This window comes from Rhinopithecus roxellana, chromosome 12 (genome assembly GCF_007565055.1).
Source record: "Rhinopithecus roxellana isolate Shanxi Qingling chromosome 12, ASM756505v1, whole genome shotgun sequence".
Taxonomy (NCBI): domain Eukaryota; kingdom Metazoa; phylum Chordata; class Mammalia; order Primates; family Cercopithecidae; genus Rhinopithecus; species Rhinopithecus roxellana.
This window is the reverse complement of record NC_044560.1, coordinates 25,057,748-25,183,847: the sequence shown is the minus strand read 5'-3', so window position 1 is coordinate 25,183,847 and position 126,100 is coordinate 25,057,748. Positions and strand designations below refer to the sequence as shown.

Sequence of the window (126,100 nt, the reverse complement as noted above, 5' to 3'; positions counted from 1 at the left end):
GTGGCGCAATCTTGGCTCATTGCAGCCTCTGCCTCCTGGGTTCATGTGATTCTCCTGCCTCAACCTTCCAAGTAGCCGAGACTATAGGTGCTTGCCACCATGCCCAGCTAATTTTTGTATTTTTAGTACAGACCAGGTATCACCATGTTGGCCAGGTTGCTCTGGAACCCCTAACCTCAGATGATTTGCCCGCCTCAATCTCCCAAAGTGAACCACCCTGCCCAGCCTGTTATTGGTATTCTTAATGATTATTATCATAAACTGCAACCATGTGTTAAATATTACTGGTCTTTATTTAGAAGTTTAAGTGACACGCTTACTAATTCTCCTGGTTTGACGACTTCCTGACTCTGAAATATTGTTCACTTCCAGGGTCTGTCCTCAGTCCACTGTTCTCACCTAGATGCTCATGGTATAAGCCATCCACTGTATGCTGAAGACTGCCAAAGTTGACTTCTAGCTGTGAACTGACCTGATGTTTCTGATTCCGATTTTTATAACTAGGCTTCTTATTGCCATCTCCACATGGATATTTCACCAGCAGCTTTAAGTCTCTAAGTCTAAAACTCAAGTAATCCTGGGCTGGACACAGTGGTTCACGCCTGTAATCCCAGCACTTTGGGAGGCCAAGGCGGGGAGATCACGAGGTCAGGAGTTCGAGACCAGCCTGACCAACATGGTGAAACCCCATCTCTACTAAAAATACAAAAATTAGCCAGGTGTGGTGGCGCATGCCTGTAATCCCAGCAACTCAGGAGGCAGAGACAGTAGAATCGCTTGAACCTGGTAGTTGAAGGTTGCAGTGAGCCAAGATCACGCCACTGCACTCCAGCCCCGGTGACAGAGCAATATTCCATCTCAAAAAACAAAAAACAAAACAAAACAAGAAAAAAACCACAAAAACTCAGTAATTCTGTTGAGTTCACCGATTTCATGGATTTTGTCTTGTTCACTCTCTGAGACTATATTTACTTGGAATACATTCTCCTGTGAACCCATTCTTTGAAGTAAACTATCCTGACTCAGTTTTGCCAACAGCGAAGTGGTTGAAACTGTCAGACATAACCTCATTCTGGAGCAATAGTTTTTCCTAAATGCAAGTGACTCCTATATTTAAGCTCTGTCGTTATGCCTTATTACCAGCAGAGGGAGATGGTTTCTTACAATTTTGCCATATTGGGCAACAACCCTTAACAAAGGCATTAGTTGGGCATTTCTGAGACTGAATTTTCAAGGAGACAAGAAAGATAGAGATCTTGGAAATCATCTGAGAATACTGCAAATGAAATAGTTTTTGTTCCATAAAATGGGTAACCAGGAGGTCAGTCTTCGTTAATCACATAGACCCCTTGTGACCTTGGGCAAGTCTCTTCTCTCTCGGTCTGATTCCTCATCTGTAAAATCAGGGATGGAACCAAATTAGCTCTAAAATTGAAAAAAGTAATGGCAGTTTCTTCTTCCAGGGATAAACCCAAAGAGTTGAGGCAGTGGCGGCCCAGCACAGTGACTCACGCCTGTAATCCCAGCACTTTGGGAGGCCAAGGCGGGCGGATCACGAGGTCAAGGAGATCGAGACCATCCTGGCGAACACAGTGAAACCCTGTCTCTACTGAAAATACAAAAAAATTAGCCGGGCATGGTGGCAGGCACCTGTAGTCCCAGCTTCTAGGGAGGCTGAGGCAGGAGAATGGCGTTAACCCGGGAGGCGGCGGAGCTTGCAGTGAGTGGAGATTGCACCACTGCATTCCAGCCTGGGCAACAGAGCGAGACTCTGTCTCAAAAAAAAAAAAAAAAAAGTTGAGGCAGTGGCATACACAGGTATTGTCAGAGGCCCTAAAGCATGAGTCTCTCTCTCTGTCTCTCTCACACTCACTCTTTCTGGTCTCACTCGGTCACCAGGCTGCAGTACAGTGGCATAATCATGGCTCACTGCAACCTCCACCTTCCAGGCACAAGCGATCCTCACGCTTCTGAAGTCTCCTGAGTACTGAGTAGCTGGGACTATAGGTGTGTGCCTCCACACCCAGCTAAGTTTTTGCTTTTTGCTTTTTTTTTATTTTATTTTTTTATTTTTGGAGACGGAGTTTCTCTTGTCACCCAGGCTGGAGTGCAATGGCAGGATCTCAGCTCATTGCATCTTTCACCTTCCAGATTCAAGCAATTCTACTGCCTCAGTCTTCTGAGTAGCTGAGATTAGAGGCCTGTGCCACCACACCAATCTAATTATTTTTTTCTTTTCTTTTTTTTTAGACAGAATCTCGCTCTTTTGCCCAGGCTGGAGTGCAATGGTGGGTTCTCGGCTCACTGCGACCTCCGCCTCTCAGGTTCAAGCGACTCTCCTACCTCAGCTTCCCAAGTAGCTGGGATTACAGGCGCCTGCCACCAAGCCTGGCTAATTTTTGTATTTTTAGTAGAGATGGGGTATCATCATGCTGGCCAGGCTGGTCTCAAACTCCCAACCTCAGGTGATCCACCCATCTCGGCCTCCCAAAGTGCTGGGATTACTGGTAGGAGCCACCGCGCCCGGCCCTAAATTTTGTAACATAGAGACAGTTTCTCCATGTTGGCCAGGCTGGTCTCGGACTCCTGACCTTAGGTGATTTTTTTTTTTTTTCTGAGACAGAGTCCACTTTTTTTTTTTTTTGAGACAGTGTCTTGTCTTGCTCTGTCGCCCAGGCTGGAGTGCAGTGGCGTGATCTCAGCTCACTGCAACCTCTGCCTCCCAGGTTCAAGCAATTCTTCTGCCTCAGCCTCCTGAGCAGCTGGGACTACAGTCACGTGCCACCATGCCTGGCTAATTTTTGTATTTTTAATAGAGACGGGATTCACCATACTGGCCAGGCTGGTCTCAAACTCCTGACCTCGTGATCTGCCTGCCTCAGCCTCCCAAAGTGCTAGGATTACAGCCATGAGTCACTGCACCTGTCTTTTTGTTGTTGTTGTTGTTGACAGACTTTTGCTTTTATTGCCCAGGCTACAGTGCAATGGCATGATCTCAGCTCACCACAACCTCTGCCTCATGTGTTCAAGCGATTCTCCTGCCTCAGCCTCCCGAGTAGCTGGGATTACAGGCATGCGCCACCACACCCAGCTAATTTTGTATTTTTAGTAGAAATGGAGTTTCTCCATGTTGGTCAGGTTGGTCTTGAACTCCTGACCTCAGGTGATCTGCCCGCCTCGGCCTTCCAAGGTGCTGGGATTACCAGATTATCAGGTGCTGGTGAGCCACCGCACCCGGCTGCATTTTTTTTTTTTTAAGAGGTGGGGTCTCCCTATGTTGCCCAGGAGGGAACTCCTGGGCTCAAGCAATCTGCCCACCTTGGCCTGCCAGTGTTGGAATTGCAGGCATGAGCCACTGTGTCTGACTTCTGGGGCCTGTATGTTAAACCTGCACTCAAAACTTCAGGTGCTTTTGGTACACCATATAAAACACTTTGATGCTAATCAGAATACAAGCTCAAAGCCCATCATGAGATAACTTTGTATGTGATGCACAAGCTGAAGCTATGTAGATAGTTGTGATATGTAAACGGCAACTTACCATTATTGAAAATGTGCAGGCTGGGTGTGGTGGCTCACCCCTGTAATCCCGGCACTTTGGGAGGCCAACGCAGGCAGATCACCTAAGGTTAAGAGTTTGAGACCAACTTGGCCAACATGGTGAAACCCTGCCCCTACTAAAAATACAAAAATTAGATCTGGTGCGGTGGCTCACGCCTGTAATCCCAGCACTTTGGGAGGCTGAGGCAGGTGGAGCACGAGGTCAGGAGTTCGAGATCAGCCTGGCCAGCATGGTGAAACCTCGTCTCTACTAAAAATACAAAAAGTTAGCTGGGCATGGTGATGCGCACCCGTAGTCCCAGCTACTCAGGAGGCCGAGGCAGGAGAATTGCTTGAACCTGGGAGGTGGAGGTTGCAGGGAGCCGAGATCATGCCACTGCACTAGCCTAGGTGACAGAGTGAGACTCCGTCTCAAAAAAAAAGAAAAGAAATAAATAAAAATAATAAAAATAAGGCCAGGTGTTGTGGCTCACCCCTGTAATCCCAGCACTTTGGGAGGCCAAGGCGGGCGGATCACCTGAAGTCAAGAGTTGGTGACCAGCCTGGCCAACATAGTGAAACCCTGTCTCTACTAAAAATAGAAAAAATTAGCCGGGCGTGGTGGCAGACGCCTGTAGTCCCAGCTACTCTGGAGGCTGAGGCAGGAGAATGGTGTGAACCTGGGAGGCGGGGCTTGCAATGAGCAGAGATCAGGCCAGTGCACTCTAGCCTGGGCGACAGAGAGAAACTCCATCTCAAAAAAAACCAAAAACTACATTTGGCAAATAGCAAATTGGTTGAACCCAGGAGGCAGAGGTTGCAGTGAGTGGAATTGGTGCCACTGCACTCTAGTCTGGGTGACGGAGCAAGACTCTGTCTCAAAAAAAAAAACACATAGCCGCCGGGCGCGGTGGCTCATGCCTGTAATCCCAGCACTTTGGGAGGCCGAGGCGGGTGGATCACAAGGTCAGGAGATCAAGACCATCCTGGCTAAGACGGTGAAACCCCGTCTCTGCTAAAAATACAAAAAAAAAAAAATTAGCCGGCCGCGTTGGCAGGCGCCTGTAGTCCCCGCTACTCGGGAGGCTGAGACAGGAGAATGGCATGAACCTGGGAGGCGGAGCTTGTAGTGAGCCGAGATCGCGCCACTGCACTCCAGCCTGGGTGATGAGCAAGACTCCATCTCAAAACAAAACAAAACAAAACAAAACAAAACAAAACAAAACAAAAAAACCACATAAATAAATAAATATAAGTAAATAAATAAATAAATAAAAACTACATTGGTTCGGTGCAGAAAGACTGGAAACTTGAAGTGGGGGTTTCCACATTATAGGTAGATTTAAAAATTGTCTGATTGGCAATGAGTTGAAAGAGTTATCAATAGGCCTGGTGCGGTGGCACACGCCTGTAATCCCAGCACTTTGGGAGGCCAAGGCAAGTGGATTGCTTGAGCTCAGGAGTTTGAGACAAGCATGGGCAACATGGTGAACCCTGTGTCTACAACAAAATGGAAAAATTGGCCGGGCGCGGTGGCTCAAGCCTGTAATCCCAGCACTTTGGGAGGCCGAGACGGGCGGATCACGAGGTCAGGAGATCCAGACCATCCTGGCTAACACGGCGAAACCCCGTCTCTACTAAAAATACAAAAAATTAGCCGGGTGAGGTGGCGGGCGCCTGTGGTCCCAGCTACTCGGGAGGCTGAGGCGGGAGAATGGTGTGAACCCGGGAGGCGGAGGTTGCAGTGAGCTGAGATCCGGCCACTGCACTCCAGCCTGAGAGACAGAGCAAGACTCCGTCTCAAAAAAAAAAAAAAAAAAAAAAAGGAAAAATTTGTCAGGCATGGTGGTGCCCGCCTGTAGTCCTAGCTACTTAGGAAACTTAGGAGACTAAGGTAGGAGGACAGCTTGAGCCCGAAAGGCAGAGGTTGCAGCGAACCAAGAACTCATCACTAGACTCCAGCTTGGGCAACAGAGCCAGACCCTGTCTCAAAAAAAAACTTATTATCAATAGAAATGAATGTCTGGGTTATGATAAGGGTTGTGGACACCAAAGTTTTATCATGCATGTGAAGCCTCCAGGTGGCAGGCAGGCTCCAGAGAGAATAGATTGTAAATGTTTCTTACCAGTCTTAAGGTCTGTTGTGTTGATGTCAATGCTGGAGGGGTAATGAGGCATGTCTTATGTCCCCCTTCCTGTCATGGCCTGAACCAGTCTCAGGTTGGTTACATTTTAGACTGCCCTGGCCTAGGAGGAAGTCCATTCGGATGGTTTTGCGGGGGGGGGGGGGGCTTAGATTTTCTTTTTTTTTGGCTTACAGAGTTTAGATGGAAGCCTTTGACTCTGTATCTAGCATTTCCTTAGACCGTATGCTGTAGGGCTGGGCTCATGAAGGTTCTCACCTTACACACCAGCTTGCTCCCTTGAGAAGGGGGACTTTGCTGGATCCTATCCCCTGGTGATAGCCAATAGGAAGTAAAGGAGCTTGGGAACCAGACATGCCTGAGTTTAAAGCCTCTTTCCCGCGCCGCCCACCTTCACTGCTAGGTGTGTGACTCTGGTCAAATAACTGATCGTTTTCTGTGCCTCAGTTTCCTCATCTTTTTTTTTTTTTTTGAGACGGAGTCTCGCTCTGTCGCCCAGGCTGGAGTGCAGTGGCCGGATCTCAGCTCACTGCAAGCTCCGCCTCCCGGGTTTATGCCATTCTCCTGCCTCAGCCTCCCGAGTAGCTGGGACTACAGGCGCCCGCCACCTCGCCCGGCTAGTTTTTTGTATTTTTTAGTAGAGACGGGGTTTCACCATGTTAGCCAGGATGGTCTCGATCTCCTGACCTCGTGATCCGCCCGTCTCGGCCTCCCAAAGTGCTGGGATTACAGCAGTTTCCTCATCTTAAAAGCGGAGCTAGTAAGAACTCACACAGTGGTTGCTACAAGGCTAGGTTAAGGGAGGCTTCTCTTGCACACCTCAGGCAGAGTTTCCCTCCCCTTGGCGATATCCATGGGGATTTACATCGGCCACAGCCCTCTGTGCTCATCGGGCCCTCGGGGTAGAAGTGAGTTAATTCTTGGCTAAACGTTAGTCTCAAACCACTGGAAAAACCACCCAGTTGCCCCAGACAGTTCAGCGGAGGGTGGGTGCGGCTATGAGGTAGACGCTAGAGACGCGGCCAAGGCGGGTGCTGAAGCCCAGCTACCCCGACCGCCTTCCACCTTCCGGAGAACCTAAGTCTGGGACCACGGCCCTTCTCAATATGGCGCCGCCCCCTGGCCGCCCCGCGACAGCCCGCCGCGCTGACGTGAGTGCGCGCGCGTCCTCCGCGCCCGCCCCGGCGCATGCGCGCTCCGCGCTGTCTTCTCCCGGCCTGAGCAGCAGCAGCTGCGGCGGCGACGGCGGCGGCGTTTGAGTGGAGGAAGATGGCGGCTCCGGGCGGCTCGGGGTCCCGCAAGCTGTGAGGAGCCCCGAGCACGGCTATCGCGTCCTGAGGCAGAGCGCCTCTGCTCTGGCCCTGTCCCTGGCTCCCTCATTACCTTCGCCAGCGGAGCGAACCCGAGAGCGTGGAGCGGGCTGGGCCAGGTGAGGCCTCTCCTCCCTGGGCCGCGGTGGGGAGCCGGCGCCTCATGCCCTTTATGCCCGGGACTGGCAAGGGGCAGCGGGCGCCCGGGGTCTGGCGCAGGCCCCGTATCCCGCGCGGGGGTCGGTCCTGGTTGCGCAGGGTGCCTTGCTATCGCCGTCCTCGAGTGAGGCGAGGAGGAGGAGAGGTCCTTTCCAGCCAGCCCTTGGGTCGGGAGCGAACCCACCCCCTCTCCTCAGCAGGGTGGTTCTCGTCCCCTCATCCAGGCAGTGAAGGGGTTTGTGGCCCGGGCAAGGATGGCTTTAGGGTGTCAGATAATCCTTTCATTCCTCCTCCGAACCTTTCACTTCTATGTGAGAGGGGAGCCGGGGGTCGGGTGCGCATCAAAATTGGGGCTGCGGCTAGGGGCCAGCATCTCTGAACCTGCAGCTGCAAAGGGATAATTTTGGAATTGGTTTACGTTAAATAAAACACAAAAGGCCTTTCCTATCTCCTAGCTTGCTGCGTGTTCCCCTAGAGAAATGGGAACTGCGGATCTCCTTGCTTGAGACAGCAATCCATGCTGTGAATGTGGAAGGCTTCTCTGGCGATAATTGTGTGTGCAAAGGGAACGGTGGAGGGTGGGAACGAATTTGTAAGCTAAGAGGAAACGATTGTGAGATCTTGATGGTCGCCGCAGAGTAACTTCAGCGCTGAGTTCTTTTGAAAGCTTCGGATTGTTAAGATTCAGAATAATCAATTGTTTTGTTTGTTAAATCTCTCGACTTCTATTAGGAAAATAAAAGCTTCATTTCTTAATTGCCAGCGTCTTTGAATTTTTCTGTGGTGGGATTCTGATGGATCTAGATGAAGATTCTGATACATTACCAGTTCATACTTGCTGGCAGCGACATTGTAACTATGTTGCTCCTTTTTGAGAACAACTTTTGTTGTTTAAATGCTAATTGGGAGACTTCGATTGTGTTTCTGTCATGTAGGGAAGTCGGGTTGAAGCCTTGTGGTCTCTTCCTTGAGGAATGATGACTTCATTGGACTTGTATGGGGAATTGTTGAGGCATTTGCTTTTGCTTGGACACACGAAAATACCTTTTGTAACAAATTGGTTTTACTTGTGCTTAAGAATGATGACATCATGGATTTAAAGAGACAAGGAAAATTTGGAGGAAGTACCATCATTTAGAATTGAACATTTAGAATTAAGTCTGTAGCTCTTCGGCCATTAGTGATGCTGTGTTAAATTGCTAACTTTCAGTGTATTCATGTGTGTAATCTGATTGGGCGTCTTTTCTATTGTATGTTGTCATTTTATACCCAGTAACTGTTTGCTTTTGACAAGCCAATATAAATACATGATTCGATCTACATTGATCCATAGGCATGTGGCGTATCTTAAAAAGCTTTTCACTGTTAAAATGACAGCTCTTTTAGGTTATTATTTGACCATTTTCTTTCTTTCTTTTTTTTTTTTTTGGTAGTCTCTCACTCTGTCTGTCACCCAGGCTGGAGTGCAGTGGCACAGTCTCGGCTCGCTGCAATCTCCATCCCCAGGGTTTAGCCATTCTCCTGCCTCAGCCTCCTGAGAAGTTGGGATTACAGGCGTGCACCACCACGCCCGGCTAATTTTTTTTTTTTTTTTTTAAATTTTCGTAGAGACGGGGTTCCACCATGTTGCCCAGGCTGATCTCAAACTCCTGGTGTCAAGCGATACCCTGCCCCACCCCAGGCTTGAGCCACTGCGCCCAGCCTTTTCTATTTTTAAATCAAAGACTTTTCCATAGAAATTTGTCGATTTTCTTAGTGTCTTTGCTAAAGATGTAAATCTGAACCAGCAGCTTCTCTGTGGTAGAAAATTGGAGAGTTACTTTGCATATCAATTTGCTAATAGTCATGAAATTAATGCAGTAAAACATCCTGGTGGCTCATCATTATGCTTCTTGGCATAATATGTTGCACTGTTATGCTAAATCATCATCAGGTATTGATGCAACTTCATGACATCCATGACATCATTTGCTCTCCAGATTTTGACTTTTGCAATTCCTTACCTTAGTTACAAAAAGAACAGAATCGAAAAAAATAACTTAGGATGCTTCTTTTTGTCTGATTTCTAGAAGGGTCTTTAATAATAGCTTTATGTAGTTTAAACCCTTAGTAAGATTTAGAGCAGGGTGAGTCCTACCTATTATGGAGAGCAAGCAAAGAAAATGCTAGCAAAACATCTAAGTTTTATGAGAATACTGAGGTCCCAAGGAGAAGCTATCTCAAAGATGAACAAATATGTAATTATCTTTGTGATTTCAGGATTGTTTTAGTCATTGAATTAACTCTTTGTGAGATGTAGTTTTGCTCTTGTTTCCCAGGCTGGAGTGCAATGATGTCACTCACTGCAACCTCCACCTCCCAGGTTCAAGTGATTCTTTTGCCTCAGCCTCCTGAGTAGCTGGGATTGCAGATGGCCGCCACCATGCCCAGCTAATTTTTTGTATTTTTGGTAGAGACAGGATTTCACTACATTGAACAGGCGATCCACCTGCCTTGGCCTCCCAAAGTGCTGGGATTGCAGACGTGAGCCACTGCACCCAGCCCTGAATTAATTCTTTATAAAATCAAAAGCCATTTGATTAAATAAAGCCCTTCCCATGATTGTTAACGTGGATCAAAACAGATAGTGTTTTGAAAGTGCTTTGTAAAATGTAAAATAAAACGTAAGTATAAAATTGATTATTCCTATTTATGAACCACCTACTGAGGGCCCTCCATATGGCAGGCATTTTGGGAAGTAGGTACTAATTTAAGACAGCTTTTGGTCTGAAGTTGCATACAGTATGGCTGGGGAGCCAGACAAGGAAACCCGTTAAGTGCTATGTAGTCTAAGAAGTGCACTGAATCCAACCAAGAGAGTCAAGGAAGGCTTCTCAGAGCAGGGATGGCTTTTCCTCAGCCTTTCCTTTTATTCTGCAGAGCCTGCCTTTAGTGAGTGACTTGCTTTTTATAAAAACTTAAAAAAAATTATGTCATGAGTTCTTTTCCCCTTTTATTCATTCACTGTAATGATACTTCCCACACAGTATGCCCCAGTTATGCATTCTCAAAAATCCAGCCATGTTGGGAAAACCTTTCTATATGAGTCATACACACAGGCAACAAACAAATATCGTCGCTGCAATTAAAATATCTCAGATTACTAAGTGGTGACAACTTTAGAGTGATGGTGCTTTTTTGTTTTTGTTTTGTAAACTAGTACAAGAGGTACTGTATTTTTAATTTGATGACAATACAGCAAATATTTAATTGTTATTCCTTACAATGTTGATTATAGGTGGTTGTTAGTACTGTCTCCTTTTTCCCAACAATAAATAAAATAAGAAGATCTTAATTCCTTTTTGACTGAAGGTGACCACTTAAGTGAGAATTACACCAAACTTTTTTTTTCATGTTTTTTTTTTGTTTTTGTTTTTGTTTTGAGACCGAGTCTTGCTCTATCACCCAAGCTGGAGTGTAGTGGCGCAATCTCTGCTCACTGCAACCTCCACCTCCCGGGTTCAAGTGATTTTTCTGCCTCAGCCTCCCAAGTAGCTGGGAGTACAGGCGCCTGCCCCGTGCCTGGCTAATTTTTGTAGTTTTTTTTAGTAGAGACAGGGTTTCACCATATTGGCCAGGCTGGTCTTGAACTCCTAACCATGTGATCCACCTGCCTCGGCCTCCCAAAGTGCTGGGATTACAGGCATGAGCCACCACGCCCGGCAAGTTAAACTTTTATAGAATCTTTGTGGATTGGTGTTGCTAGTGGCTTCGATACTGAACTTCTGTATCCCAGTACAAGTTATTCACCTTAGTGCTGTAGTTGTTTTACAATTAATTTAGCATGTTGTTGCCTATGTTGCAAAAACTTCGAATTTTTGGATTGAGTGGAATTTTTATGTGGCACTGTATTATTGAACATAGGGAATCTGTATCTTAACTGAAAATGAGTGCTCTAAGGTTGCAGGTGATGGAAAAGTGAAGGCGATGTGTTCATTTTTCTATAATGTGACAGCTTGCTACATGTACAAAGATATGACTTACAGACAAGTCATTTAAAAATTGTCCAGCATTAAGCTTATAATACAGCTTATGACTTATAGGCAAGTCTTTTTTTTTTCTTTTTCTTTTTTTTTTTTTTGAGACAGAGTCTTGCTCTATCACCCAGGCTGGAGTGCAATAGTGCCATCTCGGCTCACTGCAACCTCTGCCTCCCCGGTTCAAGCGATTTTCCTGTCTCAGCCTCCCGAGTAGCTGGGACTATAGGCGCCCGCCACCATGCCCGGCTAAGTTTTGTGTTTTTTAGTAGAGATGGGGTTTCACCACGTTGGTCTGGCTGTTCTGGAACTCCTGACCTCAGGTGATCCACCCCCTTTGGCCTCCTAAAATGCTGGGGATTACAGGCGTGAGCCACCGTGCCTGGGTTGTAGAGTTAGGGTTTTGCCATGTTGTCCAGGGTGGTTGCGAACTCCTGGGCTCAGGCGATCCATCCACCTCAGACTCCCAAAGTGCTGGGATTACAGACGTGAGCCACTGTACCCGGCCCAGAACTTTTTTTTTTTTTTTTGTGAGACGGAATTTCGCTCTTGTTGCCCAGGCTGGAGTGCAATGACGCGATCTTGGCTCTTTGCAACCTCCGCCTCCCAGGGTCAAGGGATTCTCCTGCCTCAGCCTCCCAAGTAGCTGTGATTACAGGCACATGCCACCATGCCTGGCTAATTTTGTATTTTTAGTGAAGATGAGGTTTTCTCCATGTTGGTCAGGCTGGTCTTGAATTCCTGACTTCAGGTGATCCACCTGCCTCGGCCTCCCAAAGTGCCGGGATTACAGGCGTGAGCCACCACACCAGGCCCGGAACTTTTAAGAATATCATATAGTAGGGACCACCCCTCAAACTTAGTGCCACTTTCTTTTTTTTTTTTAAGACGGAGTCTTGCTCTGTTGCCCAGGCTGGAGTGCAGGAGTACAATCTTGGCTCACTGCAGCTTCTGCCTCCCCACCTCCTGGGTTCAAGAGATTCTTCTGCGTCAGCCTCCTGAGTTGCTGGGATTACAGGCATGCACCACCACTCCCAGACAATTTTTGTATTTTTAGTAGAGATGGTGTTTTACCATGTTGGTCAGGCTGGTCTCAAACTCCTGACCCTGTGATCTGCCTGCCTCGGCCTCCCAAAGTGTTGGTATTACAGGCCTGAGCCACTACTTCTGGCCTACTGCCACTTTTATAGCTGGGACTTTGAGGAGGAATTGCCAAGGGTTGTTGCATGGTTGGTGCTTGAACCATTCTAATATTTATGTGGTTTTGGTTTATCCTTTAACTGTTGGATTTTGCAATGATAAGCCAATATCTGCATATATTCTTTTTTTCCCTTACACAAAAGGTTTTACTACTGTATACACTGCTCAGCATCTTGGTCTTTTCACCTAAAATATTTTGGAGATCATTCCATATTGGTACAGAGGTAATCCTTATTCATTTCCACAGCTACACAGTGAGGATGTACCAGAGTTTATTCAACTGGTCTGTTTTTGATGGACATTAGTAAATAATGCTTTACTGCTGATCTTTTATAAATTTTGGTGTGGTGCAATAGAAGTATTGGGCCGAAAGACAAAAGGTACAATTTCTATTTTTGCTACTCATTAGCTGTATGATTTAGGTTTTCTGACTTCAGTTTCCTCATTTGTGAAATAAGGGTTCAATTGATCTATAATTTAAGATCTCCTGCTATACTATTTTGTATTTTTCTGCAAGTTTTATTAACCATGTTTTACACCTATTGCTCAGTAAAGTGTATAAAGCATTATAAGAAAATCATAAACGAGAACATAAGGTTAAGTTTTAGAAGTCCTACTTGAGGGTTGGCTGGGCGCGGTGGCTCACGCCTGTAATTCCAGCACTTTGGGAGGCCGAGGTGGGTGGATCACTTGAGGTCAGGAGTTTGAGACCAGCCTGGTCAACATGGTGAAACCCCATCTCTACTAAAAATACAAAAAATTAGCTGGGCAGGGTGGGCGCCTGTAATCCCAGCTCCTCAGGAGTCTGAGGCAGGAGAATTGCCTGAACCTGGGGGAGGTGGAGGTTGCAGTGAGCCGAGATCGCACCATTGCACTCTAGCCTAGGCAACAAGAGTGAAACTCCGTCTCAAAAAAAAAAAAAAAAAAAAAAAAAAGAAAAGAAATACTACCAAAGGTTTTCTGGATTTGGATCTGTAGTGCTTGTTGATAGATTTAAGATTTCTGCTTTCATGCCTATTTTTCTGAAACAATCTCCAGGAAATCTACCTGCTAGGTGATTTTCAATTTTTTTTAATTTACTTTTTAAATGTTCTCTTGAGACAGGGTCTTGCTTTGCCACCCAGGCTGGAGTACAGTGGTATAATCATGGCTCACTGCAGCCTGGATATCCCGGGCTTAAGTGATGCTATACCTCAGCCTCACAAGTAGCTGGGACTACAGGTGTGAGCCAGCATGCTTGGCCAGGTGATTTTTATGATCAGGCGAGCTTGTGAAGCAAAGATTTACTTCGTGTGCACATACATCACTGTCCTTTAGATTTCCTGGGGATAAGATATAATCAAGACATTATCTACCTTTCATAAATTCATAATCTGTTCCAGCTGTGCAGGTATTAATAAAAAATGTAAAATCTGGTTATGGAGAAAATTTACATAAAAACATAACTATGGCTGGGCATGGTGGCTCACGCTTGTAATCCCAGCACTTTGGGTGGCCGAGGCGGGTGGATCATGAGGTCAAGAGATCAAGACCATCCTAACCAACATGATGAAACCTCGTCTCTACTAAAAATACAAAAATTAGCTGGGTGTGGTGGCGTGCGCCTGTAGTCCCAGCTACTCAGGAGGCTGAGGCAGGAGAATCACCTGAACCTGGGAGGCAGAGGTTGCAGTGAGCCAAGATCATGCCACTGCACTCCAGCCTGGCAACACAGTGAGACTCCATCTCAAAAAACAAACAAAAAAAACTATAGCAATATGAAATAGTATGAAACTGTGTCAGTAAGTAATGGTATAGATGGACTTCTGGAAATGATTAATGTGGAATGGAGTAGAAAATGACTTGTGATGGAAGGAGGTACTCTCCTCTGGTCTAGAGAAATGAGTGTTTAGGAGGCAGAAGCAGGAAGGCATTCCTTTGCCCTGACCACCACTAGAAAAACGATAAATGACCGCTGGGCAGGATGGGCAAATCGCTTGAGGTTGGGAGTTTGAGACCAGCCTGGCCAACATGGTGAAACCCCATCTCTACTAAAAATACAAAAATTAGCTGGGGGTGATGGTGCGCACCTGTAATCCCAGCTACTCAGGAGGTTGAGGCAGGAGAATTGCTTGAACTCGGGAGGCGGAGGTTGCAGTGAGCCAAGATTGTGCCACTGCACTCCAGCCTGGGCAAAAGAGCAAAACACCATGTCAGAAAAAAAAAAAAAGAAAAAAGACAAATGGAAATAAAACGTTCCATTCCATCACAGCATCTTGTTAAAATGTATTATGTTCTTTGCAGAATATTTTTGTTTATCAGTGGGGAAGCTGGCTTTATATGCCACCCCAGAGATTTGATAGGAGAATTGTGGGATTATAAAGTACTTTGAATTCCTCTTGAAACACTATTTTTACCATGCTTCTGGTCTGCTCACATTTAGTGAATTCTTGGAGACTGCAGAATAATCTCTAGATTGATGAGGCAAGAGGCTAGAGTCAGAACAGTTAGGTAGGTGTCTACTATTATAGTTCAAGTGTGGATGACAATGACTAGCATCAAAGCAGGGGGATAACAATAAAAGGTAGGACATTTTGAAGAAAGAGCTAATAGAGGAAAGTGAAAGTCTATATCCAAGACAAGATGTCATGCAACGTTGTTATTATTATTATTTTTTTTTTTGGAGATAGGGCCCATGCTCTGTTCCTCAGGCTGGAGTGCAGAGGCTCACTGCAGCTTCAACCTCAGTGCTCAAGCGATCCTCCCTCCTTGGCCTCCTAAGTCTCACTCTCACGCCTGAGACTACAGGCGTGAGCCACTGTGTCTGGTCTATTCTTTTTTTTTTTTGAGATGGAGTCTCGCTCTTTTACCCATGCTGGAGTACAGTGGAATGATCTCTGCTCACTGCAACCTCTGCCTCCTGGGTTCAAGCAATTCTCCTGCCTCAGCCTCCCAAGTAGTTGAAATTACAGATGCCTGCCACCATGCCCAGCTAATTTTTGTATTTTTGGTAGAGACGGGGTTTCACCATGTTAGACAGGCTGGTTTTGAACTCCTGACCTCAGGTGATTCGCCCACCTTGGCCTCCCAAAGTGCTAGGATTACAGGCGTGAGCCACTGTGCCCGGCCTGGCCTATTATTCTTTGGAGGGTGGTTTAAAATTAATTGCAATGACTGATTTATACTATCTCTTAAAAAGAATAAATGGAGTCATATGATTGGGTTCAAACCTGATTCTGTATAATCATGGGCACGTTAATTTATCTGAGCCTTAATTATCCTCATCTTATAAAACAGGATTGATAATATGTTTCTCATAGGTAAAGATTAAATGAGATAAGGCACCTGGCACATACTCCCAATACCTGTTGATTCCATTTTCTCATCTAGTGTTGACATCAGCTACATTTTAGTGGTTACTTAGGACTTTGATACTCAAGGTCCACAAACTGGCAGTGCTGGCATCATCAAGGTGAGAATGCAGAGTGTCAAGTTCCACCCAAGGCTTACTGAATCTGAATCTATAAACTAGATTCACATTAAAATTTGATAAGCATTGGAACCTTAGGAGATTTTGAATGAGATTTCCTCCTTTTCCTCTTTTCATCATGAGAGTACCTAATGATTTGGTTGTTCTTTTATCTTCGGACAGTTGTTTTGGTGTGCACTCTTAGCTGAAACTATTTTAGATAAAATATGTGCACATGTGTTTGGAAAGACAGTCCAATTGCAGAAATGTTTATATGTATTACTATTTTCGAGACAGGGTTTCCCGCTCTTATTGCCCAGGCTAAAGTGCATTGGCGTGATCTCTGCTCACCACAACCTCCACCTCCCAGGTTTAAGTGATTCTCCTGCCTCAGCCTCCCAAGTAGCTATTATTACAGGCGCTTGCCACCATACCCGGCTATTTTTTCTATTTATTAGTAGAGACAGGGTTTTACCATGTTGGCCAGGCTGGTCTTGAACTCCTGACCTCAGGTGATTCACTCGCCTTGGCCTCCCAAAGTGTTGGGATTACAGGTGTGAGCCACCGCACCCACCCCAGACATCGTTCTTCTATGAATATGTCCAAATTAAACCTTGGCAAAGCTAGGGATGGTGGCTCATGCCTGTAATCCCAGCACTTTGGGAGGCTGAGGCAGGTGGATTGCTTGAAGACAGGAGTTTGAGACCAGCCTGACCAACGTGGTGAAACCCCTCTCTACTAAAAATACAAAACTTAGTCAGATGTGGTGGTGTGCGCTTGTAATCCCAGCTACTCAGGAGGCTGAGGCAAGAGAATTGCTTTAACCCAGGAGGTAGAGGTTGCAGTGAGCCAAGATCACGCCACTGCTCTCCAGCCTGGGCGACAGAGCTAGACTACATCTCAAAAAAAAAAAAAAAAAAAAAAAAAGGCAACAAGAACAAAGAATCATAGAGGTGGGAAGAGAGAATATTACGATCATTTGGCTAAAGGAGAGAGGAATAGACCAGAGTGAGGAGAGGCACACAAAAAGTGAGATTAGGCCAGACGTGGTGGCTCATGCCTGTAATGCCAACATTTTGGGAGGCTGAGGCGGGCAGGTCACCTGAGGTCAGGAGTTCAAGACCAGCCTGGCCAACATGGTGAAACCCATCTCTCCTAAAAACAGATAAATTAGCTGGGCATGGTGTTGGGAGCCTGTAATCCCAGCTACTCAGGAGACTGAGGCAGGAGAACCGCTTGAACCTGGGAGGTGTTCAGTGAGGTTGCAGTGAGCTGAGATCGCACCATTGCACTCCAGCCTGGGCTACAAGAGCGAAACTCCATATCAAAAACAAAACAAGACAAAACTTGAATTTTCAAGAATAGGCATTAAAACAGTCAAAAGGTTTTTTTTTTTCCTTGATGCAACGGAGTCTAGCAGTGTCACCTGGGCCGGAATGCAATGGCGCGATCTCGGCTCACTGCAACCTCCACCTCCCAGGTTCAAGCGATTCTCCTGCCTTAGCCTCTTTAGTAGCTGGGATTACAGGTGCCCACCACCACGCCCAGCTAATTTTTTGTATTTTTAGTAGAGACAGGGTTTCTACTGAAGACCAGGCTGGTCTCGAATTCCTGACCTCAGGTGATCCACCCGCCTCAGCCTCCCAAAGTGGTAGGATTACAGGCCTTGGCCTCCCAAAGTGGTAGGATTACAGGTGTGAGCCACCGTGCCTGGCCCAGTCAAAAGTTTTTGACCCAGATTTGCATCATGAAGTTTAATACTACAGCAAAATTAAGAATAGATTGAAGAAGGAAGAAGGAAGGAAGTGGGAAACCAGCTAATTCTCTGTATTGCGACAGATTAGTTAAGAAGTCATATGAGCCGGGGGCATGGTGTCTCACACCTGTAATTCCAGCACTTTTAGATGCCAAGACAGGAGGATCACTTGAGTCCAGGAGTTTGACCAGCCTGGGTGATGTGGCGAAACCCTGGCTCTACAAAATAAAAAAAAATTAGCGGGCCGGGCGCGGTGGCTCAAGCCTGTAATCCCAGCACTTTGGGAGGCCGAGACGGGCGGATCATGAGGTCAGGAGATCGAGACCATCCTGGCGAACACGGTGAAACCCCGTCTCTACTAAAAAATACAAAAAAACTAGACGGGCGAGGTGGCGGGCGCCTGTAGTCCCAGCTACTCGGGAGGCTGAGGCAGGAGAATGGCGTGAACCCGGGAGGCGGAGCTTGCAGTGAGCAGAGATCCGGCCACTGCACTCCAGCCTGGGCGACAGAGCAAGACTCCGTCTCAAAAAAAAAAAAAAAAAAAAAAAAAAAAAAAAAAAAAAAAAAAATTAGCTGGGCTTGGTGGTGTGCTCCTGGACTCCCAGCTTCTTGGGAGGTTGAGGCAGGAGGAGTGATCCCAGGTGGACTCCTGGCCTCAAACAATCCTCCCACCTCAGACTCCTGAGTCGCTGGGATTAGAGACACAAGCCATCATGTCGGTAGTTTTATTTGTTTTCTTTTCTCTCTTTTTTTTTTTTTGAGACAGAGCCACCAAGCCTGGCTAATTTTTTTTTTTTGTACAGACAAGGTTTTGCTGTGTTGCCAAGGATGGTGTTGAACTCCTGGGCTCAAGCTATTCGCTCACCTTGGCTTCCCACAGTGCTGGGATTACAGGAGTGAGCCACTGCATGTGGCCATTATTAAAATAGTTTTTTCTTCCTGATACTATCTTAGGATCACTGTTTACCCTTCTAGAACTCCATTTAATTTGTATTTGCTTTAAGGAATTTCAATGTTTAAGAATAAAAGAACTTTGAATGTTTTTGCATACCTGTTTGCTTGTATGAGTCATCTTCATGTACTATTTAGCATTTCTCCCATTTGGGGTTCTGATTTGTAGTTTGCAGCATTAGGAAGTAACAGAGAACTGGATAACTCACAACAACCTTGGTATTATCTTTTGTATGATAATGTTATTGTGTTGTTGAGAATTCTGTTAAGTGTTTGTCAGTTTAATTTTAGTTTGTAAACTGATACAGACTAGTAAACATGAAGCAGAGAAATTATGTTCTTAGTTGTGGGTTATTTCAAACTTTATTGAAAAGTGAACTGTTTAAAATAGACCATATCATTGGCCTTTTGCTCCAAGTGCCAGGGAGGTGTTCTCAGGGCATTAGTCTTATCTGTAGAGTCAGTCTTAAATGAAGTGAACACTTTTGTCTTCCCCATATTTCTGTCTGGTAGCTGAATTTCATATTATAAGCTATCTTTGAATATATTTGTATTCTATACAGTCATCACTTGTTTTCATAGAAATGGTATAGAACATAGCCTTTTGAAGTTTCTGATGGATTATTACTTTTACCATACAGTTGATACAGTATGCAAAATCAATTTTCCTGAGATCATAGCAAATTTATAGAAGGTCAGAGATGGAAATTAGTTTTCTGGATTCCATCCCTTTAAATGCTGACTCTTAAAATTGAACTAGTATTAACAGTTTTCAGCCATAACACTACCCATCTGAAATACAGTATGATTCAACACACATAAGAAGACAGTTGGTACTGGCAATTTTCACATTTCTGGACACCACATCTTAAAGCATATTTTCCTTAAAGGAAACTCGTGGCTGTGCATTTTTGCATCTTGATTGCTTTAGTGCTGTTGTGACTTTATTGGAAACCATAGCAATGAGAAGTAAATTGTAGGTTTTATTTTTTCATACTTTAATTAATTTTTTTTTTTTTTTAGAGATGGTCTTATACTGTTACAGGCTGGAGTGCAGTGGTACAATCATCAAGTGATCTTCCCACCTCAGCCTCCCACATAGCTGGGACTACAGGTGCACACCACCATACCTGGCATTTTTTTTTTCTTCTTGGAGATGGGGGGGGGGGCGGGTCTCAGTATTTTGCCCAGGCTGGTCTTGAACTCCTGGCCTCAAGCGATCCTCTCGTGTCAGTCTTCTGAGTTGCTATGATAATAGGCATGAGCTACCACTCCTGGCTCTTAATGTGGTTTTTAATTAGGCAAGTGGTTAATAAGCAAAATTGTAACTTATGAAGTGGTGAAAAGTAGAAACTATCTGTAGTATTTATCTAATGTTGGCTAAGGTCTTGTAGGTCACCTCACTTAACAAATATTTACATAACTTGGAGATAATGAAGATACTGTACAAAATAAATAGAAGGTCAGAGGAATACTTAATTGGCTGGAGGGGATAGGAGAAACTCAAGAAGAGGTAACTCTTTTTTTTTTTTTTGGAGACAGAGTCTCACTCTGTCGCCCAGGCTGGAGTGCAGTGGCCGGATCTCAGCTCACTGCAAGCTCCGCCTCCCGTGTTTACGCCATTCTCCTGCCTCAGCCTCCCGAGTAGCTGGGACTACAGGCGCCCGCCACTTCGCCTGGCTAGTTTTTTTTGTATTTTTAGTAGAGACGGGGTTTCACCGTGTTAGCCAGGATGGTCTCGATCTCCTGACCTCGTGATCCGCCCGTCTCGGCCTCCCAAAGTGCTGGGATTACAGGCTTGAGCCACCGCGCCCGGCCCCAGCTAATTTTTAAATTGTAGAAACGGGGCCCAGTCTGTGTTGCCCCGGCTGGTCTTGAACTCCTGGGCTCAAGTGATCCTCCCATCTTGGCCTCTCAGAGTGCTGGGAATACAGGCATGAGCCCCTGCACCCTGCCTACTTTAAATTTTTAACCTTCATTTCCCCATTATGAATTTCCTGTCATAGATACACAGAAAGTTTTATTTACCCAAGGTATACAGGAATGAAATTACTTTCTATCCATTGTAAAACTAGCTTAGTGTCTAGCTGCATTGTATGATGGTAATATAATAACTTCACCTAGGTGGAGACAAGTTAGGAAGGTAGCGGAAATTATACTCTACTGCTGGAAGTGAGAGGAAAACGTACATACACAAATTATTTGGAAATCTGCATTGGAGAGTCCCCTCTTCCCCGCCCCCCCCCCCGCCAAAGACGGAGTCTTGCTCTGTTTCCCAGGCTGGAGTACGATGGCGAGATCTTGCCTCACTCCTGCCTCTGCCTCCTGGGTTCCAGTAATTCTGCCTCAGCCTCCCTAGTAGCTGGGCTTTCAGGTGTGTACCACCACACACCTGGCTAATTTTTCATATTTTTAGTAAAGATGGGGTTTCACCATTTTGGCCAGGCTGGTCTCAAACTCCTGACCTCATGATCTGCCTCCCTTGGTCTCCCAAAATGCTGGGATTACAGGCATGAGTCACTGCACCCGGCCTTTTTTTTTTTTTTTTCTTAATCAGTTATATCAATATGAATTTGTGGATATTTATTTTGTAGTTTGGGATTCATTGATTGATTGGTTGATTGATTTAGAGATGGAGTCTCCCTCTGTCACCCATGTTGGAGGGCAGTGGTGTGATCTCGGCTCACTGCAGCCTCTGCCTCCCTGGTACTAGCAGTTCTTCTGCCTCAGCCTCCCGAGTAGCTGGGACTACAGGTGCACACCACCACACCTGGCTAATTTTTTGTATTTTAGTAGAAACGGGGTTTCACCGTTTTGCCCAGGCTGGTCTCGAACTTCTGAGTGCAGGCACTCCACCTGCCTCAGTCTGCCAAAGTGCTAGGGTTACAGGCATGAGCCACAGCACCTGGCCTCTACTTTGGGTATTAATCCAGTACCAATTTATTTTGTGGCCCAGCTGTTTCAGTTTTGACCATCAGGAGCTCTTTGATCAGTCTCCTTTGCCCCTTTTACACAATCCCATCAATTTTCTTTTGTTTTGTTTTTAGGGCACTTCCTTACTTTGTGGCAGTACTGGATTCTCCAGGCTCTTCTTATATATTTCCTATCCTTCTCCTGGATTCTGCCATTTCACCAAGGAGCCCTGGTTTCTTTTGTTGGAGAATGGCATTGGAAAGAACATCTGGGTGCTAGGTATGCTTATTACTTGTAGGCCCTTTCAGCTAATAGAACAAGGTGGTAGATGAGTGTATACTAACACATGTATATATATGTGTGTGCGTGTATTATACACCAATTGTAAATATTTCTTTTTTTTTTTTTTTTTTTTTTTTTTTTTTTTTGAGACGGAGTCTCGCTCTGTCGCCCAGGCTGGAGTGCAGTGGCCGGATCTCAGCTCACTGCAAGCTCCGCCTCCCGGGTTTACGCCATTCTCCTGCCTCAGCCTCCTGAGTAGCTGGGACTACAGGCGCCCGCCACCTCGCCCGGCTAGTTTTTTGTATTTTTTTTTAGTAGAGACGGGGTTTCACCGTGTTAGCCAGGATGGTCTCGATCTCCTGACCTCGTGATCCGCCCGTCTCGGCCTCCCAAAGTGCTGGGATTACAGGCTTGAGCCACCGTGCCCGGCCCCAATTGTAAATATTTCTATATGTAACCATCTGTATCTATTTAAACATGAGTTCATCCTGTCTCCTACTCTAATCCATTATCACAGGATCATTCTATTCTCCTTCCTTAACTGTCTGTAAATTCCCACTCCAATAAGAAACTTGGGTCTAGCCATCTGCCAACTATTTACTTAATCGTTCAATGCCAGTATACATATATGGCTGGATTAGTATTGCTAGCCTCTACTTTTGTGAGAAACAACTTTGTCAAGTAGACACTAGTGCTTATATGCAGTTTCTTTTGCCTTTATAGTCTTACAGCTGCCCCTTGTTTCCAAAGTTACTTACGTTAACACCTTTTCCTCCACCCAAGGTGGTCTCATATATTAGTAATGTAGTTAGATTATTTTGTCATAATCTGGGAACCCCAGCCTCCTACACATGTGTTTTGTTTTGTTGTTTTAAATTACATCTATTAAATTTCACTCTTTGATGCTGTGGGTTTTGACAAATGTGGATTGTTAGCTTTGAGTCTTACCGGTTTTATAGAAAACCTTGGAATTTCTCATAGTGACAATTGTCAGTATAAGCTAAGTGACTTGGATATGTCTATCATTTTGATTGTTTAAAACTTTTACAGCTGGGCGTGGTGGGTCACCCCCCCCCCCCCCAATAATCCCAGTGCTTTGGGAGACTGAGGCGGGCGGATCACTTGAGGTCAGGAGTTTGAGACCAGCCTGGCCAATATGGTGAAACCCAGTCTCTACTAAAAATATAGAAATTATCCAGGTGTGGTGGTGTGTGTCTATAGTCCCAGCTACTTGGGAGGCAGAGGTAAGAGAATCGCTTGAACCCACAAGGCAGAGGTTGCAGTGAGCCAAGATTGCGCCTTTGCACTCCAGCCTGAGCGACAGAGTGAGACTCCGTCTTAAAAAACAAAACAAGCCGGGCGTGGTGGCTCAAGCCTGTAATCCCAGCACTTTGGGAGGCCGAGACGGGCGGATCACGAGGTCAGGAGATCGAGACCATCCTGGCTAACACGGTGAAACCCCGTCTCTACTAAAAAATACAAAAAAAACTAGCCGGGCAAGGTGGCGGCGCCTGTAATCCCAGCTACTCGGGAGGCTGAGGCAGGAGAATGGCGTAAACCCGGGAGGCGGAGCTTGCAGTGAGCTGAGATCCGGCCACTGCACTCCAGCCTGGGCGACAGAGCGAGACTCCGTCTCAAAACAAAACAAAACAAAACAAAACAAAAACTTTCCCATCTTAAAATAAAAGAGATCGTGTTTACTTTGCAGTAATTCATCCAGCTCTGCTCTTAGGATTGTCACTTTTCTGTGTTACTTGGATTTTAAAATGCTTTATTATTATTATTATTATTATTATTTTTTTTTTTTTGAGACGGAGTCTTGCTCTGCCGCCCAGGCTGGAGTGCAGTGGCCGGCTCTCAGCTCACTGCAAGCTCCGCCTCCCGGGTTCACGCCATTCTCCTGTCTCAGCCTCCCGAGTAGCTGGGACTACAGGCGCCCGCCTCGTCGCCCGGCTAGTTTTTTGTATTTTTTAGTAGAGACGGGGTTTCACCGTATTAGCCAGGATGGTCTCGATCTCCTGACCTCATGATCTAAAATGCTTTAAAGAATTGAATGGTTTGGGCGAAATACTTTAGGCTCTATCTTTAACTCTGAATCTATTTATCTTTCTAATTTTGCACTCCTTTTAATGTTTTTCTTCTGGGACTTATCACAATTAAAAGTCAGCATTTTTGTTTTGGTTTGGTTTTTGGTTTTTCAGCTGGGCTCCTGACTATTGCAGATTAACATAAAAGTGTAATTATGCCTTTGGTTAAGATTTATTTTTATTTCAGTAAATTCGTCAATGAAGAAGAATAGATTTTATGCTCTACTCCCAACTAAGATGAACTGTCTTACAGATGGCTTTGTGCTTATGGTCATAAGCAAGGCCATGTGAAAGTGTGGTTCAGTGAAGTCTTTCAACACTGAACACCTCAAGAGTATACTTTGCAGCCAGAAGTGAGTCATTAACATCCCTCATCAGTGAGGGACTTTATGATCTTCATTCATGAAAAAATCACTGATATTGATAAGGTGTCTACTAATGTGCCAGATGTACAAAGATAAATATGGCTTAGTCTCTGCTCTCAAGTAGTGTACGGTCTAATGGGGAAAAAAAGGAAGTTAAAATGACGTTTAGAAGTGGGTCATAGAGAGAGATGGTGCTGTGTAAGTGAGCAGGCTTCCTGGTTGACACGTTTTGGGATTAGAAAGATTAAATGGTTCATAGTAAACTGAATGTTTTCAGAGCAGACCTATCTTGTTTAAGGGCCTTTAGCCATTACTCAGATGACATTTGTGTAGCTCATCTCCATATTTTGTTAGTTTGTTTAAATTATGTGAGTAATGAAAGGTGTAGTTGATTCTGGCTTATGTGTTTCAGATGACTTATAAATCCTAGAAAAAAAATCACCTATCAGAATTAAGATGATTCTGGGGCCGGGCGTGGTGGCTCAAGCCTGTAATCCCAGCACTTTGGGAGGCTGAGACAGGCGGATCACGAGGTCAGGAGATCGAGACCATCCTGGCTAACACGGTGAAACCCCATCTCTACTAAAAAATACAAAAAACTAGCCGGGCGAGGTGGCGGGCACCTGTAGTCCCAGCTGCTCGGGAGGCTGAGGCAGGAGAATGGCGTGAATCCGGGAGGCGGAGCTTGTAGTGAGCTGAGATCCGGCCACTGCACTCCAGCCTGGGTGACAGAGCCAGACTCCGTCTCAAAAAAAAAAAAAAAAAAAAAAAAAAGAATTAAGATGATTCTGGCTTGTGTGTTTTAGATGACTTATAAATCCTTAAAAAAAAATCACCTATCAGAATTAACATGATTCTGGCTTGTGTGATTTAGATGACTTATAAATCCTTAAAAAAAATCACCCATCAGAATTAACATGATTCTGGCTTGTGTGTTTTAGATGACTTATAAATCCTTAAAAAAAATCACGTATCGGAATTAACGCAAGACTATATTTTTTCTTTCTTTCTTTTTTTTTTTTGTGAGACAGGGTTTGGTTCTGTTGTCCAGGTTGCAATACAGCGGTGCGATCTTGGCTCACTGTAACCTCTACCTCCTGGACTCAAGTGATCCTCCTACTTTGGCCTCCTGAGTAGCTGAGACTACAAGTGTGCACCACCACACCACGCTAATTTTTGTATTTTTTGTAGAGATGGAGTTTCACCATGTTGCCCAGTCTGGTCTTGAACTCCTGAACTCAAGTGATCCACTTGCCTTGCTTCCCAAAGTCCTGGGATTACAGGCGTGAGCCACCGTGCCCAGCCTCCATTATACCTTTCTACCAAATAAAACATTTTGCTGAATTTAAAACATATGGTTCTCCATATGAAATTTTCGGCTGGATGCAGTGGCTCACGCCTGTAATCCCAGTACTCTAGGAGGCCGAGGTGGGCGAATCACCTGAGGTCAGGAGTTCGAGACCAGCCTGGCCAGCATGGTGAAACCCTGTCTCTACTAAAAATACAAAAATCAGTTGGGCGTGGTGGTGCATGCCTGTAATCCCAGCTACTCTGGAGGCTGAGGTAGGAGAATCGCTTGAGTGAGTTCTACTGCACTCCAGCCTAGGTGACAAAGCCAGACTCTGTCTCAAAAACAAAGCAACAAAAAAAGAAAGTATATTGATGGGTAGTTTGTGGGAATACTTTATTTTTCCATTTAAAAATTTTTCTGTTTTATTAAGGGAATCTTAATTGGGTAACACACTAATGAGTTCACCATTTTTAAAAACTGCAGCTGGTATCTGTTATGAAATTTGGTATGCTTTGTAAAATAGCTTCCTGACTTTGCTTGTCGTAATAGCTCAGTTTGCTAATAGCAACAATGGTTGTGCCAAATTACTCTGTTTCTAGGCTTTTTTTTTTTTTTTTTTTTTGTCAAAACAGACTGTCAGTAATAAGGAGCCTCTAGATTATACTCTTTGTTAGTGTAGAATTTAAAATATTAGTGTGTACTTACGATAAAAACAATTGGGTAAAAAATGTGTTTTTCAGTTTTAGTTTTTTTTTTTTTTTGTCTTAAAGGTAACTCTGTTTTGTTGTTGTTGTTGTTTTGGGACAGAAGCTTGCTCTATTGCCCAAGCTGGAGTGCAGTGGCATGATCTTGGCTCACTGCAGCCTCCACGTCTTGGGTTCAAGAGATCCTCCCACCTCAGCCTCCCATGTAGCTGGGACAACAGATTTGTACTACCATGCCTGGCTAATTTTTTTTTTTTTTTTTTTTTTTTTTGAGGCAGAGTCTCACCAGGCTGGAGTGCAGTGGCGCAATCTCGGCTCACTGCAAACTCCGCCTCCTGGGTTCATGCCCTTCTCCTGCCTCAGCCTTCTGAGTAGCTGGGACTACAGGCGCCCGCCACAACGTCCAGCTAATTTTTTGTATTTTTAGTAGAGATGGGGTTTCACCGTGTTAGCCAGGATGGTCTCGATCTCCTGACCTCGTGATCCACCCACCTCGGCCTTCCAACGTGCTGGGATTACAGGCGTGAGCTACCGTGCCCAGCCAATTTTTGTGTTTTTTATAGAGACAGGGTCTCCCTTTATTGCTTTGGCTGGTCACGAACTCCTAGGCTCAAGCAATCTGCCCATCTTGGCCTTTCGAAGTGTTGGGTTTACTGGTGTGAGCCACTGCACCCAGCTCTAAAGGTAATTCTGTGAGTGGCAAAGGATATCAGCTTAAGGGATAATAATTTGACAATGTTTAATCCCTTTATCTTCTCCAATTTTATTCTTTGAAATCTACCTATTCTTTATTTTTGTTGTTGTTTTTTGATTTTTTGAAACAGAGTCTTGCTGTGTCACCCAGGCTGGAGCGTAGTTGTGTGATCTTGGCTTACTGCAGCATCAACATCCTGGCGCAAACGATCCTTGCACCTCAACCCCCCTGTAGCTGGGACTTCAGGTGTGCGCCACCATGACCAACTAATTTTTGTATTTTTTGTAGAGAAGAGTTTTGTCGTGTTGCCTAGGCTAGTCTCAAACTCCTGGACTCAAGTTTTCTGCCTGCTTTGGCTTCCCAAAGTGCTTGGATTACAGGCGTGAGTCACTACACCTGGCTTCTACCTAGTCTTTAAAACTCAGCTGAAATGCTTGTCTGTGAATCTTCCTTATACTGGTTGGAAGCCATCTCTTCCTTGAACCGCTAAAGCTTCTTGTTTTGTCTCATAGGTCATTTATTATATAATGCTCTGTGTTGGTATTATTAATTTATGTATCCTTGGCTCTTACTAGGTCAATCTCTTTGAGAGCAAATAGTGACATATCTTCTTTTTGTACCTTGTATGGGAGCTAAGCACGGTATATTTTTTCTTTTTGTGTTTTTAATATTTGATAGTAGTCAAGCTTGCAATAAGCACAGTATTTTTACATAGAGCAAATGTTTCATTGATATTTGTTGAATGCACAGAGTAGGGTAGAATTTTTAATTTTGTCCTTTTTCTACTTTCTATAACTTTTTCATTTGAGTTGATACAATGATAATGGTGGTATATTCATAAGAAGGCTTATTGTCTTAGATTGAATCATTTTATGGTCTATCTATCTCTCATTCAACAGTATTTTATATTTTCAAGAGTAGCATTTAGTACTTAGCCTCCATTAGTGCTGCTGAGGTGGTTAATTTTATGAGTTCATAATGACATCTGTTCAGGGTTGCTGCTTTGTCCCTAAAACCTCAGAAGCCCTCATGCTGTGGGATGACTGTGGGTGCCTACATTCAGTCCAGTCCCTTCTTCTTTTTTTTTTTTTTTTTCACTTCTCAGCCTCCCAAAGTGCTGGGATTACAGGCGTGAGCCACCACACCTGGCCTAATGATGTAATTTCTATTATAAAATAACGACTGGGCACAGTGACTTATACCTGTATTCCCAGCACTTTGGAACATTGGGACAGAGGATCACTTGAGCCTAGGAGTTAAAGGCTGCAGTGAGCTATAATTGTGCCACTGTACAATTATAGCCTGGGTGACAGAGCAGAACCCTATCTTTATTTTTTATTTTATTTATTTATTTTTTTGAGACAGAGTTTCGCTCTTGTTGCCCAGGCTGGAGTACAATGGCACGATCTCGGCTCACTGCAACCTCTGCCTCCCAGGTTCAAGCAGTTCTCCTGCCTCAGCCTCCCAAGTAGCTGTGATTACAGGCATGCGCCACCATGCCCAGATAATTTTTGTTTTTTTAGTAGAGACGGGGTTTCTCCTTGTTGAGGCTGGTCTCGAACTCCTGACGTCAGGTGATTCGTCCACCCTGGCCTCCCAAAGTGCTGGGTTTATAGGCGTGAGCCACGGCGCTCGGCCAGAACCCTATCTTAAAAAAAAAAAAAAACCCATGCAAGCTCAGCACAAAGGTGTTCTGAGTAGACATGTCAGTAAACCGTACACTCATTTGAATGCCTAGTGCTAAGAAGACAAAGATGCCTAGGCCAATGGTCGTGTCCCCAGGGAGCTCAGATTCCAGTACATTCATTCAATCCGTTGGGGAAGCTGAGAAGGTCTAACACAAATGTGAAAGGTGAGAAGGACTTCTTTTAAACAGTTTCATGAAAACTACATTCACTGAGTTAGTATACTTAGGTGTGAAAAGTTTATAGGGCTTCTTTTGGCATGAAAACAAGAAAAACTCAGGGTTTCAAAATGCCTCTATATCCTTGGGGGAATATGAGTGATGATTTTGTTACCTAATCATGGAAGTGAAAAAGAAGTGCTATGCAAATTGGTGTTGGGCATGTAATTACAGAGGAGTTGCATCTGAGCTCACCCATGTGTGTTCTCCTTGGCATCTGTTCCTAGGGCCAAATTAGCAAACATGCCCTCAAAGGTATGGGGTTTGATGTTTTTGTGGAGGGTGTAACAGTTGAATGGTGGAAATTGCTTAATATTGGCTATTACAGCAGTATGAGTCTCTTTATGTTGGCTTGCTATTGTATTTTCAGACAATTTGGAAAGAGAGTGAGTTGTTTTATTGAATCAAATTTATTCTGATTGGGAAAAATAGTAATGTAAATAATCTTTTGCAGCCTCCATTGATTCATTTTGTTCTGCAACAGACCTTAGGCTTATAGTCTGTCAAAATGTAGAAGGGAGCAACTGTATTTGAGATGCTGTATTTAATTTAAATGTCAACCTTGCAGCCAAACCAATCCATTTCTTTGGACTCTTTTCCTTGGTTAATTTTAGAACTGAGTGGAGGTTAAAAACATAAGAAAGTTAGGTTGGGCACGGTGGCACACGGCTGTAATCCCAGCACTTTGGGAGTCTGAGGTGGGTGGATCACTTGAGGTCAGGAGTTTGAGACCAACCTGGCTAACATGGTGAAACCCTGTTTCTACGAAAAATACAAAAATTTGATCATGCCACTGCACTCAACCTGGGGCACAGAGAGAGACTCCCATCTCAAAAAAAAAAAAAAAAAAAAATTAGCTGGGCATGGTGGCACGTGCCAGCTACTTGAGAGGTTCAGGTGGGAGAATCACTTCAACCTGGGAGGCACAGGTTGCAGTGAGCTGAGATCGTACCACTTCACTCCAACCTGGGTGACAGTGAGACCCTACCTCAAAAAAAAAATTATATATATGTGTGTGTATATATATATGTATATATATTTATATATGTATATATGAAAGTTAATAAATCAGGGAAGTTAGCCAGTAGGAAATGATAATATACAAGGGAACGAGTAAGAGGAACTATGGGAAGTGGTATTTTTCCATACCATAAAAGGCATGGTTTGATATATTTTTTTTTTTTTCCCCCTGATATGGAGTTTGCTTTCGTTGCCCAGGCTAGAGTGCATGGCGTGATCTCGGCTTACTGCAACCTCTGCCTCTCCAGTCCAAGCCATTCTCTTGCCTTAACCTCCTGAGTAGCTGGGATTACAGGCACCTGCCACCACGCCCAGCTAGTGTTTTGTATTTTTAGTAGAGACAGGTGAAGGGGTGGCCTGCCCCTCCACACTGTGGGTGTTTCTCGTTAGGTGGAACGAGAGACTTGAGAAAAGAAATAAGACACAGAGACAAAGTATAGAGAAAGAAAAGCGGGGCCCAGGGGACCGGCGCTCAGCTTACAGAGGACCCACGCCGGCACCTGTCTCTGAGTTCTCTTAGTATTTATTGATAATTATCTTTACCATCAAAAAGATAAGGGAGTGGCAGGACAATAGGATCATTTTAGGGAGAAAATCAGCAGTAAGACATATAGATAAAGATCTTTGTGACCTGAATAAGTTCAAAAGAAAATGCTGTGCCTTGAGATGCATATGCAAACATCTCCATAAACCTTTTAGCAGTATTGCTCCAGCAAATCCCACCTTATTCCTAAAGGTGGTTTTCTCTTTGCTCAGTAAACAAAGCACACAATGGGTTTTACACGGAGATGTTCCATTGCCCAGGGATGGGCAGGAGACAAATGTTTTTCTCTTACTAGAGATTAAGAGAATGGTGATGACCTTTAACCACAAGCAGCCTTTAGGCACTTGTTTAACAAAGCATTCTGTACAGCCCAAAATCCTTTAAACCTTAAGTCACCACAGCACATATCTCTTGCAAGGACAAAGTTGGGGGTAGGGTCACAGATTAACAGCATCTCAAATACAGAACCAAATGGAGTCTCTTAAATCTACTTCTTTCTATATAGACACAGTAACAGGCTGACCTCTCTTTTCCCCACAGACGGGGTTTCACCATATTGGCCAGGCTGGTCTTGAACTCCTGACCTCAGGTGATCCACCCGCCTTGGACTCCCAAAGTGCTGGGATTACAGGCATGAGCCATCACACTCGGCGTATGTTTTAAGACAGGAATTTGGGCTGGAAATGGAGGTCTCTGTTGTTTGAAAGGCCTCCCTCTAGCAAGTCAGTCATGTTGAAAAACATTTTATCCACATGAGCATGGAAGGAGGCCTAACTAGGATCGTTTTTCTTTTCTTTTCTCTTCTTTTTCTGAGATGGAGTCTTACTCTGTCACCCAGGCTGGAGGGCAGTGGCATAATCTCGGCTCACTGCAATGTTAACTCCCAGGTTCAAGCAATTCTTTTGCCTTAGCCTCCCGAGTATCTGGGACTACAGGCACGCGCCACCATGCCCGGCTAATTTTTGTATTTTTAGTAGAGACGGGGTTTCACCATGTTGGCCAGGCTGGTCTCAAACTCCTGACCTTGTGATCCGCCTGCCTCAGCTTCCCAAAGTGCTGGGATTACAGGCGTGAACCACCACACCTGGCCTGGGATCCTTTTTCTAATACAGTTTTCAGGAAACCCATTTTAATACTCTTCTGCTTTTGGGGAATGAAGGGAATTGCTCCCTTCTCACCATCACTGGCTTTCCCCCACACCACCAGGTGGACTTAAGCCGCTCCAGTCCTTCCAAGTAGCCACCAATTGCTGATTATCACTAAGATTCTAATAGCCACTGTGCTAGGACACATTTGTAGTATCATGAGCTTTCAGCCATTTTGGTAGATAAATTATCTTGGAAGCAATTTTATGAGTTCATGTTTTCATTTTCCTTAATGTGATTCTTCCAGTTTTAAAAGATGTTACACATAATTAGTGCATGAATTACTGCAGTGGTAGAGATGAGGTAGGAGGTTTCTGTTCTCTGCTCTCCCCCCTCTGTCACTTTTTGGAACATTTTAGATCTTTCTCAAAGCCCCAAAGTATATTTCGAGATTACTCTTCTCTTCGTCCCTGCCCCCCCGCAACCCAGCTTTTCCCAATTCTGGGAAGAACTGGGAAGAGAAGACCCTTATTATTCTTACTTTCATCAGTGCTAGAGGGAATGCTGGAAATTTGTAAAGTGGGGTGGCATAGTAAATAATATGGTTAGATGTGTGTGGAGCAAGGGAAATAAATGTATTAAAAAATAATAAAAATATCCCTTCAAAAGGACTGTCCATCTGTAAGGAAGCTAGCTGAAGCTGTTAGCTCCTTTAGTGTCTGCCTCAGCTTTAGAGCCTTCTGCCAGTGGTTGAGCGAAGCAGTGATTAAGAGCCTTGCCTTTTCTGCCCAGTACTACATTTCCCTGAGTGGCTGTCTTTGCTCCCAAGCTCTCTGTTGGACAGGCTTTGTCAGGTCTGCATTGTGGTCTGATGGTTCCTCCTGCCCAGTCCTGCTCTTTCTGCACTTCTTCCAGAAGTTACTTACCATTAAACTTTTTTCATTCTGAATTCTGTTTAGCATCTGTTTCCTGGAGAATCTAATCTGCAGCACAGTTCTTACATAAAACACCCTATTTCCTTCATTTTACTGGTTTTACCTCAGACTTTGCGTATCATGTCATAGGAGTATAAATGAGGTGCCTGCCTCTGTGTGTATGTTTTCTTTGTAGAAAATTTAGGGACAACAGATAAACACAAAGAAGACATTTTTAAAATTATTAATAATATTCTCACTAGAAGTAACTGCTGATAATGGCTTATTTTGGCAAACTTCATTTATTTAAGATGGAGTCTTGCTCCGTCGCCCAGGCTGGAGTGCAGTGGAGTGACCTCAGCTCACTGCAACCTCTGCCTCCTGGATTCAAGTGATTCTCCTGCCTCAGTTTCCTGAGTAGCTGGGATTACAGGCACATGCCACCACACCCGACTAATTTTTGTGTTTTTAGTAGACATGGGGTTTCATCGTGCTGGCCATGCTGGTCTCAAACTCCTAACCTCAGGTGATCCACCTGCCTTGGCCTCCCAAAGTTCTGGGATTACAGGCATGAGCCACTGCAACCCAGCCAGTATTTTGACAAACTTTAGAGAAATGCGTGAGTATTCAGCTCAGTAAATTTTTTACAAACAAAAAACATCTGTGTAACCAGTACCCAATCAGGAAACAGAACTTTACTAGTACCTCAGATACCTTACTTGTAATAGCATAAATTTTGCCTCATTTTGAACTTAATATCATTGTAATCATACAGTATATATTCTTCTTTTTTTTTTTCTACGAGACAGGGTCTCACTCTGTTGCCCAGGCTGGAGTCCAGTGGTGTGATCATGGCTTCCTGTAGCCTCGAACTCTTGGGCTCAAGCAATCCTCCTGTTCAGCCTCCTGGGTAGGTGGGACCACAGATGTGTGCCACCACACCTGGTTAATTATTTTTTTGTAGAGATGGTGCCTCACTTTGTTGCCCAGGCTGGTCTCAAATTCCTGACCTCAAATGATCCTTCTGCTTTGGCTTACTAAAGCATTGGGATTATAGGGATGAACCACTGTGCTTGCCCATTCTTCTGTGTTCTGTTTTTTGTTTTTGTTTTTGAGATGGAGTCTCGCTGTATTGTCTAGGCTGGAGTGCAGTTGCCCAATCTTGGCTAACTGCAACCTCTGCCTCCCAGGTTCAAGTGATTCTCCTGCCTCATCCTCCCAAGTAACTGGGATTACAGGCACGTGCGCCACCAAGCCCGGCTAAATTTTGGTTTTTTGTTTGTTTGTTTGTTGAGACAATCTCACTCTATTGCCCAGGCTGGAGTGCATTGGAGTGATCTCGGCTCATTGCAACCCCCGCCTTCCAGGTTCAAGTGATTCTCATGCCTTTACCTCCCTAGAAGCTGGGACTACAGGCATACGCCACCATGCCCGGCTAGTTTTTGCATTTTTAGTAGAGATGGAGTATCACCATGTTGACCAGGCAGGTCTTAAACTCCTGACCTCAGATGATCCACCTACCTCGTCCTCCCAAAGTGCTGGGATTACAGGTGTGAGCCACTGGGCCTGGCCTAATTTTTATATTTTTCAGTAGAGACTGGGTTTCACCATGCTGGCCAGGCTGGTCTTGATCTCCTGACCTCAGGTAATCCGCCTGCCTCGGCCTCCCAAAGTGTTGGGATTACAGGCGTAGGCCACCGCATCTGGCCTTCTATCTTCTTTTGCTTAACATTATGTTTGAGAGATTTATTTATATGTATGTAACCTGTGGTTCTTTCCTCTATAATATTTCATGGCGAATGTACCACAATTTATCTGTTCTGTTGTTGATAGACATTCATGTTCTAGTTTTTTACTGCCTGGATCTCTTATGATATTTTCTATTGTAAATATTGCCTTGTATTTGGTATTTTAGCAAGTGAAGCCTATTCTTGGAACATTTACTATCTTCTTTCTTTTTGTTTGTTTGTTTTTTTTGTTTGAGACAGAGTCTTGCTCTGTGGCCCAGGCTGGAGTGCAATGGCATGATCTCGGCTCACTGCAACCTCTGTCTCCCAGGTTCAAGTGATTCTCCTGCCTCAGTCTCCTGAGTAGCTGGGATTACAGGCACGCTCCACTACACCTGGCTAATTTTTGTATTTTTAGTAGAGACGGGGTTTCACCATGTTGCCCACATTGGTCTCAAACTCCTGACCTAAGGTGATCTGCCCGCCTCAGAATCCCAAAGTGCTGGGATTACAGGCATTAGCCAGTGCACCCAACCAAGAATTACTATATTTTGTAAATGGAAATAACCACTACTAAAAACAGAATGCTATAAATAGAATGATGTCTTTTGTTTCTGGCAAAGTTAACTCGGGGTCAATGCCGCAGTTGCAGGCACTGCTGGCGAGTATTCTCGGGGCAAACAGGAAAAAGGTTAAGTGACTCATCTTGCATAAAAGCTTAGAAAAACTGTTCTTTCTTTTCTTTCTTTCTTTCTTTCTTTCTTTCTTTCTTTCTTTCTTTTTTTTTTTTTTTTTTTTTTTTTTTTTTGAGTTGGAGGTTTGCTCTTGTTGCCCAGGCTGGAGTGCAGTGGCACGATCTCAACTCACTGCAACTCTGCCTCCCAAGTTCAAGTGATTGTCCTGCCTCAGCCTCCTGAGTAACTGGGATTACAGGCATGTGCCACTCTGCCCGGCTAATTTTGAATTTTTGGTAGAGACGGGGTTTCTCCATGTTGGTCAGGCTGGTCTCAAACTTCTGACTTCAGGCGATCCGCCCGCCTTGGCCTCCCAGAGTGCTGGGAATGTGAGCCACTGTGCCTGCGAAAAACTGTTATTTCTTAACCCATATTCTCAGAATGTTATCTTTGCAGGACCCAGAGTTAGTTTTTCCTTCGAAGTTTGAAGTCTTAGATCATTGTTACTGGCCAAGGAGGCTAGTTGCTCTTCCCTTTGCTGTCAGTCAGTCAGATTCTTGAGTTAGAGGAATTGTTGGAGAACAAGTTTTCTGGTTTATGGTTATACCAGAACTTGGCTGCCACTCTGGTTTTCAGTGAAGACAAAAATGTAATCAGAAGCCTTTGGGGATGGGCTTCGTATTTGAGCTGTACCTGTCGAATTAAGGTGGCTCACAACTGGTGTTGGAAAGTGCTGAAGAGCAGATTTCATACTGAGAGTGGAAACGAAATTATGAAGAGCTTAGATGTGCATGCCTGAATTGTTTTTGAGCTGCTTTCAGTGCAATACTGATATTTGTGTTTTACCTATTACAGCTTATTTGTGTTTTACCTATTACAGCTGTTGAGTGGAATGTCATGGCCAGCTCCTCAGACAGTGAAGATGACAGTTTCATGGCTGTGGACCAGGAAGAAACTGTGCTGGAAGGGACAATGGAGCAAGATGAGGAGCCCCACCCACTATTGGAGGCTGATGAGACTAGACATAATAGGTCCATGTCGGAGCTGCCAGAAGAGGTTTTGGAGTATATCCTGTCCTTTCTCTCACCATATCAGGAGCACAAAACTGCGGCCCTTGTCTGCAAACAGTGGTATCGACTTATCAAAGGTACTGTGGATAGGAGAAAGGTTTATTTATTGATTTCAAATTTCATTGATTTATTTTTAGACTCCAAATTTAGTTTTTTTCCTCCCTTAAATGTATTATGGTTATAAAACCTGGTATTAGACAATACTACATTTTCTTTTTTTTCTTACCCTGGTTAGTTTAAAGAACAGCTTGAATACTAAAGTATCTAATCCCATTTGCATTTTTTAAAATGAGGATTCTTTTTAAAAGCTTCATATTCTTAGAGTGGATCTGGTTAATCGTATTGTTCTTTTTTTTGTTTTGTTTTTGAGACAGAGTCTCGCTCTGTCGCCCAGGGTAGAATCCAGCCAGTGGCACAATCTCAGCTCACTGCAAGCTCCCCCTCCCGGGTTCACGCCATTCTCCTGCCTCAGCCTCTGGAGTAGCTGAGTCTACAGGCGCCCGTTACCACGCCCGGCTAGTTTTTTGTATTTTTAGTAGAGATGGGGTTTTACTGTGATAGCCAGGATGGTCTCGATCTCCTGATCCATCCACCTCGGCCTCCCAAGTGAATTAATAGTATTGTTCTTGAATGGGCAAAATAGAAATGGATATGGGATAATAGTAATACCCAATGTGAACATAGCTTTTATCATGTGTCAAGCACTATTGTAACTGCTTTACATTCACATAGCAAACTATGACTAGAACATACTGGAAATTGTTTTTTTTTTTTTTTTTTGAGATGGAGCTTGCTCTGTGGCCCAGGCTGGAGTGCAGTGGCCGGATCTCAGCTCACTGCAAGCTCCGCCTCCCGGGTTTACACGATTCTCCTGCCTCAGCCTCCCGAGTAGCTGGAACTACAGGCGCCCGCCACCTCGCCCGGCTAGTTTTTTGTATTTTTTAGTAGAAACGGGGTTTCACCGAGTTAGCCAGGATGGTCTCAATCTCCTGACCTCGTGATCCGCCTGTCTCGGCCTCCCAAAGTGCTGGGATTACAGGCTTGAGCCACCGCGCCCGGCCAACATACTGCATTTTATAGATGACAGAACTGAGTGTGAGGCACAGTTAACTTATTTACATGGGTAGTAAATACAGGATTAAAGATTCACATTCAGGCAATCTGGCTTTAGAGTCCATGCTCTGATTAAGGCTACATATTGTCTCTGAGTAGCTACTTTTAGCAACTGTGCTTTCTTGAAAGCATTTGTCACTTGATTTTATCTCTAAACAGCAAAGACCCTATGTACATCTTTTACTTTTTAAAATATGTTTCTTGGCCGGGTGCAGTGGCTCACGCCTGTAATCCCAGCACTTTGTGAGGCTGACACAGCGGATCACCTGAGATCAGGAGTTCGAGACCAGCCAGGCCGACAAGGTGAAACCCTGTCTCTACTGAAAATACAAAAATTAGCTGGACGTGGTGGTGGGTGCCTATAATCCCAGCTACTGGGGAGGCTGAGGCAGGAGAATTGCTTGAACCCAGGAAGTGGAGGTTGCAGTGAGCCGAGATCACGCCACTGGACTCCAGCCTGGGCGACAGAGCAAGATTCTGGTCCTTTTTTCATCCTTTTCCTAATCAAGATTTCAGCTTTTTGCTAAATGTTTAGGTTGCTAGACATGCTGTATTTTTAATTAGCAGAAAGCAGTTTGTGGCTTCATTGCATCTTAAGGAGAAAGGGCCCGCTTTTTGTTTGAAGATGATCAATCAAGTTGAGTAATTTTTGATCAAGCGAGGGTTGTCTCGATGTGTTCTTTCCTGGGGGAACAAGGCAACCAGAGATATAACAGAGAACAATCTTTAGATCAGAATCAATCAGTTTTAAAATGTTTTCCTTGCATCAAGGTGGTTCTCATGGGGAGGGGAGTCCTTGTCAACTCCCAAAATCCACCTAGAGGGCTAACAGCCAGCTATATTGAAACTACTCTATGGGCCCTGTGCTTATTTGATTATAACTGCTAATACTGGCACACACAGCCTGCTTCTATATTCTGAGTTGACGAGCTCTTCAGGAGAGATTGGCTCCCTGCACTGTGGAAATACATGCTTTCACTTCTCAAATAAAGGGAGGAAAACCACAGGTAAGGGACTGTGATTTAATCAAATTTATGAATTTATCCTAGGTTTTTTTTGGCAGTCTTATTTTGGTTTTCTTTTCTTTTTTCTTTTCTCTCTTCTCCCTATCCTATCCTATCCTTTTCTTTTTTCTTTTCTTTTCTTTCTTTTTTATTTATTTTTATTTTTATTTTTTTTGAGACGGAGTCTCACTCTGTCGCAGGGGCTGGAGTGCAGTGGCCGGATCTCAGCTCACTGCAAGCTCCGCCTCCTGGGTTCATGCCATTCTCCTGCCTCAGCCTCCCGAGTAGCTGGGACTACAGGCGCCCGCCACCTCGCCCGGCTAGTTTTTTGTATTTTTTAGTAGAGACGGGGTTTCACAGTGTTAGCCAGGATGGTCTCGATCTCCTGACCTCGTGATCCGCCCGTCTCGGCCTCCCAAAGTGCTGGGATTATAGGCTTGAGCCACCGCGCCCGGCCTCTTTTTTAATTTTTTTTAAGAAAAGAACCCTACCCTAGTACTCACAGTCTTAGATCGATCTTTCTGGCAGAAGTCTCCCATGAGATAGTTTTGTTTCTTTGTTTTAAATTTTAATAGACTTTTTTTTTTTTAAGAGCACTTTTAGGTTCACAGCAAAATTGAGCAGGAGAAACAGATTCCTCTGAGCGGGCACAGTGGTTCATGCCTGTATTCCCAGCACTTTGAGAGGCCAATGTGGGTGGATCACATGAGATCAGGAGTTCAAGACTAGCCTGCCAACATGGTGAAACCTCATCTCTACTAAAAATACAAAAATTAGCTGGGCATGGTGGTGGGTGCTTGTAGTCCCAGCTACGCGGGAGACTGAGACAGGAGAATTGTTTGAACCTGGGAGGCAGAGGTTGCAGTGCGCCAAGATCGAGCCACTGCACTGGAGTCTGGATGACAGAGTGAGATTCCATCTCAAAAAAAAAAAGAAACAAAACCAATTTCTCATTTACCCCCTACCCTGACACATGTATAGCCTCTTCCATTATCAGCATCCCCCACCAGAGTGGTACATGTGTTACAATTGATGAACCTATACTGAAACATCGTTATTATCCCAAAGTCCATATTTTACCTTAATGTTCATGCTTGGTGTTGTGTATTCTATGGGTTTGGATGAATGTATAATGACACATATCCACTGTTATAATATCATAATAGCTTCACTGCCCTAAAAATCCTGTATACTCTCCCTCTTTATCCTTTCCTTCCACCAGCCTCTGGCAATCACTGATTTTTTTACTGTCTCCATAGTTTTGCCTTTTCTAGATGGTCCTATAGTTGGAATCATACAGTATATAGCCTTTTCCGATTGGCTTCTTTCACTTAGTAATATTTGCATTTAAGTTTCCTCCTTTTTTTTGGAGACAGGGTCTTGCTTTGCTGCCCAGGCTGGAGTGCATTGGTGTGATTTTGGCTAACTGCAGCCTCCACCTCCTGGGCTCAAGTGATCCTCCCATCTCAGCCACTGGAATAGCTGGGACCACAGGTGCGCACCACCATGCCTGTGTAATTTAAAAAAAAAGTTTTATAGAGACAGGATCTTGCTGTGTTTTTTTTTTTTTTTTTTTTTTTTTTGAGACGGAGTCTGGCTCTGTCGCCCAGGCTGGAGTGCGGTGGCCGGATCTCAGCTCACTGCAAGCTCCACCTCCCAGGTTTAGGCCATTCTCCTGCCTCCGCCTCCCAAGTAGCTGGGACTACAGGCGCCCGCCTCGTCGCCCGGCTAGTTTTTTGTATTCTTTAGTAGAGACGGGGTTTCACCGTATTAGCCAGGGTGGTCTCGCTCTCCTGACCTTGTGATCCGCCCGTCTCGGCCTCCCAAAGTGCTAGGATTACAGGCTTGAGCCACCGCGCCCGGCCTCTAGGATCTTGCTGTTACCCAGGCTAGTCTCAAACTCCTGAGCTCCAGTGATTTCCCGCCTCAGCTTCCAAAAGTGCTGGGATCATAGGCGTGAGCCGCCGTGCCCGGCTTCCTCCATTTCTTTTCTTTTCTTTTCTTTTTTTTTTTTTTTGAGACTCCCTCGCTGTGTCGCCCAGGCTGGAGTGCAGTGGCGCGATCTCGGCTCACTGCAAGCTCCGCCTCCCGGGTTCACGCCATTCTCCCGCCTCAGCCTCCGAGTAGCTGGGACTACAGGCGCCCACCACCATGCCCGGCTAGTTTTTTGTATTTTCAGTAGAGACGGGGTTTCACCATGTTAGCCAGGATGGTCTTAATCTCCTGACCTCGTGATCCACCCGCCTCGGCCTCCCAAAGTGCTGGGATTACAGGCTTGAGCCACTACGCCCGGCTCTCCATTTCTTCCATGATTTCTTTTTTTGTTAGTGCTGAGTAATATTTCATTGTCTAGATGCACACCGCAGTTTGTTTACCCATTCAGTTACTGAAAGGGCATCTTGGTTGCTTCCAAGGTTTTATAATTATGAATAAAGCTGGTGTACATCCATGTGCAGGTTTTTCTGTGGACATAAGTTTTCAACTCTTTTGGGTAAATTCCAAGGTACACAATTGCTGGATCATATGGTAAGAGCATAGTTAGTTTTGTAAGGTAGTGCCAAACTGTTTTAAGTGGCTGAACCATTTTGTACTCCCACTAGCAGTGAATGAGAGTTCCTTTTGCTCCACAGTCTCACCAGCATTTGTAGTAGTAGTTGGGATTTTCATCATTCTCATAGATGTGTAGTGGTATTTCATTTTAATTAGCATTTCCCTGATGACAAATGATATGGAGCATATTTTCATGTGCTTATGTGTTATCCACGTATCTTCTTCGGTGAAGTGTCTGTTTCAGGTCTTTGACCCATTTTTCTTGTGCGTGTGGTTTTTTTTTTTTTTTTTTTTTGAGACAAGGTCTTGCTCTGTCACCCAGGTTGGAACGCAGTGGCATGATCATAGCTCATTGCAGCCTCAACTTCGTGGGCTCAAGCAATCCTCTCGCCTCAGGCTCTCGAGTAGCTGGGACTATAGGTGTGTACCACCACACCCAGCTAATTTTTGTATGTATGTATGTATTTATTTATTTATTTATTTTTATAGAGATGTGGTCTCAACTGTGTTGCCCAGGCTGGTCCTGAACTCTTGGGCTCAAGTGATCTTCCCACCTGGGCCTGCTAAAGTGCTGGAATTATGAGCCACCATGCCAGGCCTTTGACCCTTTTTTTTTGTTTGTTTTTTTGAGACCGAGTCTCACTGTGTTGCCCAGGCTAGAGTGCAGGGGCGTGATCTCGGCTCACTGCAAGCTCCACCTCCTGGGTTCACACCATTCTCTTGCCTCAGCCTCCCAAGTAGCTGGGACTACAGACGTCTGCCACCATGCCTGGCTAATTTTTTGTATTTTTGTATTTTTAGTAGAGACGGAGTTTCACCTTGTTAGCCAGGATGGTCTGGATCTCCTGACTTCGTGATTCACCCACCTTGGCCTCCCAAAGTGCTAGGATTACAGGTGTGAGCCACCACACCCGGCCTTGACCCGTTTTTTGATTGGGTTGTTTATTTATTAATGTTGTTGAGTTTTTTTGTTTGTATGTTTGTTTGTTTGTTTTGAGATGGAGTCCTGCTCTGTTGCCTAGACTGGAGTGCAGTGGCACAATACTGGCTCACTGCAACCTCCGCCTTCTGGGTTCAAGCGATTTCTGGGTAATTTTTGTATTTTTAGCAGAGACAGGGTTTCACTATGTTGGCCAGGCTGGTCTCAAACTCCTGATGTCAAGTGATTCACCTGCCTCATCCTCCCAAAGTGCTAGGATTACAGACATTAGCCACCACACCCGGCCCTAATATTGTTGAGTTTTAAGAGTTCTTTGGATATTCTATATAACTGTCTTTTATCAGATATGTCTTTTGCAAATATTTTCTCTCAGTCTGTGGCTTATCTTCTCATTCCCTTGACAGTAGTTTTCACAGAGTACAAACTTTTAGTTTTAATGAATTCTGGCTTATCAATTATTTTGAGTAGGGGATAAGATCTTGCTTTGTCACCCACGCTGGAATCTAGTGGTGTGATCAGGGCTCACTGCAGCCTCGACCTCCCAGGCTCACACGATCCTCCAACTTTAGCTTCCCAAGTAGCTGGCACTACAAGCACATGCCACCACACCCGGCTAATTTTTTTTCTTTTTTTTCAGATGGAGTCTCACTTCGTCGCCCAGGCTGGAGTGCAGTAGTGCAATCTCGGCTCATTGCAACCTCCACTTCCTGGGTTCAAGCAACTCTTCTGCCGCCACCTCCCATGTAGCTGGGATTACAGGTGCATGCTACTACACCCGGCTAATTTTTGTTTTTAGTAGAGACGGATTTTATCCGGTTGACCAGGCTGGTCTCAAACTCCTGACTTTAAGTGATCATCCACCTCGGTCAGCCTCCCAAAGTGCTGGGATTATGGGTGTGAGCCACTGACCCGGCCATACCTGGCTAATGTTTTAAAAAATACTTTGTTGAGACAGGGTCTCCCTGTGTTGCCAAGGCTGGTCTTGAGCTCCTGGGCTCAAGTTATCCTCCCACCTCGGCCTCCCAAAGTGTTGGGATTACAGGCGTGAGCTACCACGCCTGGCCATTCTTTCTTTCATGGATCATGTCTTTGGTGTTGTGTCTAAAAAGTCATCCCCAAACTCAAGGTCATCTAGATTGTCTCCTGTTATCTTCAAGGAGTTTTATGTTTTACATTTAGGACCGTGATTCATTTTTAGTTCATATTCATGAAAGATGTCTATATTCATTTTCTTGCATGTAGATTTTAATTTGTGTCACTTTTGGAAAAGGCTTTTTTTTTTCTTTAAGAGATGGAGTTGGCCAGACGCGGTGGCTCACACCTGTAATCCCAGCACTTTGGGAGGCCGAGGCGGGTGGATCACAAGGTCAAGAGATTGAGACCATCCTGACCAACATGGTGAAACCCCATCTCTATTAAAAATACAAAAAAAAAAAATTAGCTGGGCGTGGTGGTGCGTGCCTGTAATCCCAGCTACTCGGAAGGCTGAGGCAGGAGAACCGCTTGAACCCAGGAGTTGGAGGTTGCAGTAAGCCGAGATCGCGCCACAGCACTCCAGCCTAGGTGACAGAGTGAGACTCCGTCTCAAAAAAAAAAGGGGGGGGGGTCTCCCGGCCAGGCATGGTGGCTCACGCCTGTAATCCCAGCATTTTGGGAGGCCGAGGTGGGCAGATCACTTGAGATCAGGAGTTTGAGACCAGCCTGGCCAACATGGTGAAACCCAGTCTCTACTAAAAATGCAAAATTAGCTGAGTGTGGTGGCACACGTCTGTAATCTCAGCTACTTGGGAACCTGAGGCAGGAGAATCATTTGAACATGGGAGGTGGAGGTTGCAGTGAGCTGACATTGTGCCACTGCATTCCAGCCTGGGCAACAGAGTGAGACTCCTTCTCAAAAAAAAAAGAAAAAGAAAAAACACTCAGAGATGGGGTCTCCCAGCCTGAGAACATGGCCAACCCCCATCTCTACAAAAATTAAAAAAAAAACAGAAATTAGCTGGGTGTGGTGGTGTGTGCCTGTAGTCCCAGCTACTCAGAGGCTGAGATTGCTCAGAAAGCAGAGGTTGCAGTGAACGGAGACCGTGCCACTGTGCTCCCATGCTAGGTGACAGAGTGAGACCCAGGCTCAAAAAAAAAGAAAAAAAAAAGAGAGAGAGAGATGGGGTCTCACTGTGTTTCCCAGGCTGAAATTCAATGGCTGTTCACAGGTGGGATCATTGTGCACTACAACCTTGTACGCCTGGGCTCAAGCGATCCTCCTGCGTTAGCTGCTCATGTAGCTAGGACCACAGGCATACACCACTGAGCCTGGCAAAAGGCTGTCTTTTCTGCATTGTATTACTTTTGCTTCTTTGTCAAAGATCAGTGAAGGTTGGACATAGTGGCTAACGCCTGTAATTCTAACACTTTGAGAGGCTGAGATGGGAGGATCGCTTGAGCTCAGGAGTTAGAGACCAGCCTAGACAATATAGTGAGACCCCACCTCTGTTAAAAAAAATCAGGCCGGGCGCGGTGGCTCAAGCCTGTAATCCCAGCACTTTGGGAGGCCAAGACAGGCGGATCACGAGGTCAGGAGATCGAGACCATCCTGGCGAACACGGTGAAACCCCGTCTCTACTAAAAAATACAAAAAACTAGCCGGGCGAGGTGGCAGGCGCCTGTAGTCCCAGCTACTCGGGAGGCTGAGCCAGGAGAATGGTGTAAACCCGGGAGGTGGAGCTTGCAGTGAGCTGAGATCCGGCCACTGCACTCCAGCCTGGGTGACAGAGCGAGACTCCGTCTCAAAAAAAAAAAAAAAAAAAAATCAGTGGGCTATATTTGTTTAGGTCTATTTCTTGGCTCTCTGTTCTGTTCCATTGATCTATTTGTCTATTATTTGCAAATAACACACTGTCTTGATTACTGTAGCTTTTATGGTAAGTCTTGAAGTCAGGTTGTATCAGTCTTCTGAGTTTGTTCTTCTCCTTCCATGTTTTCTTGGCTATTCTGGATCTTGTGCTTCTCCACATAAACTTTAGAATCAGTTTGTCAATATTCACAAAATAATTTGCTGGGGTTTTGACTAGGATTGCATTGAATCTATAGATCAAGTTGGGAAGAACTGACATCTTGACAATATTGAGTCTTCTTATCCTATCCATGAACATGGACTATCTCTTTCTTTAGTTCTTTGATTCCTTTCATCATAGTTTTATGGGTTTCTTCATACAGATTTTGTATGTATTTTGTTATATTTATATCTAAGTATTTCATTTTTTGGTGTGAATGTATATGGTATTATGTGTTTTAATTTCAAATTCTACTTGTTCATTGTTGTATGCTAATCTTGTATCCTGCAACCTTGCTTATTAGCTCTAGAAACAAGACAGCTTTCTTTCCTCTCCATTGTTATATGTCTGTCTTTTTTTTTGTTAGTTTTTTAAGAGACAGGGTCTCACTGTCTTGCCCAGGCTGGAGTGCAGTGGCATGGCATGATCATAGGCATGATCGCTGCTGCCTTGAACTCCTGGGCACAAGTGGTCCTCCCTCCTCTGCCTCCCAAGTAGGACTACCAGGTGCAGACCACCATGCCTGACTAATTTTAACGTTTTTTGCAGAGAAACGGGGTCTTACTGTGTTGCCCAGGCTGGTCTCAAACTCTTGGCTTCAAGCTATCCTTCTGCTTTGGCCTCCTAAAGCACTGGGATTACAGGTGTGAGCCACTGTGCCTGGCCTCTCATCTTTTAAAAAACTTTTCCTGGTTGGATGCGGTAGCTCACGCCTGTAATCCCAACACTTTGGGAGGCGAGGTGGGTGGATCACCTGAGGTGGGGAGTTTGAGACCAGCCTGGCCACCATGGTGAAACCCTATCTCTACTAAAAATAACAAAATTAGCTGGGCGTGGTGATGCATGTCTGTAATCCCAGCTACGCAGGAGGCTGAGGCAGGAGAATCACTTGAACCCGGGAGGCAGAGGTTGCAGTGAGCCACTATACTCCAGCCTAGGCGACAGAGCGAGACTCTGTCTCAAAAAAAAAAAAAAAAAACTTTCCTGAGTTATGTATTTCATAATCCATTTTAGCCAGACATGATGGTGCTCGCCTGTAGTCCCTGCTACCCAGGAGGTGGAGGTAGGAGTATTGGTTGAGCCTGGGAGGCAGAGGTTGCAGTGAGCCAAAGTCATGCCACTCCAGCCTGGGTAACAGAGTAAGACCCTGTCTAAAGAAAAAAAATAAATAAACAAAACATAATCAATTGTAAGCTAATTATTATCTCTATATTTAAGACAGAGAATGCTTTATTACAGTTTCCAACTATAGATACTTACTGAACACCTGTTATGTTCCAGACATTGTTTTACCATATTCTTTCATAAGGCTAAATTATCCCCTAACACCTTTGCTTTGGAGTAAATAAATAAGATCAATGATCTTAATATGTTGCTTTATGAGATAACATAACATAAAAGGGACTAGAGTTACAGTGTGAGCTAATTTTGTAATTTTGAATGTCACTTAACCTCCCTGGACTTTGATAAACCGAAAGGATTGCCTTTCAGTTTTAAAAAATTTCCTTCCTTTGAATGAAAATCAGATAAATTTGGAATTCCTCAAAGAAACTTGTCTTTATAGGCCAGGCGTGGTGGCTCATGCCTGTAATCCCAGCACTTTGGAAGGCCGAGGTGGGTAGATCACAAGGTCAGGAGTTCAAGACCAGCCTGACCAAGATGGTGAAACCCCGTCTCTACTAAAAGAAAATTATTCGGGTGTGGTGGCGGGTGCGTGTAATCCCAGCTACTTGGGAGGCTGAAGCAGGAGAATCGCTTGAACCCGGGAGGCAGAGGTTGCAGTGAGCCGAGATCGCGCCACTGCACTCCAGCCTGGGTGACAGAGTGAGACTGCGTCTCAAAAAAAAAAAAAGAAACTTGTTTTATAAAAATGATAAAAACAGGTAATAGACACAGTTTTAATAATTTGATGGATAAGTTAAGTGTCTGGACTGAAGGATTTGCTCTTTCTGTCTTAGGTGTAGCCCATCAGTGTTATCATGGTTTCATGAAGGCTGTCCAGGAAGGAAACATTCAGTGGGAGAGCCGTACCTATCCTTATCCTGGAACCCCAATCACTCAGCGCTTCTCGCACAGTAAGTATTTACTGTGAAAGCAGATTCCACCTTGCCTGTGGTCATATTTCCAGGAACTTCTTTGGAGGCATGTTTTTTTGTTTGCTTTGTTTTTGAGACAAGGTCTCACTCTATCGCCGAAGCTGGAGTGCAGTGGCATAATCACAGCTCACTACAGCCTCCACCTCCCCAGGCTCAGGTGATCCTTTCACCTCAGCCTCCTGAGTATCAGGACCACTGATAGTAGATAGTGCTGGGGCACGCCTGGTTAACTTTTGTATTTTTTGTAGAGATGGGGTTTCACCATGTTGCCCAGGCTAGTCTTGAACTGAGCTCAAGCAATATGTCTGCCTTGGCCTCCCAAAGGGCTGGGATTACATACATGAGCCACTGCACTTGGCCACAGCATGCATTTTATCTGACTTTTAATTAATTATTTATTTATTTTGAAATGGAGTCTCACTCTGTCACCAGACTGTGATATGGTGGCGTGATCATGTGTCACTGCAACCTCGACCTCCTGGGCTCAGGTAGTCCTTCTGCCTCAGCCTTTTGAGTAGCTGGGCCCACAGGTATGTGCCCCCACGCCTAGCTAATTTTTAAAAAATTATTTGTAGAGATGGGGTCTCACCGTATTGCCAGGCTTGTCTTGAACTCCTGGGCTCAAGCGATCCTCCCACCTTGGCCTCCCAAAATGTTGGGATTACAAGTGTGAGCCACTGTGCCTGGCCATTATCTGACTTTTTAATGAAGAGAATGTAAAATGGGAGTTTATATTAATTTTATAACCCGAATTAGGGAAAAGTGTCAGCCTAAATATATTGTAGACAGTTTGTTAATAATTTTATATTCTGCTTTTTTTTTTTTTTTTTTTTTTTTTTTTTTTGAGATGGAGTCTCGCTCTGTCACCCAGGCTGGAGTGCTGTGGCCGGCTCTCAGCTCACTGCAAGCTCCGCCTCCCGGGTTCACGCCATTCTCCTGTCTCAGCCTCCCGGGTAGCTGGGACTACAGGCGCCGCCACGTCGCCCGGCTAGTTTTTTGTAGTTTTTAGTAGAGACGGGGTTTCACCGTGTTAGCCAGGATGGTCTCGATCTCCTGACCTCGTGATCCGCCCGTCTCGGCCTCCCAAAGTGCTGGGATTACAGGCTTGAGCCACCGCGCCCGGCCTTTTTTTTTTTTTTTTGAGACAGATAGAGTGCAGTGGTACAATCTTGTCTCACCACAACCTCCACCTCTCGAGTTCAAGCGATTCTCCTGCCTCAGCCTCCCGAGTAGCTGGGACTACAGGCGTGTGCCACCACACCCAGCTGATTTTTATATTTTTAGTAGAGATGGGGTTTCGCCATGTTCGCCAGGCTGGTCTCGAACTCCTGACCTCACGTGATCCACCCACCTTGGCCTCCCAGAGTGCTGGGATTACAGGCATGAGCCACTGTACCCAGCCCTCTGCTTTTTCATTGGATTTTTCTCTACTCCAAAGTGGTCAAGGTGTTATGGTTAGAATTTTAAACATCTCACATTATCTAAGAGGAAAACAAAGGAAAGCTGTACATGAGCGTATTTCTAAGATCTTGCTTAGAGAGTAGTCAGATTTTAGTACTAGATCATATAATGACTATTTTAACATAGTATATGTTCAGCAAATACAAAATTTAAATGGACTCCTACAAAAATTTTGAATGTGACAAGTATCGATTGTAAAATACAAATTTGGGCTGGGTTTGGTGGCTCATGCCTGTAATCCCAGCACTTTGGGATGCTGAGGTGGGCAGATCACCTGAGGTCAGGAGTTCGAGACCAGCCTGGCCAACATGGCGAAACCCTGTCCACTAAAAATACAAAAAAAAATTTAGCCGGCCGTAGTGCCACGTGCCTGTAATCCCAGCTACTTGGGAGGCTGAGACAGGAGAATTGCTTGAACCTGGGAGGCGGAGGTTGCAGTGAGCCAAGATTGCACCATTTACAGCCTGGGCAACACTAGCGAAACTCTGTCTCAGGGACAGAAAAAAAAAACAAATTTGGCCAGGCCTTGTGGCTCACACCTCTAATCTCAGCACTTTGGGAGGCCGAGGCAGGCAGATCACCTGAGGTCAGGAGTTCGAGAACAGCATGGCCAACATGGTGCAACCCCGTCTCTCCTAAAAATATAAAAAATTAGCCAGACGTGGTGGCAGGCACTTGTAATCCCAGCTACTCAGGAGGCTGAGGCAGGAGAATCCCTTGAACCCAGGAGGCGGAGGTTGCAGTGAGCCAAGATCATGCCATTGTACTCCAGCCTAGGCAGCAAAAGCGAAACTCTGTCTCAAAAAAAAAAAAGATCTTCTTTCTTTTCTTCTCTCTTCATGTGAACGTGGAATAAAGACCATTAATAACCACCTCTAAAACTGGGATCAGTATCTCCTCCTATGACATTTGGAAATCTGTAAGAAATCTGTAAAGTCGTTGCTTACTGTCTTGACTGAAAAGCAGTATAAGCATGAAGTAGGCAAGGGGCAGGGATGCACAGCATCCTGTAGTACATAGGACGGTCCTATAAATAAAAAATTATCCTGCCCCAAATGACAAGAGCTCCTGTTGGGAAATACTGCAAGTCTGAAGCGTGCAACTAGCCTTCCATTCTTCCACCAGCAAGCTGCAGCATTAGTGTGCTGCATGTAGTTTTCATTCTGCCTGCCTTTGAAGGACCTGGCTTGCCTTTTCAGCCTGACTCACTGCTGCATCCTTAGGTAGCCAGACTTCAGCCACATGAACCTCCTTGTTCTGTCTTAACCTTACCTATTAGCCCTTCCCTTTTTTTCTTTTTTTTTTTATTAGTTTGAAAATTTTAATGGTGTTTTGCCATGTTGTCCCGGCTGGTCTCGAACCCCTGAGCTCAAGCAATCTGCCTGCCTGATATGGTTTGGCTCTGTGTTCCCATCCAAATATCATCTCCTCCAATGGTAATCCATCCCCATGTATCAAGGGAGTGACCTGGTGGGAGGCAACTGGATCATGGGGGTGGTTTCCTCCATGCTGTTCTTGTGATAGTGAAGGAATTCTCATGAGATCCGATGGTTTAAAAGTGGCAGTTTCAGCTGGGTGCTGTGGCTCATGCCTGTAATCCCAGCACTTTGGGAGGCTGAGGAGGGCGGATCACTTGAGGTCAGGAGTTTGAAACCAGCTTGGCCAACATGATGAAACCCTGTCTCTACTAAAAATACAAAAATTAGCTGGGTGTGGTGGCAGGTGCCTGTAGTCCCAGCTGCTTGGGAGACTGAGGCAGGAGAGTTGCTTGAACCCCAGTGGCGGAGGTTGCAGTGAGCTGAGATTGCACCACTGCACTACAGCCTGGGCAACAGAGCGAGACTCTGTTTAGAAAAAAAAAAAAAAAGTGGCAGTTTCCCCTGTGCTCTTTCTCCTGCTGCCTTGTAAGAAGGTGCTTGATTCTCCTTTGCCTTCTTCCCATAAATGTAAGTTTCATGAGGCCTTGCCAGCCATGTGGAACTGTGAGTCAGTTAAACCTCTTTCCTTTTTAAATTACCCAGTCTTGGATAGTTCTTTATAGCAGTGTGAAAATGGACTAATACACTACCTCAGTCTTGCTAAATGCCTAGATTACAGGCGTGAGCTACCACACCCGGCCTGCCCTTCTTAATTGAGTGAAAGTGTCCTGTTCTCTAAAAGTCATCTCAAAAATAAAATCAAAAGCCACATTATTTTACCAACTTCTCTCAGATTCCTCACCATAGATATTAAGCTCTTTTCTTCCTCTCTGCTTCCCTAATATACTGTTCTTACCTTCCTCCATTATTTATTACCATCTGTCTTTTGCTGTTATTACCTGTGTGAGAGAGGCTGCATGCTAAAAAGGAAAGACCTTTGGATGTGAGAAGCAAGTTTCTTGGCTTGTCTGACCCACAGTTTCTTTGCCTGAAAAATGGATATGACAAATTGTTTGTGCCGTAGATTGCTGAGAAATGCATTTAAGAAAACACTTGTCAAAATATGTTTTAAGGTCGAGGCAGGAGAATTACTTGAGCCCAGCTGTTTGAGACCAATTTTGGCAACATCTCTATTTAAAATTAAAATATATGTATATATTTTAAGCTGTAAAAAGGTAGGGTGATGATGATGTTTCTCCCACAAGATTGTTGTCTACTTGAAGATAGACAGGCTATAGCCGGGTGCAGTGGCTCACGCCTGTAATTCCAGCACTTTGGGAGGCCGAGGCAGGCAGATCACAAGGTCAGGAGTTCGAGACCAGCCTGGCCAATATGGTGAAACCCCGTCTCTACTAAAAATACAAAAATTAGCTGGGAGTGGTGGCAGACGTCTGTCGTCTCAGTTACTCAGGAGGCTGAGGCAGGGGAATCACTTGAACCCGGGAGGCGGAGGTTGTAGTGAGTTGAGATCAGGCTACTGCACTCCAGCTTGGGAGACAGAGCAACACTCTGTCTCAAAAAAAAAAAAAAAAGAAGAAGATAGACAGGCTCCATGTCTTAGACATTTTTGTACTGTTTCTTTTTTCTTATTTTTTAGATGGGGTCTCACTCTGTCACTCAGGCACCCAGGCTGGAGTGAAGTGGCATGGTCTCGGCTCACTGCAACCTCTGCCTCCCAGATTTAAGCAATTCTCTTGCCTCAGCCTCCCGAGTAGCTGGGATTACTGATGTCTGCCACCACGCCCAGCTAATTTTTGTATTTGTAGTAGAGATGGGGTTTCGCCCTATTGCCCAGGCTGGTCTCAAACTCCTGGGCTCAAGCAATCTGTCTGTCTCAGCCTCCCAAAGTGCTGGGATTGCAGGTGTGAGCCTTCATGCCAAGCCCTCTTGTACCATTTCACGACACCTTTTTCATAGTTGATATCTAATAAATTTGATATCAATACATTTTGATACCTAATAATTTTTGTGGATTTAAGTGCAACAAAGGTATGCACAGTACAGCGTCTTTCCTATGGAAAAGTCTAGGACAAAAAAGGCAGGTGAAGTAAAAAGGCCTATTCTAGGGCCAGGTGCAGTGGCTCACCCCTGTAATCCCAACACTTTGGGAGGCCTAGGCAGGCGGATCACTTCAGGCCAGGAGTTGGAGACCAGCCTAGCCAACATGGTGAAACCCTATCTCCACTAAACATACAAAAATTAGCTGGGCGTGGTGTTGCATGCCTGTAATCCCAGCTACTTGGGAGGCTGAGGCAGGAGAATCACTTGAACCTGGGAGGCGGAGGTTGCAGTGAGCCAAGATTATGCCACTACACTCCAGCCTGGGCGACAGAACAAGACTCTGTCTCAAAAAAAAAAAAAAGAAATTAAAGACCAATTCTACCCTTTTGGTGAATGTGTGCATAGCTAATCATGCAAGCTTTAATTAATGTAGAATGTCCTTTTCAGATTGATGTAGGGGTCTCCTGAGTCCCCAATATCATGCTTTGAAAAATGTTTCAGTGTTGTAGGCGTCACATATAGTCAGGTAGTTCCATACACAATGCTCATCGTGCTCCTGCAGGAGCCAGCAGGCCCAGACTAGATAACCACCCTTGCTTCTTCCATAGTTATGTAATTAGAGACCTTATCAAATATGTTCTGGCTTGTAGGTGTGAGACACATGGCAGCATAGTCTCTTTAAGCATGGGATAAATGCCTCAGGATCTTTCCCTGGAGACAGGTGAAGAAACAAAAGAGAATTTGACGTCTGAAAATACTAAAGCTTATCATTCATTTAGTGAGCATTTATCGAATGCTCCATACACCATGGAAAAGATGAAACTACTGGAAGATCTTGCACTTGAGATGATTATAGAAGAGCGCAGAAGTATTCAGAACTGTGAAGAACTGTTTGCTTGCTCTGTGTGTAATTAAATTGTGACCATTTGACTTGTGTTTTAATAGGGATGATTAGTATGTATCTTGTAAACTAAGCCCATTTCAGAAAACTTGAAGAGATTTACCAGTTGGAATAGACATTCTCAGTATTATTTCTTAGCCTAGTATTCATACTGTACTGTGAGCTGTAACTGTATAGCATATTCTATTGGTCTAGATGTTCTGAAAGGAAAATGTTCTGTTTGGGTGGAGAACTTATGAAAAGAGAAATTACTACTGGAGTACTGGGAGTTGCTCAAATTCTTTTTCCTAAAAGGTTCATTTGAACTTGTTGGGTCTTCCTCCCTGCCCACCCCCCCAGATCAATATATAGGTGTCTTAAATAAAACACAGGCAATAAGTAAAGTTCAGTAGGCTAGGGTGCTTAAAATAGTCGAGAGTGGTGGGGCGTGGTGGCTCACACCTGTAATCCCAGCACTTTGGGAGGCCGAGGCGGGTGGATCACGAGGTCAAGAGATTGAGACCATCCTGGCCATCATGGTGAAACTCGTCTCTACCAAAAATACAAATATTAGCTGGGTGTGGTAGTGTGCGCCTGTAGTCCCAGCTACTCGGGAGGCTGAGGCAGGAAAGTCGCTTGAATCCAGGAGGTAGAGGTTGCAGTGAGCCGAGATCCTGCCACTGCACTCTAGTCTGGGCGACAGAGTGAGACTCGATCTCAAAAAAAAAAAATAATAATTAAGCATATTATTGATAGTTATTTTCTCATTCCATTATATCTGAGTTCTAAATATAGCTGCCTAAATTGACTCCCTTCCTCTCCCAACTTTGTTTATAATTGACTGCTGGTCACTGAAAATACAGTAGTGTGTGAAACTTGCCATTTTAGTGCCATTAGCTTTGCAGACTTTGGGCTGTGCCCTCCTCTTCCAGAAACCTTTGTTTGCTCAAGAGAAGCAGGAAGATGCCAATTGCCCTATTTTAGTATGGGAGTAAAATACCTGTGGTAAGGACCTCAGGGCCCAGCATGTTGGCTGGGTTTTCAGTCCAAATATAGAAGAAAAATGTGGGCTGGGCATGATGGCTTGTGCCTGTAATCCCAGCACTTTGGGAGGCCGAGGCGGGCAGATCATGAGGTCAAAAGTTCGAGACCAGCCTGGCCAACATGGGGAAACCCCGTCTCTACTAAAAATACAAAAATTAGCCAGGCGTGGTGGTACACGCCTGTAATCCCAGCTACTTGGGAGGCTGAGGCAGGAGAATCGCTTGAACCTAGGAGGCGGAGGTTGCAGTGAGCCGAGATTGTGTCATTTCACTCTAGCTGGGGCGACAGAGCAAGACTCTGTCTCGAGGGAAAAAAAAAAAAAAAAAGGAAAAATGTTTGCTACCTCTTTGAAAAATAAAGCCACTGTGTTCTTTTGCTACACTAAGGAAGCAGCTGCCAAGAGGTTATCTATGAGGAACTGGAAGATGTAACAAACCCTTGACTCTTTTAGTTATGAAATCATGGATTTGTTTTATTAAGCAATGTTATAATGAACACTAGTTAAGTTTTCAGAAGTCATAGGACATTGGCCAGGCACAGTGGTTCATGCCTATAATCTCAGCACTTTGGGAGGCCAAACATCTGGCCTCCCAGATGTTGGACGGAACATCTGAGGTCAGGAGTTCGAGACCAGCCTGGCCAACATAGTGGAACCCCGTATCTACTAAAAATACAAAAACTAGCTGGGTGTGGTGGTGGGCGCCTGTAATCCCAGCTACTTGGGAGGCTGAGGCAGGAAAATCGCTTGAACCTAGGAGGCGGAGGTTGCAGTGAGCCGAGATCATGCCACTGCACTCCAGCCTGGGTGACAAAGTGAGACTCCATCTCAAAAAATAAATAAATAAAGAAGTCATAGGACATTGCTAATTTCTTTTTCTGGAGGTCTGGAATATCAAGAGGAGAAGAATGTTCTTTTACTGACCCAGCCTGGCACCAGTTGGCTCATTTCAAAATTGCCCCATTTTTTAGGATTACTAGGTCAAGATAGGTCTAAGAGGACCACGATGTCTGGATTTGAGCTCCTTTAGTGGAGATTAAAATGTGGCTCCAGTAATTGTCCTCTTGTTTGTCTAATGTCTTCTAACTTGATCCTTTGTTATTTGTAGTTCTTTTGTTTTTTGTTTTTGTTTTTGTTTTTTGAGACAGAGTCTTGCTCTATTGCCCAGGCTGGAGTGCAGTGGCGCCATCTCGGCTCACTGCGACCTCCACCTCCCAGGTTCAAGTGATTCTCCTGCCTCAGCCTCCTGAGTAGCTGGGAATTACATGTGTATGCCACCATGCCAGACCAATTTTTGTATTTTTAGTAGAGAGGGGTTTCACCATGTTGGCCAGACTGGACTCAGACTCCTGATCTCAGGTTATCCACCCGCCTCAGCCTCCCAAAGTGCTGGGATTACAGGCATGAGCCACTGTGCCCAGCCTGTTATTTGTAGTTCTTAACAGATCTGACATGTAAGCCCTGGATTCATTGCACTTCTTAATAGAGTTCTGGGGATGCAGTAAATATTTTGCAGGTATGAGCCTCTTGATGGCTAGATGGTATTTTATTTCATCACATCTGTTTTCTCTAATTTATTTGGTAATTTTAAAAGCCTGCAGCTCCATTATTCCACAGTGTCAGAGGTCAGATAATTTGGATTTAACCCTTCCACTGACTGAGATTATGGGGTTTAAGGCACTAAACATACTGCTTTCATTACCTCTTAACTTGCTCAGTTTTCTGACTTGGCCTTCTTACTGTAGAGAGTCCCAGAGGTCTAACAGGAGGACTGAATTAAGGGGAAAAAAAATGGTGAAGAGCCAGGCGCATTGGTTCTCACCTGTAATCCCAGCATTTTGGGAGACTGAGGCGGGTGGATCACCTGAGGTCAGGAGTTTGAGACCAACTTGGCCAACATGGCAAAACCCTGTCTCTACTAAAAATATAGAAATTAACTGGGTGTGGTGGCGTGTACTTGTAATCCCAGTTACTTCTACTCAGGAGACTGAGGCAGGAGAATCGCTTGAAGCTGGCAGGTGGAGGTTGCAGTGAGCCAAAATTGTGGCACTGTATTCCAGCCTGGGTCACATAGCAAGACTCTGTCTCAAAAAACAAAAACAAAAACAAAAAACAGGAGGGAAGGTTATTCCCAGAGCTAGTGTATATCACACAGGTGACTATAGCAGTGGCATTGGATGAGTCAGCAGTAGTAGCATTTCCCTTTTTCTGAACTTGGGTAACTAGTGCCAGAGTTCAGAAGAGACCTTAAAAATATTGGTGCGCTAAACTGAATTTGACCTATAGATATGCTAGATGATCATTAAAGCCATGCGCAGTGTAATGAATCTGTGAATTTCTTGTTTGTTTTTTTGTTTTTGTTTTTTTTTTGTTTTTGTTTTTTTTTGAGACGGAGTCTCGCTCTGTCACCCAAGCTGGAGTGCACTGGCCAGATCTCAGCTCACTGCAAGCTCCGCCTCCCAGGTTCATGCCATTCTCCTGCCTCAGCCTCCCGAGTAGCTGGGACTACAGGCGCCCGCCACCTCGCCCGGCTAGTTTTTTGTATTTTTTAGTAGAGACGGGGTTTCACCGTGTTAGCCAGGATGGTCTCGATCTCCTGACCTTGTGATCCACCCGCCTCGGCCTCCCAAAGTGCTGGGATTACAGGCTTGAGCCACCGCGCCCAGCCTGTTTTTTTTTTTTTGAGATGGAGTCTTACTCTGTCTCCAGGCTAGAGTGCAGTGGCGTGATCTCGGCTCACTGCAAACTCCGCCTCCTGGGTTCAAGCAATTCTCTGGCCTCAGCCTCCTGAGTAGCTGGGATTACAGGCATACGCCACCATGCCTGGCTGATTTTTGTATTTTTAGTAGAGTCGGGGTTTCGCCATGTTGGCCAGGCTGGTCTCGAGCTCCTGACCTCGTGACCCACCTGCCTCAGCCTCCCAAAGTGCTGGCATTACAGGCGTGAGCCACTGCGCCTGGCCTAAATCTGTGAACTTCTTTTTCCTTTCCCCTTCCTTTTATATGACACTGAACCATTAGTTTCACATGAACATTGAGAGGTCTTTTTTTTTTTAATTTTTATTTTATGTTATGGTATGGTATGGTATGGTATGGTATGTTATCCTCCTGCATGCATGAAATGGATGGCAAGGAAAGCTTTGCTTGGGCCTCTTCCTGAAGTCCAAGACGGCAAATGCAAGACTCTAAGGAATGTGATCGTCATTTCCAAAGGATAGAGACTGTAAGGTGGCAGAACCTAGCACTCGTGCATCTTGTCTAGACTCTGGCTTTAGTCTTTGTAGTTTTAGGGTAACAGTGCTTCTCATAGTCATTGCCTCTTTTTCTTAGGAATGCCTGGTGATGTGTATACAATCATCTAATCAAAAAAGGCTTTTCTTAGAGATCTTGGTGCTTTTTAAATGTTACTGTACTGGTTTTCTAGTCAGCACCGACCAGCATGCCTTGGTAGCTCTTGGATACGTATTGGGACCTAATGATTTCCATGCTTTTTCTTTCTTTCTTTTTCTTTTTTTGAGACGGAGTCTCGCTCTGTGGCCGAGGCTGGAGTGCAGTGGCTGGATCTCAGCTCACTGCAAGCTCCGTCTGCCGGGTTCACGCCATTCTCCCGTCTCAGCCTCCCGAGTAGCTGGGACTACAGGCGCCCGCCACCTCGCCCGGCTAGTTTTTTGTATTTTTAGTAGAGATGGGGTTTCACCGTGTTAGCCAGGATGGTCTCGATCTCCTGACCTCGTGATCCGCCCGTCTCGGCCTCCCAAAGTGCTGGGATTACAGGCTTGAGCCACCGCGCCCGGCCTTCCATGCTCTTTCAATCTGTTGCTTTGGGACTAGTCCAAGGCCATGCTACCACTGAGTTTCCCTCACTGGCCTTTGAAATTAATAAAAACTGTATTTCTTCAATCACATTGGACTTTCTGTGTGGTTACTTCATAGTATTGATTAAAATAGTTTCATTGTGTGTCGTGAAAAGATTCATTTATTGGCCGGGCATGGTAGCTCATGCCTATAATCCCAGCACTTTGGGAGGCCGAGGCGGGTGGATCACCTGAGGTCAAGAGTTCGAGATTAGCCTGGCCAACATGGTGAAACCCCATCTCTAGTAAAAATCCAAAAACTTAGCTGGGTGTGGTGGCTTGCACCTGGGAGGCAGACGTTGCAGTGGGCCAAGATTGTGCCACTGCACTCCAGCCTGGCTGACATAGGCAGACTCCATCTCAAAAAAAAAAAGATTCATTTATTGATTTGTGCTTCAGGTTTTATTTGAAAACAAAAACAATAGGAGGACTGTAGGAAAGGAATGGGAGGACAGAGTACGTGTGTTGGCACTATCTTTGCTTAGCTCTAGAGGATAATGATGCAGATTTAGATTATGTAGCTGTGCTGAAATTTCCCTCATTTGAGCACCTTTAATCTGAATTATTATGTGTTCTTGCTGGACTTACACTGTTACATCATTATCAACTTAGTGTGCTCAGAAATAAAATTTTCATAGCTTTCCTCTGGACCTTGTTTTAAAGGGTAGTATATTGATTGACCTGAAGCCAAGAGTCTGGTATTAGAAATTTGGTACTTGGTAACAAAATTGCTGAATGTGTGAAATAAATGAATTTTGAAAAGTATATGTTATGGTTAACATGTTGGAAGGGCCTCAGAATTTGCACAGCAGTTATTTGTGTATTTTCTTTCTAGGCGCATGCTATTATGATGCTAATCAGTCTATGTATGTGTTCGGAGGCTGTACCCAGAGCAGCTGCAATGCTGCTTTCAATGACCTCTGGAGACTTGACCTAAACAGCAAAGAGTGGATCCGACCCTTGGCTTCAGGTAAGAGATGAAATGCTGATCTTTGCCTCCTTACCAGGTGACTCCCTTGGCTTGGAAACTCTACCTGATCCTTTTTGGTGCTGGTCTCAAGGATAGGTTACTGGGACTCAGGTCCTTACGTTTAATGTGCCGTGTAAATGATAATAGTAATATGCTTGTGTAAGTCTTTGGTTTTTGTTAAATTATACTTTATCATTAGTAATGGTGCCCTGCCATAATTTCTGTACTGCTGTGTGAATTCATTTGCATGGTTTTCTCAGGTATACTCATACAGGTGTGATACATCATTTGGTATGAGGTTGAAGTGAGAACAGAAACACAGAGTCGTGAGAACTATAGTTGACTGACAGAAGCTATTGTCCCAGGGCTAAGGTCTCTGAATATCTTTTGTTGTTGCCAGCTCAGATATTTGGGGAGTGTATGGGACATGCCTCTGCTAGTTACTCTTAACAACCCAGGGGTGTGGGAAGATTCTACAGTAGGTACATTCCTGCCCAGTCCCACTATGCCAGAAATCTGGCAGAAAGAAACTAGATTATTTTCTTATTTTTGACCTAATCTCTCCTGGGGGGAAAAATAAAAACAATGGTTTTTGCACTCATGAGGCAGGGCAATTTGAGGAGGCATAGATTGGAGGGGTTGGTGTGATGGAGAAATAGAGTCCACTGAGTATAAAGTATTCTGCTAGGTTTGTTGGCAAGCTTTTCTCAAAACATTCATTTGGCTTTTTAGTATTAGGACTCAGTCTTAGTACTAAGGACATTTGGGTTTCCAGTGGGCAAGTTCCTTATTTATTTAGGCCTTGCCTTACTACTTTGGAGGCATCGTGGTATATTAGATAGGATAGGAGGCATCGTGGTATATTAGAAAGGGCACTGGACTAAGAGTGAGGGTACATGAGTTTCATTTCCTGGCTTAGTCACCAATTCTCCATGTAAGTATGAATAAGTTACTGCACCTCTCTGGGAGAAATGTGGAGTAGGACTAAATGACTCATTTTAAATGGGCTATAAGAAGGCTAGTTTATGTTTCCCTTCTTTTTTTTTTTTTTTTGAGACGGAGTCTCGCTCTGTCGCCCAGGCTGGAGTGCAGTGGCCGGATCTCAGCTCACTGCAAGCTCCGCCTCCCGGGTTCACGCCATTCTCCTGCCTCAGCCTCCCGAGTAGCTGGGACTACAGGCGCCCGCCACCATGCCCGGCTAGTTTTTTGTATTTTTTTAGTAGAGACGGGGTTTCGCTGTGTTAGCCAAGATGGTCTCGATCTCCTGACCTCGTGGTCCGCCCGTCTCGGCCTCCCAAAGTGCTGGGATTACAGGCTTGAGCCACCGCGCCCGGCCTATGTTTCCCTTTCTATAACCGCTACCGTGAATGTCTAGGCCAGGGGCTTAAACCTATTTATGAGAAGAAGCTGTATTTTGCTTCCCTAAAACTGAAGTTCCTATTCCTTCCCCCTGCATTAGGCAAATATAGGAGGAGCCTACTGAGTGGATACCATGGGTGGAGCTGGGCTTTGTGTAGATGAAGTTCTTTATCAAAAAAAAATTTATTTTTTTCGAGACGGAGTCTGGCTCTTTCCCCCAGGCTGGAGTGCAGTGGCGCAATCTTGGCTCACTGCAATCTCTGCCTCCTGGGTTCAGGCCATTCTCCTGCCTCAGCCTCCCGAGTAGCTGGGACTACAGGCTCCCGCCACCAGGCCTGGCTAATTTTTTTGTATTTTTAGTAGAGAAGGGGTTTCACCGTGTTAGCCAGGATGGTCTCAATCGCCTGACCTCGTGATCCGCCCGCCTCAGCCTCCCAAAGTTCTAGGATTACAGGCGTGAACCACCACGCCCGGCCTCTTTATCAAAATTATTGGCATTTGAAGGGTAGAAGGGTGGTGGTTCAATCTGCATATGACCACTCCAGGAGCAGGAGCTCTTATATCCCCTTCTCTTCCACTTCCTGTCACAACCAATAAAGGCCGTTTATGCCATTCATAAAAAAATAAAAACAGAAAAAAACCTACAGACCAGGCCCAGTGGCTCATGCCTGTAATCCCAGCACTTTAGGAGGCCAAGTCGGAGGCGGATCACCTGAGGCCAGGAGTTTGAGACCAGCCTGGCCAACATGATGAAACCTGTCTCCTGAAAATACAGAAATTAGCTGGGCCTGGTGATGGGTCCCTGTAGTCCCACCTACTTGAGAGGCTGAGGCAGGAGAATCTCATGAACCCAGGAGGTGGAGTTTGCACTCTACCCTGGGCAATAGAGCAAGTCTCTATCTTAAAAAACAAAAACAAAAACAAAAAACTATTGGAATAATAAATGGTAATCGTATAAAAAGTTTGACAGCTAGAACTATTTCAGGGCCCTGAGAATTTTGTACTTTGGAGAATAACCTTTTCTAGCCCTTTGTACCATACTGCACTTAGTGCACATTGATTAATATTTGGAGTTACAGCTTCTGTTTTGTTTTGTGTTGTTTTTTGAGACAGGATCTTGCTTTGTCACCCAGGCTAGAGTGCAGTGGCACCGTCACAGCTTACCGCAGTCTCAGCTGAGTTATGGATTCTAAAATGTAGAAGATCTTCTCAGCCTAAGCATCCTATTGCCGCTGTGCTTGGGATTTTGTACAGGTCTTACTTCAGAGGAGCTTTGATAGTTTTCAGTCACAAAATACTATTATTGTCTTTATTTTGTAACCAAGCATTATGCCTTTGATAATTTAGCATGGATGGTGCTCTTTCTTGTGAGAATGGAGCTCTGGTTTGGGGACCTTCATAGCCTCTGCCAACTACTGTGCTTATTTCTCCCTGTAATATGGAGTAAGACTTTTTTTTTTTTTAAACCATCAAGTTTAAAGACTGCTTTGTGGCCAGGTGAAGTGGATCACGCCTATAACCCCAGCACTTTGGGAGGCCAAGGCAGGAGGATGTCTTGAGGTCAGGAGTTCAAGACTCGCCTGGGCAACATGGTGAGACTCCCCATCTTTACAAAAAATAAAAATAAAAAATTAGCCAGGCATGGTGGCATGCGTCCATAGTCCCAGATACTTGGGAGGGTGAGGTGGTGGGAGGATTACGTGAGCCCACAGATACAAGCCTAGGCACCTAGGTGAGAGAGTGAGACCATGTCTCAAAAAAGAAAGAAAGAAAGAGAGGGAGAGAGAGAGAGAGAGAGAGAGAGAGATGAAGGGAAGAAGAGAGGAAGGGAGGAAGGAAGGGAAGGAGGCAGGCAGGGAGGGAGGGAGGGAAAAGAAAAGATTATGCTTTGAAATTCCCAAAGTAGAAATGTTGGAGAAATAACGGCTTCAATCATTTTACATTCTCTATGGAATATGAATTTTTAAAAATAGAGCTTTTGGAATATTCCCTTTGATAAAACGTACAAACTCCTGAATGTTTAAAGTAATTTTCTAACAAAAATGTCTCAAAGAATCTAGTTATTCCCTCACCCTAATCTGCAGTTAGAGGCTAGTTTTAGAAGGAGGAAAACCTGAGCTTTTTGAAGTGTCTACTTATAAAAAACAATTGTTTAATAGAGTCCTGGCTGAGCACAGTGGTTCACTCCTGTAATCCCAACACTTTAGGAGGCTGGGACAGGAGGATCTCTTGAGGCCAGGAATTTGAGACCAGCCTGGGTAACATAGTGAGAACCTGTCTCTACAAAACAATTAAAAATTAGTCGGGCATGATGGCATGTGCCTGTAGTCCTAGCTACTTGAGAGACTGAGGTGGGAGGATTGCTTGAGCCCAGGAGTTCAAGGCTACAGTAAGTGATGATTGCTCCACTGCACTCTGGCCTGAGTGAAAGAGGAAGACCCTGTCTCAAAAAAATAGGCTGGGCTTGGTGGCTCTCGCTTATAATCCTAGCACTTTGAGAGGCTGAGGTGAGAGGATCACTTGAGGCCAGGAGTTCCAGACCAGCCTGGCCAACATAGCGAAACCCCATCTCTACTAAAAAGACAAAAAATTAGCTGGGCATGGTGGCATGCACCTGTAACCTCAGCTAGTCAGGAGGCTGAAACATGAGAATCACTCAAGCCCGGGAGGCGGAGGTTGCAGTGAGCCAAGATCACACCACTGCACCCGAGCCTGGGTGGCAGAGTGAGACTCTGTCTCAAAATAAAAAAGAGTCATATGAGATTCTCATTTAGGCAGAAACCCCACGTAAGATGCCCTGAGACAAGTTTCTGTATGCTATCATGAGTCCTAATCAAAATCACTTCCTAACTGAAACGTCAGTGAGTCCTTCTGAAAAAAACATAGTTATTTATAAGTCGTAGTGTACCTGACTCACTCATTTTAGTGCATCAAGGTGACTGAGGGTAGAGCACTGTCAATTGTGAGGTTGTCTTCTAACAGAGTGTGTACAGGAAGGTAATAGTTGCTTTAACAGTGTTCAGACTTCAAAAGTGTAGCTGTTGGAGAAGTAAGAGCATCAAGCAAGGAGTGGAACACTTTTGGTTGGGAGTGGAGAGTCTTGATAGAGAATGCTGCTGCATCAGATGTCTTTTTACATGTGTATTTTGGTCATGTGGTTATGAGACTAGAGCATTCTCCTGTTGATTGGTGTCTTAGTCAGCTCAGGGTGCCATACAAAATACCATAGACTGGGTAGCTTAAACAACAGAAATGTATTTCTCACGGTTCTGGAAGCTGGAAATTCAAGATGACAGTCTGGCATGGTTGGCTTCTAGTGAGGACTCTCTTCCCAGCTCCTAGTTTGCAGACTGCCACCTTCTCAGTGTGTTCTCATGTAGCAGAGAGTGAGCTCTGGGGTCTCTTGTGCTTCTTTTTTTTTTTGGTCACTCTGTTGCCCAGGCTGGAGTGCAATGGTGCGATCTTGGCTCACTGCAACCTCTGCCTCCTGGGTTGGAGCAATTCTCCTGCCTCAGCCTCCCAAGTAGCTGGAATTATAGGTGTGTGCCACCTTGCCAGGCTAATTTTTGTATTTTTAGTAGAGACGGGCTTTCATCATGTTGACCAGGCTGATCTTGAACTCCTGACCTCAGGTGATCAACCCACCTCAGCCTCCCAGAGTACTGAGATTATAGGCATGAGCCACCGCGCCTGGCCTCTTGTGCTTCTTATAAGGGGATTCATCTTATGAGGGCCTACCCTCATGACCTCATCTAAACCTAATTGTCTTCCAAAGGCTTCATCTCCACCATAGCATGACCTTGGCGTTAGGGCTTCAACATACGGATTTGGTGGAGGACACAACTTTGGCCATACCATTTGGAATTAATGTGACCTCCCAGTGAAATCTTGTCTTTAGTTCCTTTCAAAATGATAGAAATGCTCTATCTGGAGGAAGAGTGGTATCGGAGGTAGAGTTGGTGATGAATGTTGGGATGACAGATCTTACGCTAAAAGAGACCCACAGCTAGTACTTCTCAGACATTTCCAATGAGGTAACACTTCCTCCCATTTACACTTGCTTTTGTGGCCCCTGCTCTCATGGAGCTTATATTGTAATAGGAAAGAAACAAAAAGCAAGTAAGCAAATTGTTGTAAATTGTGAAGGAAACATGGAATGAAGTATAGAATAAGGGGAGAGCTCTTTTTTTTTTTTTTTTTTTGAGACAAGGTCTCGCTCTGTCATCCAGGCTGGAGTGCAGTGGCACCAGCACGGCTCACTGTAGCCTTGACCTCCTGCCTTAGCCTCCTGAGTAGCTGGGAATACAAGCGTGCACCACAATGCCTGGCTAATTTTTGTACTGTTTTGTAGAAATAGGGTCTCACTATGTTGCCCATACTGTGAGGGGAGCCCTACTTTAAACAGGAGACTTTGTTTTTGTTGTTGTTTGTTTGTTTGTTTTTTAGCTGAGACCTAAAGAATGAAGAGTGGAGGGAAGTGAGAATGGCATGTGCCTGGTGCAGCAAAGAAAAAGACATGTTAGAGGAGCTTAAAGCAAACCTTTGTGGATGTAGCCTAAGGAGCAAGGGAGAGAGTGGCACAGGCGGAGTTGAGATAAAGATAGGAGCAAGCTTATTCACAGACTAAGGTGAGGACTCAGAAACCTTTGAGATTTTAACAGGAGGAATGTCATCTCTGGATTACTTTTTTTTTTTAAAGAAACAATCTTGCTCCATTGCCAAAGCTAGAGTGCAGTGGCACAATCATAATTCATTGACTGTAGCCTCAAACTCCTGGGTTCAAGTGATCTTCCCACCTCGGCTTAGCTGGAGCCACAGGTTTGCACCGCCATGTCGGGAAATTTTCTTTTCTTTCTTTTCTTTTCTTTTTTTTTTTTTTTTTTTGTAGAACTAGGATATCACTATGTTGCCTGGGCTGATCTTCAACTCCTAGCCTCAAATGATCCCTCCTGCCTTGGCCTCCCAAAGTGCTGGATTACAGGCATGAGCCACTGCCCTTCCCTGCCTCAATTTACATTTTAAAGCACATTTTGCTTCTATTTAGGAAATGAAGGAAGGGAAGAAAGTAAACCAGACTAGATAGAAGGCCATCAATATTGACAAGACTCAGATGAGCATGTATCAGTAAAAAACTGACAAGACTGTTTTTTTTTTTTTTTGAGACAGAGTCTGTCACCCAGGCTGGAGTACAGTGGTGCAATCTCAGCTCACTGTAGCCTCTGCCTCCCGGGTTCAAGCAATTCTTGTGTTTCAGCCTCCCAAGTAGCTGGGGTTACAGTGGTGTGCCACCACACCCGGCTAATTTTTGTATATTTAGTAGAGATGGGGTTTCACCATATTGTCCAGTCTGGTCTGGAACCCTTGACCTCAAGTGATCCGCCCGCCTTGGCCTCCCACAGTGCTGGGATTATAGACGTGAGCCACGGCGCCCGGCCAAGACTTCTTAATGTATTAGATTTAGGAGCGTGAGAAGGCCAATCAGGGGTGACTTATGTTTCAGGTTTACACAGCTACGTAGATGGTGGGGCCATTTACTGAAGTGGAAAATAAATATTTGGGAGAGGTTTAGTTTTTGATTCCTATTAAACATTTAAGTAGTGTTATCTAGTAATTCATTGTTATGAGAGTTTGACATTTTTATTATTATTATTATTATTATTTTGAGACAGAGTCTCGCTCCGTCACCAGGCTGAAGTGCAGCGGTGCGATCTGGGCTCACTGCAGGCTCCACCTCCTGGGTTCAAGCGATTCTCCTGCCTCAGCCTCCCAAGTAGCTGGGATTATAGGCATGTGCCACCATGCCCGGCTCATTTTTATGTTTTTGGTAGAGATAGGGTTTCACCATGTTGGCCAGGATGGTCTCGATCTCTTGACCTCGTGATCCGCCTGCCTCAGCCTCCTGGGATTATAGGCATGAGCCACTGCATCTGTCCTATTATTATTATTTGTTTGAGACAGAGTTTCACTCTTGTTTCCTAGGCTGGAGTGCAATGGCGTGATCTCGGCTCACTGAAACCTCCATCTCCTGGGTTCAAGTAATTCTCCTGCTTTAGCCTCCCAAATAGCTGAGAGTACAGATGCCCACCACCACACCCAGCTAAGTTTTTGTATTTTTAATAGAGACAGGGTTTCATCACGTTGGCCAGGCTGATCTCGAACTCCTGACCTCAGGTGATCCACCCGCCTCGGCTTCCCAAAGTGCTGGGATTACAGGCATGAGCCACCGTGCCCGGCCGAGAGTTTGACACTTAAAACAAAGGGCCTGACTTCCCTTAAATGACAGCACAGGCCAGGCACAGTGGCTCACACCCGTAATCCTAGCACCTCAGGAGGCTGAGTGGGAGGATGGCTTGAGGCCAGGCCAGCCTGAGGCCAGGATGACTTGAGTTCAAGGCCAGCCTGAGCAACATAGCAAGAGCCCGTCTCTACAAAAATAATAAAAAATAAATGACTCTACAGTCCTTCTGTTCAGTTAAATTCTTCTCTCATCCTTCACTTGTTCATGTAACAAATATTCATGGATTGCCTACTATGTGCCTGATATTATTCTATATGCCAGGGACACATGAGTCAATAACTGACAAACATCTCTGCCCTAATGAGACTACATTCAAATGAAGGAAGACAGATTCTAAAAATGACAAATATATAACAGTATGTTAGAGGATGGAAAGTGCTATCGAGAAACTACAGTATGGCTAGGAGGATTATAACTAGGGGGATCAGAGAGAAGGCAACATTAGAATAAGGACTTGATGGGTACAAGAAGTGAGCCATGTGGGTATCTGAGAAACAAACGTTCCAAACAGAATAATCAGTGCAAAGACGTAGAGTTGGGAGTGTGCTTGATATAGTCAAGGGATATTTAGGAATCCACTGTGACTGGAACAGAGTGAACAAAGGAGAGTGCACAAGGAGAGGAGGTTGGACAGATAATGACAGGGATGTATCACATATGTGAGGCTTTCTGGCTGTTGTAAGGATATTGTCATAGTCACTGAATTGAATGGCTAGTTTTTTAGGTTTCTGAGAAGAGGACAAATATGGAAGCAAGGAGACCAGTTAAAAGGTGGTAGCAATAATCTAGGCCAAAAATGATAGGCACTTGGAGTAAAGTATTCACAAAAGGTGAGAACTGGGTGGATTTGATAGAGCCAAAGGGATTTGCTGATAGTTTGGATGTAGAGTAGGAATGAGAAAGAGAGCAATCAAGATGACTCTTCAGGTTTTTAGCCTGGGCATTTGAAAGGGTAGAATTATCATTAACTGAGATGGGGAAGACTGAGTGGTCAAGGTTGGTAAGGGGCAGGAGAGATGAGAAATTCCACTTGAAAGGTATTGCGTTTGAGACGCTTATTAGGACATCCAGGTGGAGATATATGTGTATGGAGTTCAAGGGAGACACACAGGCTAGAGCTAGCCGTGTAGGGCTCATTAGCATGTTAGATAGTAATATAGTTTGGCCCTGTGTCCCCACCCAAATCTCACCTCAAATTGTAATCCTCATAATCGCCATGTGTCAAGGGCAGGACCAGGTGGAGGACATTGGATCATGGGAGTGGTTTGCCCATGCTGTTCTCATGATAGTGAGTGAGTTATTGATGGTTATATAATCGTCTGGCATTTCCCCTGCTTGCACTCACTCCGTCCTGCTGCCCTGTGAAGAAGGTGCCTGTTTCTCCTTTGCCTTCTGCCGTGATTGTAAGTTTCCTGAGGCCTCCCCAGCAATGCCAAACTGTGAGTCAATTAAACCTCTTTCCTGTATAAATTACTCAGTCTTGGGTATTTCTTCATAGCACTGTGAGAATGGACTAATCCAGATGGATTTAAAGCTATGAGACTACATGAGATTACCAAAGGACTGAGTGAAGACAGAGAATGGTATAAAGGCCAGGCGTGGTGGCTCACGCCTGTAAAATCAGCACTTTGGGAGGCTGAGGCAGGAGAATTGCTTGAGCCTAGGAGTTTGAGACCAGCCTGGCCATCTCCTCAAAAAATTTTTAAAAATTAGCTGGACGTGGTGTGAACCTATAGTCCTAGCTGCTTGGGAGGCTGATGCGGGCGGGCAGGGATGAGGGGAGGGGATCACCTGAGTCCAGAAGGTTGAGGCTACAGTGACCCATGTTTGTGCTACTGCACTGCAGTCTGGGCGACAGAGCAAGTCCTATCTCAAAAAGAATAACAACAAAAACAAAAAAGAGAATGGTGTAAGGATTGAGTTTGAGAGACTCCAGCATTTGGAAATCAGGGGACTCGAAAAGGAGCACCCAGTAAGGAAGGAGAACATCAGAGAATGTGGCATCTGGGAAGCCAGCATATGAGGAAAGCATTTCCAGGAAAGGAGGAAATAATGAACTGCATCAAGAGGTCCAGTCATGTAAAGACTGAGAATTACCCTTAAATTTAGTACAGAGAGCTTATGGGGGTGAGTGATAAGGATGGAAATCTGTTTATAATACATTTTAGAAAACGAGAAGACAGTCCGGGCGCGGTGTCTCATGCCTGTGATCCCAGCACTTTGGGAGGCCGAGGCGGGCAGATCAGGAGGTCAGAAGTTCGACACCAGCCTGACCAACATGGCGAAACCCCATCTCTACTAAAAATACAAAAATTAGCTGGGCGTGGTGGCACCTGCCTATATAATCCCAGCTGCTCAGGAGGCTGAGGCAAGAGAATCGCTTGAACCCAGGAGGCAGAAGTTGCAGTGAGCCAAGATGCGCCATTGCACTCCAGCACAGGCGACAGAGCATGGGAAGACAGAAGTTAAAGACATTGAGTATAAACAATACATTGATTTTTTTTTTCTTTTGAGGAATTTTGCTAAAGGAGAGCAAGGAGCTGAAGTGCTAAGTGGAGGTAGATGTAGAATTGAGAGGTTCGTTGTGTTTTTTTGTTTGTTTTTGAGATGGGTTCCACAGTGTCCCGGGGCTGGAGTGCAGTGCCGTGATCCCGGCTCACTGCAGCCTCCGCCACCCGGGTTCAAGCAATTCTCTTGCCTCAGTCTCCTGGGCTGGGATTACAGGCATGTGCCACCATGCCCGGCTAATTTTATTTTTGTTTTGTTTTGTTTTGTTTTTTTTGAGACAGAGTTTCGCTCTTGTTGCCCAGGCCGGAGTGCAATGGCGCAATCTCTCCGGCTCACCACAACCTCCACCTCCCAGGTTCAAGCGATTCTCCTGCCTCAGCCTCCCAAGTAGCTGGGATTACAGGCACGTGCCACCACGCCTGGCTCATTTGTATTTTTAGTAGAGACAGGGTTTCTCCATATTGGTCAGGCTGGTCTCGAACTCCCGATCTCAGGCGATCCTCCTGCCTCATCCTCCCAAAGTGCTGGAATTACAGGTATGAGTCACCGCGCCTGGCCTAATTTTTTGTATTTTTAGTAGAGACGGGGTTTCACTATTTTGGCCAGGCTGGTCTTGAACTCCTGACCTTGTGATCCGCCCACCTTGGCCTCCCAAAGTGCTAGGATTATGGGCATGAACTGCTGCACCCAGCTGGTGTTTTTAAGATGACAGATTTTATAGCATATATGTATGCTGATGGAAATGATCTTCTTGGGGGAGAAGTTGATGTGGATAGAGGGCGAGAATGGTTGGAGCAGTATCTTCAAGTCGTGAGAAACACTGAATCAAATGGAGAGGTTGGCCTGAGATAAGAACATTGACTGAATATCTGTATGAACAAGAGGGAGTATGTGATTGCAGGTGCTAGTGAGTGGGTAGTTGTGGTGGATCCTGGTGGAAGTTCACTATTGATCGCTTTATCTCTCAGGTAAAATAAATGAGGGTAGAACAGAAACCATTGGAAATCCTGGCCAGTAATTATGAATGTATAATTATGTACATTGTAGTCTTTGCCAAGTGATTCTAGAAAGTTGAATGTTTCACCTTTCAGTATTGTCTGAAGGTAACACCTTAATTCTTAATCAGATTTGTATGACTCAGCCTTTGTTCAGTTCCCAAAACAAATGAGCAGTTCTTGAGACAGGTGCTTTAAAAGACTAATGTTTAAACCACTGTTTCTGAAATAAATTACCCTTTATTCAAACTCAGGCTGATTTTAGCATCTGTTTAATGTAGAGTCACCATAAGTCATACTGCCTTTTTCAGTTACTTTAAATCAAGATAGAAGTTTTCAAGTAGAAATTTTACATTTAAATTAAAACTGGTGTATTCTGATTTTCAGAACTACTTAGAGATTAACCCAAACCCATTTACAAAAAGGGAACAAATTTCAGTTTTAAAACTTGCCACAGGCCAGGCGCAGTAGCTCATGCCTGTAATCCCAGCACTTTGGGAGACCGAGGCGGGTGGATCACGAGGTCAGGCGTTCAAGGTTCAAGACCCAGCTGCTCAGGAGGCTGAGGCAGGAGAATCACTTGAACCTGCGAGGCAGAGGTTGTGGTGAGCAGAGATTGCGCCATTGCACTCCAGCCTCCAGCCTGGGCAACAAGAGCGTAACTCCATCTCAAAAAAAAAAAAAGAAAAAAAAGAAAAATAACTGTCTAGCAATAACTGTCCAGAGTATTATTGTTTCCCTTATAATGTAAATGATACCTTGAAAAGGTATTACATATGGGGCTCTCAGTCTCATTAATGAAGCTTACTGTCATGTGTCTAGTGGAAAAGCTTAGTCCTAGGTTCTCTTCCCTGAGCCTGTGGTAATATCACCAGGAAGTATCTAAACAAGGGAGTCTGGGACTGATACCTGGTATCAGGTATAACTAGAGCAGCTGACAGTAGAGTCTATTCTAACAAAAAACAAAACAAAAACAAAATAAAGACAGTAGAGTCTATTCTGGGAAAATATTTCCCAGTCCATCCTTTGGCTTAGGTCTCAAATGTCGATGCTAACATTGAAATAGCTGGATGTGGATTTTTTTTTTTTTTTTTGAAATGGAGTTTCTCTCCTGTTGCCCAGGCTGGAATGCAGTGGCGCGATCTCCAGCTCACCGCAAACTCCGCCTCCCGGGTTCAAGCGATTCTCCTGCCTCAGCCTCCCAAGTAGCTGGGATTACAGGCATGTGCCACCACGCCCGGCTAATTTTGTATTTGTAGTAGAGACATGGTTTCTCCATGTTGGTCAGGGTGGTCTTAAACTCCCAACCTCAGGTGATCCTCCCGCCTCGGCCTCCCAAAATGCTGGGATTACAGGCGTGAGCCACCACACCCAGCCTGGATGTGGATTTTTAAAAATTATTTATTTTTGAGACAGGGTGTCACTCCATCATCCAGGTTGGAGTACAGTGGCACGAACATGGCTCACTGCAGCCTCGACCTCTTGGGCTCAAGCGATCCTCCTGCCTCAGCCTCCTGAGTAGCTGGGACTATAGACATATGCCACCAAGCCCAGCTAATTTTTTAAATTTTTTTTGAGACAGGGTGTTGCCCTGTTGCCCAGGCCAGTCTCAAACTTCTGGGCTTAAGTGATCCTCCTGCCTCATCCTCCCAAAGTGCTGAGATTACAGGCCTGAGCCACTATGCCCAGCCTGGATGTGGAATTTTTTTATTTTTTATTTTTTTGAGGCAGAGTCGCTCTGTCACCCAGCCTGGAGTGCAGTGGCAAATTTTGACTCATTGCAACCTCTGCCTCCTGGATTGAAGCAATTCTCCTGCCTCAGCCTCCTGAGTAGCTGGAATTACAGGTGTATACCATCATGCCCGGCTAATTTTTGTATTTTTAGTAGAGACAGTGTTTCACCGTGTTCGCCAGGCTGGTCTCAAACTTCTGAGCTCAAGTGATCCACTCGCCTCAGCCTCCCAAAATGCTGGGATTACAAGCATTAGCCACCATGCCCAGCCTGGATATGGAATTTTAAAAAATAATGTATTAGTAGCGGGGTCAGGGAGGAGGAAAAAAGAAAAAAAATAGAATAATGTATTAATGTACTTGTTGCTATTCGACTCTGCTTTTTAACATTATTTTGCACCTAAACACTTTATATATTTTTAAAATTATAATATGCATATGTGTTAGGAGAATGCCAAATCTGTGGCCCTGGGGAAGAAGTGGATGATGATTAACTGCTGAATATCAGACAGTATAACAAGAGGACACACGTGCCTTTCAAATATACTCCTAGCTTCTATTCTGTCTTAAAAACAAGTGATCTCATTGTTTTAATATTTTCTTTGTGAATGAGACAATCCAGTTCTACTCATTTGTATTTATTACCAAAATGTATTAATATCTGTCCTTAGCTCTTTCTCCTCCATGTTGAAAATCCTGTCTCCTTTAACTTGTCATTGGGTCAAACTCGTGAGCCTTTTCTATTCTTTCTTAAAACCATCTAAAATAAAATCCTCGTATTTTATAGAGAAGTCGGTAGTGTCAGTGAAAATAAGCAGTGACTTTTCTTGGAATTCTCAGCCTTCAGATCTACATGTTATGATCCTGTCTGCCTACCATCTGGACAAACAGTTTTTGTTTACTCTTGGGTTCACCCATGGAGTAAAACTCTCAAACCATCTAGCATTGTTTCTCTTTATTCTCAGGTATTCATGTAATCTCCTCCTAACAATACTTCATGTTTTATTACCACAACAAGTTTCATTTCATATGATGCCTTATCCTTCATATGATATATATGCCAATGCTATATAGATTAACTTTTTATGTCCTAAATGTAGTTATAAAAGGCTAATCCTAAGTGGGAGAGGAACATAAGAGTCATTTCTAACTTCTGCCTCCCAGGAATGACCCTCTTGGTTTCAAGGACACTCAGTAGTGTCATGGACCAATTCATGGCTCATACTCAATGTTTGGCTGTTTAGTTTCTGTGTAATTTGGATCAGGCCATTTTTTCAAGTTTTCCAGTTTTTTTTTTTTTGAAATGGAGTCTTGCTCTGTCGTCCAGGCTGGCGTGCAGTGGTGCGATCTCGGCTCACTGCAAGCTTCGCCTCCCGGGTTCACGCCATTCTCCTGCCTTGGCCTCCCAAGTAGCTGGGACTACAGGCTCATGCCACCACGCCTTGCTAATTTTTTGTATTTTTAATAGAGATGAGGTTTCACTGTGTTAATCAGGATGGCTAGAACATGAGATCTCCTGACCTCGTGATCTGCCCACCTTGGCCTCCCAAAGTACTGGTATTACAGGCATGAGCCACCTCACCTAGCCAAGTTTTCCCATCATAACTGTGAGGAGATGTGCTGCTCCTAGGTAGGTAAGAGCTGTCATGAGTCATTTATTGACTTATAAATATCACCTTGAATTCTAGGAGGCTCCTTTGCTCTTATTTATTTATTTATTTTGAGACGGAGTCTTGCTCTGTTGCCAAGGCTGTGCAGTGGTGCAATCTTGGCTCACTGCGATCTCTGCCTCCTGGGTTCAAGCAGTTCTCCTCCCTCAGCCTCCCAAGTAGCTGGGATTACAAGCATATACCACCACCACGCCTGGCTGATTTTTTGTATTTTTAGTAGAGACGGGGTTTTGCCATGTTGGCCAGGCTAGTCTCCAGCCCCTGACCTCAGGTGATCCACCTGCCTCAGCGTCCCAAAGTGCCGGGATTACAGGCATGAGCAACCACTCCTGGCCTCCTTTGTCCTTTTAAAACGCAGAAGCTATTTCTCATTCCTCCTTAAGGAGATGAACTCTTGAATTATGGCTTTTTATTTTTTGTTTTTCCTTTTCTGTTTTTGGGTAAGAGACGGGGTCTAGCTTTTTGTCGCTGGGTGGTGTACAGTGGCATGATCATAGCTCACTGCAGCCTCAAATTCCTGGGCTCAAGCGATCCTCCTGCTTCAGCCTCTCAAGTAGCAAGGACTACAGGCATGTACCACCATGCGCGGCTATTTTATTTTATTATTTGTAGAGACAGGGTCTCACTATAATGCCCAGACTGGTCTTACACTCCTAGCCTCAAGTGATCCCCCTGCCTTGGCCTCTTGAAGTGCTGGGATTACAGACATGAGCCATTGCACCTGGTGTACTATGCTTTAATTGATTCTGCTTTTCAAATAAATTGTGGCCCTGATAATTTCCTCTTTTCTGTAGTTCTCTCTAGAAGTGATGATGAGTTGTGGGTTTTATATTTGATTTGTTGGCTTATATGTTGTGTCCCTTTTTTGTCTTCTCTCCTATTTTAGTAAGCTTTCTGAAATCCCACTGCTGAATCTCAAAATATTTCTTACTGTTTGATTTACGTATGTGAGTTACAGGGTAGATGCATTTTATGTGATGAATGGGTTCTTAAAAACCTCATATAATGAATTTTAATTCTAATAATGGATTGCTGATATTTCTGCTTACTGGCTAAAGTAGTTGGTGGTCCATGTGACACCAGTAAGAACATGGTTTACAGTTTATCACCAGCTTTTACATTAGCGATTCTTTTTTAAAAAACAATATTATTCTATTAAGACATAATTTGATAGCTGGGCGCAGTGGCTCATGCCTGTAATCCCAGCACTTTGGGAGGCTGAGGCGGGCAGATCATGAGATCGGGAGATGGAGACAATCCTGGCCAACATGGTGAAGCCCCGTCTCTACTGAAATACAAAAAATTAGGTGGGCGTGGTGGTGGGCGCCTATAGTCCCAGCTACTTGGGAGGCTGAGGCAGGAGAATCGTTTGAACCCAGGAGGCAGAGGTTGCAGTGAGCCAAGATTGCGCCACTGCACTCTAGCCTGGAGACAGAGCAAGATTCCATCTCCAAAAAAAAGGGGGGGGGGCATAATTTATATGGGGGGGAACATACATTACTTATAGTAAAATGAGCAAATCTTAAGTGCATAACTCAGAAATTTTGTTTTTTACATATGTATACAGTCATGTCATCATTACCTAGGTCAAGATACGAAAACTTTCTTCACCTCAGAAAAGCTCCCTCATGCCCATTTCCTGTCTTTACCACCCCCATAGAGGTCAGCTCCTATTCTGACTTCTAACACCGTGGCATTGTTCTGTTCTGTTCTTTTTTTTTTTTTTTTTTTTTTTTTTTTTTTTTTTTTTGAGACAAAGTCTCATTCTATCGCCCGGGCAGCAGTGCAATGGCATGGTTATCATAGCTCACTGCAACTCCAACTCTTGGGCTCAAGCAGTCCTCCTGCCTCAGCCTCCCAAGTAGCTGGGACTACAGATGCATACCACCATGCCTGACTAATTTAGTTTTTGTAGAGATAGGATATTGGTATGTCTCCCAGTCTGGTCTTGAATGCCTGGTCTCAAGCAATCCTCCTGCCTCAGATTCCCAAAGCATTGTTCTGTGTTCTTGAACTTTGTGTAAATGGAAGTCTACAGTAGGTAGTATTTTGTGTCCAGCTTCTTTCTTTGAACATGTTTTTGAGATTCATCTATGTGGTTGTATCTATCAGTAGTTTATTCCCTTCCATTACTGTGAGTGTTTCTTAATATGAATATATCACTTTTTTTCTTTTTTGAGACAGAGTCTCGCTCTGTTGCCTAGGCTGGAGAGTGCAGTGGCACAATCTTGGCTCACTGCAGCCTCTACACCTCTTGGGCTCAAGTGATCCTCCCACCTCAGCCTCCCAAGTAGCTGGGACTACAGGTGTGCACCACCACACCTGGTTAATTTTTGTATTTGTGTTGAGACAGGGCTTCACCACATTGTCCAGGCTGGTCTTGAACTCCTGGGCTCAAGAGATCTGCCCACCTCAGCCTCCAAAGTGCTAGGCATGAGCCACCATGCCCGGCCCCCAATTTTTTTTTATTATTTTTTATTTTATTTTATTATTTTTTGAGAAAGAGTCTTGCTCTGTCACCCCGGCTGGAGTGCAGTGGCGGTATCTCGGCTCACTGCAACCTCTGCCTCCCAGGTTCAAGCAATTCTCCTGCCTCAACCTCCCGAGTAGCTGGGATTACAGGTGCATGCCACCACACCCGGCTAATTTTTGCATTTTTAGTAGAGATGGGGTTTCACCATGTTGACCAAGCTGGTCGCGAACACCTGACCTCAGGTGATCCACCCGCTTCGGCCTCCCAAAGTGCTGGGATTACAGGCGTGAGCCACCGCGCCCAGTCTTTTTTTTTTTTTTTAAACTTGTTCTCCTGTTGATGGATACTTGGGCTATTTCTACTTTGAATATAGCTGCCATCAACAATGTTTGTATGTTTCAGTAGATATATGCACTCATTTCCTACTTGTCAACTTTAAGAGATATTCTAAACATGGCAAGCATCCCACAGAGCTCTCCATTTCCTTAGTCCTACTCCATTTAGAAAGATCTGATGGTATAACTAAGTGTTACAGAGGTTTGGGGAAGAAAGACCACTTGGCTAATAATAAAAGATACTAATTATTAAGGGCTAGTGACCTAAAGTAATGTGAGGAAGATATTGTAGGAGGGAGGGAGGCTCGTTAGTAATACCATAAAAATGATGGGTTTTGTGCCAGGCAAGCATACTTTTTCATTTGAGCCCTGTCACTTCCTGGTTACCGGTTGTTTAACCCCAGTTGCCTTACCTTTAGGGTAGAGATGGTAATACCGACCTTTCATAGTTTTTGTTCGTATTACATACAATACAGTACTCAGTTGGAGAGCGTTTCTGGGAAATGATGATGAAGTTGACATCTTTATATACACTGAGATACTAGCTAAGGAGTAATCAGGTTCTTTGGATGAGAGGTCTGGCAAACTGGCTTTGTCTCTAGGGAATCTGAAAGAAACAAAAAGAATCAAGACAAGAACTTTACATCCATTCAACAAGATTATTTTTGCAGTTGCATGTTCTGGGGACCCTGGTTGATATTTTCATGAAAATGAAATATTCGTAAGAATTCATCAAATGCTAGCCATTGTTCATACAAAGGCTAGAAGTTATAACATCAGGAAAAGCTATGGATTTTTATGTACACAAATTTTGATGACTAACATGTCCTTTTACCCAGAATCCTACTTGCTGCCACCTTGGGTCTCAGGGATAGGAAAGGTAGTTAGGGATCAAAGTGTGGCTGACAGGATCCTGCATAATCTTCCTCTCTCCTCACCTCTACCTCTGTTCATACTCTTGCTCCTTCAGCCAAGCCTTTTTTTTTTTTTTTTTTTTTTTGAGACGGAGTCTTGCTCTGTCCCCCAGGCTGGAGTGCAGTGGCCGGATCTCAGCTCACTGCAAGCTCCGCCTCCCGGGTTTACGCCATTCTCCTGCCTCAGCCTCCCGAGTAGCTGGGGCTACAGGCACCCGCCACCTTGCCCGGCTAGTTTTTTGTATTTTTTAGTAGAGATGGGGTTTCACCGTGTTAGCCAGGATGGCCTCGATCTCCTGACCTCGTGATCCGCCTGTCTCGGCCTCCCAAAGTGCTGGGATTACAGGCTTGAGCCACCACGCCCGGCCCAGCCAAGCCTTTAACTACTAGAGAGTTGCAGTGATCCACCGGGCATGGTGGCTTACGCCTACCCAGCACTTTGGGAGGCCCAGGTGGGTGGATCACTTGAGTAAGGAGTTCGAAACCAACCTGACTGACATGGTGAAACCCGGTCTCTACTTAAAATACAAAATTAGCCGGGCGTGGTGGTGCATGCCCGTAATCCCAGCTACTCGGGAGGCTGAGGCAGGAGAATCGCTTGAACCTGGGAGGCAGGGGTTGCAGTGAGCCAAGATCGTGCCATTGCACTCCAGCCTGGGTAACAAGAGTGAATCTCTGTATCTAAGAAAAGAGAGTTGCAGTGACCCTTACAACTTGCGTCTCTGTGGACATCTGGCCAGACTTCATGCTTTACATGTTAGACATTAATCATTTTGGTCTACAGAGTACTATTTTTTTTTTCTTTTTGAGATGGAGTCTTGCTCTGTTCCCCAGGCTGGAGTGCAGTGGCACAATCTTGGCTTACTGCAACCTCCACCTCCCAGATTCACATGATTCTCCTGCCTTAGCCTCTCCGCTAGCTCGGACTACGGACACGCACCACCATACCCAGCTACTTTTTTTGTTTTTTTTTTTTAAAGTAGAAACGGAGTTTCACCATGTTGGCTAGGCTGGTCTTGAACTCCTGACCTCAGGTGATCCACCCGCCTCAGCCTCCCAGAGTGCTGAGATTACAAGCATGAGCCACTGCGCCCAGCCTACAGAGGACCATTGAGCATCCAATGACTATGCTAGGTATGCAGGTATAGTACTAAGTAACAGGAGTTCCTAATCCTAAGTGGTTCTCCATCTAACAGAAGAAAACCAAACACTTATGTGGTAAAGGAAGAGAGAGCTATGGATAGCCATTGAAAAAAGGCTATGGATGAAGGTAAGAGAGTTTGGTATGTCCATGGACTTACAAATAGGTTGGGTTTTCCTGAACCAGGATATATGAGGGGAGAGTGGTACAAGTGGGTATTAGAAAGGTAGTTAGGGGCCAGGCACAGTGGCTCACGCATGTAATCCCAGCACTTTGGGAAGCTGAAGTGGGCAGATCGTCTGAGCTCAGGAGTTCGAGACCAGCCTGGCCCAACATGGTGAAACCCTGTCTCTACTTAAAATACAAAAATTAGCCAGGTGTGGTGGCGTGCACCTGTAATCCCAGCTACTTGGGAGGCTGAGGCAGGAGAATCACTTGAACCTGGGAGGTGAAGGTTACAGTGAGCTGAGATCATGCCACTGCACTCCAGCCTGGGCAACAGTGCTAGATGCCATCACACACACACACACACACACACACACACACACACACACACACACACACACACACACACACACACACACTAGTAGTTAGGGATCAAAGTATGGCCAAACAGGATCCTGCATAATCATCTTGTCCCCTCATCTCTCTGACCTCTGCCTGCTGCATTCCTGCCCTCACTGTATTTTAACCTCACAACTGGGCCTCTGCTCTTGCTTTTTCTGCCTGGAACAGTTTTCCTGCATGTCCTTGTGACTCTCTCCTTTACCTGCTTCACAGGTCTTTATTCATATGTCTCCCTCTATGAGGCATTCCCTAACTACAGTTTGAAAGGACAACTTCCCTGACTCCTGACTCCTTTTCCTCCTGTTTTTTTTTGTTTTTTGTTTTTCCCTCGGCACTTACCACCATATAACACACTTTCTTCCCCTCAGCAAGCTATATGCTTCCTGGGGCCAAGGGCTTTTTGTCTGTTTTATTTACTGCTGACTCTAGTACCTGGCATATAGTACTTGCTTAAAGAATGGAATTTTGTGTGTGTGTGTGTGTGTGTGTGTGTGTGTGTGTGTGTGTGTGTATGTATGTATCTCATGTTAAGTAAGGGATTTGGAATTTATCTTTTTTTCTTCTTCTTCTTCTTCTTTTTTTTTTAAGAGAGAGTCAGAGTCTTGCTGTATTGCTCAGGCTGGTCTTGAATTCCTGACCTCAAGTAATCTTCCCACCTCAACCTCACAAAGTACTGGGATTACAGGTGTGAGCCGCTGCACCTGGCCTGGCTTTTGTCTTGAAGGCTATGGTGAATAAGTGAAGGATGATGAAAAGAAAGGAACATGATTATATTTATGAATTCATCCCCAATCTTCCCTTGGGAATTATTTTCTGGACAAATCCTAAGCACTTCAGCGTCCAGCTGTTAGGCCTAATTAAATTGTTTTCTCCTTTTATTTTTTTATTTTATTTTATTTTATTTTTTTTTTTGAGACGGAGTCTCGCTCTGTCGCCCAGGCTGGAGTGCAGTGGCCGGATCTCAGCTCACTGCAAGCTCCGCCTCCTGGGTTTACGCCATTCTCCTGCCTCAGCCTCCCGAGTAGCTGGGACTACAGGCGCCCGCTACCTCGCCCGGCTAGTTTTTTGTATTTTTTTTAGTAGAGACGGGGTTTCACTGTGTTAGCCAGGATGGTCTCGATCTCCTGACCTCGTGATCCGCCCGTCTCGGCCTCCCAAAGTGCTGGGATTACAGGCTTGAGCCACCGCGCCCGGCCTGTTTTCTCCTTTTAATGCTGCCTGACTCCATCTAGCAGAGACACTGGAAGTGATGGGGCTTGCCACGGTTTGAATGTTTGTTTCCTCTGAAACGTGTTGAAAGTTCATCCCCAGTGTAGCAGCATTGAGACGTGGGATCTTTAAGAGGTATTTGGGTCATGAGAATAGAATGGATTAATTCATTCCTGGGTTAATGGGTTAAACTGGGAGTGGGGACTGGTGGCTTTGTAAGAAGAGAAAGAGGCTGGGCGTGGTGACATGCGCCTGTAATCCCAGCACTTTGGGAGGCCTTGGCAGGCGGATCACTTGAGCTCAGGAGTTCCAGATGAGCCTAGGCAACATGATGAAATCCTGCCTATATCAAAAATACAAAAAATTAGCCAGGTGTGGTTTGCATGTCTGTGGTGCCATCTACTTGGAAGGCTGATGTGGGAAGATCACTTGAGCCTGGGAGGCGGAGGTTGCAGTGAGATTGAACCACTGCACTCCAGCTTAGGTGACAGAGTGAAACTCCATCTCAAAAACAAAACAAAACAAGCAAAAAACAAAACAAAGAATAGACCAGGCATGGTGGCTCACGCCTGTAATCCCAGCACTTTGGGCAGGCCAAGGCAGGTGGATCACCTGAGGTTGGGCGTTTGAGACCAGCCTGACCAACATGGAGAAACCCCATCTCTACTAAAAGTACAAAATTAGCTGGGCATGGTGGTTCATGCCTGTAATCCCAGCTACTCGGGAGGCTGAGGCAGGAAAATCTCTTGAACCCGGGAGGCAGAGGTTGCAGTGAGCCAAGATCACACCATTGCACTCCAGCCTGGGGAACAGGAGTGAAACTCCATCTCAAAAAAAACCAAAAAATTATCAATAGCCAGGTGTGGTGGCACATGTGTAATTCCAGCTACTCAGGAGGCTGAGGCACGAGAATCGCTTGAACTGAGATCGTGCCACTGCGCTCCGGCCTGGGGAACAGTGATACTCTGTCTTTAAAAAAAAAAAAAAAAAAAAAAAAAAAAAGGCTGGGCTCAGTGGCTACCACCCATAATCCCAGCACTTTGGGGGGCTGAGACAGGCAGATCACCTGACGTCAGGAGTTGGAGACCAGCCTGGCCAGCATGACGAAACCCCATCTCTACTAAAAATATAGAAAAGTAGGCCGGTGTGATAGCTTGTGCCTGTAGTCCCAGTAGCTTGTGCCTGTAGTCGCTTGAACCCAGGAGCTGAAATTGTGCCACTGCACTCCAGCCTGGGTGACAGAGAGAGACTCTGTCAAAAAAAAAAAAAAAAAAAAAAAAAAGGCCAGGTGCAGTGGCTCACACCTGTAATCCCAGCCCTTTGGAAGGCTGAGGTGGGCGGATCATGAGGTCAGGAGTTCGAGACCAGCCTGGCCAACATGGTGAAACACTCCCATCTCTGCTAAAATACAAAAATTAACGGGGCGAGGCCAGGCGCGGTGGCTCAAGCCTGTAATCCCAGCACTTTGGAAGGCCGAGGTGGGCGGATCACGAGGTCAGGAGATCAAGACCATCCTGGCTAACATGGTGAAACCCCGTCTCTACTAAAAAATACAAAACACTAGCCAGGCAAGGTGGCGGGCGCCTGTAGTCCCAGCTACTCGGAAGGCTGAGGCAGGAGAATGGCGTAAACCCGGGAGGTGGAGCTTGCAGTGAGCTGAGATCTGACCACTGCACTCCAGCCTGGGCGACAGCAAGACTCTGTCTCAAAAAAAAAAAAAAAAAAATTAACCGGGCGTGATGGTGCATGTCTGTAGTCCCAGCTACTTGGGAGGCTGAGACCGGAGAATCCCGGGTTCAAGTGATTCTCCTGCTTCAGCCTCCCGAGTAACTGGAGTTACGGGCATGCGCCACCATGCCCAGCTCATTTTTTTGTTTTTGTTTTTTTTTTTGTTTTTTTGTTTTTTTTAGTAGAGACAGGGTTTCTCCATGTTAGTCAGGCTGATCTTGAACTCTCGACCTCAGGTCATCTGCCTGCCTCGGCCTCCCAAAGTTCTGGGATTACAGGCTTGAGCCACTGCTCCTGGCCTGTTTGTTCTTATTAAAATGATGTGCTTTTGATTAAGAAGGAGTTAAGATGTTATTTAAGAGAGTATTTTAAGTTATTATATTAGCTCCTCCTTGACCCATGGACCTATTCCTGGTTAACCTTCTTTGTGAGGTGGCCTTGTTTCCTCTAGCCCTTTGCAGTCCTGGAACAAACTGGACCTGTGATGGGCTCAGGACATGTGAATGACAGCAGAGCCAGTAGGTTCCCTTAGAAAAAAGGAAGGAATCCTTCCCGTTTCTTTAGAAAGTTCAGATGCTGGGATTTTTCCAGAATACATGCTTTTCTAAGGTGTATACACATTACTTCCTGCTAAAGAGAAGAGTGGGAATATTTGCATAGCACAGATCTGGGTAACTTTTGGTCCTCCCAGGGAGAGACTAAGTAAGATTTCACCATATTTCAGTTTGGTTCACTCTCAGGACTGACTGGAGTTTTTCTGTTTTGACACCAGGCCAGAAACTTTATGACTGGTAACATTGTTTTCACTTCTTAAAGTCCCTACTTGAAAGAGTACCCCCCATGCCCCCCACCCCCATTAGGACTGCAGTTAACAAATTATCAGATTAAACTGAGACTTTGGACCTCCTCTCCTCCCTCAGAAATTGAATCAAAAGACTACTTGAAATGGTAACAAGGAACTATTACTGGTGTTCCTGTTGTTAATGTTTAGCTGGTAAGTGCTGCCCTATTCATCAAGTGGTCTTTCATGCGGTTTTGTTAAGAAGTGAAAACAATGCCAATGGAGAATTTCCTGTAGTTCACGCCTGTGGCATTGACAGACAAGATCTAAAGGTTTCTCATGCCCATTACAAAAGTTCCTGTTATTTGGATTTTTCATAAATGACCCATAGAATGATATTTTAAAAGATGTGAATATAGTTGTAATAATAATGTACACCCTGCATCCTGAGATCCAGACAAGTTTTATCTAATACCAGTGAATGTTGATGTCAATCAGTAACTTTTCTGGCCTTTTTACAATTGAGGAGTAAAATAGGAATAAAAAAAATGGAGTGGGTAGAGGGGGAAACCCAAAGAAATGTTTGACTTTAACCCCACCCAAAGGTCGGGTATGTTATGATTAGCTGGAGCCGATTCTGATCTCAGCTCATGAGGGATCTGTAACCATTTGGCTTCCGTGGATGGCTTCAATTCAGGAAACATTTTCATAAGAAATAGTCCCTGTCTTCTGGGATAGTATCATCTTATTGGGGAGAATCTAAATGGATAATTTCAACACGGCTGATTAGAACTACAATTAAAGAGCACTCCTGGAAGCAGGAGTTTAGGGGTTCTGTAACTTTGTATTTACTTCCTATTTCTTTCTTTAACGCATTATGTACTTGTATCTTCTATGGGCATTTACATAAATGCAAAGACTTGTAATTATTATTGGCCACATTGATGTTAAGTTGGAAGTATTTTTATTACCAGAAGAGAACTAGTATCTGTTCCAGATAGAACCCCCTTAGGCCGCAGTATTTTGGAGACCATTCTGAATAGTTGTCTTCAAGGTGGTCATGGTCAATCAAGACAGACTTTATACTCATGAATTTTGAAGTGTTTTTCTCAATTATCCTTTTATCCCTCCCTCTAATCACAGAACCATGAAACGTGCTTTTGTTGCTGTTGTTCCCCTTACGAAGTATTGCCTGTAAAATCAAAATAGTTTTTAGTAAGCAGTTAAATTACAACTCCAGCAGTTTTTCTTTAAGGGATCTGTTTCCTTCTAAGTTAACTGTGCCGGGATATCCTCTAATGCCCTCTAGGTTTTCTGATTCTGATGCTAATATGGTATTCTGGGAAATATCTGTCCAAATTATTCTTCCTCCTGATCTCTGAATTCCTGCTATCGAGGTCAGTCACGTCACACACTACCATGATGACAACTTTACCAAGCCAGATGCTTACTCAGAGCTTTCCAAGACCCAGCTTTGGTTTTATCAGCAAAATCCATCCTTCCCACCCCCTAGACACACGCCAGTTTGAGGCTCCTCACTACCACAAAACAAAACAAAAAACACCGCATCTGTGGGTTGGGTTTTAGTTAACTGGTCTATCTGGCATTACTTTGCTCTCAAGGCCAGTTTTGTGTGTGAAGGAGCTGGAGTTACAAGTGAATGCTTTATATTGGACCCACCCTGAGAAAGCGAGTCTGCGCAGAGTGGTTAAGATGGGGAGTATGACCTGAACCTCATACTTTATTAATCCCATTATTATTTACTGTTCTTTTTGGCAAGTAACTATAATTTTTTTTTTTTTCTGGAGACAGAATTTCGCTCTTGTTGCCCAGGCTGGAGTGCAATGGCACGATCTCGGCTCACCGCAACCTCCACCTCCCAGGTTCAAGCAATTCTCCTGCCTCAGCCTCCCGGGTAGCTAGGATTACAGGCATGAGCCACCACGCCCAGCTAATTTTGTATTTTTAGTAGAGATGGGGTTTCTCCATGTTGGTCAAGCTGGTCTCGAACTCCCGACCTCAGGTAATCTGCCTGGCTCAGCCTCCCAAAGTGCTGGGATTACAGGCATGAGCCACTGTGTCCAGCCAGGTTCTTTATATTCATACACAGAGTGTACGCACAGAAGATAAGTCTGGAGAGGTTCAGTGTTAAGAAAAATCATCCAGAACTTGGAAATAAGGCAGAAGGATGACTAGATACCCTTTTATTGTCCTATTGGAGCATCATCTAACAGGCTCACCCAAGGATTATTAAACTCTCTAGGACATGGTTCTCAAAGTCTACTCCCCAAACCATCAGCATCACTTAAGAACTTGTTAGAAATGCCACTTCTCAGGCCCCACCCAAGACCTACTAAATAGCAAACTCAGAGGTGAGGCCCAGCAATCTGTTTTAACAAGTCCTCCAGCTGCTTCTGATACAGCCAGTTTGAAAACTACCCTAGAGCAATGTAGCTTTTTTTAACTTGCTGTTTATTGTTAGTTAGGGCTTAGGCTTTGTGAAGTTACATGTAAATTGTAGATTTTTGCCTGTAAAAGATACAGATCATTTCTGTCAAATAGGAAGATTAACCCAAAGGTTACAGTTTTACTGTCCCATAGATGTTAACTAGTTTTGTCCTTAACTTAGCAGACTTCTTTAAGAAACAGGGGGTTTGCTGTATACGGCCTAGGCTAGACTGCAACTCTTGGGCTCAAGTGATCCTCCCATCCCAGCCTCCCAAATAGCTAGGACCACAGGCACACACCACCACACCTAGCTAATTTTTAAATATTTTGTAGAGACAGGATCTCACTGTGTTGCCCAAGCTGGTCTGGAACTCCTGGCGTCAAGCCATCCTCCTGCCTCAGTCTCCTGAGTAGCTGGGGGCTACAGAGGTGCATGCCACTGTGCCTGGCTCTTAGCAGACATTTTAGCATACCTCTTTTCCTCAGATTCTCTTTTGAATTAGCACTACTTCCTGCTTACTCCCTTATTAAGTTAAATATATCCTAACACATGTATACTCTATGTATGTGTGAAAGACATGTTTCTATTTTTTTAAAAAAATACTATACTTTGAAAACAGCAATGAAAATAGCCATTTTCCATGGGGTAGAAAGGGTTCTGACTTTTTCTTTTAAAAGTTCTATATTGTTTATTTTATTTGAAAATGTTTTAAAGCACTTTCATTTTCTTAAAGAAATAAAAATAAGTAAATAAGTCAGTTTCTCCCCAAAAGTCTGAAGTGTATAAGACTAGAGTAACAGTTCTATTTGTTGAGAATGTAAGTGATATTGAGAAAATGGTAGGATTGTAAACCTGCTTCTCATCTTGTGACATTTGGCTATTATTGCCTAAGACACTGGTACTCAGAGCCAACTGTGTAGTATGCAGATCAGGACCAAAAGGCTTTGTGAGCCATATAGAGCTCCTTTAGGAGGACTTGAAATGCATTTTTTTTCTTGGATAGGGACTTATCTGAACCTAAACTTCCAAGGACAAGGGATTAACTCTTCTTTCATTAAATAACCCTTTAGGTTGTATTTCTTGATTACTCAGAACATGGAATTTGCTTTTTTTTTTTTTTTTTTTCTTTTTTAGTTTTCAGGTAGCACCTAGAACAGTTTCTGGCTCAGTATAATAAGCATTATGCATTAGCTTCAACTACCATTATTATTCATCTGTAAAATGGGACTAGTAATAATACCTGCATTTTAAGGTTATAATGATTAAATTAGATAATAAATATAAAATTCGTAGTACTCAGTAGTTAGCACATAATAGGCCATCAAACAGTATATTTATAACACCTTAACAATAAACTAATACTAAAAAATGATCATACCATGGAGATACAAAAATATTTTTTAGACTAGGCATGGTAGCTCACGCCTGTTATACCAGCACTTTGGGGGGCCAAGGCAGGCGGATCACCTGAGGTCAAGAGTTCGAGACCAGCCTGACCAACATGGAGAAACCCCGTCTCTACTAAAAATACAAAATTAGCTGATTGGTGGTGCATGCTTGTAATCCCAGCTACTAGGGAGGCTGAGGCAGGAGAATCACTTGAACCCGGGAGGCGGAGGCTGCAGTGAGCCGAGATTGCGCCATTTCACTCCAGCCTGGGCAACAAGAGTGAAACTCCATCTCAAAAAGTATATACATATATTTTTAAATCAGGCATAAAATACAGGCATCCCCAATTAAAACAGGTGATTGTTTTATCTTGTTATCAAATAGTTGAGCTGCTCTATTTAGTCCTGGGTTCTGTGTAAATAGAAGATACAATTGTGGGAAAGTGGCATAGAAATCAAACTAGGATTTGGAACTGCTTCACTGTTTAACCAGCTTCTTTGCAAAGGTAAACAAGAATGCCATGTAATTCTACCACTTTCACATGTGAAATTTTCTTCTGATTTCATAGGAACCTTGGGAAACATCTGAACTGATTAGCAGTTTTAGGGAATGTTAGTTCTGTTGTATAGGGTGTCTATCTGATTATCCAGTTTCCCACAACTGCCTTTTGGGCTCATGCTTTGTTTCGAAATTTGTTCCATTGATCATATCTGCTGTGCGATTTAGGAGGCCTTTGGTGTGTTTGGGGAATGAAGCCCATGAGGATGACTCCTGGCTCTAGGGGAAGAGGCTCAAGTAACATGTTCGTCTATGCTTGATGTGGGCACATTTGGTCCTGTGGTGCTTGATGGGAACGACACCCTTCCTTTCTTCACTTTTGTGCAGTAATGGCACTTAGACTGAATTTAGAAGCCCAGTGTCCTCATTATTTTGAAGGCAGGCCAAGAAATGTCCTAATGAGTATAAAACCTTCATTTTATAAGTGTTCTTGCAGGAGGAGTATTTATTTCATCATATGTCACTATAGTGGTTATGTGCCTTTTTAACTATCGATGTCAGCTATTCCCAGAGTACTCCATGTTGTTCAAGATTTCCAGTTTGGCTGGGCGCGGTGGCTCAAGCCTGTAATCCCAGCACTTTGGGAGGCCGAGACGGGTGGATCACGAGGTCAGGAGATCGAGACCATCCTGGCTAACCCGGTGAAACCCCATCCCTACTAAAAAATATAAAAAACTAGCTGGGCGAGGTGGCGGGCGCCTGTAGTCCCAGCCACTTGGGAGGCTGAGGCAGGAGAATGGTGTAAACCCGGGAGGCGGAGCTTACAGTGAGCTGAGATCCGGCCACTGCACTCCAGCCTGGGGGACAGAGCGACACTCCGTCTCAAAAAAAAAAAAAAAAATTTCCAATTACTCAGGTGCTAGTGTGGCAGATCTGTGTGTTTTAATAAAAATGTATTAAACCTATGTGCTGTAACTGTAACTGCTGTTTGAAATGAATTACATGCACATAGGGGCAGTTCTTCAAAGTCAAGACTTGACATTTTATCTACGGCTACTCCATATAAAAGTTATTGTTGGCCTGGCACAGTGGCTTATGCCTGTAATCCCTGCACTTTAGGAGGCTGAAGCAGGTGGGTCACCTGAGGTCAGGAGTTCGAGACCAGCCTGGCCAACATGGTGAAACCTCATCTCTACTAATAATACAAAAATTAGCCAGGCGTGGTGGCACACACCTCTAATTCCAGCTACTTGGGAGGCTGAGCCAGGAGAATCGCTTGAACCCAGGAGGTGGAAGTTGCAGTGAGCCAAGATTGTGCCATTGCACTCCAACCTGGGCTACAAGAGCGAGACTCCGTCTCAAAACAAAAAAAAATGTTTTTGTTAATAATATATGGCCATGGTTTTCTTTTGTTTTTTTGTTTTTTCCTTGAGACTGAGTTTCACTCTTGTTGCCCAGGCTGGAGTGCAGTGGTGCAATCTTGGTTCACAGCAACCTCCGCCTCCCAGGTTCAAGTGACTCTCCCGCCTCGGCCTCCCAAAGTGCTAGAATTACAGGCATGATCCACCATGCCCGCCCGGCCATGTGTTTTTAAAGAAAGTTTATAGGCACTCTTTTTTTTTTTTTTTCTGATGGAGTCTCGCTCTGCCGTCCAGGCTGGAGTGCAGTGGAGCAATCTGAGCCCACTGCAAGCTCCGCCTCCCAGGTTCAAGCGATTCTCCTGCCTCAGCCTCCCAAGTAGCTGGACTACAGGCGCCCACCACCATGCTCGCCTAATTTTTTGTATTTTTAGTAGACGTGTTAGCCAGGATGGTCTCAATCTCCTGACCTCGTGATCTGCCCACTTCGGCCTCCCAAAGTGCTGGGATTACAGGCGTGAGCCACTGTGCCCAGCTTAGGCACTCTTTAAATGACTTGCTTTTCCTGGAACTTAAAAAAAAAATGAATACAGTTATGTAATTTGAATATGGCTTTTCGTGTTTTTTTTTTTGAAGTTCTAATAGAGACTTATTGTTTGTTTTCCAGAACTTCACTTTGGCTAAAGAGAATGTTATTTTTTTTTTTTTTTTTTTTTTTTTTTTTTTTTGAGACGGAGTCTCGCTTTGTCGCCCAGGCTGGAGTGCTGTGGCCAGATCTCAGCTCACTGCAAGCTCCGCCTCCCGGGCACGCCATTCTCCTGCCTCAGCCTCCCGAGTAGCTGGGACTACAGGCGCCCGCCACCTCGCCCGGCTAATTTTTCATATTTTTTAGTAGAGACGGGGTTTCACCGTGTTAGCCAGGATGGTCTCGATCTCCTGACCTCGTGATCCGCCCGTCTCGGCCTCCCAAAGTGCTGGGATTACAGGCTTGAGCCACCGCGCCCGGCCCAAAGAGAATGTTATTCTTTGATATAGAAACTACCAAAGTTGTGGCTCACGCCTGTAATCCTAGCATGTTGGGAGGCCGAGGCGGGCAGATTGCTTGAGTCCAGGAGTTTGAGACGAGCCTATGCAACATGGTGAAATGCCATCTCTACTAAAATCACAAAAAACTAGCCTGCCGTGGTGGCACGTGCCTGTAGTCCCAGCTACTTGGGAGGCTGAGGTGGGAGAATCACCTGAGCTCAAGAAGTCGGAGTTGCAGTTAGCTGAAATCAGTCACACCACTGCACTCTGGACTGTAGCCTGGGCAACCGGAGTTAGACTCTGTCCCAAAAAGAAAAAGAAATTGCCAAAATTCATGGATCCCTATAATCTCTGACCTCACCACGTGTACTGGCCCACGGTCTGGGCTCACTGCAACCTCCACCTCCTGGGTTCAAGCGATTCTTCTGCCACAGCATCCCGAGTAACTGGGACCACAGGCACACACCACCACACCTGGCTAATTTTTGTATTTTTAGTAGAGGCATGGTTTTGCCATGTTGCCCAGGCTGGTTTCAAACTCGTGGCCTCAAGTGATCCACTCGCCTCAACTTCCCAAAGTGCGAGGATTAGGGACTTGAGCCATCACACCCCACCTGATCTCACCATAAATTCATTTGATTTATAGACTTTGCATTAAGATCATCGAGAGGGAATTAAGGACCATCTGCTTTAAACAAATTCAAAGTGAAATATGAGCCAGGCATGGTGGTACACTCCTGTAGTCCCAGTTGCTCAGGAGGCTGAGGCAAGAGGACTGCTTGAGCTCAGGAGTTAAAGACCAGACTGGGCAGCATAGCAAGACCCCATCTCAAAATATACATACACACACACACACACACACACACACACACACATATATGAAATACGTAGATTTTTAGAAATAATGGAAGTAGGAGTTCTTTTTTTTTTTTTTTTTTTTGAGACGGAGTCTTGCTCTGTTGCCCAGGCTGGAGTGCAGTAGCCGGATCTCAGCTCACTGCAAGCTCTGCCTCCCGGATTTATGCCATTCTCCTGCCTCAGCCTCCCGAGTAGCTGGGACTACAGGCGCCCGCCACCTCGCCCGGCTAGTTTTTTGTATTTTTTAGTAGAGACGGGGTTTCACCATGTTAGCCAGGATGGTCTCGATCTCCTGACCTCGTGATCCACCCGTCTCGGCCTCCCAAAGTGCTGGGATTACAGGCTTGAGCCACCGCGCCCGGCCTGCATTTATATAATTTCTTTAAGCTCAGTATCTCAAATCCAAATCCACATTCTAGCCTAGAAAGTTTACATTACTGCTTTGCTGAAGCCTGTGATGTGTTTATTTGTTTATTCTTTTTTCTAACTGTTTCATAATACTGATGATTTCCAAGTTAGAGGCAAGAACTTGGAAACTTTGGTATTTCACAAATTAATTTATTTTAGAGCAACAGTGGTGGTTTAACTAGACTATTATATTACTTAGGCTTTCTAATTGGGCTAGGAGATAGATCCCCTTGGGGAGGTAAACGTTTTTGACCAGGAACAATAAGGCTATATGAAGGACAACAGCCTCCTTAGTCACTATTCTTGTGGGATTTGGGGATAGAGAATACCTCAGCACTTCAGATTGATGTGATAACTCTTCCTAGAGAAGTTTTCTGGCTGGGTGAGGTGGGTAATGCCTATAGTCCCAGCACTTTGGGAGGCTGAGGCGGGAGGATCGTTTGAGGCCAGGAGTTTGAGGCCAGCCTGAGCAACATAGCAAGACCTGATTACTACAAAAAATTTTTTTTAATTAGCTGGATATGATATTACATGCCTGTAGTCTCACCTACTCAAAAGGCTGAGGCGAGAGGATTGCTTCAGCTTAGGGAAGTCGAGGCTGCAGTGAGCCATGACCGTATTACTGCACTCTAGCCTGGGTGACAAAGCTAGACCCTGTCTCAAAATAAATAATAAATAATTAAAGACTCATTTCTACAGTCAGATCCTGTGGTCTGGATTAGTGTCGGTTTTATTTAGGAAAGTATTCAAAATAGCTGACGTGGACGGGCACAGTGGCTCACACCTGTATTCCTAACACTTTGAAAGGCCAAGGCAGCAGGATCGCTTGAACCCAGGAGTTCGAGACTAGCCTGGGCAGCATAGGGAAGCCCCATCACTACAACAAAAAAATCAGTCGGGCATGGTGGTGCTTGTCTGTATTCTGAGCTATTTGGGAGGTTAAAGCGGGAGGATCCCTTGAGCCCAGGAGGTCAAGGCTGCAGTGAACCATAATTGTGCCACTGCACTCCAGCCTGGGCAACAGCAAGACCCTGTCTCAAAGAGAAGGAAAAAGAAACTAAAAACAGCTGATGCCAAATGGTGTTCTTAGATGCTCACCCCGTACTCTTGAGGACTGGTGCCTTCTCAGTAAATCGTATTGTTCCCCTAAGTGAGATCACAAGAAAGACAGTCCTCTGCTCTGCCTTCTGAACCTTGAGACTTTGTAAGTGACACCATTAAAGAAATCTGAGCAGGGCTTTTCAGTGTTCCCATAATGTGCTACTGAAAGAGGAAGCAAAGCTCTCCACCTAGATTGGAGCATCTCCCCTGCTGTCAGGTCAGTGTAGTGTTGGGATTCCTTCTGCTTAAGATCTCCTTGAAAAATGAATCCTGCAGTTTTAACCAAAAAGAAAAAAAAAAGATTTTTTAAAAAAAGCATTCTCGGCCAGGTGGGGTGGCTCACGCCTCTAATCCCAGCACTTTGGGAGGCCAAGGCGGGTGGATCACCTGAGGTCAGGAGTTTGAGACCAGCCTAGCCAACAAGGTGAAACCCTGGTCTCAACTAAAAATGCAAAAATTAACTGGGCATGATGGCAGATGCCTGTAATCCCAGCTACTCGGGAGGCTGAGGCAGGAAAATCACTTGAACCCAGGAGGTAGAGGTTGCAGTGAGCCAAGATGGCATCATTGCACTCCAGCCTGGGCGACAAAGTGAGACTCTGTTTCCAAAGGGAAACACCTGGATACTGGGACAAGTTACTTTGGTCTTGAGCAAACTAAAGGTGACATGTAGAGTGAGGGATGGGGAGAAATAGCAATTGTTATTTCAAAGACAATAGATTTTGAAAAATTATGCTCCTGTAAGACATTTGTTATCTCTCAAGTTTTCCCTCACAAACCAAACTTTGTTTTTTTCAGAATTTGGTCAGTATAGCCCAGAGGTCCAGCCTAGATGGTGTTTGGTGTAAGACTCATGGTTTCATTGGAATTCCTTCACACCAAGCCTTGAAAGTTTGCGCCATTTGTGCTAGGCTGAGGCTGTCTGGTTATGTGAAGCCCATAGCTAGGGGCCTAGAGGTCCCTATGTTAACATTTGACTCACAGGACAAATAAGAACTGTGTTCTGCCTCCTTTTTTTACCTGTGTTTTGTAACAAGTTATTTTTAAGTTGCATCCAGGCATCCAGCCTCTATATATACTTCTCCCTGATCCTCTACCTTCTTTCTTTTCTTTGTGACCTCTGTTAAGGGGATGGGAAGGGATGCTCATTTGTTGAGCACTTTTTATGTGCCAGGCATTATGTTAGGTGCTTTGAATATACTATTTAATACTCAAAACAGCCTTATGAGATAGGTACTGTCATCCCTAATTTTAGGTGAGCAAATTATAAACATGAGAGAGGCTAAGTAACTTTCCTCTAATTCAGATTTCTCTGTGTTAATAATAAAAGACATGTGAATTAGTGATGATTTTCTCTCAGACTCTCAAACCCAGTTTTCTTTCCACCTTTCCTCTGCGCTTTGTAGTATTCCCCTTTTGTTACTCTTCCAGGGAAAGGTGATCTATGGATAGCCTAACTACGGATTTTTGTGAGATCCTGAATGCTAACCATGGTGTTACTGACTTTCCCTAGGGTCCTATCCTTCCCCCAAAGCTGGAGCAACTCTGGTCGTGTACAAGGACTTGCTAGTGCTGTTTGGTGGCTGGACGCGGCCAAGCCCTTATCCCCTACACCAGCCAGAGAGATTCTTTGATGAAATACACACTTACTCACCCTCTAAAAATTGGTAAGTCACAAAGATAAACTCTTTAAATCTGGAAAAAAAGACCTTAAATCAGTGGATTCTTTGTTTTTTTGAGTCAAGTGTCCCTTTGAGAATTAGATGGAAAGCTGTGGACTCTTTTCCCAGGAAGGGGAAAAATGTACATATACACAGATTTTACCAACAGTTTCAGAGAGTTTACAGGACTCCCTTAGAACTCTGCATTTAGAACCCTTATTCTAAAGAGAAAAAATAGAAGAGATTTATTCCTCTTTCAAGAAAAATGAATAAGCCAGTTGAAGAACAGTGAGCTCTTCAGCTTTGACTGCTAACACTCCAGGAGTGTTGTAGATCCAGATGATTCTTTACTCCTAACTGTGTCTCCAAGACTTATTCTGAATTGTTTTTGAAACATACATTTCTTAATGACAGCAACTGCTGTTTCTTGTAATGAAATACTTAGTACATGGCGCTTGTTAGCTGTTACTGATAAGGACCATAGGGAGAGGTAGCAGGTGGCAGGTGGTGCTCTGTCAGCAAACCATGATCTTGTCTCTCGTCATCGTTTTCTCATCTCTCTCCCTCCAGACTATTTACATTCAGAACTTGAAAGTGAAGATAACTTTAAGCAAACTTACAGGAAAGGCATAAATACCTTATGCCATCCTCTACTTATTATCCCAACAAATCTCTGCTGAAGGTGATAGGATTATCATTTTAAATGGAGGCCTGCTTTCTATTTTTACATAAAGTGTGTAGTGCTGACTTCTTGGCTTCCTCCTGTCTTTTTACATTAGGTGGAATTGCATTGTGACAACCCATGGGCCACCTCCCATGGCTGGCCACTCCTCCTGTGTAATAGATGATAAAATGATTGTCTTTGGTGGCTCTTTAGGATCCCGGCAAATGTAAGTACATTTGGTTTGCTCCATATGAGCCTGAAGGTAAATACTCCTGGGAATAACAGGCTTAAAAAGTGAATTAGGGACCAGGTGCCTAATTCACACCTGTAATCCCAGCGTTTGGGGAGGCCAAGGTGGGTGGATCACCTGAGGTCAGGAGTTCGTGACCAGCATGGCAAACATGGTGAAGCCCCATCTCTACTAAAAATAGAAAAATTAGCCGGACGTGGTGGCACACACCTGTAGTCCCAGTTACTTGGAGGCTATGGCAGGAGACTCGATTGAACCTGGGAAGTGGCGGTTACAGTGAGCCAGGATCGTGCCATTGCCTGGGCAACAGATTGAGACTTTCAAGAAAAAAAAAGTGAATTAGGGTCAGTATTCCTGAGCATGGCTCTAATTAATCGAATTAGTTATCTCATCCTAGCATTCTATTCTCTGATCCCTTAATCACAGACCAATAAGTTAAAAAATTTGCTCTGTAAAATCATAGTTACGTAGAATCTCATTGACACGTGGTTCTGTTCAGTAGGATCAAATTCATGGAACCTCCACCTTGCCTGCTGTACTGTGCCTACAGAAGGCCAACTTGGCGGGCCCTCCAAATGTGATAGGTTGGTTGAGCCACATGTAAAGGGCATGAAAAGAAAGAAGGAAAGAAAAGAAAAAAAAAAAAAAAATGGGATGGGTTGTGGATTGGGTAGGAGCAGGAAACCTGTGTCAGGCGTACACTTCTGTGATGTCATTCTCCCTACCTCCTGTCCTCTCCACTTCTGGCCATACTGGACAGCTCAAGCCATAGTCAGGAGCCAGAACATTCTATCTGTATCACTGTCTGATTCAGCGGTAGCAGAAGTCGTGGTCATTTCCCCTGTGCTCTGAAGTAGAAGTTGATGAGCTGTCAGCAGCAAGACCATCCCACCCCCGTCCTCCCTTAGGACATTTCCATCTTCATATTTTAAAACAATTATGGAGAGAGATTATAGGAGCTACTCTCCCAATGAGAGAGTTTAGGATTTCAGATGTTGGAACTATTATTCCTGTATTTTTGTGGGTGAATCCATGACCTTAAGTGACCATAAAAGAGAGACTGCCATCCAGGAGTCTGTCCTCGTCATGTTGGTCCTTTGAGGGTTAGAGATGCCAGTTTGTCCTTGATAAAACTGCAGCTTTCATAAGTCATTGTGAAATTACTTTTTGTAGCCAGAATCGATAAAGCTTTTAACTCCTGGACCATGATGAAGCTGCCTTTTGAATCATTTTTTCTCTTCTTTGTGGTTTTTGCTTTTGAAAACTGTAGCTTGACCAGTATCTATTTCCTGCTGTCACCAATTAACTATTTTTTTTAATCATCTGCTTTTACTTCAGTTAATAGATGGTTTAAAAAATCATCTCATCAGGTACTAGTGTCTGGCCGCAGACATAGCTCAGATGAGGCCTTGTGGAAAGAGCAGAGGGAAGGTCTCAGGATGACTGCTAGGGAAAGTAGGGGAAGAAAGATACAGTGTAAGAGCTCAGTAGGAGCATAACACTTTGCTGCGCATCTTTATAAAGGTCCCTTCATTTATATCAGCTCCTCAGAGAGTAGTAACAGTCTTTTCATTTTATAGATAAAGCCAGAGTTAGAGAAAATTAAGTGACTTGTTCAGGCTACAGAGCTTGGATTCAGCAACATGGTCTTTCTGGTTCAGAAGCCCCTGAACTCTGAGTAGGCCATCTCTAAAACCTGCTCCAGCCCACACAGTCTGTGAAAGTGAAAATGGTATAAGTTTGCCAGATGGGCACAGGCATCTGGAACTCCCCAGCCACCATTATGGTCCGTGGGAGCTCCTAACTCCCTTTATCCTTCTGTCCTTAATTCACAGGAGCAATGATGTCTGGGTCCTTGACCTCGAGCAGTGGGCGTGGTCCAAGCCGAACATCTCCGGCCCCAGTCCTCATCCTCGAGGTGGCCAATCTCAGGTGCTCAGGAATTAAAATAACTATTCAGCAAACACTGTAGCATCTTTCAGTTAGGACGGGAGAGGGAGGAGGGAGTCAGGTAAGATGCCAATATGCACTAAGCCAAAGCAAATGTATCATTCTTTTTTACTGGTATTTATTTGTCAACTTCTAATTGGTCATATTATTTATAGTGGTTTTATATTATGCTCCTCCCCAAAGCATTTAATTTGCTGTGTCATTTCTCAAGAGAATCTTGCATTTTATGTAGTTGACATTCATGTTAATATTTGATCAACAAAGAATGTATCCTTTCAGGTGAATTATCAGTAATTTGTTCACAGGGATCAGAATTGACATGTTTTTAGGAGAATGGAGAGGTTATGGTAACTAGAACATTCCCATTTGGGAGCTAGGTAGGCTCTTTTCATATACCAGTGAAGCATAGAAAGTCAGAAACCTGTGTCTTTGTAGGTTTATTTTCAATGTCTTCCCCTCCCCAGATTGTCATAGATGATGCAACTATCTTAATCCTCGGAGGGTGTGGCGGTCCCAATGCTGTGAGTATTGCTTCTGTGGCATTCCCATGTGCCTGCTGCTAAGTGTTCAAAACCTGTTTCCCCTGTCTTCTCTAGGAGTATACAAGACTATTTCCATGGCATTTTAATGTAAGGAATGCTTTTTGGGTTTAGCCTTTGTATTTTCTGGTCTTTGTTTCTGCTCTTTTTTAGGGTTGAGGGGATCCTTTTAATCATAGATATTTGTCTCTGGAATATTCATATCTATATTCTTCCTATTCCTATTTCCTTTTTAGGCGATAAAGTTTACTGCTATCATTTTTTCAAAGGGGAGAGGGCATTGGAACAAAAAAGCAGGTTGATAACTGTCAGAGTTCACACAGAATTTAAGAATGCACATTCAGGGCCGGGCGCGGTGGCTCATGCCTGTAATCCCAGCACTTTGGGAGGCCAAGGCAGGCGAATCACGAGGTCAGTAGATCGAGACCATCCTGGCTAACATGGTGAAACCCTGTCTCTACTAAAAATAAAAAAAATCAGCCGGGTATGGTGGCACGCGCCTGTAGTCCCAGCTACTCGGGAGGGCGAGACAGGAGAATCACTTGAACCCGGGAGGCGGAGGTTGCAGTGAGCTGAGATCACGCCACTGCACTCCAGCTTGGGCGAGAGAGCGAGACTCAGTCTCAAAAAAAAAAAAAAAAAAAAAAGCAGATTCAGAAAGTTGTGGATATGTATTATTTATCCTCTCCTTCAATCCCCAATACATACACATAAAATTATGGGCAAGTGTCAAAACCACTTACAGTTGATTCATGGGTCATAAGCACAATTCCATATGCTAAGCCAGTGGTAATATATGAATGAATGAAAGCATAAGTGGATGCATGCACAAGTGGATAATTAACTGAGGATTTTGCTATTCCTTCTGAAGAGCCCACATCCTTTCAAGACCAGACAGGACAGCTTTGAGACTACAACTCTGTGTGTGTGTGTGTTTTGGAACACATATCACACCTGAGTCTTGTCATTGGTTTTTTCTCTTACAGCTGTTCAAGGATGCTTGGTTGTTGCACATGCATTCTGGTCCTTGGGCCTGGCAGCCACTCAAGGTAGAAAATGAAGAGCATGGGGCCCCAGAACTGTGGTGTCATCCAGCGTGCCGGGTAAGCAGGCAGCTGACAGGCCAGCAGGAGGACAGGTCCTAAATTGGAAAACCACATTACTTTGTCAGGTTTCAAAGAAATTTGTACAAAAATAGAAAACACCTTGGTGTCACAAAAGAAGTGAACATTAGCCATAGCTCCTTTGGCATTTCTCACTAAATGGGAAAACTTATGGGGCCCCCACTTATTCGGTAAGTCCCAACTTTAAGCATCTGTTTGTCTCTGAAACTTTCCCTGGAGTCCTTCTCCTTCTAACAAAAACTAATTGTTCCCTTCTCCCCATTTTCCCACCCCTTCTGTACACATATCTCTAATGATAGCCTATGTCACACAAAGCAACAATGGTTCCCATGTCTGACTTCTAGCGTAGAGGGCAGACTACATCATTTTCATCTTCATATCTGAGGTACCTACAAAATGTGTGGCACATTACAGATGCTTATGATAAAATGTTTGACAGCTGAATGAACAACCAGAATCATAGAAGAGTCTGTGAGCACTGGTCCTTTGTCTTCCAGGTGGGACAGTGTGTGGTGGTCTTCAGCCAGGCTCCTAGTGGGAGAGCCCCACTCAGCCCCAGTTTGAACTCTCGCCCATCACCTATCAGTGCCACTCCTCCAGCTCTCGTTCCTGAAACCCGAGAGTACCGCTCTCAGTCTCCAGTAAGAAGCATGGATGAAGCTCCTTGTGTTAACGGCCGCTGGGGAACCCTGAGACCCAGGGCTCAAAGGCAGACTCCTTCGGGTTCCCGGGAAGGGAGCCTTTCCCCAGCCAGAGGAGATGGCTCTCCTATCCTCAATGGTGGGAGTTTGTCTCCAGGAACGGCAGCTGTGGGTGGCTCTTCTTTGGACAGTCCTGTACAGGCCATATCTCCAAGTACTCCATCTGCTGCTGAAGGATACGACCTAAAAATGGGACTTTCTTTGGCCCCCCGACGAGGATCACTACCAGATCAGAAAGATCTGAGATTAGGATCTATAGATCTGAATTGGGATCTGAAACCCGCTTCCAGTAGCAATCCCATGGATGGCACGGACAGTAGGACAGTTGGAAGTATGAGACACCCTCCTGAACAGACAAATGGTGTGCATACCCCACCTCACGTGGCCAGTGCCCTTGCAGGGGCTGTCTCCCCAGGTGCCCTGCGTCGGAGTCTGGAAGCCATCAAAGCGATGTCCTCCAAAGGCCCCTCGGCCTCTGCAGCACTAAGTCCTCCTCTTGGGTCTTCTCCAGGCTCTCCTGGGAGCCAGAGTTTGAGCAGTGGAGAAACAGTGCCCATCCCTCGCCCAGGGCCTGCCCAAGGAGATGGACATTCCTTACCTCCCATTGCCCGCCGCTTGGGCCACCACCCTCCACAGTCCCTAAATGTTGGCAAACCCCTATACCAGAGTATGAACTGCAAGCCCATGCAGATGTACGTGCTAGACATTAAAGACACCAAGGAGAAGGGGCGGGTCAAATGGAAAGTATTTAATAGCAGTTCTGTGGTCGGACCTCCTGAAACCAGCCTGCATACTGTGGTACAAGGCAGGGGTGAACTCATCATATTTGGAGGACTCATGGACAAGAAACAGAATGTGAAGTACTATCCAAAAACAAATGCCTTGTACTTTGTACGAGCAAAGAGATAATGTGTTCTAAACCCCTTTCCTTTTCTGTGGCTTTTAATTTGGAATTTTCCAGTGTGTAAGCATTTGGACTGAGAATTGGGAAAACAAAATTACTCCCAGAAGCCAAAACTCTTTAATTCCCAACCGAAGTCACTCCAGGCTGGGATCAAATCTCCATTAAGAAAAAAATTATATATAAGTATATATATATATATATATATATTATATAGCCAACTCTGTTTACAAAAAAAGGGAGAGATCTCCATCCTGGTTCAGATAAAATTGTTGCTGTGTTTTAACAGGGGCTGGGTTGCCTTTTTCTACCTTGCTGGTAACTAGACCAAGAAGTTAGAGAACAGACTAACATCAGTAACTTTCCAAAAGAAACTGAAGAGCCCCCTGTAAATCTTTATGTGGCCTTCTTGGAGTTAAAAAATAAAAGGGCATATATAAGTTGCAAAGGTGTAGGTTTTTAGACTCTCATGCTTCAGGTGCTGTCAGGGTAAAAGTAACTGTTCTTCCCCTTCTCCTCTTAAAACCACAGAGGACCTGTGACAGCTCTGCAGAAATGCCAGTGCCTGGCCCCCTCCTGCCCTTTATGGCTGAGGAAAGTTACCCAACAAAGGATTTTATTCCACATCTGTGTGCCGGGTCATCGTGAAATAATGTTTATGCAGCCGACATCTGTCCGCCTAGTAATGTCCATTGGTCTTTGGAGTGCTCCTTATGTGTCTCAGAAAACATTTTGTGTCTGATTGTGGAAATTTCTGACAATCAATCATACTTGGTTGCAAGTTGCCAAAAAACATATTTATTCTCCTCTTTCTTCCCTTAGAACATGGTACTTGGAAACTGCCTTTTCCATTCACTTACAGGCTGCTTTTTTCTTCTGCATATTTTTTTTTTTTCATATGTGGATTTTTTTTTAAAGTCCTAAAACCTGTCTTTCTGTTTCTTTTACAAAGCTCAGGTGCCTACAGAAATCAGAAGCTGCTTAGAAATATTTGTGGAACCTTTTCCCTTGTGTCACTAGGGGGCCAGGAGGGAATTCTAAGATGTCAATATTGTGAGAAATCTTTGAAGCATCAGAAGATACTGTTTTTTCCCTGTAGGCTTCTTTTTACTTCCAGAGCACATTGAGCATGCTCATCCCATATTTGTAGGATGTGGAAATTGATTCTGGAAGGGAATTCCTATAACAGTTCTTTTTAGAAATGTTTTTTCCTTGTTGACATATATTCCTCTTCCTGGCTATCGGCAGGTGATGGAGTTGAGAATCATGTACTGGACTCCTTGACGCATGGCTGACCTCAGGAACAGCTCCTTCCTTTGCACTTGTCTTGTTCATGTATCACCCAAATAGGGCTTGGGTTTTTACTTTCACTTCATTTCTGAGATTAAGGTGTAACCAAGTAGAGCATTTCTTTGCTTGATACAGAAAGTTACTAGTCTCAACCATGGCCTGGGCATAAGAGATGTCAAAATAAGTTTATTTCAAATAGCATCATTTAAGTAGAGATTTTTGGTGATTTCTCATCAGTGGAAAGAGGATTTTTGTTTTGCCCATAGTATTTAAATTTCAAAACATCACCTTTCCCACCCTGACACTCCCCTTTTTATTATTAGCATTTCTCAGGCACAAAGCCTGCTGCAACTGGCCCTGGGTCCTGGCTTTCAGCCAGCATCTAGCAGCCTAAGTGTACTGATAAGTGTGTTTTCTCCTGTTATATGCTGAATCCTTTCCCTTAGCCATTAGCTTTTACGATGTGGTCTTGGTAGGAAAGCCACCCTGGTGCCAAGCCTAGCTTGTGGGGAGTGGTATGTGTTCCAGAAACTGCTCTCTCTTTTCCCTTCAATGAGGAAACAACATGTGTCTACTTAGGTGGCATCCAACTGCTTGGAGCTCCACACTTCCCTTTCCCGACTGGGGCTCTGGTGCTGTTGCCAATCCTTGCTTGGCAAAGACTGTTCGATCATGTGGGGTCCTTATTTACAAGGGAAAGCTGGGCCAGAAGGTTAGCAATTCAGGTGTTACCGCTATTGCTGTACCTTGTGTTAGGACATTGTGTTTGTGCATGGACTGTGCCTCCGAACTCAGTAGTTCCTATCTAAATATAAAGTATATTAGAAACCTGAAAGTACAGAATCTCAACCTTGTAGTCTTTCCCTTAGTCCTATGGCCTTCCTAAGCCAGCTGTTAACGTGTTGATTCCTTCTACTTCCCCCAAGCAGGCAGGCAACAGACATGTTGATTGTTTTAGAAAGTAATCTGGTTCCTCTGAACTCCATTGAATTCCAGTTTGACCCACACTACCTGGAACCGGACTGTTTGCTTACAGCTTTTTAAGAAAAATCTGCTTTGCCCCCATTATGTTGGTCTTGGTAGCTCCTGGGCACTGTGGGCATGTACCATTGGAAAGTGACTCAGCACAGTGAAAGTGATTATCTCCTCAGGCCTCCTGAAGCCACCTGTGCAGTGGGACTTCAGGTATCTCGGCCAAGATGAGCATTTCCACAACGCCGTGGATGCTGCAGTCAGGCCAGATTGAACCATGACTCCGTTTTTCACATGATACCAATTTTGTCTTAAAATTCACTGAGAAAAATGAGACTAAATTTTTTTTAACCCTCAGGAGCACCTGAAGCAAATATTTATTGAATATTCGTTTTGTTTCTACTTGAAGCTTTAACCCCTTCCATTCCTGCAAGTGTGCCTTTTGAGAGCTCCCATGGCCTAGTGACTTCACTGGTCACCTTGTCTATCTTAGGTAAGAATTTTAGTCTCTCCCTACCCTCTTGGACAGAGCTTCCTGTCCTCTCATTTCACAGGTTATGCAACAGAGAGGGTTCTGTGTTTTCATTCGTATTTCCACCCTTCACTTGGTTGGTAGACTCCACAACCCCACCCTGCCCCACACTTAGGGAGCACAAATTTGGTGTTGAAACAAACTTAAATTTCATTTTAAGGCAATACTGGGCTTACTCTCCTCCCAGCCGTCTGTGGATTGATTTGATTTTAATGTTCGAGTTTTACAGCAACAGCTGAAAACCATGAACTATTCTAGGAACTGTGTTGGAACTCTTTAAATTAAAGAAAAGAGGAGGAGGAGGAAGAAAGAAAACCAATTTAAGAAACCTTGACTTTGGAGGACAGAAAGCCACCAGCCAATGGAGAACAAAGAGATGTTTCCCTTTCCTCTCTTTCACCTTGTCGTTCTGGGTTTCCTTCTGCTTCACTCTTTTCCTTCCCCCTTAAAAGTGGTATTCCTGGTTGGTCTGTCTGTCCTTGTGCTTGTGGTGATCCTGGCATGGTGATGTGCTCTGCTTTGCATTATCCGTGGTCTCTTACCAGCGCACAAGTCAGTGGGGAGGATCTAAACACCTGGGGGTGAGGAAACTGAACTTCCAGGCCTGCGTCCCATGTAGCCTCTCCATGAACTGCAGAAGGCATGTTCTGCATGGTTACCAGTAAGTGGCTCCCTCTCACCGTGTTCATTGTCAAATGAGAGCAAACTTCAGGTGTTGGCTCCATTGTACACTCTACTTGCTCTGCTCCCCTCCCTCCAACCAGGGTTCATGTCCGTGCACACCCATGTGCCCTGGCGAAGCTGGTGCTGTGAGTGATGTTTCCCATCCAACTCAGGGATGCCAGGTGGCTTACCCTGAGATAGTCATTTTAGGCACATAACAGTGTAGGAATGAGAAATGGATTTCATTGATATTTAAATCTGTCAATTTCATTTTTTGTTAATGTTTTCCCCTGATGACTTTTTAGCAATTTAACAAATAAAATTAAATGGACAATTGTCTTAACTGTTTTATTAGCAAAAAAGGAAAAATAAAAGAGGTCTGCCCGGGCACAGTGGCTCACGCTTATAATCCCAGCACTTTGGGAGGCCGAGGCAGGCGGATCACAATGTCAGGAGTTGGCCAGGAGACCAGCCTGGTCAACACAGTGAAACCCCGTCTCTACTAAAAATACAAAAATTAACCAGGCATGGTGGCAGGCACCTGTAATCCCAGCTACTTGGGAGGCTGAGGCAGGAGAATTGCTGAAACCCAGGAGGCAGAGGTTGCAGTGAGCCAAGTTTGCGCCACTGCACTCCAGCCTGGGCAACAGAGTTAGACTCTTGTCTCAAAAAAAAGGAAAGAAAAAAACAGGTTGAGCACACTGGAAGAAAAATTGTCTTGATAGGAAACAGTCGAGGTTGGAGATTGAAGGCACAGTAGTTGGAAAGAGATACCTTCTCTAGGGGGTTGTGTTTTCAGGGAGAGGTGGAGAGTTGCCACTCCTTGGGGACAATGCCATTTAATAATAAAGCAGCTTCCTCCATCACGCTTGAAGGGCCTGGTGTTTCAGAGTCTCAGTACTAACCTGCGGTGGAGATCTAAGAGTGGTCATGAGCTTGGAGGAGAGGCCCAGGGGCCAGGACAACATTTGCATCTTCCCTGGCCCCCTAAGCAAAGATGAAGACAAAGGGCCCCAGGGGCATGAGACGGCACAGCAGATGATGGTTTGGAACACAGTCCTGAAGCTCCGAAGGCCTATGGCTTAATCCTGCCTTTCCCTACTTACTACTTAGCCTTGGATACAAGTTGCCTCGTCTGTAAATGTAGTTGCTTCTACCTTATAGGAGCCTGTGGTTTAATTGAAGTTGTATGTGAAAAGCGCCACCGCAGTGCCTGGCCCATAGTAAGTTTGCAGCTACTGCCTTCCACTGCAGGGCCAGCACAGCACTCCCCAGCCAGGGTTCTTGTTTTTCTGGACACAAAAGGGCCAGTGGGCTGGGCATGGTGGCTCACGCCTGTAATCCCAGCAGTTTGGGAGCCCAAGGCAGGTGGATCCCTTGAAGTCAGGAGTTAGAGACTAGCCTGATCAACATGGCAAAACCCCTTCTCTACTACAGATACAAAAATTAGCTGGGCATGGTGGTGCACACCTGTAATCCCAGCTACTCAGGAGGCTGAGGCAGGAGAATCACTTGAACCCAGGTGGAGGCTGCAGTGAGCCAAGATTGCACCACTGCACTCCAGCCTGGGTGACAGAGCAAGACTCCATCTCCCAACAAATAAATAATAAAGGGCCAGAGGCCTATGCACATTTGGGTGTAAATTAAAAATCTGGCTGGGGAAGGGGAGACAGTGCAGGAATCAGCACCTCAGCCCAAGGCTTTGCCTTCATTACTCCTCCGGTGAGCATGAGAAAGTTTCCTGAAAGTGGTAGGCTTTGAGCACCCCCAGGTCTAGGCAGGACAGGAAGCATCCACCAAAATTTTGCCCGTGAAAATCCCGCAGGCTGGCCTCTGCGTGGTGCTGCCGCACACGACTGGGTCTTACCTGTGCTCTGTGCCTTTTCACCTCCCCCAGGCCAAGGAGAGCCTCCCAACTAAGTTCTGCGTTCTGGTCTCAGTGGCCATTACTACTACTCTTCCCACAAACACTGCCAGCATGTCAGTGGATGCTGTGTGAGGGTCTGACTACCTGCATGGGAGGAAATGACAGAGATGATTTATGCATCAGATCAAGATTGGAACAAAGGAAACGAGACATAGTTCTGTGGACTCAGAAGGGACTTAGAGGCAGTAGGACAGGACAGACCTAGGTTCAAGAGCTGACTGTCACTTTGAGCTGGAGCAAGTCATCCTGCCTCATTGAGCCTCAGTTTTATCAGTAAAATGGCAATGATGGCAGCCAGCCTCACAGGTTAGCAATTTAGCGGGAACCAGCCAAGAATCATTAATCCATTGGATGGGTGTGATTCTCCAAAAGGCCACCTGAGGGCACCCTGTGAAAGGCTTCAAGTGTGCTTGGGTGATCTGTCGGAGGCAGTCTTGAGAAGGAAAGCAGAAGGGCAGGAAGAAGAAAACGCTTGCCCGTTTCTCCCCTCCCTCTGTCAGTTAAGCCTGGGGGGCACCCCTCCCTGCCCCCTGCCTTGTTTCAAGTACCATCTCCCGGCTGGCCTACTTGCCTTCCCTGCCCCAGCCCTCAGCCGTGGAAAAATTAGTCTTCCTCATGGGCTGGGCTCTGGGTCCAGAACCTGTTGGCATGCACAAAGCCAAGTTCATGTTTTAAGTAAATGCTGAAAAGTCCTAGCAGAGTGTGTTCTGCACCCACCAGGGAGCCTGTCTGCCCACTTACTGCAAGGAAGAGAAGGAGGGCTCCTTTCTAGCAGAAGCCTGGGGAGAGGGAGGATGCTCCTGCCCGAGGACATGGGCTGTGGTCCGTTGACAAGGCCCAGAAAGCCTGGAACTGACTGGGAGACTATTCACTCTCAGCAAGCATTCCCTGAGCATCTTTGACCCCCGAGGCACTGGGACACACAGAAGACACAAAAGAGGCCCACCCATGAAGGAGCTTACAGCCTAATCACAAACCAGGGAGGTGTCACATGGGCTAAACAAAAATGACAAATCCTGAGCTTCTAAGGTCAAAAGACAATCCAGGTATCATACTAAAAAGATACCAAAGGGGATGGAGTCAGTAGAACCATCTGCAACCAGTGCAGCCACCCAGGGCCAGGACAGTTGTTCAGGAAGCCAGAAGCCAAGAAGTTAGCCTTCTCTTTGCTTTGGTGTCTTAGTTGCTTTGTGCTGCTATATACCACAGACAGTGATTTATAAGCAACAGAAATGTATTTCCCACATTTCTGGAGGCTTAGAAGTCCAAGCTCAAGGCACTGTTCTACCTTGGTGCCTGGCGAGGGCCCGGTCTCCACTTCCAAGATGTTGCCTTGTTGCTGCTCCATCGCGAGGGCTGTGTCCTCACACAGTGGATGGGACAAACTGGCCCCTCAAGCCTTTCCATAATGTCGCTAATCCCATCATGAGGGCTCTGCCCTCATGACTTAATAATTCCCTAAAGGCCCCACCTGTTAATACTGTCACAGTGGTGATTAAACTTCAACATGTGAATCTGGCGGGACGTTCAGATCATGGCACTTGGCCTCGTCCTGCTGACCTGTGGCAGGGGGGCAGATGAGGATAGGGCCTATCTGGGGCATCCCAGATGGGTGGGGTCTAGGCCTTGATTCTGGCAGTCAGTAATGCAGGATCTCGATAAGCCTATAAGCCTCAGCAGCCACTGGTCAGGGCTGAGGACAATGGAGGGTGACCCATGTGGACTTGATGACCAGAGGTCATCCCCTCAGATGTAATGGGAAAGGAGCTCCCGAGTGCAATCCATAGTGGGAAGAGAACACTTAGGACCGCACGGCTGAGGCCACAGCAGGGGCACAGAGCAGAGTACTCTCTGCAGCAGAAGGCCCAACAAGAGATGGCATCCAAGGAGTAGCATCCCGCCCCAGCCATGCTTCCCTGGGATTTGGGCAAGCCTCCCTGCACACTGAACATGAGCCTCAGGGCGGGCTGGAGGAGGGGGTTTCTGGTTCCTCTGCCTCTCCTGGGTCTGAGCTCGTGGTTGTCATTGCTCAAGGCCCTGCTGTCTGTCCACAGCATCCGGACCGCTCATCCGTCTACACCCATTGCTTCAAGCTTGGTCCCTCCTCGGTTGGTAATGTCCAGCTCTGCTCGGGCCGCTCACCTGCGCTTTACATTCCAACAGCTGCTGTGAGTGTGTCCTCTCTGGGCAGCCCCCCATCCTCCCTCACTCCCCAGGGGCTCCTCCTCTGTCCCTATACGCTTCCTCCGTGCTTCCCCCACAGTTAGGGGCACCACCATCCATCCAGTCACCTGGGTGGGAATCATCCCGGGAACCGGTGATCTGAGGACGGAGAATTGACCGCTGAGCTTGGCGACAAGGTTGGTGCCCTGACCTGACTTGATTAACTGGCTGTGGCTCCTGCTTGGAGAATGGCCTGAAGCCCGGTGAGCCTGGCGGAAGGACTGCAAGGAGGCAGAGCAAGCATTCCAGGTGTGAGTGGAGCATTCCTGGTGCTAGGCCATGCTGAGGGAGGGGTGGGTGTTATTCTAGGTGCTGAGAGGATTTTAAGCCTGGTGTCCTAGCTGACCTCCCACCCCCCACCCACCCAGGATCCTCAAGCAGGGCTCTCCATGCCTCATTCTCACCCCAGCTCGGCCTGTGTGTCTACCCACCTGGGCCTCCTATCCACTCTGTCAAGTTGGTGACTGTGTCCTTGCCTTGTGGAGTCCTCTCAAGGTCTTGTGGGGACCTTGTCCAAGAGATGTTTAATATTTGTGGGGAGACCAAACCAAGAAGAAATGAGTGGATTAATCAGAGGGCTCTAGGCTAGGCACGGTGGCTCACACCTGTAATCCCAGCACTTTTGGAGGCCGAGGCAGGCAGATCACGAGGTCAGGAGATTGAAACCATCCTGGCCAACATGGTGAAACCTCGTCTCTACTAAAAATACAAAAATTAGCCAGGCGTGGTGGCATGCGCCTGTAGTCCCAGCTACTTGGGAGGCTGAGGCAGGAGAATCGCTTGAACCCAGGAGGTGGAGGTTGCGGTGAGCCAGTGGCACTCCAGCCTGGTGACAGAGCAAGACTCTGTCTCAAAAAAAAAAAAAAAAAAAAAAAAAAAAATCAGAGGGCTCTAGACTAGAAGGGTCCTTAGGGAGATGTTCTACGTGCTTTGCTTGAGGCCCTGAAAGGAGAAGCAGCTGGCTTAGGGGGACACACAGTTTAGTGGTCAGAGGGGCGCAGGAGAGCAGAACTCATAGACCAACACGGTCCACAAGCGTCCTTCTGAAACACAGTTCTAAACATGTCACTTTCAGGCCCCAACAGTCGGCTGGCCTCCTGTGCCCAGCAGCAGTGTTTACGTGAGGTCTGGGGACCCTGTTATGGACTGATTTGTGCCCCTCTCCGCCCAGATCCATACATTGAAGCCTTAGCCCCCAATGTGACTATATTTGGAAATAGTTCCTTTAAAGAGGTAATTAAGGCTGGGCGCGGTGGCTGATGCCTGTAATCCCAGCACTTTGGGAGGCCAAGGCAGGCAGATCACTTGAGGCCAGGAGTTTGAGACCAGCTTGGGCAACATGGCAAAACCTTATCTCTAAAATAAATACCAAAAAAAGGCCAGGTGCGGTGGCTTACGCCTGTAATCCCAGCACTTTGGGAGGCTGAGGCGGGCGGATCACCTGAGGTTAGGAGTTCAAGACCAGCCTGGCCAACATGGTGAAACCCGTCTCTACTAAAAATACAAAAATTAGCCAGGCGTGGTGGCAGGAGCCTGTAATCCCAGCTACTCGGGAGGCTGAGGCAGGAGAATCGCTTGAACCCGGGAGGCGGAGGTTGCAGTGAGCAAAGATCGTGCCATTGCACTCCAGCCTGGGGGACAAAATTGAGACTTTATCTCAAACAAACAACAATACAAAAAAAAAGAAAAAAAAAATTAGCCAGGTGGTAGTCCTAGCTCCCCTCTGGGCTGAGGCAGGAGGATTGCTTGAGCCTGAGGAGGGTGAGGCTGCAGTGAGCTGAGCTCACACCACTGCCCTCCAGCCTGGGTGACAGAGTGAGACCCTGTCTCAAAAAAGAAAAGAAAAAGGTAATCAAGGTTACATGAGACCATAAGCATGGGACCCTAATCCAGTAGGACTCATGTCCTATTTATAAAAGGGGAAGAGACACCGGGCATGTACAAGCACAGAGAAGAGGCCATTTGCAAGCCAGGAAGAGAGGCCCCACCAGAAACCAACTCTGCTGGCACCTGGATCTTGGACTTCCAGCGTCTAGAACTATAAGAAAATAAATGTCTGTTGTTTAGAGTACCCAGACTATGGTACTCTTGTTACAGCAGCCTGGGCTGACTGATACAGACCCCAACTTCAGAACTGCCTTGTGGTTTTGTCAAATCTGCAGGCTCACAGTCCTATCCAGTCCCTGATGCAGAATGTTGGGGTTAGATGTGTGAACCCCAAATGTCTGAGACAGGTCACAGTCAATTTGGAAAGTTTATTTTGCCAAGGTTAAAGATGTGCCCATGACACAGCCTCAGGAAATCCTGAGACATATGCCCAAGGTGGTCAGGGGCACAGTTTGCATTTATACGTTTTAGGGAGACATAAGACCTCAATCAATATGTGTAAGATGTACATTGGTTTGGTCTGGTAAGACAGGACAACTTGAAGCAGGGGCTTCCACTTTAGAAGTACATAAGAGACAAGGCCAGGTGCAGTGGCTCAGGCCTATAATCCCAGCACTTTGGGAGGCCGAGGCAGGCGGACCATGAGGTCAGGAGATTGAGACCATCCTGGCCAACATGGTGAAACCCTGTCTCTACTAAAATACAAAAAAAAAAAAAAAAATTAGCCGTTTGAGGTGGCGTGTGCCTGTAATCCCACCTACCCGGGAGGCTGAGGCAGGAGAATCGCTTGAACCCCAGAGGCAGAGGTTGCAGTGAGCTGAGATTGTGCCACTGCACTCAATCCAGCCTGGGGGACAGAGTCAGACTCTGTCTCAAAAAAAAAAGTAGATAAGAGACAAAAGATTGCATTCTTTTGAGTCCTTCATCAGCCTTCCACTAAATACATCATTTATTTTGTTTATTTATTCAGCTCTGTTACCCAGGCTGGAGTGCAGTGATGTGATTCTGCTCACTGCAACCTCAACCTCCCAGGTTCAAGCAATTCTTCTGCCTCAGCCTCCTGAGTAGCTGGGATTACAGGCACCCGCCACCACAGCTGGATAATTTTTGTATTTTCAGTAGAGACAGGGTTCACCGTGTTGCCCAGGCTGATCTTGAACTCCTGACCTCAGGTGGACCGCCCACCTCGGCCTCCCAAAGTGCTGGGATTACAGGCATGAGCCACCGCACCCAGCCTTTTTTTGTATACTTTTAGAGATGAGGTTTTGCCGTGTTGCCCAGGCTGGTCTCAAACAGCCTCCCAAAGTGCTGGGATTACAGGCGTGAGCCACCGCACCTGGCCCCAAGAGGACTTTACATCTTCTCTGGGTTCCAGATTAACGGGCATGTTATTCTGCCAAGTTGCTTCATCTTCTCACAGGCTCACTGAGCCCTCCATGAACCAAGGACAGGGGTGGATGTGAAGTCTGGAAATCCAGAGATAGTTTAGATCCCAGCCCTGCCACTGAGTCACTCCTGGGCCATGGAGACAACTGTGAATCTTCCTGACTGGGCAGATGTGATGACAGCTGCAGCAACGGGAACCATGTGACCTGGAAGTATGGTCAAAGGATTCCAACTGCAGAATCCTGTAGAAATGGTTATTCATCTTGTTTTTCTGCCTAACCAGTGTGAGCAAGTTGAGAGAAAGCACCTTGTCTTACACATCCCCGTCCCCTCTCAGACATAATGGGCCTTACACATCCTTGTCCCCTCTCTTAGGACATAATGGGCCTTAAAAATCTGTGAGTTCATAGTCCTCTGGCTGCTTTCTGCTTCCCTAGGAATAGCCCTCCTAGTGGCTAGGGGCAAAGTTGTAAAAACAAAAAACCCAAACTGGTAAAATAGATAAGTACTTTAGAGTTAGGTAAGCGTGAAGCGTGGGTTTTTTTTTTTTTTTTTTTTTTTTTTTTTTTTTTGAGACGGAGTCTTGCTCTGCTGCCCAGGCTGGAGTGCAGTGGCCGGCTCTCAGCTCACTGCAAGCTCCGCCTCCCGGGTTCACGCCATTCTCCTGTCTCAGCCTCCCGAGTAGCTGGGACTACAGGCGCCCGCCTCGTCGCCCGGCTAGTTTTTTGTATTTTTTAGTAGAGACGGGGTTTCACCGTATTAGCCAGGATGGTCTCGATCTCCTGACCTCATGATCCGCCCGTCTCAGCCTCCCAAAGTGCTGGGATTACAGGCTTGAGCCACCGTGCCCGGCCGCGTGGGGTTTTTTTTGTTTGTTTTTTTGTTTTTTTGACAGAGCCTGGCTCTGTCAGTCAGGCCGAAGTGCAGTGGCATGATCTCGGCTCACTGCAACCTCCATTTCCCGGGCTCAAGCAATCCTCCCATCTCAGCCTCCAAGTAGCTGGGACTACAGGCGTCCACCACTGTGCCTGGCTAATTTTTGTATTGTTTTGTAGAGACAGGGTCTTACTATGTTGCCCAGGTTGGTTGTGAACTCCTGAGCTTAAGCAATCTGCCTGCCTCGGCTTCCCAAAGTGCTGGGATTACAGGCGTGAGCCACACACCAAACCAGCTGTGGGTTCTGAGTCGGTTTCACACTGACTAGCTGTGCAGTGTGACCTCAGACAAGTCATGTAATGTTTCTGAATGTCTTCATCAGTACAAGAGGGTAATACTGTTTATACAGGTTTGTTTATAGAATTCAATCAGGTGACCTCTGTAAAGCTCCCAGTGTCTGGCATTTCGTGGCCTTCGGTAAAGCTTAACTCCTAGATTATTCCTTTCAAAGCAGTGATTTGCCCTACTTGAAGGCATTGCGGGAAGATAATGGTAAAAATTAAATGTAATAGACAAACTCTCAATAATGACCCACCTGTACCCTTTCCAACCAATGGGCATTTACTGAGCACCTACCTTCTGGGTAACAGGCCTGGTATCCAGTGCTGGAAGGGTGGAGGGGAGCTCAGAGTTTCAGAGCTGAAAAGTCAGCCCCAGGAGGGCAGTGACTTCTTGCTGGCCCTTAGAATGGGCCAGGCACATAGTAGGTGGTCAGTATTTGTTGAATGAATGAATGAATGAATAAATGAATGAATGAATGAATGAATGAAAAATACAATCCAGCGGGCCTCTGACTCTTTTTTTAAAAGTTGAGCAAAGTCCCTTGACCTCTCTGAGCTGGTGTGTGTCCCCATCAGCGAAGCTAGAGATGTTTAAGTCATCTCGAGGTCCTGCCGAGCAGGATTAATATAGAGCAATAATATTAATAATAGCTACAATCATAACTAAACGTGGAGCACTGCTATGGAGGGAATAACATGTTACGTCCACGTTATGGAAGAGGAAACTAAGATACAGAGAAGCATGGAAGGCTCCCGGAGAAGGGGGTTTTCAAGATGTTTTGGAAGAAAAACCGGGGATCAGACGGAGTAGCAGAGAAGAGGATCCACGACCCACAGGAAAAGGCCTTATCCAGCGCCGTCGCGCGGCGCTCCTGCGGACGTTCTAGGAGGGACGAACGCAGGCCGGAACCCGCCCAATCCAGCCTCCGGCGTCTCCATGGCAACAACCTCTGCACATGCGCCGCGAGCACCGGCGCCTGAGCTGCAAGCACCGGCAGAAGCCGGACGCAGGCGGGCGGAAGCGGGCCTGGCGGGCTGGGGCGATGTGCGCGCGGGTGGGCGTTTAAAGGGGCCTTCGGCACCCGGGTTGTTTCGCCGCCGGGAATGCTGACGGTGAGGGCTAGGTAGCCCCGGGAGTTGGGATCTAGAAGGTAGAGGAGCAGCAGGGCTGTGTGACCCCCGGAGGTGACAAGGGGAGAGGGGCTGGGTAAATACCTTCGCTAGGCAGTGATGGGATGACTATCCCCAGGGAGCACTGCGGAGGAGAGAGGCAACTGAGGGACTGCACTTTCTGGTACCCACCGGGAGAGTCAGCAGTTAAGAGGGATCACAGGCCCGGCTTGGTACGGTCACCCCCCTTCCCATTCCCTGGTCTCAGCATTCTGCCACTTCCCTACCCCGTCGCGGTGCCCAGCCATGGCCAGACCTCCCGTGCCCGGTTCGGTGGTTGTCCCAAACTGGCACGAAAGTGCCGAGGGCAAGGAGTACCTGGCTTGCATTCTGCGCAAGAACCGCCGGCGGGTGTTTGGTAAGTGCCTCCCCCTTTCCTCCAGCCTGCCACTTGTCCCTCCCTGCCAGTGTCACCTGTTGCTCTCTGAAGAGAGCAGAGAGGCAGGGCAGTGAGAGCCTGCTGCAGTCTTCAGCAGTCTTCAGCCTGGGGGACTGAAAGCCCTATCTCTGGGACTCCCCACCCCTAAGTCTCCTTAGAGCTAATTCCATCGTCAGAGCCAGGAACATGGAAACAGCAGACACCCTGCCAGCAACCACTGTCACCAGAGATGCAGTTGATTGAGCTCTCCGCTGGTGCCAGGCCCTCTGTTGGGCACGTTACACAGTGCACGCCCATTTAACCTCTCAACAGCACATGGTACAGACTTGGCTAATACCACACCCTAACAGAGGTGAGCCTCTTCCATGTCCTGCTGTCTCTAGGATGAGACACTAGTGTTCCCCACCACTGAACTGCCTGGGTGAGTTAGTTCAGTGAAACTGACTCACCCAGGCAGGGCCCGGCTGACAGGCCGGCAAAGGTGCCTGGAATCAGCTGTGGAGTACAGTTCTGGGCAGGAGAAGCAAGGTGCCAGAAAGCTTAAGACCAGAGAGTGAGATAGCTAGAACCAAAATTTGTGAATAAGTCAACTGTTTATTTTTTTAAAAAAATTACACTAGATTCAAAATACGACCCTCAAGAAGGCCAGGCCTGGTGGCTCACACCTGTAATCCCAGCACTTTGGGAGGCCAAGGTGGGCAGATCACCTGAGGTCAGGAGTTCAAGACCAGCCTGGCCAACATGGTGAAACCCTGTCTTTACTAAAAATACAAAAATTAGCCAGGCATGGTGGTGCGCATCTATAATCCCAGCTACTCGGGAGGCTGAGGCAGGAGAATCACTTGAACCCAGGAGGCGGAGGTTGCAGTGACCCTAGGTCCAGCCATTGCATTCTAGCCTGGGTGACAAAAGAGAAACTCCATTTCAAAAGAAAAAAAAAAAAAACCCTCGATTATGGCCACTGTCCCTTTAATCCCATGATGGCTGGTAACACTGTATTTGGGGTCACACATACCCAGGTAAGTGACCCAGGCTCCACCACTGCTAGCTGTATGACTGGGGATAAGTGAACTCTAGCCTCAAGTCCTTCTGTAAAATGGGGATAATCACAGTATTTATCCCATAGAGGTCCTGGGGAAATTCATAAGGAGTGTGTTTGTATAACATACTGAGCAAGGTCTGGCATACAGTGGGTGTTCACTGAAGGTTGGTTGGTATTGTATTTATTTTGCATTTAGTTGTGTTGAGTGGAAGAGAATTGAGTGAAGGTCGAGCTGATTTTCTGGGGACATCATAGAATCCACTGACCATATTATCTATACCACAGATAGGATCAAACAGCCGTAACTTAGAGGAATGGCAGTGATGGCTTTTAATTTTTGTGTTTTTACTTTAACCACAGACATTTGGGTTTTTTTCTTTTTTTGAGGCGGAGTCTCGCTCTGTCGCCCGGACTGGAGTGCGGTGGCCAGATCTCAGCTCACTGCAAGCTCCGCCTCCCGGGTTTACGCCATTCTCCTGCCTCAGCCTCCCGAGTAGCTGGGACTACAGGCGCCTGCCACCTCGCCCAGCTAGTTTTTTTGTATTTTTAGTAGAGACGGGGTTTCACCGTGTTAGCCAGGATGGTCTCGATCTCCTGACCTCGTGATTCGCCCGTCTCGGCCTCCCAAAGTGCTGGGATTACAGGCTTGAGCCACCGCGCCCGGCCTTTTCTTTTTTTTAACAGCTGGGTTTATGCACCTGAATGTATCATTCAGTGGTTGTCATGCAGGCCCCACAAGAAACGTTGAGAGCAGCTAGTAAATAACTATCAACAGACTGACTATAATCACTTAGGCCAGTCTCTTTGTATCCCAAACTTCTGTAAAATTGGGTTGAGTATTAAGAGCCACAGATGGGGCTGGGCGCGGTGTCTCACACCTGTAATCCTAGCACTTTGGAAGGCCGAGGCAGGCAGATCACCTGAGGTTGGGAGTTCGAGATCAGCCTGACCAACATGGAGAAACCCCCTGGCTACAAAATTAGCCAGGCATGGTGGCACATGCCTGTAATCCCAGTTACTCGGGAGGCTGAGGCAGGAGAATCACTTGAACCCAGGAGGCTGAAGTTACAGTGAGCTGAGATCATGCCATTGCACTCCAACCTGGGCAACAAGAGCGAAACTCCATCTCAAAAAAAAAAAAAAAAAAAGAACCACAGATGGTTGGTTAGCCCTGAAGAAGCCATTAGAAATGAGGTTGTCCTTGGTTGTCCTTGGCTGCGTGTGGTGGCTCATGCCTGTAGTCCTAGCACTTTCAGAGGCCAAGGTGGGAGGATTGATTGAACCCAGGAGCTCAAGACCAGCCTGGGCAACACAGTGAGACCCCATCCCTATTAAAAATAGAAAGTAAAGAAAAAAAATAAAACTAAATAAATGAGATTGTCCAGCCCAGGATCTGATGGGGCAAGTGCAGGATTTATCCCCGTCTTAGTTCATTTTATGCTGCTAGAACAGAATACCACACTCTGAGTTATTTATTTATTTATATATTTTTTGAGACAAAGTTTCACTCTGTCGCCCAGGCTGGAGTGCAGTGGTGTGATCTTGGCTTAGCAACTTTCACCTCCCAGGTTCAAGCAATTCTCCTGCCTCAGCCTCCCAAGAAGCTGGGATTATAGGCACACATTACCACACCCAGCTAATTTTTGTATTTTTTTTGTAGAGATGGAGTTTCACCATGTTGGCCAGGCTGGTCTTGAACTCCTGACCTCAGGTGATGCACCCGCCTTGGCCTCCCAAAGTGCTGGGATTACAGGTGTGAGTCACTGCGCCTGGCCTCCTCTGGGTAATTTATAATGAACAGAAGTTTATTTAGCTCATGGTTCTGGAGGCTGGGAAGTCTAAGAATATGGCAGTGGCATCTGGAAAGGGCCTTCATGCTGTGTCATCCCATGGGCAGAAGGCAGAAGGGCAACAGCAAGACAGCAAGACACGCCCAAACTGGCTTTTATAACAAACCCGCTGCCCCAATGACAACATTAATCCATTTATGAGAGCAGAACAATCGAGCTGATCACCTCGTATTAGGCCCGACTTCCTAACACTGCTGCATTGGGGATTAAGTTTCCAACACATGAACTTTGGGGGACACCTTCAAACCACAGCACCCTTTGACCCTGCCTGGCTCCGTTTTTGCCCCAGGGCTGCTTGAGCGGCCAGTGCTGCCGCCACCTTTGTCCATCGACACTGCCAGCTACAAGATCTTTGTGTCTGGAAAGAGTGGTGTGGGCAAGACGGCACTGGTGGCCAAGCTGGCTGGCCTGGAGGTGCCTGTGGTGTACCACGAGACCACCGGTGAGTGGGACCTCAATCCTTTGCCCATCCTGGGAGGCCCTCCTTGGGGGTGGAGGCAAGAACCTGGCCCTGGACCACACAAGCCAGGGTTGATACCCAGCTCCACCTCTTACTCTGGATCCTTGGAAAGTCACTTCACCTCTCTGAGCCTACATGGGCTCCTTGGTCCCAAAGGAATAATAGTACCGACCCCACAGGGTTGTTGTGTGGTTGCCAACAGAGGTGGTGGTGGTAACGTGCCTAGCATCAAGCTATGCTCAAGGCAGATGCTCAGGAAATGCTAATCTTGCTTTCTTGTTTCTCACCACTGGATGCTGATTGTTCCACCATGTTGAAACATCTCCCAGTGTCCTGGGCCCTTTGGGTCTCCCTGGACATACAAATGAAACTGCTTTGCCATAGCTAGGGCTGCATCTTCCTGGTATACCAGAGTCTCCTCCAGGGCTGGTCTCTGTTTCTCCCATCAGACTGAATTCTCCTGGGTCAAGGACTGGGCTGCCCTCATCAAACTGGGGACCCATCAGGGCAGGGATGTATCTCTTCTTCCTATTCCTTCCTGGCCCCCTATTCCTCCATCCCCACCTCTCCCATGCTGAATGGCTTACCCTGGCTCCCCCTCAGGCATCCAGACCACCGTGGTATTTTGGCCAGCCAAGCTGCAGGCCAACGGCCGTGTCGTCATGTTTCGTTTTGAGTTCTGGGACTGTGGAGAGTCTGCACTCAAAAAGTTCGATCATATGCTCCCGGTGAGCAGGCATATGGGCCTGGGTGGGCTCTGCCAGGGGCTGGTTGGGTAGTAATGAGCTCAAGGCACTGCTCAGAGATCTGAGCTGGCACTGGAGACTGAGTCCCAGCCCATGCTTGTCCTAGGACCAGCCGCTCCGTGCCCTGGGCCTCAGTTTCCCAATCTGTGAAAGGAGGGATTATTCCTGATTCTTCTCAGGGCCCTGCAGTTGATGGGAGGTGATATGGTTATATGCCTCTCCATCACTAGGCTTGCATGGAGAACACAGATGCCTTCCTCTTCCTCTTCTCCTTCACTGACCGTGCCTCCTTTGAAGACCTCCCTGGACAGCTGGCCCGCATAGCAGGTGAGGCCCCTGGTGTCGTCAGGATGGTCATCGGCTCCAAGTATCCTTTGGATACCCTCAGCAAGTCATGGAGCAAGGGGGTCAGGGGCCCAGCCTCTGCCCAGACATGGAATTCAGCACCTGGGCTTTTACTTAAAGGGTACAGCATGGCTACCCCAGCTCCTAGGTGTGGGCTCCAGGGAGGAGGGAGAGGCAGGGTCTGATGGGGGGCTGTGCAGAGGCACCCAGCCAGGCTCCTTGACCCTCCTCCAGATTTGACCAGTACATGCACACAGACGTGCCTGAGCGGGACCTCACAGCCTTTCGGCAGGCCTGGGAGCTGCCCCTGCTACGGGTGAAGAGTGTGCCAGGGCGGCGGCTGGCTGATGGGCGCACGCTGGATGGGCGGGCTGGGCTGGCTGACGTTGCCCACGTACTCAACGGCCTTGCTGAACAGCTGTGGCACCAGGACCAGGTGGCAGCTGGCCTGCTTCCCAGCCCCCCAGAGAGTACTCCTGAATGAATAACGAGTGGGTGCTTGTGATCCCACCCCCAACCCTCAGGTCTCGACATAGGGCCTGAGGCTGAGGCAGGAACATGGGTCCCATCTGGAGGACTAGCCAGCATGACCTGATACAGAGGATGTGGCCAGAGAAGGCCGGCCCCCAAGCAGCGCTTTCCTTGCAGAATTCGTGGCAGGGAGGTGGGGAACAGGGCCCTGAGCTCAAACATCTCCCACGGCCTTTCCCCCTTTGGCAGCACCCACGGAGGGTGACTGGAAGAAGGGGTGCCTCTCAAGTGACTTCAATCAAGAACCTGTATTGGTTGAAGTGACACCATCTGTTGTAGCAGATACACTCTGAAATCCCAGTGCTGAACTCCACGTGTTCATTCTTGCGCAGGCCTCGGCTCAGGAGGAGGTGACACAGAGACCCAGCCCCGGAGACCCTGTCCAGCTGCCCTAGGGCATCAGCACCCAGTCAGCAGCCAGGGAGTGAGTGCAGGTGGGAGGTGGCCCCCAGCTTTCTGTGGACCAGGCCCAGGGTGGCACCTCATTCTGCCCACATTGCAGAGGCCAGCACCCAGCAGTCATGTAGTCATGTGGCGCTGCGGGGGAGGCTGGGACATGGAGTCCACCTGTGAGTCCAGGAGTCAAGCCCGTTGCTCTGCAGGGCCTTTCTTTTTCTTTCTTTCTTTTTTTCTTTTCGGAGTCTTGCTCTGTGGCACAGGTTGGAGTACAGTGGTGCGATCTCAGCTCACTGCAACCTACACCTCCTGGGTTCAAGCGATTCTCCTACCTCAGCCTCCTGACTAGCTGGGATTACAGTCGCCAACCACCATGCCCAGCTAATTTTTGTATTTTTAGTAGAGATGGGGTCTCACTATGTTGGCCAGGTCTCAAACTCCTGACCTCAAATAATCTGCCAGCCACAGCCTCCCAAAGTGCTGGGATTACAGGCGCGAGCCACCGCGCCTGGCCTGCAATGCCTTTCTTGATCATGAAGCTGTCAGGCCAGGCTTAGGATAGGAGTCCTGGCAGCCCAGGGGCACCTGAAAGCAGCACCATGCAAGGCCAAGGACCATCCCAGTGGGGGTCAGAGCGTGAGCTGGCCTAAGAGGCAGCTCTGTCCCATGGAGGCCATCAAGGACAAGAGCCGGGAGGGGAGTGAGTAGGCCCAGCCTTGTGTCTTGGCCCTGCCCCATAAGCCAGAGACGCTGGTGAAAGTAGGCTAAGGAGGATGAGGGGAAGGCCCCAGGGAAAGGGGCCTTTATACGATCCCCTCCAATGAGCCCCTGCCCAGCCCCATAGATGAACCCCTGGGCTGAGGCCTGGCTTGCGTCTGGCTCAAAGCAGAGTGTCCCCAAAGCCAGCTGACTCCTGGAACTCTGTAGCTCTGCCCAGGCCCCACTCACACAGTATGACCTGTGCTAACACACACCTGCGCTAGGACGAAAGCACTTTCCGCTCCTGCCTGCTGGCATACACAGGAGGTCCAGACTCACCTGTCCTGATGCCTGCACCCAAGCACACTGCTCACATGCCCATCCACACTGCCAGCCTGTCCTCCCTGGGTACTGCCACCTACGTTTGTCAACCCTTCCAGGGTCTGGGCCAGAGGAAGGACTGATTCCAGCACCTTCTCACCACTGACTAAGGCTTAGAGCTCAGGTCCTGCACTTATCCCACATCCCAAGGAATGTCCCTGGACGGGACCCCAGCCTCAGAGCCTGCAGGCCAGCTCCCAGGCCAGCTCCCACTCCTGCAGCCCTCAGCCCTGCTTCCAGGTGGATCTGTCCACATCCCCCTCTGTCCTTAACTCCAGGAGAACTTAGCTCACCTGGGCAGCAATGGAGTGTAGGGTAGGGCTCAGAAGGCAGCCCCAGGCCTGACTGTGGGCCTGCAGCTACAGGCATTTGTGCTTAGGAACCACCTACCCCACATCCCAGCTGGTCATCTCTGGGCATAAACCACCTCCCCCCCACCCCCAGAAAGGAGGCTTCCCATCCCTCTTGGGCACCAGCTCAGCCAAAAGCCAGAAAGCTGTCTGGAGCATAACCTGATCCCCCCTCCCCTGCCCCCACATGGCGAGGCAGGGCAGTCTTCTCCTGGCTGGCACTGCTCTGGTCAGAGAATTGACCCTCATCCACCTTTACACCAAACAAGAGGTATCTCCCTGGGTGAGGACAAAGTGGGGAGGGCAACAGGGCTGGGGCTTAGAGCCCCTCCACCAGCCATCCAGGGCTGCCTTCTCAGCTCCTCCCAGCGTAACCCCGGTGCCACTTTAGTATTTAGTAGGCCACCCCTGGGGCCTCCATCACCACAGTGCAGAACTGGAAGCCACAATGCTTTGAAGAGTCAGTGCCTGTGCCTCCTGGGAGGTCTCCGGGCAGCCCTGTGGAGAGTGGGTGAGAGGAGAGCATGTTCTTACATGCACGTGTTCAGGCTGATGGCATGGGACTGTGACCTGTCTGGTCACACAGGGCCTCAAACTCCAAGGAGCCCCACACCTGGTTTAATGCTCTGCCATTGCCCTCTTGCTGATGCCCTTCTTATTTTTTTAGAGACAGGGTCTTGCTGTGTCGCCCAGGCTGGAGTGCAGTGGCGCAATCATCACTCACTGCAGCCTTGAACTCCTGGGCTCATGTGATCCTCTCCGTTTCTCCCCAGCCTCGGAAGTAGCTCCCACCATACCCAGCTAATTTTAAAACTTTTTTGAGAGACAGGGTCTCGCTATATTGCCCAGGCTGGTCTCAAACTCCTGGGCTCCACTGGGTACAGTGGCTCACGCCTGTAATCCCAGCACTTTAGGAGGCCAAGGTGGGTGGATCACCTGAGGTCGGAAGTTCAAGACCAACCTGGCAAACATGGTGAAACCCTGTCTCTACTAAAAATACAAAAATTAGCTGGGTGTGGTGGCAAGTGCCTGTAATCCTAGCTACTCAAGAGGCTGAGGCAGGAGAATCGCTTAAACCCAGGAGGCGGAGGTTGCAGTGAGCCAAGATTGCACCACTGCACTTCAGCCTGGGCAACAGAGTGAGACTCTGTCTCAAAAAAACAAAACAAAACAAACAACAAAAATGAGCTGGAGGAGCGAGTTGGAGGCCCTTCCGCCTCTGGAACACTGGTGGGTGAGCAGAAGCAGGGGAGCTGGTGTTCAGCTCTATTCTATAAAGAAGGGGTGGATCCTGAGAGGCAAGGGGTGGGACTGAGGCCTTGTTACGTGGTCCAGAAGGAGGTTGAAGGGGAAGTGCGTGACCTTGGAAGTCCTCTGTAATTCTCTTTTGCTCAGTTGACACATCTGTAAAATGGAGATAGCAGCACCTACTTATTTGAGTTGTGAGAAGTAAATGCATGTGAAATGTTTAGCATGTGCCGGGCACCAAGTTAAGAGCCCAATAAATGTTGGCTGTTATCATCGTCCTTGTTATTACAGTAGCAGCAGCGGTTCTGGTCTGAGAGCAGGTGGAGGGGAGGAAGAAGCGTCCCAGATCGCGCTAACAGCGCCTCTATTGTTACACTTCAAATTTAGTCAGGGGTGCGAGGAGGGACGGGTGGCCCAACTGGGCCGATTGAGAAGCTTCTGGCACCTGCAACTGTGCCCCATCCCCTCACCTTCACCCCTATGCCTGCTGCACCCAGGACGGCAATGACGCCACCGACAGGAACCGGGACCGACAACTATATCTCACGCCCTGCGGCGGCATTTACGTCCTGGACTCCAGGAGTAACATTTTCTGAGACGGGAAAACCTACATTGGTGAGACTTGGGCCAGACAGGACTCTTGTCCCACCTCACCCACAAGGCCGGAGTGACCAGGCCACAGGCTCTCCCTTAAACCTCCTTTCCCTTCCCGGAGGAATCCCGCAGCGTCTCTTGTCTTTTTCTTGCAATGGGCAGTTCCTTCCTCGAACTAACCCTAATACCTTTTGCTACAAACTCAAATTTCCTTTAATTTTGGCCTTAGTACTAGGGACTGATGAACTCAGATCCTTTCCACCCAGATAAAAGTGGGGCCGGGCGCGGTGGCTCAAGCCTGTAATCCCAGCACTTTGGGAGGCCGAGGCGGGCGGATCACGAGGTCAGGAAATCGAGACCATCCTGGCTAACACAGTGAAACCCCGTCTCTACTAAAAATACAAAAAATTAGCCGGGCGTGGTGGTGGGGGCCTGTAGTCCCAGCTACTCGGGAGGCTGAGGCAGGAGAATGGCGTGAACCCGGGAGGCGGAGCTTGCAGTGAGCCGAGATGGCGCCACTGCACTCCAGCCTTGGCGACAAAGCGAGACTCCGTCTCAAAAAAAAAGTGGGACAGAGCGGGAGCAGGGTCAGACCGCTCCTAACTGTCCCCCTGACCCCGCGATGGGACAGACTTCGTGCTCCCCTGGGAGGAGAAGCTGCGACTCCCGCGGCGGCGGTAGAGAGGCGACTCAGGCTGCTGCCCTGGCGCAAGAATTTTCAGCGGAACCTGGAGGAGGTGAGCGCAGAGCCTGCGGACTGCGGGTCTCGAGGCCGAGCGCAGACGCCCCTGGCCAGCTCTGAGACCAGCACAAGCGCCTTCAGCAGCTCATCTGTCAAATGGGTTTGGCTGTAGTGTCAGCCCTATGCAGGGGCTATGACGATTACACGGATGAAGGGTGTAAAACGCTCAGGCCAGGGCCTGGCACATTGGAGGCACCCAAGAAAGGGGCAAGATCAGTCACTATACGATGCGGCCCACCCGGCGTCTGTCTCCGCGTTTGAAAAACCAGGGTGTTCGTTTTCCTCATTTGAAATTTAAACGAGGAAAGGCATGTCAAAGCGCTTTTGAAGGCAGAAAGGACCGACGCGAAAAATGGGACCTGGCCAGGCGCGGTGGCTCACGCCTGTAATCCCAGCACTTTGGGAGGCCAAGGCGGACGGATCACCTGAGGTCCGGAGTTCGAGACCAGCCTGGCCAATACTGTGAAACACCTTCTCTACTAAAAATACCAAAATTAGCCGGGCGTGGTGGCGCATGCCTGTAATCCCAGCTACTTGGGAGGCTGGGACAGGAGAATCGCTTGAACCCGGGAGGCGGAGGTTGTGGTGAGCCGAGATCGCGCCACTGCACTCCAGCTTGGGCAACAGAGCGAGATTTTGTTTCGGAAAAAAAAAAAAAAAAGGGGGGATCTGTCACCTCCCGGGACCGTAAGGGGAGGGGCTTAGGGGTCTTTCCCTCTCCTCCTGGGAAAGCAGGCCAGGAAAGCAGCCCCGCGTAGCGCCGCACCCTTCTCCGAGAGTCGAGAGCCGTGTAGCACAGCGTGTAGAGGCGTGTAGCACAACGCCTGAGAGCCGCTGCACTACACCGAGGAACTGAGCCTGCGCGCGCGGCCGCAGGTGGAAGGGCGGGACGGGTCCGCCGGGGGCAGCGTCTCCTCAGGGGCCATAACCCTGTCCTTGACCCCAGGCCCGGCCCAACCCCGACTCTGAGGGCTTGGAGGGGGGGGCGGGGGGAGCCACAACAGCGCCTGCGCCTGCGCAACCCTCTGCAGCAGATGGTGCGCAGCCGGCGGTAGGACATTTGCGCCTTCCGCAGCTCGGAGCCCGGCCAGTGAGACCGGGCGGCGCCTCCAGTGAGCGAAGTCTGTCCGCGGAGGGGCAGGAGCGGGTAGAAGCCTTAGCCTAGCCAAGGCTGATTTGCCCCTCCTCGGCGTGCCTCAGAGGCAACTCCTGCGTCACTTGCTTTAGGTCTCAGACTCTGTTCTTTCCGCAAACTGGAGCCCCAGCCCTTCCCACCATCCCTGATTCCCACCTGTTCAATCCGATCTGATGCTCACCTGACTGGAACACACGCAGCCCAGGCTGCGCTCTGTGGGCAGAAGGGCTCTCTGGCAATGGCAGCTGGCGTGTCTCACCTGCCTGTCTGCAACGGAGAGGCTCTGGACTGGTATTAGGTTTCAGATCGGGCGGAGGGCTGGGCTTCTGACCCCTGTTGCTCTCACAGATTCCTGGGCAGCGATTCCCATGACTCCTACTTCTCCTACATGTGGAGGCACTGAGTGGTGAGATGGCTGCTTGGGGCGAGTCCAGCTGGGACCTTAAGAGGGCAGTTGACGCCAGGACTCCCCTGGCAAGTGGCAGAAATCCTGGCCCGCACAATCTCCGGGAAGAAGAAACATACAGGGATGGGCATCGCCCACCTGCTGTCAGAGGGCGTCTACACTGCAGCCTTCCCACAGCATGAGGAAGAGATATCCCAAGCTCAGATCTCTCCCAGGCCTGACAGCATGGCAGCAGTGGCTGGGGCATCCGGAGAGCACTCTCAAACCTCCCTGCAGCTCTCCCTCCTTTTGTCCTCCTAGGATCCCTTTGAACTGCCTGGGTACCAGGTACCCGGTTCAGATCTCAACTCTCGCCAATTGCTGTACCCGTACTGGGCTTGCTGGGGATACTGTCACAAGTACAAGCCCCTTGACTACATATGAGAGTACTTTGGGGAGAAGGTGGTCATCCACTTTGCCTGGCTAGGTGAGTCTGGCGCTGGGGTGGGGTCTGGGAGTGGGGCTTGAGTGCAGAGATGGGGGTTCATGAGCTTTCTCTTACCCTTCAGGTTTCTACATGGCCTGTCTGCTGCCTGTCACTCTGGTGAGCACCCTGCTCTTTATCTCCTGCCTTGTCACCGTGGGGACCAACACAACAGTGTGGGTGGCTGCAGAAGGGTTGGGGGATGGGCTGGATGGGCCAGGTTGTCCACCTGGTTGAGGATAGGCCTTCCCAGGATAGGCACCCTCTGCTCATAGAGAGGAGATCTGTGCCAGTGGGGGTGCCACTCTGTGGTACCTGTGCCATGTGGAATATTTCCGGGATCTGCCCCATGGCCAAGGGGAGCCAGGGAAAGGGGAAAAAATAACAGGTAGGTATTTTGGACCCAACCTGGGCCTGGATGCTGGCCCTACCTTGTGCCCTCTCTCCCCTCCTCACAGCTGAGCTGCCTCTTTGACCACTCAGGAACTGTGTTCTTCAGGATCTTCATGTCCTTCTGGGCCATGGCCTTCCTGGAGCACTGGAAGCAGGGAGTGCCACCTTGGCCCACCACTGGGACTGCAGCGACTTCCAGGACCACGAGGTGATGCCCAGCTCAGCCCTCCAGGCCACAACCACACTTCCCAGAGTTCTCAGAGGCCAGAAAGTGTACTGGGAAGAGCTCAGACTTTGGAGTCCAACATCCTGGGATCCAAATCTGGCTTCTCCTCACACTTTTCCCGGGTCACTTTCCACCCTCCCCTGACATCAGGATGCTATAGGCTTGGTGAGGTGAAACATTGGGAGTATTTATATAATAAGCTGGACCTTGGAAAGAGACCCTCCCCAGAACCGAGAAGGATAAAACATTCCACCTACCCACCCACCCATCCAGCTACCTACCTGTCTATCCAAACATCTAATCATTGATCCTGAGTTCCCTTCTCCCTACCTCCCCTGCCACACCCCAGCTCTCCCCACTCCAGTCCAAGTCACCATTTCCTCTTTCCTGGACCACTGCAGTGACCTCCCAACAGGTCTCCTTGCCCCACTTAATTCATTCTCAGCTGCCAGTACGGCGACATTCTGTGTTACCTTCCTCAAAGCCTTCCAGGACAGTCTCATTTGAGACGTACCTGGGAAATCATCCAAACCCCTCACAGTGGCCTGCAAGGCCCTGTGCCATCTGGCCTGTGTCTGGTTCTCCCCCACTGGCTCCACCAGATCCTTAAATAGGTCAAGTTCATTTCTACCCAGGAGTCTTGGCATTGGCTATATTGGCTATGCTCTGCCAGAATCCTCTTCCTTCAACTTGTTGTTGTTGTTGTTGTTGTTGTTTTTGAGATGGAGTCTCACCCTGTTGCCTAGGCTGGAGTGCAGTGGTGCAATCTCAGTTGACTGCAGCCTCTACCTCCCAAGTTCAAATTATTCTCCTGCCTCAGCCTCCTGAGTAGCTGGGATTACAGGTGTGTGCCACCACACCTGGCTAATTTTTGTATTTTTAGTAGAGATGGGGTTTCACCATGTTGGCCAGGCTCGTCTCGAACACCTGACCTCAGGCGATCTGCCTGGCTTAACCTCCCAAAGTGCTGGGATTATAGACAGACATGAGCCACCATGCCCAGACCCTTCAGATTTTATATGGCCTACTCCTTGTCATTCAAGTCTCAAATGTTTCCTACCTAGAGAGGTCTTCCCTGATCACTAATCCAGAGAGGCTCCCTGTCACGGTTTTAATTTAATCGTAGCATTCATCACTGTATTTTACGATTTATTTGTTTATTATCTGTCTTCTCCCACTGGCATGTGAGCTCCATGAGAGCAGAGACCTTGTGTGTGATGTTGGCTGCTGTAACCCCGTGCCCAGAATAGTCTCTAGCATGTAGAAGATGCTCGATAAATGTTTGTTGAGTGAATCTGTGAATAATCTATCTTCTGCCTACCCATTTGTCCAGCCATCCATCACTTTATCCATTCAACAGGGTTATAGGAAGATAGGAAACCAGAGAAGGTATTTTAACAGGGATAATTTAACATAAGGTATTGGTTAAACAGGTGCTGGGGGACTGAAAAAGCACAAATGGAATACTGAGACAATGAAGTAAATGTCAGTGGTACCCTTTGGATAGTGCAGTACACAACTCAGGTGACTCTCAAGAGTGGCCCTGGCCTGGGCACGCACAGTGGCTCACACCTGTAATCCCAGCACTTTGGGTGGCTGAGGCAGGAGGATCACTTGAGCCTGGGAATTCAAGATCAGCCTCAGCAACACAGTGAGACTTTCCCTCTACTAAAAAATAAAAAATTAGCT

At 46.2% G+C, this 126,100-nt stretch overlaps 2 protein-coding genes across 7 annotated transcripts; both read left to right on the top strand.

The window, feature by feature from the left end:
* The first annotated feature begins 6,870 nt into the window (after positions 1 to 6,870).
* FBXO42 (F-box protein 42) lies at positions 6,871 to 102,558 on the top strand. Of its 2 annotated transcripts, none has more exons than XM_030912700.1 (10): positions 6,871 to 7,113; positions 35,608 to 35,874; positions 46,410 to 46,526; positions 58,038 to 58,172; positions 92,482 to 92,635; positions 93,409 to 93,519; positions 95,379 to 95,475; positions 95,958 to 96,014; positions 97,019 to 97,135; positions 97,654 to 102,558. In XM_030912700.1, the coding sequence occupies exons 2-10, from the start codon at positions 35,625 to 35,627 to the stop codon at positions 98,764 to 98,766; spliced, it is 2,151 nt and encodes a 716-aa protein (XP_030768560.1). In that variant the 5' UTR covers positions 6,871 to 7,113; positions 35,608 to 35,624; the 3' UTR covers positions 98,767 to 102,558. The 2 variants fall into 2 exon arrangements, with proteins under 2 accessions (XP_030768560.1, XP_030768561.1); XM_030912701.1 differs by lacking the exon at positions 6,871 to 7,113 and adding an exon at positions 21,559 to 21,716.
* A 9,277-nt stretch (positions 102,559 to 111,835) lies between these two features.
* On the top strand, positions 111,836 to 117,691 carry CPLANE2 (ciliogenesis and planar polarity effector 2). 5 transcript variants are annotated; one of them, XM_030913755.1, is made up of 6 exons: positions 111,853 to 111,968; positions 112,105 to 112,383; positions 115,586 to 115,738; positions 116,360 to 116,484; positions 116,733 to 116,869; positions 117,082 to 117,691. In XM_030913755.1, exons 2-6 carry the CDS (start codon positions 112,272 to 112,274, stop codon positions 117,329 to 117,331), a joined length of 777 nt encoding a protein of 258 aa, XP_030769615.1. In that variant the 5' UTR covers positions 111,853 to 111,968; positions 112,105 to 112,271; the 3' UTR covers positions 117,332 to 117,691. The 5 variants fall into 5 exon arrangements, with proteins under 5 accessions (XP_010376829.2, XP_030769615.1, XP_030769616.1 ...); XM_030913756.1 differs by adding an exon at positions 112,581 to 112,756 and having other exon boundaries at positions 111,868 to 112,198; XM_010378528.2 differs by having other exon boundaries at positions 111,870 to 112,006.
* The last annotated feature ends 8,409 nt before the right edge of the window (positions 117,692 to 126,100 follow it).

What these genes read in the sequence shown, in the direction of transcription:
- FBXO42 (XM_030912700.1), top strand. Translation starts at nt 35,625, where the DNA reads ATGGCCAGCTCCTCAGACAGTGAAGATGACAGTTTCATGGCTGTGGAC. An exon ending in GTGGTATCGACTTATCAAAG is followed by an intron (nt 35,875 to 46,409) that starts GTACTGTGGATA and finishes TTTCTGTCTTAG; the next exon opens with GTGTAGCCCATCAGTGTTAT. An exon ending in GATCCGACCCTTGGCTTCAG is followed by an intron (nt 58,173 to 92,481) that starts GTAAGAGATGAA and finishes GACTTTCCCTAG; the next exon opens with GGTCCTATCCTTCCCCCAAA.
- CPLANE2 (XM_010378527.2), top strand. Translation starts at nt 112,272, where the DNA reads ATGGCCAGACCTCCCGTGCCCGGTTCGGTGGTTGTCCCAAACTGGCAC. An exon ending in GAACCGCCGGCGGGTGTTTG is followed by an intron (nt 112,384 to 115,585) that starts GTAAGTGCCTCC and finishes TTTTTGCCCCAG; the next exon opens with GGCTGCTTGAGCGGCCAGTG. An exon ending in AGTTCGATCATATGCTCCCG is followed by an intron (nt 116,485 to 116,732) that starts GTGAGCAGGCAT and finishes CTCCATCACTAG; the next exon opens with GCTTGCATGGAGAACACAGA.